The sequence below is a fragment of the Macaca nemestrina genome, chromosome 7 (genome assembly GCF_043159975.1).
Source record: "Macaca nemestrina isolate mMacNem1 chromosome 7, mMacNem.hap1, whole genome shotgun sequence".
Taxonomy (NCBI): Eukaryota; Metazoa; Chordata; class Mammalia; order Primates; family Cercopithecidae; genus Macaca; species Macaca nemestrina.
The window spans coordinates 122600539-122722434 of record NC_092131.1 but is presented as its reverse complement, the minus strand read 5'-3'; the positions used below and the strand labels follow the sequence as shown (position 1 = coordinate 122722434).

General features: G+C 47.5%; 3 protein-coding genes, 1 long non-coding RNA gene and 1 pseudogene across 7 annotated transcripts; 3 read left to right on the top strand and 2 right to left on the bottom strand.

The window, feature by feature from the left end:
- Positions 1-7650: 7650 nt before the first annotated feature.
- Positions 7651-14102, bottom strand: LOC105493141 (uncharacterized). The gene is made up of 2 exons (XR_011626297.1): positions 13926-14102; positions 7651-7839 (listed from the first exon to the last, which is right to left on the bottom strand). It is a non-coding gene; the product is annotated as an uncharacterized lncRNA (long non-coding RNA).
- A 19-nt stretch (positions 14103-14121) lies between these two features.
- Positions 14122-31777, top strand: LOC105493142 (DnaJ heat shock protein family (Hsp40) member A4). Of its 2 annotated transcripts, XM_011760599.2 has the most exons (8): positions 14122-14447; positions 14798-14936; positions 20471-20651; positions 22792-22896; positions 23793-24020; positions 25093-25323; positions 29624-29724; positions 29824-31777. In XM_011760599.2, the coding sequence occupies exons 1-8, from the start codon at positions 14368-14370 to the stop codon at positions 30037-30039; spliced, it is 1281 nt and encodes a 426-aa protein (XP_011758901.1). In that variant the 5' UTR covers positions 14122-14367; the 3' UTR covers positions 30040-31777. The 2 variants fall into 2 exon arrangements, with proteins under 2 accessions (XP_011758901.1, XP_011758902.1); XM_011760600.3 differs by lacking the exons at positions 14122-14447; positions 14798-14936 and adding an exon at positions 16221-16344.
- A 1026-nt stretch (positions 31778-32803) lies between these two features.
- On the bottom strand, positions 32804-49852 carry SKIC8 (SKI8 subunit of superkiller complex). 3 transcript variants are annotated; one of them, XM_011760605.2, is made up of 11 exons: positions 49755-49852; positions 45244-45294; positions 44506-44533; positions 42750-42855; positions 42201-42373; positions 39530-39678; positions 39198-39291; positions 37884-37977; positions 35621-35713; positions 34838-34916; positions 32804-33090 (listed from the first exon to the last, which is right to left on the bottom strand). In XM_011760605.2, exons 2-11 carry the CDS (start codon positions 45253-45255, stop codon positions 33001-33003), a joined length of 918 nt encoding a protein of 305 aa, XP_011758907.1. In that variant the 5' UTR covers positions 45256-45294; positions 49755-49852; the 3' UTR covers positions 32804-33000. The 3 variants fall into 3 exon arrangements, with proteins under 3 accessions (XP_011758907.1, XP_011758906.1, XP_011758909.1); XM_011760604.3 differs by having other exon boundaries at positions 42750-42874; positions 49755-49850; XM_011760607.3 differs by having other exon boundaries at positions 49649-49803.
- A 38640-nt stretch (positions 49853-88492) lies between these two features.
- On the top strand, positions 88493-96945 carry LOC105493163 (cellular retinoic acid binding protein 1). The gene is made up of 4 exons (XM_071099436.1): positions 88493-88648; positions 89196-89374; positions 91921-92034; positions 96647-96945. Exons 1-4 carry the CDS (start codon positions 88579-88581, stop codon positions 96695-96697), a joined length of 414 nt encoding a protein of 137 aa, XP_070955537.1. The 5' UTR covers positions 88493-88578; the 3' UTR covers positions 96698-96945.
- A 23088-nt stretch (positions 96946-120033) lies between these two features.
- LOC105493162 (RWD domain-containing protein 1 pseudogene) overlaps positions 120034-121896 on the top strand; it is a 4242-nt pseudogene continuing 2379 nt past the window's right edge.

The window sequence follows — 121896 nt, the reverse complement described above, 5'->3', positions numbered from 1 at the left end:
AAAAAAAAATTGAAACGCATAGAAAAGCAAAATAAGAAATAAGGCTGGGTGTGGTGGCTCATGCCTGTAATCCCAGCACTTTGGGAGGCTGAGGTGGGTGGATCACCTGAGAGCAGGAGTTCGAGACCAGCCTGGCCAACATGGCGAAACCCCACTTCTACTAAAAATACAAAAATTAGCTAGGTGTGGTGGTGTGTGCCTATAATCCCAGCTACTCGGGAGGCTGAGGCAAGAGAATCACTTGAACTGGGGAAGCAGAGGTTGCAGTGAGCCAAGATTGTGCCATTGCACTCCAGACTGGGCGACAGAGCAAGACTCCATCTCATGAAAAAAAAAGAGAAAGAAAGTAAGACTGGCCAGGTGCAATGATTCACGCTTGTAATCTCAATACTTTGAGAAGCCAAGGTGGGAGGGTAGTATGAGTCCAGGAGTTCGAGACCAGCCTGGGCAACATGGCAAGACGCTGTCTCTACAAAAAAATTTTTTAAAAATTAGCTAGGTAGGGTGAAGCAAGACTTCAGTTCCAGCTACTAGGGAAGCTGAGGCGATAGGATCACTTGAGTCTGGGAGATTGAGGCTGCAGTAAGCCATGACCGCACCACTGCACTCCAGCCAGGGGGACAGACCAAGACCTGTTTCAAAAGAAAAGAAAAAGAAAAGAAGACTCACTCATCATTTCATCATCTGGAGATCGCTATTGTTAACATTTTTGTGTATATCCTTCAGATTTATATATGTGATCACCAGGTATATTTGATCAGCCAGGGTGTTTGGTTGCAGGCAACAGAAACTGGCTCTGGCTAGCTACATTAGTTAAGGCAGAATTGGCTGCTGTACTAGGAAAATCTCCAAATAACAGTCGCTTTATACAACACAAATGTATTTCTTGCTCACATAAAGCCCAACACAGTGGTTCCTGCTGGGTAGAGGGGATGGAGGCAGCTCTGGATCACAGTCACTCAGTACAGGACCCAGGCCAAGGGTGGCCCCACCCATTCAATGCCTGGCTTCCTAGGTGACCAGCCAACATGCAGCTAGCAGGTGGGGGAAGAGAGCATGCAGAGGATTCTGCAGACCTGAAGGGTGTCCGTACTGTTCCTTTTCTTTCCATTGGCCAGAATTCAGCCACCTAGCCATACCTAACAGAAAGGCTGTTGGAGGACTCGCAGAATCGACGGGAGGTTGGGGCACCAGGCTTGAGATTGAGCAGTTTTGAGGGAGCTCCAGGGAGTCAGGAAGCAGGAAGCAATACACATGGTGACCACCTCGTCGGCCAGGCAGGGCCCACCTGTCACCCCCAGCCCCACCACAGCTGCCAAGAATCGCCTTCAATTCCTCTTGGCTCCTCCAATTCCTCTTGGTGTCACTCTCTCGGGATTCAGTGTTCTATAAGAACGCATCTATCTTGTTAGGAATCCCCAGATCATGCCCTCATCCCTGGCTGCACCAGGACCAGGAGAGGCTGGATCTGGTCCCTGAACCTTGTCATGGGAGGCAGGCATTTCCTGTGGCTGGGCTTACCCCTCTCCCTCCCCAGGAGAGATAATTTCCCTTTTCTTCTGGTTTTATTGCAGTAGAATTGACAAAAAAATGTATATATATTTAAGGTGTACAATGTGATAATTTGATATATGTATACACTGTAAAGTGATCGCCACAATCAAGCTAATGAACACATCCATCCCCTCACATAGTTACTTTGTGTGTGTGTGTGGTGAGGACACTTAAGATCTACTCTTAGCAAATTTCAAGTATGCAACACGCTATTATTAACTATAGTCACCATTCTGTTCCTTAGATCCCCAAAACTTATTCCTCTTACAGCTGAAGCTTTGTACCCTTTGACCAACATCTCCCCTTTCCCGCCCCCCACCCCTCACTCCGGCAACCACCATTCTACTCTCTGCTATGAGTATGACTTTTTAAGATTCCACATATAAGTGAGTTAAAGCAGTGGTTGTCAATACTGACAAAGAGACAATTTTCTGAGGGCCTGTTGAGAAAGAGCGTTGGTTCTGGACAGTCAAAAATAACAATGTTTTCTATTATCTCACTATACTGTGTTATTGGGCCTGGGATCCTGCCCATTCTGCCAGTGCCCCCACCCACCCATGCACCTGCTGAGTGGCCACAGCTGTCCTGGGTTTCTACAGCCACAGGGAGAAGTCAGAGCGCCTGGGAAATGGAATTGCCCAGAAGCCTCATGGAAAGGAGCCATGTGGAGTCCAAGGTGGCTCAAAGCTGTAATGTCCCACCAAGGTTTCCATGTTAAGCCCTCAAATACACCAGGACGATTTGCCCAGCCCTCTCAATCACCAACGCAACCCATGACCAACAAAAAGCTGTGAAAGGAATAGGAAGAGAAAGCCTACAAATGCAAATTTCAGTTTGGAGGTGTTTTGTCTTTTTTTTTTTTTTTTTGGTAGAGGCAGGGTCTTACTATGTTGCCCAGGCTGGTCTTGAAGTCCTAGCCTCAAGCAATCCTCCTGCCTTGGCCTCCCAAAGTGCTGAGATTATAGGTGTGAGCCACTATGCCTGGCCTGAGGTGTTTTGTCTTTAGGGAACCTCATTCCATGATTAACCGGGTCCTTGACACACTCCGAATCACTGTTTGAAACAATAAGTGCGCAAAAAGATACTCAACATTGTTGGTTCCTAGGAAAATGCAAATTTAAAAACATGAGATATGACTACACATTCACCAGAAACGGGCAGAATTAAAGACAGATGACCTGGTCCAGTGGCTCACACCTGTAATCCCAGCATTTTGGGAGGCCGAGGCAGGAGGATTGCACAAGCCCAGGAGTTCAAGACCAGCCTGGGCAACACAGGGAGACCCCATCTGTAAAAAAAAAAAAAAAAAAAAAAAAAAGGCCAGGTGTGATGGCTCACGCCTGTAATTCCAACACTTTGGGAGGCTGAGGCAGGCAGGTCACTTGAGGTCAGGAGTTTAAGACCAGCCTGGCCAACATGGTGAAACCCTGTCTCTATTAAAAATACAAAAATTAGCCAGGCTTGGTGGTACACGCCTGTAATCTCAACTACTCAGGAGGCTGAGGCACGAGAACTGCTTGAACCCAGGCAGAAGTTGCAGTGAGCCAAGATCGCACCATGGCACTCCAGCCTGGGTGACAAAGCAAGACTCATTCTCAAAAAAAAGAAAAAACAAATTATCCAGGCATGGCGGCATGCACCTGTGGTCCCAGTTACTTGAGAGGCTGAGGCAGGAGGATTACACTAGCCCAGTAGTTCAAGACCAGCCTGGGCAACATAGCAAGATCCCATCTCTAAAAAAAACAATTATCCAGGCATGGTGGCATGCACCTGTGTTCCCAGTTACTTGAGAGGCTGAGGTGGGAGGATAACTTAAGCCTGGGAGATGGAGGCATCCCAGCCTGGGTGACAGAATGAGGCCTTGTCTTAATAAATAATCTCGATAAATAAATAAATAAAAGATACTCTATAGTGCTGCCAAATATTCAGAGCAACTGGAACTCATCTACATTGCATACATATTCCATTGTATACAATGCAATAACCATTTTGAAAAACTGCTTAGCAGTTGTGAAATAAGAAGAAATACACATATTGGTTTCTGCCCCCAGTTCCTGGCACAGAACTACTAAAACTCTTGTAATTTCCTTAGGAAAACAGGAGTGCTAGGAGGATCTTTTGTTCTAATATTTAGTCTTTGACCCAGATTTCTAACACAGAGTTCCTATATCCCTGGGAATGTCCTGGGTGATAGGACCATCTTTTGTTCTAATAAGGTGACTCCTGGTGGGCTCCTGAATAGCCTCAAGATGAGAACTGGTTGCCCGGGGAACCAACCGTGTGATTAAAGAATTGGAACTCAGCCGGGCACGGTGGCTCAAGCCTGTAATCCCAGCACTTTGGGAGGCTGAGACGGGCGGATCACAAGGTCAGGAGATCGAGACCATCCTGGCTAACACGGTGAAACCCCGTCTCTACTAAAAAATACAAAAAACTAGCCGGGCAAGGTGGCGGGCGCCTGTGGTCCCAGCTACTCCGGAGGCTGAGGCAGGAGAATGGCGTAAACCCGGGAGGCGGAGCTTGCAGTGAGCTGAGATCCGGCCACTGCACTCCAGCCTGGGCGACAGAGCCAGACTCAGTCTCAAAAAAAAAAAAAAAAAAAAAAGAATTGGAACTCGGCCAGTGTGGTGGCCCATTCCTATAATCCCAGCATTTTGGGAGGCTGAGGTGGGAGGATTGCTTGAGCACAGGAGTTCAAGACCAGCCTGGGCAATGTAGTGAGTGAGACCTTGTCTCTACTAAAAGTAAAAAATTGGCTGTGTATGGTGGCATGCACCTCTAGTCCCAGCTGCTCAGGAGGCTGAGGCAGGAGGATCACTTGAGCCTGGGAGTTTGAGGTTGCAATAACTATGATTGAGCCACTGCACTCAAGTCTGGGCAACAGAACAAGACTCTGTCTCAAAAAAAAAAAAAAAAGAGGAACTCCCAGCCCTGCCTCCCTGACCACCCTGGTGGAGGAGAGAAGGGCTGGAGATTGAGTTAATCACTGAGGCCAATGATGTAATCCATCATACCTATGTAATTAAGCCTCCATAACAGCTCAAATGGACAGGGTGCAGAGGAGCTTCCAGAGAGCTGAACACGTGGAGGTTCCTGGAGTGGTGCATGCAGGGAGGGCATGGAAGCTCCGCGTCCCCTTCCCACAGGCCTCGCCCCGTGCATCTCTTCCACCTGGCTGTTCATCTGCATTTTTTGTAACAGCCTGTATAATAAACCGGTAAACATAACTAAAGTGTTTCCAGAGTTCTGTGAGCTCTCTAGCAAATTAATTGAACCCAAGGAGGGGATTGTGGAAACCCCAATTCATAGCAGGCCAGAGGCACAGGTTGTGATTGGGATCTAAAGTGGGAGGGCATGTAAAGTCTTGTGATACTGACCTGTGGGGTCTGAGGCTATCTCCAGGCAGGCAGAGTCAGAATTGAGGAGAGTTAGAGGACACCCAGCTGATGTCCACTGTAGAACAGCTTGCTTGCTTGTCAGTGAGGCAAGACCTCATGCAGCAGTAACACAGACACCTATTCTGTGACCTGGTAAATCCACTCTCAGGTATGAGAGTGGATGAGAAATGAAACCACACATCCACACAAAGATTCATGCAAGCGGCTTTATACATGGTAGACTGAAGCAGTAAGCAACCCAAATGCCCATCATCAGGATAATGAATAAACAACACATCGTGGTATATCCACGCAATAGAATACTTCTCATCGGGACAAATGGACTAATGAGACAGACATGTAGGGCCGTGGACAAATCTCAAAAAGGTGTAATGAACAAAAGGAACCAGACTAAAAACATCTCCTACCATATGGTTCCATTTATATGGAACTCAAGAACAGACAAATATAGTCTGTGGTGACAACTCAAAAGAATGTGGAAACTTTCTGGGGTGACAGAAGTACCTGTATCTTGATCCAGGTGGTCACACAGGTCTACACATGTGAGCAGCCCACTTAAGTTTTGTGCATTTTACTGTATGTGATTTATACATAAAGTACTATGAAAATTTAAAAATTAATATGGCTGGTCCCCTTTCAGGTTACAATGGTCGCTTTCAGTGAATGCTTACCTGTCCCAGGCCTGGCTCCCCAGGTCTGCCCTCTGGTTCTTGTGTAGGAGGATTGACTGTTTCTTCCTGGATGCTGGACCACCCAAGGTGGGGACACCTGTCACCTAGTCCCAGTTGGCCCTGATGGCCTGCTCGGTGAGGCCTGCAGCAGGTGAACATGGGGCATTCTTTCTCTCCACTACACAGGGACCCATGGTTCCCTTATTGATTCAGCTGTTCCTCAGTCCTCACTGGCAAATAATGGTATCATGTATTGTCTTAATTGGCATTTCTTGGATTAGTAGTGATAGTAGTGAGGTTGAGCTTCTAAAATATGGTTACTGGACATCTTTATCTGTTTATTCAGAGCCTGACATGTTCTTTTTCTTTCTTTTTTTTTTTTTTTTTGACAACATCTCACTCTGTTGCTCAGGCTGAAGTGCAGTGGTACATTCAGGGCTCACTGCAGCCTCAACCTCACCAGTTCACTCAAGCAATCCTCCCACCTCAGCCTCCCAAGTAGCTGAAACTGCAGGCACACACCACCACATCTGGGTAATTTTTTCTATTTTTGTAGAGATAAGGTGTCACTATGCCGCCCGGGCTGGTCTCAAACTTCAGGACCCAAGCAATCCTCCTGCCTTGACCTCCCAAAGTGCTGGGATTATAGGTGACAGCCACCACGCCTGACCAGAGCCTGATATTTTCTCGGGACTCGTTCCACATAATGGTTAACAGTGAAAAAGAAAGGAAAGATATATTTTTGCCAAGCAAGCATTTCTAAAGGATATATATATATTTTTTGCAACAAGATTCTGTTCTTCTTTCTTCTGTGCTTTTCCTAGGAGGGAGTATCTTTTTGAGGGGTAATTTTTTGTGACAACAATGACAGTAACAATAAAAAATGGAACCATCTGCTCCTCCAGACTCAGTAAAATTGGCTTGAATCCCTCAAATTTGACAGCCTACAGCACTCCAAGGCTTTCCTCACAATCCTGTGCATTCTCCAGGGTGGAGGGTTCCATGGCCTCCTCTGCATGTGTTCACCCCCTCCTTCCACGTTCACTCTACCCTGCACACACACACAAGCACCAAATATTTGTGAGTTTAGCACACTGAAGATGGGCTGGGGTGGTAAGGAGACAGGAGAGCCTAGCAGGCTCACCTGATTCAAGCCTATCTTCATCCTGCAGGCTCTTCTCTCTTCCCTCTCCCTCCATTTTTTTTTTTTTTTTTTTTTTTTTAGACATAGTCTTTCTCTGTCGCCCAGGCTGGAGTGCAATGGTACTATCTTGGCTCACTGCAACCTCCACCTCCCAGGTTCAAGTGATTCTTCTACCTCGGTCTCCTGAGTAGCTGGGATTACAGGCGTGCGCCTCCACACCCAGCTAATTTTTGTATTTTTGGTAGAGACAAGGTTTCGCCATGTTGGCCAAGCTGGTCCCGAATTCCTGACCTCAGGTGATCTGCCTGCCTTGGCCTCCCAAAGTGCTGGAATTACAGGCATGAGCTACTGCGCCCAGCCCCCTCTCCCTCCTTGCTTCTCATTTTTCTCCGTCTTGAGAGCCTAACAAATTCCTTTCCCGTGCCATGCCAGGAAGTTTCACCATCATCTTTTAAGGCCCTGGCCTTAGAATCTCAAATACCTTATCAATGTATTTTTTCCAAAGATAGTTCCCATTCTAAGAACAATTGAATGCCAGCTATTCAGATGCACATTTGAAAATGTGACTCCACCATCATCATAATAGAATTGCAGTGTTTTTCTGCTTCTGAACAGATTTCAGGCTACTTCTCTCAACCTTCCAAGCTGGTGAATCGCACCATGCTACTCTGGCCATGCAAACAGCACTCTGAGGACTTGGAGCCAAGAAGGGTAAACTGAGTTCAGCCCATGGAAAAACTTCAATGCCAGGGGAAGGATTTGGATTTGATTATTCTACTTAAGGATCCATCAAAGCTTCTGGAATGGAAGGAGGGTGACTGGAGGGGGCTAGGCAGAGGATGATGAGGGCTCGTCTTAAAGCCAAGACAGGTCTGAGAGACTCTAAGGAACATCCACAAACTTTAATGATGGGGAAGGAGTGACAGAGGAGAGATGAGATGTCTCCAGGCTGCAGCCTGAGTATCTGAAGATGAAGTCAACTTTCCTTTCCTTCCTGGTCTGGAATAGTCTGTAATTTTCTAGGCACCATACTTAACACAGGCCATTACTGCTGAGATAGGACTGGCCAAGGCTGAGGAAAGATGTGAAAAAATCATTAAGTGTAGCTTTTACTGGACACACACACAAGGCACCCTATAACAGTGGCGCTATTAAGGTAGTGTAGCTTTTACTGGACACACACACAAGGCACCCTATAACAGTGGCGCTATTAAGGTAAGTGTCTCAGCCCAGTTCCCCTGCAGGTTTTTCAGCCTCCCACCCTATTTGGCTTTTTTATTTCCAAATAGAATCCTTCTAGGCAGATGCATGTATGGAGCTCTTTGTATCACATAACAACAATGGCCAGTATTTATTGAACACTGTGCCAAGCCCTGTCCAAGAGCTTTTCGTCCTATAATTTATATACACACGTAACCTTTTCTGTTCCTCACAACCCCATGAGGTAGGTATTTTTTTATAGATAAGAAATTGACGCAGAGAAGTTAAGTAACTTGCCCAAGGTCACGCAGCTAAGAAGTGATGGAGCCAGTATCACAACCAAAGTGCTGATGGGTTTATTTTCTGGAAAAAAACAAACTAGGAGACAGCAGAACAGGCCTGTGGCCCCAGCTTAACTGCTGACCAATACAAGCTTGAGCAGGCTTTTAAAAAATACTCTTTCATGAGGACAGTTTTGGGAGCAATAGATACGCTCATGTCTTGATTAAGATTGTGGTTTCATGGGTATATACATATATCAAAACGGATCAAGCAGTACACTTTAAATAGGTGCAATTCATTGTGTGTCAGCTGTTTTTATAAACTTTTTTTAAAAAATGGATAGCAATTATGTGATGGAATTAAAATATTTGTAATACTTCTATAGTAACTCTCAATTATCTTATGAGACTCCATTATGATGTTCAAGCATGATATATAAAATCCATGGTTCATTTTTGAATCTAAGGATTGCTTTGAGGATTTTGCTATGCCTCAGAGGAGCAAAATGTCTCCAAATTCAAACTGAGAGCTACAATGACTCAAGAAATGTTTTATAATCTGGCATTACTGAAAATAGAACACAAAGTATGCAAAGATTTTGTCTGTAACAACATAGCGATATTGCTGAAATAAAGTAAAAAAAAATAAAATTTATGAATATGCAACAAAATTTTTAAAGTACACCCCCCCCCCACCTTTGCTGCCCTAAGGATAAAATCCCACTCTGCCCTGAAGGCCATGCCCCTCCTCCATCACCGTTCCAGAAACAGTGGTTCCTTTCTGGTTCTTCACACCTTGGGGCCTTCACACGTGCTGTTGCCTGTGCCTAGAACTCTCTAACCCAAGTCCCGCATGCCTGGTTTCTTCTCAACCTCCAGGATTCACGCGAAGGTCGTCTCCTCCTTCTGACCACCCAGAATTCAAAAGGACACTTTTCCTTCACTCCTACAGTTAGAGCTTTATTTCTAGATTTGTTCTTGTCCTCTGTGTGGGGGAGACAGGATGTGTTCCGCGGTGTGCTCCAAAGCCTCTTGCAACACTGGACACAAAATGCACTTTACAAATGTGTGGGAAGGATGGAGGGATGTCTTCTCGCTGGACTCTGGGACCTCAAAAGATGGGTGCCCTGATGAGAAGAGCTCAGAATTTTGTCTCTAAAGTCCAAATATGTGGCAGGATGACCACTCCCTCACTTTCTTAGTTTTTTTCTCCCCAAACAGAGCAGTCCCACCTCTGGTGGCAGCAACTCTGGGTAAACGCCAAGTTCCAGAAGGAAGTGACTTCTCAGAGACCAGGCCCTAACCCACAGGAACGTAGCCAGAGGCTCAGGTTTTATCTGTTCAAGCAAGGTGGCAATGGTTAACTATTTCAGTGTGAGTTCTTAGAAAATTCTATGGGTTGGAATGCTAGCAAAATCAGCCCGTGCTACGGGTCACCCAAAGTGGTTGGAGTCAGGTGTTCAGGCACAGCTAGTCTCTGAGCTCTTCGAGGATTAAGCATAACCTTAACTAGTACTGTATTGTTGGTTTCCGGCACAGAGCCAGACACATAGCAGGTGTGCACTAATCCTGCTGTGATGAAATCAATAAATTCCACTGTGAGAACACGTGCTTTCTGCACACGGTAAGCCCTTTACGCATTGTCTCCATTCTTCAGTACAATAATTCTGTGAAGCAGATGTTCTTATCCCCATTTTGCAAAGGAGGAAATGGAGGTTCAGAGAAAGGTAATTTGCCCAGGGTCAGGGTCACACAGCCAGTGAGAGGCAAGGCCTCTCCAAGTGGAAATCCCTCCCAATATTAAAACAATGGCCTGAAATGACAACTGCTGTTTCGGGGGCCAATGAATTAACGTCCTCCCCTTAAAGTACTCGTCCCCCATTCCCAGCCTCTCTGCCACCCAGGCACTGTCTCCTCTACCCCTCGCTGCTCTGGCCTTGCATGATTTCGGTCCTCTCCACTTTCTGGGTTCTCCTCTTGCTTCTCTGATGGCTGTTCTTCTTTCCACTTCCTAAAGGCAGGTGCTCCCCAACACTTTTCCTTGGAGCTCTCTTTTTCCTTCCAGCCCTCTCTCTGGCTCGCCTCTCAAACCTGCATGCCCAGCTCAGACCTCTCCCAGGAGGTCCAGATCCATCCAGCCCCCGAAGACTGCTGCTAGTTACTCCTCTCAGAATGCAGGTCCTGCTCTGAAACCTTCAATGGCTCCCCAGGGCCCATCAGAGCAGCAAACAACTCCTCAAGGCATTCAAGGCTCTAGCACACCTGTCCCTGTTTCCCTCCCAACTCACAGCCTTCATCCATCTGTGCTCGCTGCCTTTATCCTGCTGTCCATTCAGCATGGCTGCCCTCCCTTTCCCTGCTGCTCAAGGGAGCTCTAACTTCCTGGACTATGGCACAAGCTCCTCGTCCATGAAGTCCTTCCTGATCCCCCTCCTCAGGTAGGTGTGGCTTCTCCCTCTTCAGGAAACTCCTTGAAGACCCCATCCCAGCATTCCCTGGGTAAAACCTACTTCCGTGCTTGCTTTGACTCTCCTACGCTGGGTCAGAAAGGAAGCCCCACACAGCATCAGCGGACAATGGCTGTTCTGTATAATTTGGCTTCTTTAAGAATCTCCCCAACTGCAGAATGAGATGGTGGAACTGGATCAGCATTTCTCAAATTTCTGTCATTCAAGTACCACCACTGTTGCTTTATTCTTGTACTACAGGTACTATCATACACTTACTATGTATCCACTCTTTTTAAAAATAATTTAAAAAGGAAACCTAAAATTGCTTACTGTGAGTGGAAAGCCAATGTCACTTTTGATAAAAGTTGCAGTAATGAAAAGGTCATCATGAAAATAAACACGTAACTGACAAAATAAGAAATGTCTGTGTAATGCCTCCAATCTTCCCATCCACAATTCTGGGAAATAATCTACTAGATTGTCAGAGGCTTTGTCTAAGATAAACAAAGCTGAACACTAGCTAAAACTGTAAGGACAGAATTTAATCAGTCGTAACTACTGCAATAGGGAAAACAATCTAGTATGAACTGAGCTCAACATTGATTTGTACGAAAAGTAAATGGGCATTTTGAAAAGAGGATGAGGGAATAGGGAGAAGGACAAGCAGCAGTTTAACAGAATCAGGGAAGTGAAAAATGACAAAGGGTTGATCAATGTAAGTGACATTAGGCCAGCTGTGTCTGCTAGCTACCAATTACCAAAGTTAGGATGCCATCCTCCCAAAGAGACTGGGAGACAGAAACTCTATCCTCAGGTGTTGGATGAAACAAAACAGTAAATATTTTGGCAGCCTTGAGTTTTCTCAGGTAGGCACTTTAAGAGGGGGTGGTGGGGCCAGTGTCACCTTAGGTAGGGGCCACCAACCCCTGGGCTGTGGACCAGTACTGGTCTGTGGCCTGTTAGGAACCAAGCAGTGGCATTAGATTCTCATAGGAGCTCAAAACCTGCTGTGAACTGTACATGCGGGGGATCTAGGTTGCATGCTTCTTTTAAGAATCTAATGCCTGATGATCTAAGGTGAAACAGTTTCATCCCCCATTTTTTTTTTTTTTTTTTTTGAGATGGAGTTTCTCTGTTGCCCAGGCTGGCATGCAGTGGCACAGTCTCAGCTCACTGCAACCTCTGCCTCCTGGGTTTAAGCGATTCTCCTATTTCAGCCTCCTGAGTAGCTGGGATTACAGGCCCATGCCACCACACCTGGCCAATTTTTATATTTTTAGTAGACATAGGGTTTCACCATGTTGACCAGGCTGGTCTCAAACTCCTGAGCTCAAGTGATCTGCCCACCTCGACCTCCCAAAGTGCTGGGATTACATGCCTGAGCCACCGCACCTGGCCAAAAATGGCTGATTTTACTAGGCAATCCTATTGTTATTTATTTATTTTTTGAGACAGAGTCTTGCTCTGTCACCCAAGCTGGAGTGCAATGGTGTGATCTCAGCTCACTACAGCCTCCACCTCCCAGGTTTGAGCAATTCTTGTGCCTCAGCCTCCTGAGTAGCTGAGATTACAGGCTAGCACCACCATGCCCGGCTAATTTTTGTATTTTTAGTAGAGATAGAGTTTCACCAAGATGGCCAGGCTGGTCTTGAACTCCTGGCCTCAAGTGATCTGCCCACCTTGGCCTCCCAAAGTGCTGGGATTACAGGTGTGAGCCACCACGCCAGGCCTTCATCATAGAATTATTGCCCATCCCCACCACCCTGTCTGTGACAACATTGTTTTCCATGGAACTTGTCTCTGGTGCCTAAAAGCCTGGGAACTGGTGATCTTAAGGATGTGACGCTGTTATTAGAAACTGTGTTCTGTTCAGTCTTTATAGGCCAAGATTGAAGCCTAGTTGAGAAGAGGACTCAGAGGAGCTTGGCTAGGTTCCATCAAGAAAAGAATCACTATCGGCTTCTTTACCTTAGCCCCTGCCTCTCCCAATAAAAGCATCAATATTGTGACTACATACCAGGTGTTTCACAAAGTTATGAAGTAGTCATAATTAATATCCTCATTAAAAGGTTGAGAAAACTGAGGCTCAGAAAGGTTGCCTGCCCAAGGTTCCACAGCCAGAAGTAGCAGTGCTGAGATTTGAACCTAGGTCTAGGTCTCACTGGTTCCAGAATTCACTGTCGTCCAAAGTGCATAGCTCCATTCTTTTTCTAGGCTCTATAAGCCATCCCTCTCTTGCACATGCCCATTTTATGAATGCCACTGGTCCCGAGTATTGAGTCTGGACAAGTATGTGGCCCTGTGGATCTTGGCTCTGGCTGCACCACCTGGGGAGCTTTAAAAATACTGATGCCTGGACCTCACCCCTAGAAACTCTAAGTAACAGGTGTGGAGTGCAACCCACAGGGATTTTTAGAAGATTCCAGGTGATTTCTGTCAGGAGCCAGGTTTGAGACCCACTGTGCTAGAAGCCTTCACAGTTGTCATCCCATATGATCCTTACAAGAGCCCTCTGAGAAAGGCAGGCAAGTGGCAATGCCCATGTCCTGCTGACGAAGAAAACTGTTGAGAGGCTAAGGCTCAGAGAGTAATATCTGGACAGAAAGCAACATTTCTGACCTCTAGCTCTGAGTTCTCTGCCTAAAGGTTCTGCTCTACAAGGCATAATTAAGAAGAAAAAAAAGCAACATCTCCAAGAGCAGCAGCTTAATTTCTCTTGTACAGTAAAAGTCATTTCTCGCCCCCATTGAACACACGGAGGAGAGGTAGTGCCTGCTTCAGCCATAGTACCCAAAACAAGGCCAGGGGATCCCAGGGAGGTGAGCAGTGACCCCCTTCCTGACAAAGTGTTCCCCCGGCAGAAGCCAAGGGAGGGCTAGGGGACAGGGGCCTGCAATTCTGTGATAGCGCTGCAGCCTGCTTTCCACGCCCACTTTTCTGCAACGGTTTGTGATCTGGACTCCCTGAGCACCCGTGGGGAGCTGGGGGCAGCCTAGGGAAGTCGGGACCTATTCCTGTACCCTTCCAGGCAAGCGTCCCTGGCCACCTAGCCTTGTCAGGGTCCAGGCCATGGGACCCCCTGTGCATAACCCTGGGCCCACCAGCCTGTTCCGGCCCTGACGTTTGCTCACTGATGATGTGCAGAGGGGAGGGGGCGGTTTCCCACCTCTGGGAGAAAAGAGGGCACTGTCCGCGCTTGGTAGACTTGGGGGGACGTCACTGCTTACCCCTGGGGGTCTTAAGGGTTCCCAGTGGTGGGCAGTCGACAGGATACTGTCCACATCTGGGGCCAGCAAAGGACCCCTGTACCTCAACTGGAAGGCGAGAGCTTCACCTCAGCCTTGCGGTCATGAGGGGGCAGAGGGCCCCTACCCACTCCAACCCCCTAAAAATGCAACAATCCCAGGCACACCTTAGGCCGCAGCCTGGCTGTGACCGAACAAAGCGCGACCACACCCCCGGGGAGAGGCCGGGTTGGGACCGCAGGGCGCAGCTCTGCCAGTCCCACCCTTCGGCGCAGGGCTCCTGCCGACACAGCCCTCCAGGCCGCCTACTCTCCAGCCAGCCGGTTCCACGGACCCACGGAAGGGCAAGGGGGCGGCGTCGGGGCGGCGGGACGGTCGTCGGAGGGCGCCCTCCAGGCCCAAGCCGCCTTCTCCGGCCCCCGCCATGGCCCGGGGCGGCAGTCAGAGCTGGAGCTCCGAGGAGTCGGACGGGCAGCCAGAGGAGCAAACGCCCGAGAAGCCCGGGTGAGCTGCTGGGCCGCGCTGGACGGCCGTCGGGGGTCTGGTCCGCGAACCTGCCGCGGCGCCGCCCGGAACCTCCGCGAAGGTTCTAGGTCTTTGTGGCGTCACTGTCTCCTTGCGGAAGCTTCCGCCGGTGCCGAATAAAACCCGCCGCGGAGGAGCCGGTGGCTCTAGTGCGGCGGTGCCCGGCGTGAAAGTCGGCCCAGCGCGGGGAGCGGGCGGGAGCCACAGGCGGCGGCGAGGGCGGTGGCAGCGGTGACCGTGACCGTGACGCGCGGGCGGGCGGCGGGGGCGCGGGCCAGGGTCCCGGCAGGGGCGTCCGGGGCACTCTGACCGGCCTCGCCCGCCCGCAGAGACAAGATGGTGAAGGAGACCCAGTACTATGACATCCTGGGCGTGAAGCCCAGCGCGTCCCCGGAGGAGATCAAGAAGGCCTATCGGAAGCTGGCTCTCAAGTACCACCCGGACAAGAACCCGGATGAGGGCGAGAAGGTGCGGGGCGGCGCGGGGCGCGGGGCGGGCTCCCGAGGGGCCGAGGGTTATTAAGCCAGGAGCACTGAAGGCGGCGGGAAACCTGAGCCGCGTTTGTTGGGGAGGCCGTCGCCAGGCGCCTCGGGACCAGGCCGGGGCAGAGGTGGCGCGGTCGGTGGAGGGCGCTTCGCCCGCGGAGGAGGCATGTGGTGTGGGCTGGGGCCTCTCGCGAGTCCGTGCCGAACCCATTCATTCCTCCATTGGCTCCACAAGTGTTTGGGTAGCCCCTGCAGTGCGCGCTGGAGTCCGGCGTCAGGGAGGCGCAGGGGCTGAACCCAGTTCACATAGGGGTGTTTTGGCGTTCCTGTGGGAGAGGCGGCATGGAAATCGGGAAACTGAGGCACGCACAAACAGTTGTGTACTTGCTGGGAACGACTGGCTCATGTTCTCTGTTGATGCATAAACCCTAGGGATGAGTGTCTTTAATCTGAGCTGGTACCTTGGACAAACGCCGTGCCTCTCTTGAGAATGACTAGCTGGATTTGTTCTGTGCACCTACTTCCTACCTGATAAAAGTGTCAGATAGTGAATAATTCCATTTTCTTTATTAAACAGGGACATGGACATGTGCAGCCTGACATTAGCTTGTACTCATATTCTGGGTTTTCGGTGACAGGTGACACACAGTTGATCATAAGTACCAATCATAGACTGAAAATGCTCTGCATTTTAGAGACAGAAGTTAAAAGCTTTTCCATCCTGTTTACAGAAAGTTTGTTTTTTATCTCTAAAGAGGCTCATGACCCACCTGAATACGTGAATTGAAGGAATGAGGCGTTGCAAGGAAAGGCTGCTGGCCCTCCCATTCCTCTTTTCACTTCTTGCCATTTTCTTGTAAAACTTTGATTGTCCCGCATGGGTCTTGGGAGATGGGGCCGTTATAGTAGCTGATGGCACTGTCACCTGGACCACTTTTGAAGCCACACTGATCACCCATGTAGCATTTAAGACCTTTGGAAACGACACTGGAATCAAAATACCTGTCTGCATTAGTTATTCCAAACTGGAGAAAGCTACTTCAGGACGGTTTGGCTGAACGGCAACAGTGATGGAATATTTATATTTAGCCACATGTGCTGAATGTGGCTGTCACAAGTTTAAAATGCTTTCGTGTAAGACCATTTGTCTGTTACTCACTTGCGTTCTTTCTCATCTATATTTAGATGGCTTACTGTAGCTTTTAAAGGCACTGGCGTTTTACATGGTGCTAGTGATTCATCCACCTGCTCCCTACATTGATTGTAGTCTGCTTCTGAGTCTCCTTTAAGGAGAGCTTCTAGGCTTGTAATTTCATATTTCAGCAGGCTGGCTAAAGACGTGGGAAAGTCTTCTGACCCTGGTTTCAGGTCAAACCTCAGCACTCAGAAGAGTAAGTTCATGCCTCTGTGTATACAGTTAGAGCTGAATGTGCTTTTGTTGTTCTGAAGCTTTTATTTTTAAAACATTAGACTTGACCTGTACTACATATATGTAGGTTTCACCCTGTCAATACCTGTCTGGGCAGGTGGTTTGGTTTGTTTTAAACTAATATTTATTTATAGCCAGGCACTGAGTTAGTGTCGCATAAATGAGGCCCTTGGCAGTGAGGTCTGGCAAGCCCATCTCAGCTTGGAGGGAGGGGTTCTGTGATGTGCCTGTTGCCAGGAATACTTTCCTTCCCCTACCTTCACGGAAGGGGATAAAACTCCTTAGTTCTTGCTAAAACATCTTCCAGGAGGCTGCCTCTGCCTCGTAGACTGAACCACAGGCCCAACATGCATCCTACTTTAATGGTGATTACTTGTTTGATTAACTGTATTCCTTTAAAGGTGATTACTTGTTTGATAACTGTATTCTCTGCCATAATATAAGCAGGGCAGTGACTTTGCCCCCATGGCCACTTATGGGGTGAGTAGCTAGCTGTGCAGGGTAGGTGCTAAAATGTTTGTTAGCTGGCTGAGTGAATGCACTTTAAAAAATTGTATGTAGGAGAAGAGGGCTCTATAAAGGCACAAATTGGAAGGGAAATTGCAGTGAAGGAATATTGGGAGGAGAGTGGCAATTTAGATTGGAAATCAAAGAGGATGAGGAGACTGGGGACACAATTTATAGAAACTGCTGTAAAGTTCCCCAGAGAGAGCTCATTCGTTCATTTGTTCATTCATTCAACAAATACCTCCTCTTCTGGTCCCCACTGTGTGCTGGGTGCACTGTGCAGGCCTTTTGTGAGTGTGTATGTGAGTCTGTGTGTAGTTCTTTTCCACTGTATCACAGGCAGAACATTTAAATTTTTTTTCCTCCTAAGTTTGTCACTGTATTATTAATGTCTCTTCAAAAATAGACTATGCCAGTTTTTTAGCCCTTGCTGGGACAACTGAGAAGGCTGTTGGGGTGTTGGTCTTTGTTTTTGGCCCTGTTGTCCCCTGTTGCTAAGCGTTGGGGCAGCTTGTGTTTGTCGGGCACTCTGTATGGAGTCTGTACTTATCTGCGGCTGGTTTTTTTCGCAAGACGCCTGGGTGGTAGGTAGTGGGTCACCAAGATAGTCCCTTTCAGGGGCAATGATGTGGGGTATATTCTTGGCTACTACCCTGTTGAGATGAGTTTGATCTTTTGGTCAATTTCATTGTAACTTTTAGTTTGAATGATAGATTTTCAAGTTCAAAAATCAAAAGATAGCAAACTGTGCAGAAAATTTTAGAACACAGAGGAAAACCTACTAAGCACACATTATCCTCACCACTCCATGCTTCTTTCCAGGCTTCCCCCAGCATGATCATACATGGCCATCCTGATGCATAGACATTTTGTTTTCTTGTTTCCACTTAATACTTTATTATAAGTACTTTTCCCAAGTTGTTACATAGTCTTCAAAGCCATTTTTCCCTCAGCTGTATAGTAATCCTGTTAAGGTTCTGTGACAAATGATCATGGCCTGAAAGGCAAGCTAGTCATAGCACTTGTCTCCCACTGGGAGAAGGGGGTCCAGGCTGGGAACTGAATTAGACTTTGGAGTCCTGGGACCCTAGAGGATGGACTCCCTACTGGTAGTTGGAACCCTCATCCCATGTGAGGTCTGGCCTCTGATTGAATGTCCCAAGCAACTGGGTACTCCTTTTCCATTCTTAGATAATTCTAGTAAGTATAAATGTCATGTGCGTATCCAGGGTATTTGTTGAGTGTTTCCGGTGGACATTCCCGTGAAGCTTATTTACCTAGTCCTGACCTGCAGATAGATGCAGAAACTCTCTAGGGGCAGCCTGGCCTAGATGCTTTCTGATCTGTACCAGGCACCCAATCCTTACACTGTATCTCAGGTTTTCTGCTGAGGAAAGGGGTAGTAGTGAATGGTACTTACTTCTTCGCAGAAATGGTATGAGAATCAACATATCAAAAGATCTAGCTGACTTATATATGATGCTGACGTCTTTTTAATACTTTTCTAAATTGTACAGTTTTTTAGCTATTATTTATTAGCTATTATTATTAGTTACTTATTAGATTTCAATCAGGGATTTGTAGAACAAGGGAATTAATGCCTCAAATTCCCTTGTTCTGTCTCTCAAATTCCTTATTTCATGGCACTTTTTTTCTCTGAATATTTTGTGAAGCCAGCTGCATTATAGGATCTGTATATCTATATATCCATATATGTCTCTCTGACTAAAATGTATCCTCTGGAGGGCCAAGACCCTACCTCATTTATTTATGTCTGAGTTCCCAGAATCGAACCATTCATCTAACAGGTGCCTTCTACATGCCAGGCATGGTTCCAGGCTCAGTTAGACAGCAGTAGACAAAACCCCCCATCTTCACGGAGCTTATGTTGCAGTGAGGACTACATAAGCTAAGCAATACATGATACAGCTTGTTGGAAGGTGGTTAATGCTATGGAGAAATATGCAGCAGGGGTGGGGGGTGGGAGGGTCTGAGGTGGGTTTGCAGTGTTAAAGCTGGATCACCAGGAGGCATCCCTGAGAAGGTGGTCTGTGAGCTAAGGCTGGAAAGAGGTGAGTGGGGAGGCCACACCAGGCTGAGGTGCCTCTGAGGCTCAGGCTGCAGAACTGAGGAACAGCAGGGAGCCTGGTGAAGCTGGCACAGAATTGAGGTGGGGACGCACAGGAGGAGAAGAAAGTAGAGGTGCCAGGTTGAGCTTATAGATGAAAGTTAGGACTGGCTTTTACTCCCAGTGACATGGGCCACCTTGTAGAGGTTTGAGCAGAGGATTGACCCAATTAGTGGGCTCAAATGGAGAACACACTGAAAGCTGGGGCAAGAAGGGAACATGGAAGACCAGGGAGGAGGCCACTTCAGTAGTCCAGGCCTGAGATGGTGCTTTCTGCCAGAGTGGATGTGGTGTAGTGAGAAGGAACAGATCTTGCGTGTTTTAGCATTCTGATTTTATTTTTTAAATTTCCATATACCTGCAGAAAACATGAGTGGTACAATGAACACCTATGTATTCTTCACCTAGCTTTACCAGTTGTAAATAAATTGTCACATTTGTTTTATCTATTATTATTATTATTATTACCGTTGGCTAAAGGTTTTGGGAGGAAGCTACCTGTAGCGTAACTTTTCAGCCCTAAGTGCTGCATGTTTCTCTTAGGCACAAGGACATCCTTGTACATAACCATAGTGCAGTTATCAAATTCAAGAAGTTTAACATTGAGAACAAAGATTCACATTTCTCCCATTGTTCCAATAATGTCCTTTGTAGCCATTTTTTTTTTTCCCCCAGTGCAGGATCTGATCCAGGATCACACATTGTATTCGTTTTTTCCTATCTTTTAATTTTAGAGTATCTCTCAATTTGGCTTTTCTGATTCTTTCATACAATTGGGTTCCAGTGGTAACTCTTTGGCAGGAATGCTACACATGGGATATTGTGTGTGTCTCAGGGTACTGGAGATGCAAATATGAAGGTAGCGTCAGTGGGATTTGTTGACAGGTGAGATTGGCATTGCCAATAACTGTGATATGGGGAAGACTATGGGCAGGATGGGGCTTTTGGGGGAGGATCAGGAGTATAGGTTTGTATACAATGTCTGGCACGTGGTTAGGTACTCACAGATGCCTGTAGTTGAATTTCATGCTAGTAAACTAATGAAATGATTCCCATGAGGAGGTGAGCCAGTGGTAGTGCCCAGAGTCCTAGCTTTATCTGGTTAGAGATTCAGCCCTGGCACTATCTCATGGTATCCTAGCTGGACTCGACTTCCTGTCTGGTGCAGCCAGATTAGGGAGAAACTTTCCTTCTCTACTGCCTTCTCTTCCTTATTCTTGTCATGTCCCTTTCACCAGTCGCTTAATATGTTTGCCCTGTGTTTCCCACTTTACCAAAGGAGTAAGTAGACAGGCAAGTCAGGTTCCAGGTAGAGGATGTATAGACTGGCTAGTTCAAGGGTTTGGGGCAGAATACCTCTATTACGTTGTATGTTTATATGGCGGGTTTGCTTAATAAAACAACTGAAACTTCTCTCTTTTTAAAAATCTCTCTCTCTCTCTTTCTTTTAAAGTTTAAACTCATATCCCAGGCATATGAAGTGCTTTCAGATCCAAAGAAAAGGGATATTTATGACCAAGGCGGAGAGCAGGCAATTAAAGAAGGAGGCTCAGGCAGCCCCAGCTTCTCTTCACCCATGGACATCTTTGACATGTTCTTTGGTGGTGGTGGACGGATGGCTAGAGAGAGAAGAGGTAAATGCTTTTAAAGAAACATAAATAAGTTATATGGTTTCCACAATTGTACGTGTTTTTGGAATCAGGATAGATCATGCTTTAAAAGGATATGATTGGACCAGGTGTAGTGGTTCATGTCTGTAATCTCAGCACTTTGGGAGGCCAAGGTGGGAGGATCGTTTTGGGCCAGGATTTCAAGACCAACTGGGGCAACATAGTGAGACCCCCCCCATCTCAAAAAAATAAAAATAAAAAAATTAGCCAGGCCTGGTGACTCATGCCTGTAGTCTCAGCTACTTCTTGAGAGGCTGAGGCAGGAGGATGACTTGAGCCCAGGAAGTCAAGGCTGCAGTGAGCAATCCAGCCTGCATGACAGGGTGGGGCCCTGTCTTAAAACAAACAAACAAACAAACAAAAAAACAAGGTACTGTTGCCATGTTTTGGGATCATTAACTTTCAAGAGTTTATCACTTGTCTAGTGCTCAGGCTACCTGGAAACTCCTGGTAAATTTAGTAATTATCTGACATCCTCCAATACTATATGAAGGAGCAAATGGACTGGTGGATAGAAAAGAAGGTGGTCAAGTTCATCGTGCCTTCTTTTCCTCTGTTGTTGGGGTCAGGCACCAGAGTGTGTTGAGGGATGTAAATGACGCCTCCTGTGGTTGTCAGGGATCCTTTACGGAGAGTGTTCCTCTCCTCTCTTGCCCACCCTCCCTTTGTGGCCTTCCATTTTCCCTGACCTGGGCCTGGGCTGCAGGCTCTCTAATTCTAGGTGGGTACCCTTGCCATGTTCAGTATGGCCTCATTTCCCAGCCTGCTCAGGGGATTTTCTAGGTAACAAATTTTACCTCTTTATGTTTGAAATCTTTGTAAATGACCTGTCTTTCTTTTCAGAATGCTTTATGAGTAGTAGCAACTTCATCCCCAGGTGAATGAGGAACTTAGCCCTTAGCTCAGTGGCCCCAGGCCACTGTTTTGACTTTGGAGGTTTGCTCTTCCTAATTTTTCTGCATCTCACCTTCTGCCAGACTACAGGCTATTACCTCTGTTGTTAGTAGTTGCTAATGTTAGTAGTTGCCAATAGACTAGTTCCCATTCCCCCTGTTTAGTTTACTGTTGTCAGGCTGCTTTGAATCTTGACACCAGAAAGATAAGCAGGCTTATTATAATTCTGGATAAAGTCAGAAGAAATGAGCTCTGCCTTGGGGTTTAAGAAGTGTGGTTTTTGAGAGACCCCTAGATAAATGAAGCAGCACCTGTTATCACATTGTAATTGACTTTGAGCTTTAAAAAGCTTGAGTGTCAATTCTTTGAACACAGAGTGCTGAAAATCACAAAGTGTTTATTAGGGAAAAATCCTTCCCCTGTCCTTTGAGCATATTGCCTGCTCATATAATTGATGGTGTGCACGTAATTAAAACTTCGGGTATTCTCTTGTCCAGCTCCCTCACTGTCTTGAGATGAAAAACTTCATGCCCTTAATTAAGTCATCTCTCAAAGTTGGCAGCCAGTAAACCAGGACAGCTCGTCTCAGTGACTGCGGGAGCTCCACGGGCAGCAGGGAGGGTCTTGATGCTGTCAGTCTTGACAGGCTGGCAGGCGCTGGAGCACACGCCCACACTCAGGACCAAACACCCACCGTCCTGAGTGCAGAAGCAAGATTTTGGCAGAGGAAGGAATTCCCATTTGGCCACCAGTTACAGAAGGGCTCAGAAAGTAAAGTGCTTTATGCCCAAGGAAGAGTTTGAAAAGATCCAGAGACTTTGGCTGTCACAGATTTATGTATAGAAAGAACTCCTTTCATGGGGAAACTTAACCAACTTCGTGGGTTCATACTGCTTTTGGTTTCTCAATTAGTACTCTCCCTGTCCTCAGATTTGTTCTCCAAAAATAAAGGTGGAAAGTCTTTTTGTTGGCCTCTATAAATGATTAATTAGCTCATAGCTGGAGAAGGTATTAGCTCTTGTTATTGGCTGAGGGCTAGAAGGATGGGCTGGGGTAATAGAAGCATTGCTTCCTGCAGGGAAGGGAGCGCATGACCCATCCACAGTCTTGAATCTCTGGAGACTTCATACAACTAAGGGTCATATGGGTGGTATTTAATACAGTGGTATATTTCATTCAACGCCACTAATTTTTTTTCTCCCTTGCTAAGGCAAGAATGTTGTACACCAGTTATCTGTAACTCTTGAAGATTTATATAATGGAGTCACGAAGAAATTGGCCCTCCAGAAAAATGTAATTTGTGAGAAATGTGAAGGTAAAAATTAATTTTTGACTGAACCTCACAGTTCTGATCCCTTAGATTCAGAAACAATGCTTGTTTTAGTTCAGGGAAAATAAGTTATCTTATTTCAAATGCAAGGGTCAAGCAGAGATTACAGACAGGTGGCCTGAGGACCACATCTCTTTGCCTGAATGAATGTTTTCTTTGGGCTGCACCTCTGTTTGACATGTTGACGACTATTTTTAAAAATTAAGAATCAGACACTTGACCCCATCTAGGAGTTGGCTGGCAGACTTTTTCTGTAAAGAGCCAGAGTTTAGGCTTTCTGGGCCATGGAGTCTTTTGTAACTAGTTCACTCTGCCATCATGTTACATAAATGAATGGGCATGCCTGTGTTCCAGTAAAGCTTTATTTACAAACCCAAGCAGTCTGGCCATGGTTTCTTGACCCCTGACTTAAATGTACATATAATTATTGTAATTTTTTAAAAATCTGAGTTTTCCAGAAAAGCCATGTCTGGTGACCCCAGCCTCACATTGTCCCACAGAGAGAATTGGCTGAGCTGGGTAGCTGCTGCTATTGACAGAGCTTTTGTTCTCTAGATCTCCATAGCCCCAGCCTCCTCATTCATCTGTGGGCCTATGCAGGTTCCACCTGGGGTGGAAGAAAACACATTTGATGAAGCTAAAGTAATAAATTTGGATTGATGCAGCCAAAATCACAAACATTTGAGGTCAGATGTTAACATCTGGATGTTATCTGCTTGGCTGGACTCCTCCAGGCTCTTCTGCATTGTTTTTTGATTGTAAATAGAATTCTAAGCCCAATGTCTGATGTGAGGGTTCCCTACCCTTCTGCTGTGGCGCCCAGCAGGGACACTGGTAAGGGAAGAGCATGGCCCTCACTCCTGCCTCCCCCGACCCTGCAGGTGTTGGCGGGAAGAAGGGATCGGTGGAGAAGTGCCCGCTGTGCAAGGGGCGGGGGATGCAGATCCACATCCAGCAGATCGGGCCGGGCATGGTGCAGCAGATCCAGACCGTGTGCGTTGAGTGCAAGGGCCAGGGCGAGCGCATCAACCCCAAGGACCGCTGCGAGAGCTGCAGCGGTGCCAAGGTGATCCGTGAGAAGAAGATTATCGAGGTACATGTTGAAAAAGGTGAGGCTGCGCAGAGCTGGTGCTCCACACTGGCTGGAAATGCTGTCTGGGTGCTAATCGTGGGATACACAGGCTAGATGTCAGGGAAGCGAGCTGTATCACAACATGTATTGGGTGTGCCATGAATTCCTCTTGTGTCCCGGTCATCTTCTCTCCACCCTTCCTGGCCTTATTTCCATTCCATGTCACCTGCCAAAGTGTTCTTGCCGAGGTTTACTTCCTTGAGATCACAGACAGCCTCTTTATGAGATTTTCTAATGCTCTGAAAGTCTTACTTGGCCTTGGTTTTGGTTAGTTGCCATCTCCTGATATTCTCAAGCCATTCCTCTAGAATCTTTAGGATTGTCTTCCTGGTCGCTTCCAATGCTCATTGGCCGTAAGGGCTTAAGTGTTTGTGGCTGCATGTTCCCTTTCTCTCCACATTTCCCCATCTGGTGCATCAGATTCCCCCAAATACAGCACCTTCTCCTGCTATTCATTTTGCCTGATGCCATCATTTTAAGGCCTTTTTCCATTTTAGCTGTCCTCCAAGTATTCCCTGATGATTCTGTGGCTTTCCAATCCAGTGAATATATCCTAGATCAGATACGAGACCAAAAGTAAAAGAATTAACACCCAAACCGACACAGGTGTTATGAAAGGACTTACTGTTTAAACATGCCTGAACCCTGTGCCTTGAGTGTGCATAATGACTTATTAGAAAAGGACAGGGCTGGCTGACCCCCATCAGTCCTTAGTCATGCACCCTGTGCTCTGGGAAGTGGGCGGTGACCCCATGCTGGCAGTGTGGCATCACAGGCCCGGGGAAGGGAGTGCTATGGAAACCTGGGATGTAGAGCCGCATTCCCCCTCTCCCTGTGCATGCTGGGCTTGGCCCCACATTATGCCAAGGGAAGCGGGACCTCTTTTCTCATTGGCCATCCTAGCCACCCCTCCCTGCCTTGTGCCTGCATGAGATTGGGAGGCTTGATGAATAAAGAACCCCTGAAGGACTCTGTTCCTTCTTCAAAAGCTTTAAGGAAGCATGGTTTGTATGAGAAATGGCTAATCAGAAAGGGATGATGTTTCATAGGTATGAAAGATGGGCAAAAGATACTATTTCATGGAGAAGGAGATCAGGAGCCTGAGCTGGAGCCTGGTGATGTCATAATTGTGCTTGATCAGAAGGATCATAGTGTCTTTCAGAGACGAGGCCATGACTTGATCATGAAAATGAAAATTCAGCTTTCTGAAGCTCTTTGTGGCTTCAAGAAGACGATAAAAACACTGGACAATCGAATTCTTGTTATTACATCCAAATCAGGTAACGTTTCAAATGTGTGTTTCCATTGACGTTCTGTATGTTTGGCATAATTATAGCAAGTTAGCCTGATTTTTTTTATTGCTACATAATATTTTACATATTGATGGGGTGCATGTAATACTTTGTCCCATGCATAAAATGGGTAATGATCAAGCCAGGTGTTTAGGGCATCTGTCGCCTTGAGTATTTCTTACTTGTGTTGGGAATAGTTCACCTGATTTCACATTTAAAGTCAAATTCTGTTACACAAATTAGTATGACGTGATTTTCTCTAAATTTAAAGTTATCCCTAATGATTCTGGATAATTTATAAAGTCCTTTTATATTCCCCTAGAAAAAATATTCGGTTGGGGGGAAAAGTCTCAAATAAGAATCTTGGGGCTCTGAAATTTTAGATGAAGTCTGCCAATTAAACTTAAATTTTTAAAAATTTATTTTTGTATAAGAAAACAGCTTAATAGGTGGTGTTTTTCTATCAAGTGGTGATTTGTGCTGATTCATCCACATGTTCCTGTAGCCTCTGTTGTTCATTACATGAGTTACATTTTAAAGGAGAATTTTCCTGTAAGAAAGACTTTGCCTATCAGCTTATCCTTGGAGGTTTCCACAGGAATTGCTGGTCTGCACACACCCATGGGAGCCAGAGGGAGATGCCTCTGGGCTGAAAGGGTTCCTGAGGGCCTGAGCTCAGCCCCCAACCCCCTTGTAGACACTAGGGGACTCATCTCCCAGGAGGGTTTCTGTGTTCACTGCAGTGAAGGTCTGTGTGGGCACCAGAGCACCTGCCTAGAAGGGGCTGAGAAAGGAGAGAGGCCAGGCCAGAGACCTTGACTTGAAGCTGCTTCTGAATAGCACTAAGGTCAGCTGTGCATAGCAAAGAATGTCTGGATGGGTGTGGTGGTGGCTACGCCACCGAAGCAGCCTGGGCCCCAGCACCAGCCATTTGCAGTGTTGCTGTAGTCCCCTCACTGGCCGTGGGGCTGGGATTACCTTTTCCTATGGCCACTTGAGGTTTGGGGCAAAAGGGGTAGGTTCAGGGCAGGCACAGAGGTAACCAGCCAATAAGCCTGCCCCCAGGGCAGTGGCAGCTGGAGATAAGACTCAAGTCCAGTGGGGTGACTGAGGCCTGGGCTTCTGTTCCCTCCCTGTCCCTCTCCCCCTTCCCCTCCTTGCCTGCTTTCCTCTTCCCGTGCTCTTTTTCTCTTTCCTCTCTTGGATTCTTTCAGGTTCCTCCTTTCCTGGGGATAATAGGAAGCAGAATTATATATCCAAGGCTTGATCAGTTTTTGGGATTTTAAAACAAACTTATTTGGAAACAATTTCAAGCTTACAAAAAGTTGTAAATACAAAAATAGTCCGAGGTCCACCCATATATGATTTGTCTGATGTTAACATTTTACCCCATTTGGTTTGTCATTTGCTCTGTGTCTGTTTTTATTTATTTTTAAAATTTGTTCATTTATTTTTTGAGACAGGGGTCTCGCTCTGTCCTCAGGCTGAAGTGTAGTGGCATGATCTCAGCTCACTGTACCCTCCACCTCAGCCTCCGAGTAGCTAGTGCTACAGCCACATGCCACCACGCCCATCTAATTTTTATATTTTTTGTAGAGATGGGGTTTTGCCATGTTGCCCAGACTTGTGTTTTTATACATAATCAAGGATTGGGGGAAGCACTGCAGTATAATGCAAAATTTGCATGAAAATTTAAAATAAAACACCTACCCTTAGGCTTTCATAGACCTCCCAAGGCACCCATTTCTTCCCTCAAGAAGGAGTTTGAAGATCACAGTTTACATGAAGCCCCAGACCACTGGTTGTGAGCTCAACACCCTGGCACTGTGTCCAAGACGCCCTTACATGGTCACAGCCCAGATCCTAGCCGTCCTGAGCCGGGGCTGGGCGGCATCTGTATGTAACTTCTTTGCGAAAGACCATCCTGTCCAGGGATGGACTGTTTGAGGCTTGGGCCCTGCCAAGGGTCAGAGCCCAGTGTTCCTTGCTGCCTTAGCTGACCCCAGCCTAGGGAACCGGGAGCCAAATGGAGTGAGAGTGGCGGAGAAAAAGCCCCAGAGGGAAGGAAGTGGCAAATCCTAAGAAACCTATTTCCTTCTTTATTATAAGGAAGGGTGGAGCATCCAGGAAACCTGCTGTTGGAGAGTTCTTTGGGGATTTGTTTTCCTTTTTGTTTTGTTTTTGCTTTTACTTTGTTCTCGTTTGCACCCTCTCCTTTTTTCTTCACCCCTCTTTTGTGTTGGCTTATTTCTTGTTTCTCCATCTTCTCTCCTCCCTCTTCCGCTGTTGAAATGCCTTCTTCCCTAGAGCCCTTTAGCCTGTTATGAGCATTGCTGAGGATTGGATTAATTAAAAAAGTGATTTTGGAGCCACACAAGGGTGTGATGGCCCTGCCTGCAGGCGGGTATTTACCTGCCGGGAGAGCCGAAATTGTGGTGGTGTTCTACCTGTAGTTTTCCATGCTTGGTCAGTTTCCCACCTCCCGGTAAGCTAGAAGCAGAAGCATGGGGAGTAGAGCTTGAGAGCAGCAAGAAGTGACACCTGATAGGAATGGGGAGACAGAAAAACCAGTCATGTGTCACTTAATGATGGGGCTACGTTCTGAGAAATGCATTGTTTGGCGATGTTGTCGTGGTGTGAACATCATAGAATACACTTGCACAGACCTAGATGGCGTAGGCTGCTACACCCTAGGCTGTGTGGCATAGCCTGTTGCTCCTGGGCCGAAACCTGCATAGCAGGTTGCTGTACTGAATACTATTGGCAGTTGTAATATGATGCTGAGTATGTGGGTATCTGAACGTAGGAAAGGTGCAGTAAAAGTTTGGTGTAATCTTTGCAACCATCTTCATGAATGTTGTTGACTGAAAGGTCACTATGCTGTGCATGACTGTATTTCTTTTTTCTTTTTTCTTTTTTGAGACGGAGTCTTGTTCTGTTGTCTAGGCTGGAGTGCAGTGGCGCAATCTTGGCTCACTGTAAGCTCCGCCTCCCGGGTTCACGCCATTCTGCCTCAGCGTCCCGAGTAGCTGGGATTATAGGCACACCCCATCATGCCCAGCGAATTTTTCTATTTTTTTTTTAGTAGAGATGGGGGTTTCACTATGTTGGTCAGGCTGGTCTCGAACTCCTGACCTCCTGATCTGCCCGCCTCGGCCTCCCAAAGTGCTGGAATTACAGGCGTGAGCCACTGCGCCTGGCCATGACTGTATTTCAGAAAAAGAATAAACAGGAACACAAAAAGCCAGCAGTCCGGAGCAGTTTAGCTAAGGGGTTGCTGTCCTGCACAGTCAGTAGGCTCTGAAGGCCATGTCTGAGCCACAGCCCTGCCCGTGAATGAACCTCAAGGATAGTCATTGGCTTACTTTATTTTTAAAACCTCCTCTTTAAAGATTTCCTCTTGAAGAGAGAGCTCACTTTCTAGATAGTTCCATATGGAAGTGGACTGCTGAATAAATTAGTGTTTCGATTCCCCTCCACCGTCTCCCCCATTTTTTCCAAACATTTCTTTCTGTCTTTGTCCATATTCATTGCCGAGCTGAAGAGTATACTTTATCAGAAACCCTTTTGTCCCTTTCCTTTTCCATGCTTAGAGGGAAGTTTCTGACTTGGGAGAATGCCTCAGAGTTCTTGGGGTCTGAACTCCCCTGATGCCTTGCAAAGTCACGTAGCTGTAAGACCCAGCGGGTGCCAGCCGGGAGGGTGACTCCAGCTCAGCAGCGTGTATGAAAGTGCATTGTGACCATGAAGGAGATTGCCTGTGGCCAAGCCACCTAGTGAGCTCCCTACCAAGGAACCTGGGTGTCACCTACAGGTGGCTGAGAGCCAGTTTTTATGCCAGGCAGGGGACTGGTTGGACTCTTGAGGCTTCTTCCTGTCTGTGAGGAGCATTCCTGTTCCCCTTGTGGTAGGAATACCTGTCACCCCACGAAGGGGCAGAGTGATGGTTGTTGGCCCCATTTTATGCAGACTTGGGTGTCATGACTTTGGTTCACTTGTTTCAAGCCTACCTGTGATGGTGGCTGCAGCATGCTGCCCCCTTGACACACTGCTGGAGCTCAGAGCACGGGCCGGGGGAGCACGGGCCAGAGTCCCAGCCCGAGCCCCACCCCCAGGCAGTACCTGACAAGGATACCTGGGATTGGGACCAGCTTTCCAGTCAGATGCCACGCTGCTTTTGCCCAGTGCCACGGGGTGCTAGGACCTGCCTCAGGCTCTCCCGTGAGGGAGAACAACCTCTGCAGGCCCCTCTGCCTTTCTGCTTCATAACTGACCCTTTCTCTGGCAGGTGAGGTGATAAAGCACGGGGACCTGAAATGTGTGCGTGATGAAGGAATGCCCATCTACAAAGCACCCCTGGAAAAAGGGATTCTAATCATACAATTTTTAGTAAGTTCACTGTGTTTCATTGTCGTGGACATATTATTAAATGCCTTAATTGGAAGGGGAAAAAACAGCCACCTTTCTTTCCCACCTCACCCTTTACAGGTAATCTTCCCTGAAAAACACTGGCTTTCTCTGGAAAAGCTTCCTCAGCTGGAAGCTTTACTGCCTCCTCGACAGAAAGTGAGGATTACAGATGACATGGATCAGGTGGAGCTGAAGGAGTTTTCTCCCAATGAGCAGAACTGGCGTCAGCACAGGGAGGCCTATGAGGAGGACGAAGACGGGCCCCGGGCTGGAGTGCAGTGCCAGACAGCATGACGTGGTGCGGGGCAGCGTGGCCCCGCCGGACTAGCACATGATGAATGTAAAGTTGGCACAATGAAAATGGATCGCTTTAATGGCCTCATGTTTGGGATGTCCTGTGTACGTGTTCAGCATTCTTAATTGCTGAGTGTCTTTTTGGTTTTTATTTTGGTTGTAACTTAAGTTATAACTTAATTTATATTTAAATGTTTTAAGTGTAAATCACCTCTAGTCTGTATATGGAATCTGTTCATTTCTATTTTCAGGATATACTTTTTGAGATGTCAGTGATTGCACCAACACTTTGTGCTTCTAGTGGCTTTGCCATAATTCAGTGTCACCAATAAAGCACAGCCCAGTTAGCAGCTCAGCCCCCTAGCAAACCCCAAGGCACAAAGTGGGCATCCTGGCCCATCTCTAGGTCTGTGGTTTCTCCCTCCTCCCTTGGCAGAGTTATTGAGGGCATGATCTCAGGGCTGCTAAGGTAACATTTCTGAGGATTCTAGATGATCCTCTTAAAGAACAAAAGCACATCCATGGATCGGACATGGCTGCCTGTGCCTGCTTAACAGGGCCAACTTAGTTCCTACTGTTCTGTGCCCTTCAGTGGATGGAATGTGAGTGTGTCTGATCATCTCTCTTGGAAGTTTTCTGAACCTTCCAAGCTCTGTGGTGAGGACAAACCAGTGTTTTGAATCATATGCTGATAACTGTTTGCCGTGACCCTCACACCTTGTTCTTCATGGTTTTAATGATTTTCTGTTGACAACTTTTGCAATGCTTTCCCACCAAAGTGCTTACCTGTAAAGAAAACTAAATCGTTCTGTGTCCCCGGCAGCCTCAGTGCAGCAACGGAAGCTGAGGGAGAATGCTGCTGGTTTGGCCCATGGCACAGCCAGCTTCTCTGACCAGTAATCTGGGGTGACTTGAGGGTCTGCAAAGGCATAGAACTCCCCAGTGTTTTCCACCTCATTCTCCCAGATTCAGCTCCCTTCCAAAGGATTGTTCCTCTCATTGCACAGCCGTATTACAAAGGGCTTCCTGCTCAAGTGATGTTTTGGTAAGAACTGCTCTGAGTTCCACTGTGGATTACAGTTTGTATGGACTACTACTGTAAATTATAGCTTGTTTGGAGGGGTATCAGTCATTATTTTATTCCTGACAGGTAGACTACAATTCGAACTTAGGGTTACCTCAGTCTTTAGCCATTACTGCTTATTTCTTGCCCCCAAGTCACAAAAAACTTGTAAGCTGTTGGGTTAAAGCAGAGGCCGCCTGTCAGATCTACCCTACCCTTATTTGGTTACATGGCACCTGAGAGTTTCACTCAGACCAGGGATCTTCCTTAGGAGGGTCAAAAAGCAGATCAGACCATGCAGAAGTAGGGCGAACCAGCTGCACGGACCAGGTTCCCGCAGAACATTGCTAGCTAGTGAGGCATAATTTGCTCAAAGTATAGAAGCAGCCCACCTATGCCCACTTTGACCATGGGTCAGGACAGATATAAAATCACTTCTTCCAACGAAGCCTAAGTGAAAAATCTATTTGTAAATGGACCACAACTCCGGGGTGTTGTTTCTGTGCTGTGACTTCCTAACTATTGCTAAAGAACTACTGTTTCGTTGGTGATGGAGTAAAATTACATTCAGCTCCTTCTTGTCATATAAGAGGAATTTGGAGGGTGTTGCTTAAAATTTTATTCCACCTGTACATTTGTCACTTTAAATTAAAATTGAGCTGGTATGAGAGACAAGTGGCTTTGCTTTTTCATTTTTTCGAGAGCTCAAACAGTGTTAAGTGCCAGCTTGCCTCTCATTGGTTGATATAACGGAATGAAGTTTCCACCCTCATGGAGCTTTATTTTGGGGATGGGGGTGAATGCAAACAAAAAGTGGTAACTGCTATGAAGAACAAGAGGAATGGGAGTAAGTAGAAGGGAAAGGGAAGAAGGCCTCTACCAGGAGCTGGCATCTAGGCAGAATCCTGGATGCAGTTGGGGAGCAGACGTCCGAAGGTCTGGAGGGAAAACATTCCAAGCAGAAGAATGGCAATGATGATGTGGTTACAGGAGGGTGAGCAAGGCAAGCAGGAGGAAGAAGCAGGGGGCTATGATAAAAAGGGTGAGCTTTATTCTGAGGGCAGTGAGTCGTCTGGGGAAAAGCACATGACCTGACTCATAAGCATATTAAGTTATCAATAAAAAGCAACACTCTTCCAAGTGTTTAGCTACTTACATCTTTCTCACTAACGTGAGTCTCAAGGGGGCTGATGAGGAGGAAACTCTGAGGTACAGATACTCTGAAATAACTAAGGCAGAGCTACTGTTCTACGGAATGAGGCACAGGCTTGAGCCTAGGCATTATTAAGGCAGCAAGAACAGCAGCCTGCCTTCCAATACCCACCTAGTGAGTTAGAGACCTCTCTGAAATTAATAAGGGGAAGGAGGGCTTGGCAGGGGACATCTTTAATACATCAAGTAGAAGGATGCCCAGATAGACGGGAGTACATAATGTTCCTATGCAGTCAAATATACTCTTTCCTTCAGGACTCCATTCTATAATAGATTAGCTTCTTTATCACAGCTCTGGGGAGCTCGCTGCTGTATCTCACTGCATGAGTCAATTCCCTGGAAGAGCCTGTATTTCTAAGCCGGAAAGTTAAAGAAGTGCCTGGATCTCTTGATGGCTAAGGCAGAGATTTGCTCTTAATGCCAATCCCTCTTACTGTTTCACTGGTAATAGGGTAACTGAAAAAAGAAGCATGTTCAAGGACACTGGTGTTTGCATTAAGAAAGCTTTATGTTAAAGTATGAACAGCATTCCCAATAAAACATGAAAAGATTTATATTGTATCTACAAAATTTAAGTCTTTGCTACAATAAATGCTATATTTCTTTTAAACAAGCCTAAAAAGGTAAGGAATGTCATGATCAATCCGTACATTCTCTTTGCAGCATAAGCCTGGAGACTTTGATGTTTAAATTGGACAATCATAGATGTGAATTTCCTGGTCATCTCCAACAGACACAATTTTTGAACCATTTCCATTGTATTTTACTCCCCAGACCTGTAAATTAAAAAAAAAAAAAAAAAAAAGTTCTACAAATGCCTTTATTCTTTATAATATTTATGAAATGAACATCCTTATTTTCTCGTTATTCTGAATCTACAAAAACTGAGATGAGGATATTCTTGTACTTTCTAAATCAGTGAGAATGGAGGCTTTAACCAAGCACCTTCCAGTATTGCTATTTAATTAGCATTCCTGTCCCTTCCCATACTCCAAAAAAACAAAAAAAAAAATCATTTTTAAATACAGTACTAATCAAGATTATCTATAACCCTTTCAAAGAGTCAGAATCCCGAGGTAACCTAGTGCCAGGAAGATGGAAGTCATAAGAGACCAACATTTATGCTTCCAGGAAGAAAGAGGCCCCACAACTACCCCGAGATCACTGCCTATAGGGGAAATCACAAACTGTGCTCCTCAGCTGGCCCCTTGTGTCCACCCCCCACGGTCAATAATTCTCACTCTGTTATGAGTGGCCTATGGAGCCTGCTTGTTCCCAGGAGCTAGACAACATATTACTGTGGACCATAGATTTTTATTTGCTATGTGTTGAATTAACTGATTCACACCTCTTTCCCAGACAGAATTGATGTGGTTGGAGTTTCTCTAGTCAGGAATAACTTCCTGATTATTAGGAGGTGATTTTGGGTGGTAAGCCTGTCACCCTACTCTGATTTTAGTGTTGGGATTGGGCTGCATGATGGCCTTTCACTCCAGCCTCTGAAACAGCACTGCAATGATCCATGCATACAAGGCAACACAGCTAGCCAGGACTTACTCCTTGAGTAAGATGTTTAAATCCAGGAGTGGAATATCAAGATTCAACCCCCTCAATTTTGTTGGAAACAATTTAAGGTGAAAAGTAAAAAGCATGAACAATGTTAGTTAACTTTAAGTTTCATTTCAAAGAGGAGAAATCTATAGGACCATCTAAAAATATTTAAAATGTATTAAAAGCCAATTTTATACTGCCATGGACGTTTTATTTTTTTATGCTTAGTTCCCTAAGACCTTACAGTGTGGTTAGGACCAGCGGCCTTGGCCTCACCTGGGAGCCTGTTAGAAATGCAGAATCCTAGGCCCTGTGCCAGACCTAGTGAAGCAGCATCTGCATTTTAACTAGGTTCCCAGGGGATACAAGCACACATGAAAGACTGAGCAGTATTGCACTAGAACACCTTATTTCACATAGTCACCTTGGCAAAGACAAAGAGGCTTGTGAGAACAGTTTCCTTTTAAAGACTGAAACAAAAGTTATCAATACCACTAAAGCCAAAAAACTTGTAAGAATTTCCAGCTTCTATATTAAAAAAAAAAAAAAAAAAAATCACATCTCTTCTTTGGACAGTTCCAAAAATGACAAGTGATAAGCAATGGAATCTCCTGAAGACGAAGGTCGTTGGTGAACCTGCCATGGCCCAGCAGCCCCCAGGAGAGGGCCCCAGACACCAGCTGCAGCAATTTCCAAAGATGGCATTTAAAGGCTGTGGGGCTAACACAATGTCTTCCGGCCTGTGTGGGGATATGCCTCGTGAGTTGCTAGGCTGACTGCACATCCCAGCCTCTGCACCCCAGACTGTGCACAGGAACTCTGGCTACATGGATGACTGAGCAGACACAGCAGCTCAGGCCCAGGCATCTACTGGTATCTACAGCTCAAGCAACAAGGTTAGGAAAAGAAAACCTCTTTGGTACGATGGTCAAACAGCCCCAGCTATCTAAAGAGGAAATAGTAATGCCATACCTGATCCTGGTGATCAAAGAAAGTGTGAACACACGTCCTGGTTCCAACATCCCAAACTTTTACACTTTTGTCAGACGAACTATTTTAAAAAGTGAACATTAGTATCGGTTTGAAGTTGGAAGGACTTCGACCAAAAATCCTTTGATGACTTACATTCTTCTAACTTCAGACCCCCCAGCCCCCACGCCTCAGTACAGGAAATGGACAGGTATTGCATCATCACTGGGTGGCTTTCCCTCCTCACAGGGTAGCCGTTTTCCTGAAATTCTGATCTGCCTGGCCCTCATTTTAATTGTTCTCCAGGAGTCTCAGACACAGCTACCTATTTCCAGATGGGAGGGAGGCCTGTTAAAACTTCAAAACCAAGGCTCGCAGGAGGCCTCTAAAGCACTGTGCAATGCCTTCAAGTTGTCCATCTCCTGCTTTCCAACTGTCTTGGCCATCCCAGGGCTGACCAACACTGAGATCTATAAACAACATTTTACAAACATTTACATATTTTAAGTTACCATTGGAACACAAGTCTACCTTAGAGTCACTTTGGTAGAAGCCTCAATTTATAATGAAAAAACTAAGAGTTTAACTGTTTAAAAGGATTCCTTGTTGACTTTTGTTCCAGCTAAGGTCAACTAACTTCACTAAGTAAAAATTTTAAGAACTGCAGAAAACAAAGGCTAACTGAATAAAAAAGAGTCAAACATCTTTAAATGTTAAGGCAATCTATACAGGAAGACTGCCCTCATCTCCCCAGCATTTTAGAAACTGCTAAGAATCATTAAGTACCTGGAAACAAAGTGAGTGTCATCAGGACAGAACGCAACGTTCAGCACCCAGGAGGCATGGCCGCTCAGCGTGCCAGCCAAATTGGCATGTTGTCTGAAATGGGAAAGGTTCAAACAAAATTGAGATGTTTATTTCTAGAGTATAATCACCGAAGTAGAAAGTTTATTATTAACTCTGCCCATAAACTGGACCAAATCTGCTATCCTTATAATGACCATGAATACTATATCACAAATTCCCCTTTCAATGAAGTAGCATCATGCATTAGAGACAAATTTTAATAGCAGCATTAACCCATAATGTGTTGATGCTACTAAGAGCCAAGAATAAAATCTTTAACAAGCAAAGAGCTGAAGCTCAAAATGAACAAAGAACTACACTATAGAGGCTTCGCAAGCCAACCCCTAAGATGAGGAAATTGAGAACCAACGGGGCAAGGAAGCCGTCTCAGGAGAAGGGCAGGTTCAGACTCCTGCCTGCACCGGCAGCCTTTCCATATGGAGCCAGTGCTCCCAGTCCAAGGAGAGCGTCAAGATGTATTCATTATGACAGATGCAGCTTGGAGAGACTATTTTAAACCTAATCAAGAACAAGACAGGTCTAATTACAACAGCTATTTTCACTTTTTTAATAAAAATGAAACCCAATCACCTCTGGCAAGAGAACCACCATAAGGCCTAACTGAGGTCTGCAATTTTACCCCTGAACACAGAACCCAGCAGAGTGGAGCAGACCTCAGTTAGGGGCCAGGAGGCAGTCTCAGTGGGATACAGTGGGACCATGGGAGGATAAGAAGTCCTGGGCCTTAGTAAAAAGATCAGTAGTTGCTAGGGGCTCAAGGTGGGAGGAAGGGATGGTCTGGTAGAGCATGGGATTTTCAGGGCAGTGAAACTATTCTGCGTGATACTGTAGTTAGTGGTGACTACACGTCATTATATATTTGTTAAAACTCATGGAATGTACAACACAAAGAGTAAACCCTAATGTAAAATATGGACTTTAATTAATAATAATGCATCAATATTGGGTGAAAAAAACCAGTCTTGGGTCTTGATTCAGTACCACCTCCTTGGGCAAATCACCACCTCAGCTTGGGTTTCTCATGTGCAAAATGGGGACACTCATCTGTGCTGCTACCTCATTGGTTGCCGGGAGGATCACTAAAACAGTGGCAATGGAAATCATAAAGTCACAAATGTAAGGAACTGCTGCATTTATACTGCCTCTGCCACTATCAGGCAAGTACAACTCTACAGAGATATCTTTCCCTCTCGGCTGTAGCACCCTCATTCAGTTCTAATTCCAAAAACTGCAGTTAGAATTCTATGTCTAGCTGATAATCTTTTGCCATAAAAAACTGCATTTTAACCAGAAGTGGCTAGAAGGAGCAGTGTTCCTACTGTGAGGTTTAAACTCGCAAGCAACTATCACAGGCCCCTGAAAGAACACACACGGATGGTCAGGGTTGCAGTACGTGCAGGTGGAGGAGGTCTTGGCACCATGGCTAGGGTCGGAGTGTGATATGTACCTGCAGTGGATTAGAATGCCACGTTCAGGAGCAATGAGCCAGAGGCACGCCTGGCAGGGAGAGCTGACCACAGCACTGAGTCACAGTATCAAGAACACAGATCCAACACATTACAGGGGATACCTCAGTAGGGAATAGGAGTTAGGGCTAAAGATGATGGGGGAAAACAAGAAGACAAGGGGGTCTGCACAGGTTTACAATGATGGCTGTGAATGAAAGAGGATGATTAACTTGCTTCTATACTCATAGTCAAAGGCCAAAACCAAAAACACTCCCATCTAGACCTGTAGCAGGCTTATAAACTGACTGCTCCCTAACTAGGGCAGAGGCATGTCTGCTAGAACAGCCCTACCCTTGAAAATAGATGCTCTAATTTTTTCCTGTCCCCAGGGGCCAGCTACAGCCCATGGCTCCATTTCCTCATCTGTATATTACTTACCTATCCCAAAGAATTTGAAATCAGTAAGCTCACAAAAATCAGGCTGCCTAAGAAAAAGTAGCAAGTATCTGATCCTACCAGGGAACCCATGCACATCCTCCTCCAAGCAGCCCTTGAGGACACACACTAAAAATGGGCGCTGAATGGGGGAGGACCGCCTGGGGAGTCAAGGTGTTCAATGTGACTTGAGCACAGGTCTTTACTAGGGCTGCTCCCTAGGGCTCCTTGTAACAATAAGGGGACAAGACGGACATCAGTAGTAAGGGAGACACCTTGAATCTCGACAGGTAACTTACACATCATAGATCTTGATGTAGCCATCATCTGAAGCAGTGACAAGGAGCTGGGAGTCCGGGGAAAAGGTCAAGGAGCGAATGGGCATGGCATGGCCTGAAATTCATAAAAGCCCTTGTTAATCTGGTGAACCACTGCCTCCTCACTCAGCTTCCCACTGACAATGTCCCTTTTAATGATTACAAGCCACTGAGTTGAAATACCCAGGTGCTTCAGGCAGAAAAGCAAGAGTTCTGACTGGGCCTTTCATCTTAATGTTCTCGAAACATCCACATAACCCCAGTCTCTCCTCCTGGAGCCATTTCTCTTTAGTTCCCTTCCCTGCCCTCAGCATGCATTGCTTTAAAGAACTTCTCTACTACAAATATGGCCACACAAGGAAATATACATTGCTCCTGATTTGTAAGGTTGAACAAATTAAGATGTTATTTCCCTATCAAATCCTTTATTACAGTGTAAAGGATAAACTATAGCAATGTGAGGAGGTAATAAAGTCACTTGATTAGAATTCAAAACCGCACGAAAGTATGTGTAATAAGGTCTCCCTCCAATCTACCCCTGTTCTTTAGCTACCCAGTCCTCCTTTCCAGAGGCCACCAGTGTGGACAGTGGGCACGATACTTTCATCCACCTTCAAATTATCAACAAAAAGTTGTTTTCAATCACAAAGTTCGTCAGAATCCAAAATGACAGAAATGAGACATTCATATAGCAAATAAATATTAACACACACACATATATATAATGTGATAGATTATGATATAATCAATAAAAAGTAAGTCTGTTCACCCAAACAAGCATTTAACACTGTTACAAGAATTAGTATGTCTAGGTTAAAACTACAGTGACAGGCCAGGTATGGTGGCTCATGTCTGTAATCCCAGCATTTTGGGAGGCCAAAGCGGGATGATCTTTTGAAGCCAGGAGTTGGAGACCAGTCTGGGAAACATAACAAGACCCCATCTCCTCAAAAAATTTAAAAACTAGTCAGACAGCATGGTGTGCACCTGTAGTCCCAGCTACCCAGGAGGCTGAGGTGGGACGACCCCTTGAGCCCAGGAGTTCAAGGCTACAGTGAGCTATGATCACACCAATGCACTCTGGTCTGGGAGCAAGACCCTGTCTCTAAAAGGAAAAACAAAAAAACAAACCTATAGTGACAAGAGTAAAACCTGGAGGCATTTCAGTTTTCCAACTGAGATTGATATTTTGTAAATCTAATGCCCGTTTGCCATTTAATGGCATTTTAATGAAAGAATAATTCTTCTTTTGTGATTTGATAACCAAGTTTATAAAAATAAGATGATGATATATACCTTCCAGCGTATGCAGAAGTTTTCCAGTTGCAATATCAAAAATATTGATGATTCCATCTATGGCTCCACTGGCTAGGTATTTCCCATCAGGACTCTGTTCAGAGAACATATGGAAAAATTAGCACTTTCAGACCCCATGTTGTTAAGCTATCCCTACCAAACTCAAGCAAACCTCCGGCTGTCTACAGGTCTAACCAGCAACCTGGCAAACCACACCAGTGAGATAGCAGCTGCCTGACCAGACCAAGGCAGAATCTGTGCCAAGGACTGCAACAGGCTGGAAGGGCAAACTGAAAGAATCAGAAGGAGAAAAGAGAGCAATGTTTCCTTACATATGCAATACTAAGAATGAATTTTCCTCTTGTGTCCAAAGAATACTCCTTTTTCCCACTTTCCACACCAAAAATGTTCACTTTCCCGACATGAGTTCCTGTGGCCAGATACTGGGAATCAGGAGAAAAGGCCAAAGTCCAGGCATCCACTGAACAGAAAAAAGAAGGACAAAAATACAGTGTGAAAAGATTTGGCCTTAATTTTAAAAACTAAAGTTTTACCAAAAGACACATCTTTTTAAATTGGAGTAGCAGTGTCCTGATTCAGAAAATTATGTTGTAAAGATGCTAATTCTTTATCAAGTTTAGATTTAGTTTAAGGGTTTCTTAATTTTTTAATAAGAATAGGACAACATTAAGTGTTAGCAAGGATGTGGAGAAACCAGAACCTTCATACACTGGTGGGAATGTAAAATGGCACAGCCACTTTGAAAACCAGTTTGACAGTTTAAGTGAAAACAAACACCATAATATCCAGTAATTCTACTCCTAATGAAAACATATGTCCACACAAAGACTGGTACACTCATGGTCTTCGCTTCCTCCTACTTTCTCACTTCTCCATGACTGGGGATTGTCTCTCTTCTTTTTTTCTCTTCCTTTGTGGTGGTTCAGATTCTCCATGCATATTTTCAAGATAGGTAGAAACTAAGTGTTCATTTTCCCCACATTCATCAGACCCAAACTCATCTGAGGAGTTTTACCTTCAGATGAATTTAGCTGCTCTTCAGCTGTCAATAGCAATGCTTGCTTTTGTTACTGGACCAAATAACTGTTGGCTGTTTAATGGCCTTGTCTAGTTTTATGCAGAGTCCTATCCAAAAAGAAAATAAACCCAACTTTCAGACTCCATTCTTCTATCTTTTTTTTTTTTTTTTTGGAGATTGAGTCTCGCTCTGTCACCCAGGCCAGAATGCGGTGGTATAATCTTGAGTTCAAGCTATTCTCCTGCCTCAGCTTCCCGAGTAGCTGGGACTACAGGTGCACACGACCACGTCCAGATGTCCAGCTAATTTTTTGTATGTTTTAGTAGAAATGGGGTTTCACCATGTTGGCCAGGCTGATCTTGAATTCCTGATCTCAAGTGATCCACCCGCCTCAGCCCCTCAAAGTGCTGGGATTACAGGTATGAGCCACCACCACCACGCCTGGCCTCTTCTGTCTTTTTCATTCATAACAGTAACTTTTAAAACCTTGCCACACTTGGACAACACCCAGTAAAAAGTACTGTTTATCAGGGAAAGTGAGCTGGATACATACGCCATCCTTTTACTTGGAACCAATCCAGCAATGATTTCTTCAGCTGCCTCGTGCCCAGGGCTGCAACCAGCATGCAATGACACCAGCATTATGACCCCTAGGAAAGCTTAGGTGCCCAAGATGAAAAGGTAGAAACAGTTCTGCCTCTTCCTCTTTTCTTAAGACCATACTTATATATTAGAGTTTTAATGGACTTTGCAGGATAGTTTGGGGACCCAAGTCCTCTGTAAGTAACGTAAGCAGAGTAAGGGCACATGTAAAGACAACCATCTGGGGAGTCAGGGTGCGTCTGGGTAGCTTTTTCCAAGTATATATCCCACCGCACGTACTCCGAACACTATGATTCAGTGGATCCAAAATATGGACTGGGTATGCATATTCTTAAAAGAGCTCCAGTGGTAAGAATTACAGACAAGAAATATTGCTTCTGAGGGAAAATGCACTCAGTTTCCAGACAACCCAGCCTCTTTAAAAACTCTGGAACCATCATTATTTCCAATACAGGAAAAGCCTAGAGTGGCTACTGAGCATAACTCGTGGGAGGTGAATCCATCCAGGGCATCAATCAGGGAACTGTGTTCATGGAACACCTAAGCAGCTCTTCTATCATCAACCCACAAAGGGGTGTGCCACAGAATGCCAGGCTATTCGCACCCTCTAGTGGTTACCACCCGTTCTGGCACACCAAGTTCTGCTGGGGAAAGTTGTGCAGCCATTTATAAGTAAATGTGAAGCTCAAAAGAATCCTGAAATGTCCTCTGTGCTCCACATTAGTCAGCCTATGACATCATTGACTTCCGTCATCTCAGATGATGTTTACCAAGGCTGATGGACAAGATTATGGACAGTACTTAAAACAAAAAAATCGATGTTTCTTAAAAGTTTCATATGTATCACATACCAGGAATCACACCCTTTAATCAAAATGAGTAGAGATGACCATGATACACATCTATAAGGACCCCATGCTTTACATTCTAGGCTTCCATAAGGCAGTGAATGAATCAGCTCAGAATATGGTAAATAGAGAACCTCTGGAAAACACAAAATACAGGTCAACAACCCCAAACCAGCAGTTCTGAAATCCAAAAAGCTCTGGAAACTACTAGCTTTTTCCACAGGTTTACTACCAAAATTCATTTGGCAGCAAAATCTAAGCTGAATTGACACAGGGCTATTTATAGCCTTTATTTATCTCACTTAGTGTAAATACTCACGTTTAGTTGCAGACTGTTTCATTAGAGTGCTGTTTCCAGCCCCACTGAAGGTATTATGTGAAATACAGTTCATGCACCCATTATCATCCCTCTCAAAACCAAAAAATTCTGAGCTATAAAATACATCTATCCCTAAAGATTTTGGAAAAGAAATCATGAGCCTCCATTATCTCCCCTACAAGTAAAACTCTTACCAGGTCCTGCATCTATGGACTTTATCTGTTTGCCATTTTCCAAGTCCCAAAGACGAATATGAGCATCAAGAGAGCTGGATGCAGCAATGGGCAGGGTGTGGCTGATGTCCACAGACACCACTCCCAGCTGATGTCCCTCCAGACTCCACTGTAGGTCCAGCCTCTCATCACGCCTTCAACAGGGGACAGAGAAATGGATTTCTTCACACAGAACACACTTTACCTGGCATCTGAAATTCTGGGTCCCTGTGACTATGCAATACCAATGGTCTATGAAATACAGAATCAGAGAAGAGTTAATGAGCTACAGAACACCAAATGCTGCCAGGTTTTCAATGTAGGACTTTAAGATTTTTTTTTAAACTTTAGGGCTTTAATACAGAGTAACAGGAAAACAAGTGGGAAAAAGAAGCTGCTGTTTTATACCACCAGATTGCTATAGATTTCTTGCCTAGAAAAAAGTATTTCCCAGACTGCAACTGGCGAGTTCAGAAGCAAAACCTCAGCCCCCAATTTTCCAAGGCTGTATGTTAGGGGAGAGGTACTCACCATTTCCAGACCTTCACCAGGTCATCCAGGGAGCCTGTGACCACTGTCTCAGAGTTTTCCTTCTTGTTTGTCCCCCAAGCAACTGACCAAATGGCATCATCATGGGCTAGAATGGAAAGTAAAGTCTTCTTGCATATGACTTAATGAAGCTGAAATACTGTTCAACAATTGTAAGGTAACGTTTATTTGTATTTGCTTTACTATTTTACAAAGTGCTTTCCTATACAGCTTTTATTGAAATTTTGGGGCCACATATGAAAATTGGAGGTTCTGAAGAAGCTACTTGCCCTAAATCTCATGCTTACCAGATGGGATGGTAGTACTTTGGACTCTAAATCCAGTGCCCTTTCTTTTAGCATGCTATCTGGTATATAGGAGTCTACAATGGCTATCACTTGGCTAAAACAAGTAAAACCAGTGGGAAAGACCCCCTCCTACCAAGAAAAGACCTAAACCCAGTAACAGATACTCCGTAAAGATCTTTGGAAACGAGTAGGCAGTTCAATTCTAAACAGTATAGATCTAAAAGAAAATACCTAATATAGCCTCCATATATTAAGTTGCCTTTCCCCACAAGTATCTTTATTATGGTTAATGGGCCAATTATTACAACAATCCTAAGAAGTGGGTACTATTAATATCCTCATTTTATAGACAAGGAATGAGAGGTGCTAGCATTCAAATCCAATCTCTATTAATTAAAGTCTACCTTAAATCTAAGTCTGTAAGCTGCAGGTTTGGTAGGCCACACCGTTGTATGTGCAGACCTGGTGTGGATGTAAAAATGTGCAAAGTGCACATGGAGGCTTTACCCCTGCCTGGCAACAATTCTCCAGTGATACCTTCCCAAAATATGAATATAAAGGCATTAAACTCTGTAAACAGCTGTGCATTACAGACAGAGTTGTGGCTTCTATTTCAAACCCCACCTAACTCAAGCCTGCTAACTTGCCACCTGGATGACAATAGCTACATATAAGGTAGTTGACTGGCATGCCCAATTAGCCTACTAGTTACTTACACTAGCTAACCTGGATGATGCTGTTGGCTTAAATGTCAAACTACCTACATGTCACTACTTAGAGAGGAAGAGCTTTGATTAGGCATTCCACAAATTCCTTAGGCCTTCCTAAACTCATCGAGGCTATAGTGAAGAAATGAGATGGGTGAGTAGCCCATGTACAGACATGACTCCTTTTTGGGTACAAAGCTCTGGACCACTGGTTAGCTACAATCCCAGCCCACTCTGACCTGCGGCCTGCTCTCCCATCCCTGCCACTGCCACTGCTGCACAGCTCCCAGCCCTCCCCATGCACTCAGTGGCCTCAAAAGAAATTCATCTCACTATTATAGGCATCACTTTCATTAAGGGCCAAAGCAAGTTCTGAGTTCAGAAAAAGGCTCACGTTCACCTCCCTGGATGAGCCGGCATTAACAGAGTTTTGAGGCTCAAAGCATTTCCTTCTCCCACCTCGCCAGCTGGGAAGCTCGGTCATGTCTTCCTCAGGTGGGAAAATTTTCCTCAGCCTGGAAGCCTCCAACCTATCATGATGACTGCTTTTTTTTTTTAGTTGGTTGTTCAGGTTTTTGTTGTTGTTGTTTGTTTTTTAAGAGTATTTGTTTTCAGCTGCCAATTCTTCCGCAAAGTGAGTATACTTGAAAACTGCATGTCTGGTCAGCATGACAAAAGTCTTAAAGAAACCAGGGACAACAGTTTTTTTCACAGATGAATTGCTTAAACAGGCAGGCTACTTACCTTGCTCTTGTTTGAAGAGAATACCATACTAAAAAAAGAACAGAAGCCACATTAAACCCATGGTCAGATTTCAGATGTCTCATATTGCCTCCAGAAAGCACTCCTCCCCAAGTAGATAGAGTCACTACAGTGTTAGTTACTTCCTCTGCTGTCAACCTGGCCGTCCTACAAGCTCCTTGATCCCCACTTATGCAAGATTTGTACAGTCCTATCAGAAAAAAAGTATTAAAAAAACTGACACTCTCTCCCTCTTCCTACTACCCACACTCACCCAACAAGAGACCAATAAATTATGTTTTCTTTTTCTGTTCTGCTCACCAAGGAAGCTCAGAGTCCAGTTCGCAGCTTAAATTTTGCAGCTGCATAAGGGCACACAGCATGCATAACAGTCTATTAACTTTGTCCCTAATCTTATTACAAAGATCTGTTTCTCCTGTTCTATCTTCTATTCTGATCTTGCTGTTTTTTTCTTTTGTACAACATCTTTTAAGCTTCTTCTATTACTCACTAAACTGTGGTAAAGACTTAGAGGAACCAGTCCTCCTCTTAGTATTTGCATTTTACTAGTCCCACCTAACACTGTGGTAACTAGGCGACTAGGTACCCAGGGTCATCGAGCTCTTTAGGAGCAGGGCAAGAATAAGATGCTACTTTCTTGACTACACATCCAGAAAACCTACTGGACTTGAACTTGGCAAAGAGACCAACTGATGTTCTTCCCTTCAACACGGGCCTTACCTGGTTGGTCATTTCCTTAACCAAGGATCAAGGGCAAAAGGCCAGACAGTTCTGTGGAAACAACACCAGGATTTCAGTGAGGGGTGTCATCAGGATAGAAGGGCACACAGGAAGTTCCCCTTGACCAAGAATATAAGGCAACTCCTTATTATGAAGTTGTTCTGACACCCTTCTATGGATCAGTCCCTGGAACCTCCTTCACACTCCCTACCAGGTGGTATGGTCTTTTTTCTTCCTCTGAACCTAGGGACTCAACTAACAGCTAACGCCATCCCATGGTTTCTTCACCTCAAGTGTGACTACAGAGAGTAACCAGTCTCTGTCCTTTGCTGCTTTTTAGAGAGAAGAAAACCACTTCTCCTTTTAATATTAAATATTATTTATTAAAAACAAACAAGGGGAAATCCAAAGATGGTAAAGTTCTTATGTTACACGCAAAGGTCTCAACCAAAAATGCCTTTAAGAGCCAATAGTCAGGTAAATAAGGGCAGAGGCTGGAGGGAGACACGGTGTCAAGAGATTGAGACCATCCTGGCCAACATGGTGAAACCATGACTCTACTAAAAATACAAAAATTAGCTGGGCGTAGTGGCGCGCACCTGTAGTACCAGCTACTTGGGAGGCTGAGGCAGGAAAATCACTTGAACCTAGGAGGCGGAGGTTGCAGTGAGCCAAGATCGTGCTACTGCACTCCAGCCTGGGTGACAGAGCGAGACTCCGTTTCAAAAAAAAAAAAAAAAAAAAAAAAAAAAAGCCGGGCACGGTGGCTCACGTTTGTAATCCCAGCACTTTGGGAGGCCAAGGTGGGCGGATCACGAGGTCAGGAAATCAAGACCGTCCTGGCTAACACAGTGAAACCCCATCTCTACTAAAAATACAGAAGAAAAAAAAAAAATTAGCCGGGCGTGGTAGTGGGCGCCTATAGTCCCAGCTACTCGGGAGGCTGAGGCAGGAGAATGGCGTGAACCCAGGAGGTGGAGCTTGCAGTGAGCCAAGATTGCGCCACTGCACTCCAGCCTGGGTGACACAGCAAGACTCTGTCTCAAAAAAAAAAAAAAAAAAAGATCTAATTTCTCAGGCTACATTAAGGGCTAATGGTTCTTATTTCTTTGTGTGTGCCATAGACCCCCTTTAGTGGCCTTTTCTTTCTTTTTTTCAAGATAGGGTCTCGCTCCATCATCCAGACTGGAGTGCAGTGGTGCAATCATGGCTCATTGCAGCTTCAACCTCCCAGGCCAAGTCTTCTCCCACCTCAGCCCCTTGAGTGGCTGGGACTACAGGTGCATGCCATGCCTGGATATTTTAATTTTTTATAGAGATGGGGGTCTCCCTATGTTGTCTAGGCTGGTCTTGAACTCCTGGGCTCAAGCGATCCTCCTGTCTGGGCCTCCCAAAGTGCTGGGATTACAGGTGTGAGCCACCAGACTCTGGCTCAGGATGTCTTTACAGAAAATACACAGGTTTAGAAATGAAACCAATTACAGTAGGTTCTCATTATTCACAACAATTATGTTCTAAGAAGTTGCTACAGGCCGGGCGCGGTGGCTCAAGCCTGTAATCCCAGCACTTTGGGAGGCCGAGACGGGCAGATCACGAGGTCAGGAGTTCGAGACCATCCTGGCTAACACGGTGAAACCCCGTCTCTACTAAAAAATACAAAAAACTAGCCGGGCGAGGTGGCGGGCGCCTGTAGTCCCGGCTACTCGGGAGGCTGAGGCAGGAGAATGGCGTAAAAACCCGAGAGGCAGAGCTTGCAGTGAGCTGAGATCCGGCCACTGCACTCCAGCCTGGGCGACACAGCGAGACTCCGTCTCAAAAAAAAAAAAAAAAAAAAAAAAAGAAGTTGCTACAAACACTAAATATCCAATAGAGAACCACTGTTCCTTGGGAAACCGGTTCCTGAAAGCCTCTGGGCACATTCTTGTCAACCAATAAATATATAATCATGTTTTATGTGTGTTTATGTTTAAAGGCACTTACTGAATATACATTAGTAATTCATTAATATTGAACTCATACCTAAGCAAAGCTTACCTAACACACATATTTTCTCCTTAAGACAAATCACAGACTTCTTGCATTTAGAAACACTTCAGCACAATGCTTGGGGGCTATCTCAAACAGTGGAATCACCAACAAAAAGCACAGAGAAAAACGTAGCACCAAAGACTGCAAAAATGACATTTGCTTACAATATGAGAGCTGACAACAAACAAGGCAGTGTCACCTTGTTTGACTTCAGCTGAGAACATGCGCATCAAGCGACTAAAATTTTTATGTGAAAAAAAGTCATGTCTTCCAAAGACCACAAAAGCATTTTAAGTATTAATGTGGGGGCTACAGATAAATTTTAGTGAGTAGGTGAATTCATAAATACAGAATCCACAAATAATGAGGATAGACTATATACTAAAATTTTATTAAAATACAAAAACATATGTGCTTCTTTATTGGCTCATTATATATGCAATCTAGAAGCAAATTTAATAACTACCCTAATTTCAAAGTTGTAAATGAGCTTACACAATACCGTGATATGAAAATATCTGTAATTTATATTCATAACAAAGTCACACTGCTAATAATGTGATTTACTGCCTACATTCATAGTGGAAGAAAATGCTAAATTTCAGTTGGAGGTTAGGAAACAAAGATGCAATTTTTCCTCTCATCCAAGTTCACGGCCCTCGCAGTTCTACCCACTGTCAGTTTAAGGGACCATACAGTTAAGGCATCCAGGTTCAGGTTACTTTCTTTAAATCTGCCAGCCCAAAAAGCTGCCGAAGGTTTTCCAAAAACAGAAAATCAAACAAACAATTTATAACTAATCCTTGCCTATGAAGATCTCAAATTGGTAATGTTTTGTTTTGGTTTTGTAAAGACAAGGTCTTATTATGTTGCCCAGGCTGGTATCGAACTCCTGGCCTCAAGCTATCCTCTTGTCTTGGCCTTCCAAAGTGCTGGGATTACAGACAGATTGGTAGTGTTTTATTCATTTGTGACCCATGAACAGGGTTCTTTCTGCCCAGGGTAGGAAAGACAGGAAAGCGCTCGAGCCAGTTTGGCTAATGGGAATGGTATTCAACCTCTGCTTGAGCACAGCCTTCTGCCGGCTGAAGCACAGGCTTGTCCTCTTCCCTGTCATTCTGGGCCTCACATTTGGCAATGGATAGAAACAAAAAAAGAAGTAAGGCTTGCGGTAAGTCAACCTCCAAAAACCCGGGTTCCAAAAGACAAGGGTATGATTCTATCAATGAGTGCACATTTGAGGATGTACAATGAATCCGGTCCTATTTTAAGTAACGCACAAAGATTAGCTCACTGAAACCTCATAACCCCATTTACTAGGTACAGTAGTTCTTTAGCTGAGGTTTTGATTTCCACAGTTCCAGAGGTCAACCATAGTCCAAAAATAGGTGAGTAGTGTGCAGTAAGATATTTTGAGAGAGACCACATTCACATACATTTTATTACACTGTTATAATTCTATTTTATTATTGTTGTTAATCTCTTACTGTGCCTAATTTACGAATTAAACTAAGTAATCATAGGTATGTATGTGTAACCTGTATGAGAAAAAACACAGTATAGATGCTTCTCAACTTACAATGGGGCTACTTCCCAATAAACCTATGTAAAGTTGAAAAATTTTACATAGGTAAACCACGGTAAGTGGTCAGGGTCCACGGTAAGTCAGTCAGGGTCCTTCACTATCCAAGATTTCAAACATCCACTGGAACGTACACCTCGCACTATTTTCTTATTATCAGTTCCACTTTTCTAATAAGAAAATGGAAGCTTAGAAGCGGTTAAGGAAGCCCCCAAGGGACACTATAAGGTGGATACAATCTATAGTATATGCTACCAAGATACACTACCTCTTACTTCAGGGTCTTATGAAGGTCAGAGCTAAGAGACTTTACACCTTAGCCCTCTCCTGCCATCTTCTCTCTTTGGGAAACTTTTCCCTAATTTTCCCAGGCAGAATTCATCACTGGCTCAGTGTTTCCAAGGAACACTACAGATGCCTCGATGAAACTACTCAGGCAAGTCAACAGCCCACAGTATTGCACGGTACTTGGCGTAAAGCGAACCCAGCCTCTGTCTGTACCCGTCCAGTGATGTCTGTATCTGTCCAGCACGCTACCTAAGAAGACAAGGGTGGCCCACTACTGGAAAACTTCGGTTAATACCGTCCTCCCACCTACGGATAACTGATCTCCTCCGCAGAGAAACCAGCCCTAATCTCGGTGCTGCCCAGAACATCCTCAGGACGCAAAAGGAGGCCACCACCTACGGGCCTCCCCCTCTCCCCTCAGGCCCCGTACACCGAGGGACAGCCAGGGCAAATGGAGTCACGAAAGCCACCCTCAGGTCCCAGGGCCTGCAGCATCCCTGAACGGACCTGCTTACAGGCAGCGTCGGGCCCAACCTCGCTCACCCGCCCTCTGGCCTGGACCGTCAACTGCCCTAATGACAGCCATCGCCAACGGCCCTGCGCTCCAACTCACCACTGCACTGCCAGCCTGCACGTCGGAAGCCGGGCTCAGCGCGACTGCGACGCGCAAAGATGAGCTAACGAGGGGGCGGGGCATTACGCCGGCCCCGCCCCCACGGCGCGGAGCACGCCGCAGCGCCCCCTGCCGTCGCTACGCCGGGTGCGGGGCAGATGCCGAGGGCGAGTGGGCGGAGAGAGGAGGGAGGAAGCCACGCCCTGCTTCCAGAGGCGTGGTAGCTGGAAATTTGCTCCCGGAAGCGCGGACGTTTAGCTTCCGGCAACTGCAGGTTTAGGGGCTTGTGTTGCAATTTCATTGCAAAATAAATTTGTTGCTAAAATAAATTCAGTGAAATCGAGCTTTGTCTTTCAAACTGCTAGTCATGACCCATTAGCGTGACAGATATCAGTTTAATAGGTTGTCACTGGCATTTTTTTTTTTGGAGGGCCAGGCAGAGTGGCTCACGCCTGTAATCCCAGCACTTTGGGAGCCGAGGTGAGAGGATCGCTTGAGCTCCTGATTTCCAGACCAGCTTGGGCAACATAGCGAGAGACCTCGTGTCCACTAAAATTCCAAAAAATTAGCACATGCCTGTAGTTCCAGTTACTTGGGAGGCTGAGGCAGGAGGATCCCTTAAACCCTGGAGGTTGAGGCTACATTGAGCCGTGATCACACCACTGCACTCCAGCCTGGGGGGTAGAGCTAGACCTCGTCTCAAAAAAAGAAAAAAAAAAAAAAACAGATGGGGCTGGGTGTGGTGGTTCATGCCTGTAATCCCAGGATTTTGGGAGTCGGAGGTGGGTGGATCACTTGAGGTCAGGAGTTTGAAACCAACCTGGCCAACGTGGTGAAACCCCATCTCAAGTGAAAAAACAGAAACAAAAACAAAATTAGCCGGGTGTGGTGGCACATGCCTGTAGTCCCAGCTACTTGGGAGGCTGAGGCAGGAGAATCGCTTGAACCCGGGAGGCAGAAGTTGCAGTGAGCCTAGATCACACGACTGCACTCCAGCCTGGGCAAAAGAGTGAGACTCTGTCTTGAACAGCAACAACAAAAAAAGAGATGGGAAGAGGCTCATGCCCCATTTTCGAGGCCGCCCTGTGGCTCAGATGTGGTGGCTCACTCCTGCAATCCCAGCACTTAGGGAGACCAAGGTGGGAGGATTGCTTCTGGCCATGATTTCAAGACCAGTATGGGCAACATGGTGAGACCCAATCTCTACAAAAATTTTAAAATTGCAGACGCAGTGGTGTGCACTTGTAGACCTAGCTACTCGGGAGGCAGGGGTAAGGATCACTTGAGCCCAGGAGTTTGAGACTGCCCTATGATTGGGCCACTGCACTCTAGCCTGGGTAACAGAGTGAGACCCTGGTTCTAAAAAATATTTTTCAAAAAAACTAGTTTTAAAGTTCAAAAATATAAATATAAAGAGAGATGGAGGACTATTAGACCACTTACAAATAGGTGAAGTTCATCTTTAGGGGCTTTTTTTTCTTTTAAGACAGAGTCTCGCTGTGTTGCCGAGGCTGGAGTGCAGTGGTGCAATCTCGGCTCACTGCAACCTCTGCCTCCTGGGTTCAAGTGATTCTCCTGCCTCAGCCTCCCCAGTAGCTGGGATTACAGGCACGCACCACCATTTTTACAGGCACGCACGCCCGGCTAATTTTTTGTTTGTAGTAGAGACGGGGTTTCACCATGTTGGCTAGGCTGGTCTCAAAGTCCTGACCTCAGGTGCTCCACCCCCTCGGCCTCCCAAATTGCTGGGATTACAGGCGTAAGCCACTGCGCCTGGCCATCTTTAGGGGCTTTTTGAGGAGGCTGTGTGTGAACAGAAATTGGCAAATACACCACATCTCCCAGGACCTATTCTCTTGTCCTCAGTAATCTCACATTAACACAAAAGAGAAGACATCCTGCAACTCTTCTGTTGTGCACGTGACTTCCCTGCATGCCAGCATCCTTAACGCTCAAGTTCACATGTTTCGAAGTGATATGACTAATTTTTCTCACTCACATTGACTGGAGAGCTATTTCTCTCCTTCCCAGCTCTGTGACATCTCTGTCCACAGAAATTTCGTCTGGTCCAGGTGGACCCTCTGCATGTCACTGGCTTAGAAAGTTTGGGTCAAAGTGAGCAGACTTCAAGACTGAATTGTCAAAATTCTTTTGTGGCATCTCCTATAAGTCAAGATATCCTTGTAACCGTTTTGGATCTATTGGACCAGGGGGCAGGCATGTGCCCCTGAAGCTAAGGAAGAATGTACAAATTATATCATGAAGCCAGTGAGATGATTTTCAAACGTAGAGAATTTCCTTTAGATTGACTTAAGTGCTGACTGGTGTTCTGGCACATTCCACAGAGCTAAATACACAGAAACTGACCCTGCATTGGCTGCAATGTGGGTTCCCGAAGTGCGGGAAGGAATTAACATTAGTACTACAAAGCAATGGCTTTTAGCAGTTAAATGAGTGATCTGCCGCCTTCCGGTATAACCAGTTGCCTTGGTTTTGGCCAATCCGCTGCTTTGTTTTTTGTTGGTGACATTTACGGGTTTTTGTGGGTTTTGGAAATAGATTATTATGTAACTTCTCCCACACCAAGATAATTGGGCTATCTTCACTCTAACTTTTAGCTTTTGAATATGAAGAAGTATTTTTGAAAGACTCCCACTTTAAGAATGGTGAAATTTTGGCTGTCAAAAGTGCTCACAACTGTGTGACTAAGTGAATTTTAATTTGTGTGATCTGGGGTTATGTGAGGTTTTTTTCTTTTCTACACATTAACTATAAATACCACACCTTCAAATTATTCTAAAAGCACACTGATCACATTTATGCCTTTTAACTTAAAATTTAATTAAAATTTAAAATTAAAAAAGCATAAATGTGATCAGCGTGCTTGTAGAATAATTAAGCCAAATACTAAGACTTTCCATTTCTGTTTATTTGCTCCCAAATCTGCTACTATTAATTTTCAATTGAAGCAAGTTGTTTTGGATAAAAATTCAATTAATCGTCTCAAAAAAGAGAAATGGAATACATTAAGAAAAAAGTAGAATAGAAGATATAAGAGTACCTCATACATAGTAAAGTTACATCATGTTTTATAAAAACTGTTTCACCCATGAGGTTACTGGGTCACAAATGAAAATCCATTTCTTGCTAGGAGTCATGACCAAACACTTTGAAAATCATAGTACTAAAGACTTTCTAGCTTTATAATTCTATAATTATGAAAAGAACTCCAAACCATTCATTCAAAAAGGATGTAATAAGTACCTACTTTCACCCCATCCCCCCCAGAGGGCCAGGCATATGGGATCACTGGCATGACCTTAGCACTGGGACTATAAAGCTAGAATAATTGGCCTTTTTTAAACTGTGGATGTCTCAGGCATCTGATGAAGTCTATGAATCCTGTCTCAGAACAATGGGGTTTTTTCTTTTGGAAGAAAAAATTTTAATTGCTATTGCAAAAAAAAAAAAAGTCCGTATGGAGTAGAAATTGGTTTTGATAGCATTATTACAGAATACGTTCTAGAAAGTGGAGGTAACTGGATGTAAGATTCTGGCAGCAGTTTAATAGAACAGTCCCAGATGCGTAGGTTGAGGCCAACGCCTAATTAGGGTGAACGGTTTGTGTTTGTGCGTGTGTAATTTTGGACAATATAAGGAGAAACGTTACACTGTGCACAAACCAAATTTAATTTTTTACAAGTGTTGTAAAGTTTCATATAGTAAAAGGTTTTTGCTACATGCACTTCATTTTCACATTAAGAGTGTTTAGAATACCTAAACACAAAAGAGATCATTCATGCAAGATATGCCACTCCTTGATATAATAATGCATGCAGTTCAAAATGTTCACACTTTTTTTTTTTTTTTTTTTAGATGGAGTCTCGCTCTATCTCCCAGGCTGGAGGGCAGTGGCACAATCTTGGCTCACTGCAAGCTCCGCCTCCCGGGTTCACGCCATTCTCCTGCCTCCCAAGTAGCTGGGACTACAGGTGCCCGCCACCATGCCTGGCTAATATTTTTTGTATTTCTTTTAGTAGAGACGGGGTTTCACCATGTTAGCCAGGATGGTCTCGATCTCCTGACCTCATGATCCACCCGCCTTGGCCTCCCAAAGTGTTGGGATTACAGGCATGAGCCACCGCGTCCGGCCAATGTTTACACTATTGATGCAGTAGCTGCTGCCATCACAGGGCTGTGGTGGGGAGGCACAGCCGGGGCTGCATGCCGGTGGATGCCTCGCCCCTTCTGAGTTGGGGAGAGCTCCCCGGGTGCTGCTGCAGCCGCCCAAACCGCAGCTGCAGACTCAGGCCTCCTGCTTTACGGAGCAGGCAGGATCCCCACCCTCCTGGGCGAGGCTACAACTGCCCAAACTGCGGCTGTGGATCCGAGCCTCCCTGTGCTCTTGGAGGGGGCTGGCAGCAGGCAAGATCTGCCCTCCTAGGTGCAGGACCCCGAGAGTTTCTGCAGCCTGCACCCTCGTGGACCCCAGAAAGGACCCCACTGCCCCTCCTTCCCCCTCAGTCGCTTGGGGGTGTCTGTTCCTGCTGCCTGGCCTCTCTCGGCTGACATCCCTGCTCTGATCTTGGAACAGGGCTTGGGGCCAAACCCCAGAGGCCATGAATGACAGTGGGAGGCAGATTGATTCCTGGGCAGAAGGGGGTGGGTCTCCAGTAAGGCCCATCTTCAGGTCAGGGAGGGACTGAAGACTGGGGACCAGGCTGCCAGTCCCGCAGACCTGAGTGGGAGCTTGTAGTGCCTCCTCCAGGCCCACCCATGGCTGCCAATGGGCCAATCGGCACACACTTCCTCCTGTCTGAGGTCCATAAAAGCCCTGGGCTCAGCCAAACTGCAGGAGAGGACAGAGACACAGCAGGAAGAGTAGCTGTAGAGAGGAGCTACTGTCTGCCAGAGCTGCAGAGACCTGAGGAGGACCTTTCAAAGGACCTGCGAGAGGAGGCCCCCTCCTCCTGTAGAGACTTCCAAATGACCTGAGGAGAGGATCCCCCAGAACAGCCTCCTTCTCCAGGAGCAGGTCTTTCCTCTGCTAAGAGCAGCTCCCCTCTTCAGAGTTGGGTCTTCTTTCTGCTGAGAGCAGCAGGCGGCAGGATGACCATTGGGCAGAGGGGAGCTACCCTCTTCAGGCCTCCTGTCTGCTGAGAGCTGAACACTCCATGGGATGACTTGCTCAGAGGAGCTACCCACTGTGGGTTTTCTCTGAGCTGCTTAACAGCTAAACTCAATAAGTTCTTTGAGTACCTCATTATTCCTGGACACAGGACAAGAACTCAGGCAAAGGAGCTCCCCGGGAAGAAAATCAATAGCCCCCATACCCCTCCAAAGATCCTGTAACATTACCATTACATCTGCATTCTATGTGTACATTATTTATAAATATATATGTATTTATACTACTATAATATTTATGTACATTATAAAACAAATATAAAAATAGAAGAGGGACAAGATAAAAATAAATATCAGAAGATCTAATATTTTTTTCCCATACTCCAGAAGGTCTTGCTCACCGTCTGGGGCATACACATTCCACTTTGGAGACACTAATGTCTTCATATTTTAGTTTCAGTTTAGTTTCAAACACTGGGAGGGCTCCAATGGTGGATGTATGGACTGGGCCACACCCTGAGAAATAAATATCGCTATTTCACACAGAGAAGGAAACTGACCCTGAGAAAGGCAAAGTGGCTTCTCCAGGGTCATTCAGCCAGCAAGGCAGAGTAAGGATGGAAACCCAAGCTGAACTGAGTGTAGCTGATCTTTTGTTCCTAATTCCACAGTATTGGGGAGGGAAAGCCGGGAAACAGGAGCTCACAGGAAGGAAAGGGGTATGGAGAAGGTAAGGGCAGGACAATCATGGGGCCAGAGGCGGGAGTCTGGATTCAAATCCAAACCCACAGGGACACATCACTCCTTTCTTCAGTTGGTCTACCGATACTGAATCAGGCAACCTCCTGGAACTGGCTTCCTACCCTGCAATCAGGGTTTCTTGACAGTTCCCAGTCGGAAACACAGACCACCACAGTGGAGCCACTAGCCAGGGGCTTTACCACGGCTGGCCAGAGGGTGGCAGTCACTGCCTACGCATGGCCACTTGGCTGGCACCTGCTGATGGAGAGCAAGTACCTGCCCTCCCGGGCTCCTCCGGACTCCGGAGGCAGTGAATTCCTGCTCTTGAATCATTATGGGACCCCTAGTAAAGGCAACTTAGACCTCACCTTCCTCACCTTGAAAGCAAAATTCTTAACACCACGGCCTCAATCTCTAGTGGTTTTCAAAAGTGTGGTTCCCAGACCACACTTGTAGGTTCTGGAAGTGAGATCCCCAAGGGAGTTACAGCAGAAGGAATAAGCCGGGGAGAGAGCGTCCTGCCCAGGGGCAGCTGAGGCCTCCCATCCTCTGTACATACCTGACTGAGGGGCTGCAGCCTGGGAGCATGGCCTGCAGGACTAAGTTCTTTGCACCCAGCAACTGTTCAGGGTGGGGTTTCAATTCTATTCACCAGCTGCTGACCAGCGGTTGGCGGTCACCTTCAGTCCTTGGCTATTCTGCCAGCATCCACCAACTGGGCCTTTATGGGGCCAGGCTGAGGATACTCAAAGGAGTTGGATGAAATCCCTGCCCTCAAGGAGCTCACAGTGACTCTTTCTCACCAGGACTCTAAGTCATCTTCAACCAAGATCGACTTTCCAGTGAAAAAGTCCTAGCTCCTCTGATTCTCCCTACTAAGAGGTCTAGGAATTATGTATCCCCATTTTATAGAAAAGTTGGCATAGAGAGAGCATGTGGTTAATTTAGAGCACCTGGTAAAGCTGTGGCGGAGTAGGGAGCAGAACTCAGACCCCTTGAGTCCTCATGCAGCCTGACTCTCGGCCCTGAGTAGGCTGTGGGCATGGCCCAGAGACAGGATGGGCCAATCCAGGGCCTGAGCCCTCCACTGTGCCCACATCCTTCAAAACGGGGCAGGAACAGGAGTAGACTCACCCCACACTGGGGGACTGCGTCATACCCCTGGGGGACCCCAAGTACAACTGAAGGAAATCAGGTCCTATGTGTGGGGGAGGGGACAGGGACCGTGAAGCCTAGCTGTGCATGAAATTCTGCTGTAGTTGGGGTTCATGCCATCACTTTCTGGACATAGGTGACATTTACCTACTCACGTAGGAGGCAGCAAAGTCGGGCCGGAAAAGATGGCTGCCAAGGCACTTGAGAGTGTAGGAGGGTGAGCCAAGGAAGCCAGGGTGGTGGGCCTGCCAGGAGGAGGCTGTAAGCCTCTGAAGGGTGGCAGGAATTGGGAAGCTGTGAGCTAGTGCCACTGTCTGCAATGAATGAGATAGAAGAGATTGGTAGGTGAGCATGATGATGAAAGTAAAGGAGGTGGGTCTTAGTCTGTTTTGTGCTGCTCTAACAGAACACCTGAAACTGGGTCATTTATGATGATGATGATGATGATGATGATGATGATGATGTCTCCTAGGCTGGAGTGCAGTGGTGTGATCTCAGCTCACTGCAACCTCCGCCTCCCAGGTTCAAGCGATTCTCCTGCCTCAGCTTCCCCAGTAGCTGGAATTACAGGTGTGTGCCATCATGCCCAGCTAATTTTTTATTTTTAGTAGAGATGGGGTTTCACCATGTTGGCCAGGCTGGTCTTGAACTCCTGACCTCAGGTGATCCGCCCACCTCGGCCTCCCAAAGTGCTGGGATTACGGACATGAACCACTGTGCCTGGCCAAGACTGGGTAATTTAGAAAGAAAAGAAATTTCTTTTCTCACAGTTCTGAAGGCTGGAAAGTCCAAGATCAAGGTACTGGTGCCTTGTAAGGGCCTTCTTACTGTGTCATTCCATGGCAGAAGGCAGAAGGGCAAGGGAGGGAGAAGGAGAGACAGCATGGTAGGGGAAGGAGAGGAGAGACAGAGAAGAGAGAGAGAGCAAGAGGAGTTGAACTTGTCCTTTTATAAGGAACCCACTCCCACTATAACAGCATGAATCCATTCATGAGGGTGGAGTCCTCACGTCCTAATCAGCTCTTAAAAGTTCCACCTCTAACCCTGTCACTTTGGGGATTAAGTTTCCAACACATGAACTTTGGGGGACACATTCAAACCATAGCTGGAGGTCTACCTGGATGGTGAGAGTCTCAAAGGGGCAGAAGGAGGAGAATCAGGGGTTAGTGGTGTGCTGGTAAGTATTTAACAACAGGCTCTTCAGAGAAAAACCCTAAACCTGGCTTATAGCATTTGCTGATTCCCATAGTGTAAATACGGCTCCTGTGGGCTATTTCTTTTATTTTTGAAATGGAGTCTCACTGTGTTGCCCAGGCCCAGGCCCAGGCTGGAGTGCAGTGGAGCTACCTTGGCTCACTGCAACCTCCGCCTGCTGGGTTCAAGTGATTCTCCTGCCTCAGCCTCCCGAGTAGCTGGGATTACAGGCCCCCACCACCATGCCCCAAGGGCTATTTCAAGCCACGGACAGGAAGTTGCTGACTGATAGGTACAATTTGCTCTGGTAAGCTGATATGTACCAGCTCCAGCATCCCCTTGAGTGGTTCTGTTATGTTGCTGGGGGTGTCACTCTCGATCCAGGTGTGCATACCTGCAGTGTTCCCTCCAGAGGCTACCAGGAAGCACTGTCCTATACAGAGAGCTAGCTGTGGTGACAGCAGGGTTGGAATAAGGGACCATGAAAGAGCTGAAAATATAGGGATTTTTATTTACAAAGTTAGTGGGGGGGTCAAAGAATTGAGAGCCGGGTGGGAAAGGCAGGATAGCAGGGAAGTGCTGACCCAGAGAGGCCAGCACTCAGGAGGCAAGGGGGCAAAAGGAGCTCTAGGAAGAGAACTCACCGCCATGATGTTTCCAACAGAATCTGGAAATCCCTTCCTGCCACAACTTGAGCCCAGGGTCTCTTGCCAGGGTGAACAGGTGGTAGCCCCAAGCTGGAAAGCTTGGGAAAGTCCCAGGACTCCTGCATCAAGTGCACTTCTGAAGGGCAAAGGGAATTCAAGAAGCCAAAGGTAGCTTTAGAACAGGCTCACCACAAAGCTCTTTCCGCACACAGCCCTTAACTCAGAGAGGGAGCTGAGGTCCAGTCCCCCCATTAGATGTGAGTCTCCAGCGCATCCTGGTGCCAGAGCTGGCATCTCCAGCTGAAAGCACTGCTTTAACTCCTTGACTGCCATTGCACTAAAATTAATAGCAGAAGAATGAAAGAATGTGGAGACCTTGCTGTGCAGTTACACTCAAAAGTGCCCCTGGAGGCCAAGGGGCTTAGCGGCCAGAACAGGGAACCTCACATCAGGAGCCATTATTATTATTGTCATTGTTGTTATCATTCCCATTTTTGATCACTAAATGTGTGCCAGGCATGAAGCTGGCAAGTCACCCAGATGGCCTCAGGAACCATCCCTGGCTCTGAAAGGGAGACTTTCTAGCCTGCCTCTGCCTGAACCCTCTCTGGACCTCAGTTTCCCTAGCTGTCTGTCCCGTGAATCCATTGGCTCTGGGACTCCTTCAGTTTTTGTTTTGAGACAGAGTCTTGCTCTGTCACCCAGCCTGGAGTGCAGTGGCGTGATCACTGGCACTGCAGCTCAAACTCTAAGGCTCAAGCAACCCTCCCACCTCAGCCTCCTGAGTAGCTGAGACTACAAGTGTGCATCACCATGCCTGGCTAATTTATTTTATTTTTATTTTTGTAGAGAGAGAGTCTCCCTGTGTTGCCCGCGCTTGTCTCAAACACCTGAACTCAAGTGAGCCTCCCGCCTCGGCCTCCCAAAGTGCTGGGATTACAGGCGTGAGACACCACACCCAACTTCCTTCCAGTTTTGACCTTCTGATCCACTTCAGCTGTTCTTGACCACAGTGTCCTTCCCACAGGCTTGTCACATTAGCTGTGAGCTGCCTGTGTCACACGCGATGAAGCTGACTACTGCATAGGACACTTTATGTGCATCACGACACATCTTCTCAGCCTCGTCTCTCTTAGTGCAGCCACTACCCTGGGGTCCGTTCTGCACAAATTTCAGCCAGCTCTGCTCAAGCATGAGCTGACAGCACCTTCCCTCCCCTAGTCTTCACCTCTATCTTCCTGCCCTGGGAACCACTCCACATTCACCCAGAAGAATTCTTGCCTGTGGGACAGCCTTGACCAATGGGAGACTGAAGCTGATGAGTAAATATTTCCCCTTTGGCCCCTGAGGGACAGTTCTGAGATGCTTGACACAGGCCCTTCAGCGCTGGTGGCCAACTCAGCAATGCATCCTTGATCTGGCTTTTGCTTCTTCCTTTGTTTCGCCCCTGCCCCTCACTCCTGCTCCCTGGGATCGAATTCCTAAGAAAGCTCCCTGCTTGGGTTCTTTGTCTCAGGCTCTGCTTTAGGGGGAATCCAGGCTGATACAGTTTCCAAGTACCCATGATTGCAAATAATCTACTGTTTTGATAAATTCGGCCAATTTGTTTTTTGTTTTGTTTTGTTTTTTCTGTTTTGTCGTGCAAATAAAGTTCTCACTCCCTTGCCTTCAGAGATGATTTATTGAGGGGTGAGAAGGGATCTGGAATGGGGATACTCCAAAGAGCCTTTTGCAGCCCTGGGGAGAAGGCCAGGAACCAGGGGACCTATTGGAGGCTGGGAGGTCAGTGAGGGGCCTGTGCTGGGTGGGCTGGTGTGTCTATGGGAACTCATCACATTGGTGTAGGGAGTAGCTGCTACTGGGGGCGTCTTGTGCCTGAAGAACTGAGTTATTCTCTGAAAAAGCTCTAGATGTAAAGAAACTGAGCCAGATCCTCCACGGACTTGAATTCCAGGCTTCTGCCGAATCAGTGGGGAACAGGAAACCAAGTAATAGAGGCCCCTAGACTGCAGAATATCTGCTCTGAGCACTCAGTCAGGAGGACAGGGATCCTGCCGAACTGAGGTCCTAGAGGAGAGGCAGTGCTTCAGGTGAATGAGGAGGTCATACTCCATGGAATGGCTAAAAAATAACAGCATCCTTGGCCTGCAGAGACCTGGGAGACGGAGGCGGGGTGGGTGCTGGGCCTGCTGGGCAGACCTCAGTCGGGCTATGCTGCTCCGAGGGAGTGCATATAGTTTCTGACCTCGAACGGGGCCAGGACCTAGGGACAGGCCACAGAGAAGCACCTGGACTCGTAGGAAGAAGGGTCTTTCTCACAGGCAGAACCATCCCACAGGGGTAGGGGCTGCCTTGGAGGTATAAGCCTCCAGTCCCAAGGGATGTACAAGCCATAGCTGAACAGCCAAATGCAGGGCTGGTAGAGTGGGCCCCAGCAGCACAGTGTGGTGCCCCAGCCACCCATCACCACCAGCCTGCTCCTGTTGCTGAGCTGTGGTCGGGAGGACTGCAAAAGACTGAAGGAACCTTCGAACCAGGACAGCTCCAATGCTGGACTCCTTCACCCTCTGATATCTACCCAACCCACACCAGGATCTCTGCCCTGTACCTCTGCCCTCTCAGCAACCAGATCTTGGGGGCTTCTGCTGTGCACAACTGTAAGATGCAGGCAGCAGCCCATGGGCTTTTGAGGGCTGCGGGCTGGAGTGAGGCCCTCCTCTCTGGCCTCAATGCTCACACTCCTTATGATCTGGCTCCTCTCCCATCAAACAATGTCCTTCCTTTGTGAATCTGCAAATCCAGGTGGCCATCCAATGCCCAGGGAATCCTTCTCCGAGCCCTCAGCCATCTCAGTCCGGGGTTCTTCACAGGCTCTTTCTGTGCTCTTCCTGCCAGGTCCTGGAGTGGAGATGGACAAGGCCACTCTGAGAGGAAGGATGGGGAGCCTCAGGATTAGATGAACTCAGGTGACAGACTAGCAGGGTCTCTATATGCTGAAGGGAGGTGACCCAGCCCCATGACCTAGCTCCAGGACATGTAACTAGAAAGGGACTCTGGGGAGCAGGGCAGAGCAAGCTGGGCTCCGGGCCCAGGGCTGTTGAAATTTCCATGGCCAGCAGGGCGCGGTGGCTCATGCCTGTAATCCCAGCACTTTGGAAGGCTGAGGTGGGCGAATCTCGAGGTCAGGAGATTGAGACCATCCTGGCTAACACAGTGAAACCCATTCTCTACTAAAAATACAAAAAAAAAAAAAAAGAAAGAAAGAAAGAAAAAATAGCCGGGCGTGGTAGTGGGCGCCTGTAGTCCCAGCTACTCGGGAGGCTGAGGCAGGAGAATGGTGTGAACCCAGGAGGCGGAGCTTGCAGTGAGCCGAGATCGCACCACTGCACTCCAGACTGGGCGACAGAGCAAGATTCTGCCCACCCACCACCCCCAGAAAAAAAGAAAAAAAAAAAATGAAATTTCCATGACCACCAGATTAAGGCCACCTGGGTGAGGCTACTCCTATAGGAGGGACCAAAGGGACCCAGTTGTGGGAGGGGCTGGAGGTAGAGATTCAGAAGGGAATGGAGGGTCTTCAGCAAGACCTGCTGGGAGGTGGGCTGTTTCCCTCTGCGCTGTGCCTCTCTCCAAGGGCCAAGGGGCCTGGTGACTAATGGGCCTCCCCACTCGGGACCTACTTTGACCTGCCCTTTCTGGCTGAACCTGGGATTCTCTGTCTGTTCTCTGGTCCCCTCTTATCCTTGTCCCTAAGCCACGAGCATGCCCAGAGGTTGGGTTCTAAGCTGGGTTCAGCCACTTGTAAGAAAAGTAACTAGCTATTTGAAACTCAGCTTTCTTATCTGTATTTTTAAAAATTTTATTTTTTATTTATTTTGTAGAGACAGGGTCTCACTGTGTTGCCCAGGCTGGTCTTGGACTTCTGGTCTAAGGCGATCCTCCCACCTCGACTTTCCAAAATGCTGCGGGTACAGGTGTGAGCCATGAGCCCAGCCTCACCTGTAAAACGAAGACAGTTTCTTCTTGGGGGCTGTTATGAAGATTAATAAGACGAGGGCTCAGCAGCACTTAGTGCAGTGCTTGGCTCGCAGGGAGTGCTTGATAAATGGGAGCGAATAGTGATAGGATCATTGCTTCCTGTTTTGAGTCTTTCATTCTGCTGAAAGGTAGGGTCTCAGGGAAGGACTTGGCTGACCTAAGATCCCCCAGAGGGCCAGGGCAGAGTGGGGATATGAGCCTAGTCCCCAGATGCCCACTCCCATCCACAGTCTTCTGTCTCTCTAATACTGTGCTCAGGCTTTCCGTGAGTGGTCAGCTATGGCTTCCTGGCTGCTGGCATTCCCTGCATCCTTTCTGCCACTCTTCCTGCTTTGTGTCTGCATTTCAAAGGGGGCTTTAGGCTGGCTCGGTGGCTCACGCCTGTAATCGCAGAACTTTGGGAGACTGAGGCAGAAGGATTGCTTGAGGTCAGGAGTTCAACACCAGCCCGGACAACATAGCAAGATCCTGTCTCTATAAAAAATAAGAAAATTAGCCAGGCATGGTGGTATGCACCTGTGGTCCTAGCTACTTGGGAGGCTGAGGCAGGAGTTTGAGGCTGCTGTGAGTCGTGATTTTGCCACTGCACTCCAGCCTGGGTGACAAGGCGAGACCCTGTTTCTAAAAAAATTAAAAAGGAGGGGGGTCATCAGTGTTTTCACTAGGGCCAGGCTCAGGCTCTGTGGGAGAGCAGGGGCTAAGGACTCTCCCCCCAGCCCCTACAACCCCTGCCATGAGGGTGGGGAGGACCTATGACTAGGCAGTCAGAGCCCTCTGCAGCACTCAGGGGTTTGGCTGCAAGAGAGAGGCAAAGGGCTTGGCAGAGCAGTCAGGAGACCTGGGTTCCAGCCTTACCTCCACCGCCTATGCACTGCGTGCTTAAAGCACATCACTGCTCTCTCTGGGACCCAATTTCCTTGTTCACACATACATGCGACACTCTGGAATGGCCAGGGTCTCAATCAGCCCAGGAGGGCACTGAGCTCTGGCCAGATAGGGCACAATTCTTTTCTCCCAGAAAATGACAGCTTCTTGGGCCGGGCCTCTGGGGACAGGGGTTCCTGCTCTCTAGGAGCTGCTTCTAAAGGTCGCTTGTCAATTAATTTGGCAGCTCAGTGTTCAGGGGCAAGTGGTCTTTGAGAGGCCTAATGTATCCATGTCAGAAATGAGTTATGGGATTCTCTGTGGGGCTGTGATCATGCCCCGCCCCCTGCCATACCCCCTCAAGGCTTGCTTTGTCATCCAGTCCCTGTATTTGCATGTGTCATTGCCCAGCCACCCCCTGGTCAGAGGGTGGCCACGGGGGACTCATTGGAGGCACATTATCGGACACTGGTTGTGAGGGATGATGGAGGGGCAGGCCCATCTGCACACACATTAGGCCTTTTGTCTCTGGACTCAGTGGGAAGATGAATGAGGCCTGTCGCTAGGCCTCTGCTGCCTGGGGGACAACAGGAGCCTGGAACAGACCTTGGGATGGGCGTTGGGTGGAAAGCAGCCTGTGCACATCTCTTCAGACAGAACCAGATCTGACAGACTTAACCGGAGACAGCTGAGAGGGGGCAGGCGGTCAGGAAGGAGTCCCAGAAAGCCACGCGAGTCAGGTGTGGTTTCTGCTTGACCGAGCCCAGTGTTTCCCCTATAAAAGCTGAGGCTTGGTCTTAGGGGCTAGGGCTCCATTTGCATTGTGTAAATACAGGCTGCCAGAGCTCTCGGATGAGCTGATTCAAACTCCTCACTCTACCGTGGGGAACCTCAGGCCTGAAAAAGCAAGCACTCACTCACCCAAGGTCGTTTCAGGAATCAGCAGCTGGGGCAGGACAAGAACTGATGTGATAAAATTCCATAGTCACCACCACCCTATTTGGTGCAGATCCAACTAAACACACCCTCAATGACTCTGAGACAAGGTACAGTTTCCTGAGGGCAAGAAAAGGGTGAAACAGGACTTTTGCTCATTCCTGGACTTTTAGGGGTTGAGCCTGAGGCCAGGAGGCCTCTGAATATAGGAGGCTTTGTTGCTTCGGAGAATCAGGCAGGGCTGGCAGCACAACAGAGCTGGGAAGTGGAGGGCCAGCAATGGCAGGAGCTGCGCCGAGGTTGCCCCCATGAGCCTCCTACAATGCAGGCGAACACATCAGTCCGCAGCTTATCAACCTTCTGTGGCTCCCCATGGCCACAGGGCACAGTCCCAGCTTCTCAGCCTGGCATCTGAGGCCCTCTGTGATCTGCCTCTGCTCCTTCTCACACCCATCTCCGGAAGACAGCCCAGTCTAAATATCAGCACCCTGGGGAGCCCTCTTCTGGAAACTCACAGCGTGCTGCTCCGAGCACTGCCATGCCAGGTGATTTCACTCTCCTGATTTTGAAGATCCCTGTTTCCATGCCTCTCCTTCAGTGAATCATATGTTCTGTGCCTGACCTGGATCCCCAGTCCTGACACCCAGCCCAGCACAGGAGCTCAGTGAATGAATGAATGAATGAATGAATGAATGAATGAAATAACTATGCATCCTGGACCTCTTCTCCCTGACCCCACAGTAGCTCTTTGGGAAAGCAATATGGGCATACCCTACCCTCTGCTTCAGCAGTTCCACTCCTAGAACAGCTCTTTAAGGAAAGAATCCAAAAACAAAGAAAAACACCTTCAGAGACACAGCTCATTGCAGTGCCCCTCATACTGCTAAAAAAAATGGGCAAATCCTAAATGTCCAATAGAAAGGGACCGTGTTGAGTAAATTAGTATACATCCATATGATGGGATTGTCCACACCAAAGACCTGAAGTTGGCTGGAAAGGGGAGGAGGAGACTTATGTATTTAATTAATTCTGGAACATTTGAATATTATACACACGCATTACATTTGAAGTGCCCCTTTTTTACGTCCTGCATTTCTATATATGCACAGATGATATGTTCCTGGACTCTTAATTCTGTTCTATCAATCTGTTTGTTTACTCCTATGCCAATTTCCATGGTTTTAAAACATTAAAGCTTTAGGATAATTTTTATATCTGGTGGAAAAATTTCCTCCTCTTTACTCTTCCTTTTCATAACTGTCTTGGTTATCCTTATATATTTATTCATCCATATAAATTTTAGAGCCAACCTGTCAAATATGAAAAATCTTGTTGGCCGGGCGCGGTGGCTCAAGCCTGTAATCCCAGCACTTTGGGAGGCCGAGACGGGTGGATCACGAGGTCAGGAGATCGAGACCATCCTGGTGAACACAGTGAAACCCCGTCTCTACTAAAACTACAAAAAAAACTAGCCGGGCGAGGTGGCGGGCGCCTGTAGTCCCAGCTACTCGGGAGGCTGAGGCAGGAGAATGGCGTGAACCCGGGAGGTGGAGCCTGCAGTGAGCTGAGATCAGGCCACTGCACTCCAGCCTGGGCGACAGAGCGAGACTCCGTCTCAAAAAAAAAAAAAAAAAAGAAAAATCTTGTTAATATTTTGCGTGGCCTTGAATTTTATAGAGTATTTTGGGGGTGAATGGAAAACTTTATGATATTGACTCATTCCATTGCATTATTTTCGAACTTCAAAAAAATGGATATCAGATAGCAGACTGGAAATGGCTTGGGCTATAAAACCAAGACAAAATAACACAGTTCATAATTGTATGCTGTGTGATCACCCCTTAACAGATGTGGAGGAGGAAATTGAAAGGAAATACAAAACGGCAAACAGTGGATTTGTTTCTTTGTTCCATTTTCTATACAATATTTTATTTTTTAAAATATATGCATGTCTTTAAAAAGAGGGACATTGGCTAACATGAACATTCCCCAAAGGGAGACTAGCATGAGGATGGAACTCAAGTGTGTCTCATCAGGAAAGACTGGAGGCCCCAGAGGCAGGAACCTTGGGGAGGGGGAGACATGGGCCATTCACAGTTTCTCTCTGATGATTTCTGTATTGGAACCCTGGGTCCAGACCAGAGGCCCCCAAAGGCAGAGTTGAGCCAGAGAAGGCAGTTGAGCAAGGACTGCCTCACAGACTGAGACCCCAGCCTTCAGTGGCTGGGGCTGCCTGGGGCATCCCTAGGGGTGCAGGCAGAATACATGCATGATGGGAGGGTCTCCCCTAGGTGCCCAGGCCCAGTCCAGCCTGGGAACCTGTGACTCTCTCTCCAGACACTGAGAAGAGAAACTCCTCTGCATCCACATGACTTGCTACTTGGGAGTGGACTTGACCATTAGAGGGTCTGTAGAGAGCACTGCTGTGGGGTAGAGGAGAAGAGGTCCAGGACAGATCAACTCAATAAACAGCTCAACAACCCACATCTACCCAAGAGCAAGCAAAGCCCCATCCAGGCAGACCACAGGAAACTGGGCAATAGAAAACAGCCCCCTAATGACTGATTTCTTCTTCCCCTGTCCAGAAAGTTGACAATGCCTAGTTTGGCTTCCAAAGGCCCTTCACAAATCTTACATGGGGACTTGTAGCCTCAGACGTGAACCCATCAGGTCAGGCTAGCCTGGCCTGCTTTTAAAAGTGAGCCCAGTATGTGTGCTGCAGGGAGGTGGCCATTTTCAGGTTAAAAGTCCTGGTGTCTTGAAGGTGGGCAGTGCTGGCAGTCCCCATCCATTGTATTCTAATGGATCAACGGACAGATTTGTCTCTCCACTGTATAGAGGGGGTTGCTGGGGATCCACAAGAAGGGAAGGGACTTGCCCAAAGCTACATGGCAGGGCAGTGATGCAGCCCACATCAAACCCAGGTCTGCTCACACAATTCCACCAACAGACTTCCCCTCCACACACACACACACACACACACACACACGCACACGCGCGCGCGCACACACACACACACACACACACTTTGTGGCTTCAAAGTGGTTGAAACAATGAGGACATTTCCCAAACAGACTTTTCCTTCTCCTACCAGCCAAGCCCACCCCTCATCCCCACACAGAGGGTAATGCCTCCAGGAGGGCCGTGTCAGCTGTCAGAGGCGATGGCTGTGTCAGTGCAGACAGACAAGATGGATGGGCCGGTCGTTAATGAGTTAGGGAGTCTGACCCCCTTCATGGACTGGGGGCGAATGGCTCTAATGACCGCTGGGCCAGGCATCCCTGAAGACAGGCAGCCCAACCACTGCTATTCTTCATTTGTGCCCCCAAAATGACTATGGCAGGAAAGCCCCCACTGCCCTTAGAAGACCCACTTTCCTCATCCCTGAGGCACCCACGCCAGGTACGAGCAGAGGCTTCATCAGGAATAGACCAAAGACAGAATCAATAATCGGAGCGTTTCAAGATGGGGAAGGGACAGGAGGTAGGCAAAGGCCTCGGGCTGGGTATGAGGTCATCTGGGACCAGAAGAGCCTCCTGTTTGGGTGAGGGCAGGAACTCTACCCTCAACACCTGGCAAAGACAGCTGCTTCCCAGGATCTTATTTTTGCTTTTCTCCACCAGGGGGAAGGTAGGACACAGAGTCTGATCAGAGGCCTCAGACAAAGGCCCCCGCCCCACCCCCTGTGGAAGAGGATGGATAAGGAACCTGCTAAGCTGTTCAGATCCCAGGACCTCCCACCCGATTCCAAGAAGCTGCATGGAGGGGGACCAGGCTCCACATCATGGCGCCTCCAGCCACCACCGTGCCCTTCTCCTCCCCATTCCTTCCACTCCATCTGCCAGGGCCCCTGGCTCCGGGCCTGGATGAGTAGAACAGACAAAGGCCCGGGGAGGGAGGGAAGAGTATGGCCCCTAGACCAGCTGCTGTGTAGACAACATGCTTGTGAACCTGAGACCGTGCATACAAAGAACCTGCCTGGAAAACCCTCTCATTCACTGATATCACTGCAGCCCACTCTGTGCCATGCCCTGGGCTAGGCCCTGGGCACAGAGAGGAGCAGGACTTGGTCTCTGCCTCAGTGCTGCTCTCAAACTGGAGGGAGACAGGTTTGGAAATCCTGAGGCTGAGCACTCGGAGGATGGTATGTCGGGGGGTGGAGGTGGGGGTGGGGGCAGAGGCGAGGGCCTGGAGCACCAGGGATGTTTCTAGAGTTGGGGACGTGAGCTGGGTTCTGAATTGTGAGAGAGAGTTTTTGCCAGGCAGAAGGAGGGGAGGGCAGTGCAAAGCAAAAGAAGTATACAAAGGCCTGTGGTTTCGGGGGGCAAGTAGGGATGGGGGTGGGGGGAGGGAACGAGGCAAAGTGGGATGGAGGGACCCAAATCACAAAGGTCTTTGAGGCCAGGGAGAGGACTCATTTCTGAAGCTGGGGCCGCTGCAGAAGGGTTTTAGGCAGAAAAGACTGTAGAGCAGGAGACCTGGTGCGGGGGGCAGGGGTGAAGAGGACGGTGGAGATGGCCCTGGAGAGCCGCAGCAGCTGAGGGGGCGAAGGGGAGGTGTGGGTCCCGTGAGGACAGCGAAAGCCCAGCTTCTGCAGTGGTCTCAGGGCCATATGTATGCGTTGCGTGGGTGCCCCACAAGATCACCCTGCTGGAGCGCTGAGGGAGATGCAGAGGCAGCTTGCGACAGTACTCCACGACAGATCCCTGAGACGGAGGGTGTGCCCAGACAGCCCCGCTGCCTTTGTTTCCCACCACATGACCTCCAACAACAGCTGCAGCACCACGCGGGGAACCCACTACATTCCCAGCCTGCACTGTGTCTTAGGGAGAAGTGCCCTCCCTTCCTTCCCTGTAGTAATAACTACCAAGCAAATGCAGGAACACAGCTGGAAGAATAAAATAGTTTTGTTTCTAAACTCTGTTGCAGAAAAATCTCCTAGCTGGGAGCCAGCAGTCCTACAGTCTGCCCCTGCTCTGAATGCACTTCTAGGCAAGTTCCTTTCCCTCTCGGGGCCTCGGTTTCCCCATCTGTACATGAGAGATGTAAGCCCTCCCAGCCCTGAGTTCCATTTCTTTTTTCTTTATTATTTTTTTTGTGTGTGTGTGTATGTGAGATGGCATCCTGTCGCCCAGGCTGGAATGCAGTGGCACGATCACAGCTCACTGCAGCCCCGACATCCCCAGGCTCAGGCAATCCTCCCACCTCAGCCTCCTGACTAGCTCCATTTCTTAAATGTGCATGGAACTTTGTGGTTTCCCCAGCACCCCCATCATACTGTGAGCCTAAAAGAATAGATGTTATCGGGCCTATGTACAGATGTTAAAGCTGAGGTCCGATGACTTACCCAAGGTCAGGAAGCATGCTGGTAGCAGCGACCAGACCAAGACCCCAGGATCCTGCTCCCTGGCCCCAGGCCTTTCCCTCAGAGCCAAGGCAGGTCCCTGGTTTGCACTGGTGGGAAGGTGCTCAGTGATTGGTTTGCCTGTGTGTATTTGATCTAAGTGAGGGTGGGGTGAAGTCGTGCCTTCCCTTGGGGTCATTCCCTACTCCCTGTGAACAACTGACCTGAATCAGGCCTCTTGTCTTGGGGGACCTTCCTCAAAGGCCTGTTAAGTAACTGCTGGGCCTGCGGTCCAAACACAAGGTGAAAATGTGGTTCGATTTCCACCCTGGGTGCTGTAGAAGGGAAGTGATCCGTGTCCAGGCCCGACGCCAATCCTGGATGTGCACACTGGGTGGGACTTGGGGGGTTAAGCTGCCAGGGCACTGTCTCTGCCCGAGATGCTGGCAGGCAGAGGAGGGCAGGGAGTGCTCAGCTGAGGTAACAATACAGCCCATGAATCATATTTACAAACACCCCAGAGAGCAGGAAAGGGATGCTAATTAAATATTCACATCCTGCAGGCCTCAGGGAGCCATGAAGATGACGACATGATCGCAGCTCAGCAGGAAGCTCGGTGCTGCCGGAATGTGGGGAGACCATCCGTCTCATTCATCGGCCCGGCAGGCCTTATTATGATGATTAATTTTCAAGTTATCAGCACAAATGCAATCACCATCATAGGCCAAGATAACCCTCTTCATCACTCACAGCCCAGTCTGGGACAGCCTCAGGAGGAAAAGGGGGGCACGGAGCTTGTCACTGGGGGGCAGAGGGAGAAGCAAGGCAGTGCCCCCAGCTCTCAAGCTCAAAGACCTTCCTGAGCTGAGGCCATTTGGTGGAGGCCTGGTGGAGGCCTGAGGCTTGGGGCCCCTCAGGTGGGGCTTTTGGGGCTCACCCAGCTGCCACATTGATCGGGAGACAGAATGGGTTCTCCTGGACATCTGGGGAGGCTGAGGCAGCTGTCTTGCCCATCCATCCCAGAAGGAGTTGGCTCTGGCTTCTGCAGGAGCTCGGGGCTTCTATGGACCACACGCCCCACATCCGTCAATCTCGATTAAGGAGGGCCTCAGGGAGCTGGGGGCTTCTCCGGCCACTGCAGCATTGTCCTGGAGATGCCTGGCCTGGGGATGAGGGGGAAGGAGGTGGGCGTGACTCCCATCTGAAAAACCATTAATCCCGAAATGGTGATTGAGCACCCGTGACGAGCCGGCATTGTGCTGTGTCCTGCACGTGCCGCACAAGGGGCAGCAAAAGGTGATTGATCAGGGATGAATGAGTGTCTCTTTCTTTATGGACTTTCAAAGGCACCATTTGGCATCCTGAGCAGGACGATCGATGAAAGGCAGCTGACCCCCCTGTGGCCACCTCCAGGCAGCAGGTGGATAGGAGAGCCCACGTGGGGGATGGCTGGAGGGCCTCCCAGTCATGTGCCTGCTCTGTTAGCAAGAATCGGGGTATCCACCATCGCAGGCCCTTCCCGGTGCAGGGCTGTTGGCCATCAATTTACTTTCTCCTTTTGCACTGAAAGAGAAGCTGGAACAATCGCCACGTTTTCTGATAAATTATAGCCACCCGTTCCGCAGCCTTGCAGCCCAGAAGATCCCAGCACATGTATAAATCAGACTAATGAAAGCTGAGGTTGTCATTTTCGAGAGCAGGCATTTATTCAGTAAACCTTTATGGAGTGCCTGCTAGGTACCTGGGTCTGTGCTGAGGGCTGGGCACGCAGAGACAAATCAAACCTGCTCTCAGCATGAAAATGCTCACAGGACAGTGTGGACAGGCAGAGGTCCACACCAGGCAGACCCCCACAAAAGGGTGTCATGAGGTAGCCTGGTGTCAGGAGTCTGGACTTTGGAACCAGCTGCACTACCTTGTAGCTGTGTGGCCTTGGGCCAGTGCCTTGACCTCTCTGAGCTTTAGTTCCCTCATCCGAAAAGCAGCATGAGGACACCTCTCTCACTGGATGGTTGTAAAGATTAAATGACAATGCAGCCCAGTGCTTGGCACCTTCTGGAGGGGGCTCAATAAATGGAGAGTCCTGGCCTAGGGATGACCCCCCCACAACCCCACTGTGGAGATAAGCCACTAGGGCTATAGGAGGGTAGAGGCAGAAATGCTCACTCTGCCTGGGGGAGAGAGGGGAAGGCTTCCCAGAGCAGGTGATGCTGACGACAGTCTTCAAGAATTAGTGAAAAGTGAGGGGTGCTGGGGAGAGACAGGGATACTGGGAAAGGCAGAGAGACTGAGAAAGAATGTGTGGAGGATGGAGAGTGCTGAGCGGGAAGAGCTGGGAAGTAGGGAGGAGCCACAGCGTGCCTGCAAGGCAGAGCACTGAGATACAGCAGCAGGGGCAGGCAGGAGTTTCCAACCATGTTGCACTAACTACGTGGAGAATGGACTCCTCTTTTGCAAGGGTTCTGGCTAGGGCTGGGAGTGAGGGTAGAGAGGGGCTGGATTCAGAAAGAAGCATCCGTGGGTACTGGGATGGAGAAGAGAGGAGGCTGAGCCATGGGAAGGGTCAGCTCGACCACAGCAGAATACACAGTGAACCAGATATGGCCACGCAGAGAGGCCCAGTGTCTGTTCCAGCAAACACATGTGCCCTTAGATATGAGCTCACAGGCAGAGAGATTCACAGATATACCCAGAGACACTCGGATCATTCCAGAGCATGCAGAGACAAACATGTGGAAACTGACACACACAGGCATACACAGACACAACACAGAGGACGCACGTGCACGGAGTTGGCTACAGAGAGACGTGCAGAGAGAAGCGCATGACCAATGTGCAAAGCTGATCCACGACACACACTCTGAGGAAAGGCATGCAGAGCACACACCCACAATGTGCAGACATACGCGAGAACACACAGAAGAGGCGCACACAAACAGAACCACAAAGCGCGGCTACCCTGGGAGGAGGGGCACCGACTTGTCCCGGTTTCTCATTTCACCATGGAAAAGTCCCATGTCCTGGGAACACTTGTCAGTCCCAGGCAAACTGGGACAGTTGGTCGCCCTAACTCGGAGACACACAGTCACAAAGACAGCACCAACACCCAGGCCTCTGCACACACAATGTTATCAGCACAAATGCAGTCACCATCGTAGGCTAGGATAACCCTCTTCATCACTCACAGCCCATACTGGGCACACTCTCCATGTGTCCAAGGCCCTAGACACCTGGAGAGACACACCGAGGAACACACAGAACAGAGGCATAGACACAAGGCAGGCAGACACACCCACTGCATTCCATCCCAGAGCCCAAGCTCACACACACACACACCCAGTCACAGACACACAAAGGCTGCCACACACACATCTACAGAGCAAAAAAACACCGAAATTCAAACCACTAAAACAAACAAAGGGCAAGCCAATTTTAGAAAGGTAAAAGCAGCCTTTTGAATCAGTGGGCTCATGGGATGTGGTCTTGTTTAGATACTCAGGGAAGTGGAGGAATGGGAGTGAGCAGACCGTGGCAAGGACACATGGCACACTGGCAGAGGCCCCATGGCTGGGATGTCCTCTAGCAAGGGCACATTCTCTAGCTTGACTCTGCTGGTTAATGTCACTATTCACAGCCATGTCTGCAGGGGAATGTCCTGAACAACTCACTCCCATGAAGCTGACAACACCTTCCATTTCACAGGGCCATGAAAAGGACAGAGTGAGTAAAATGTGGGAAGCACCAGGCATGATGCCAGGCACACAGGACATTATGCTCAAGGTGCCGAAGCTATTAAGACATAGGTCTACAACCCCTTTTCTGAAATTCTGAACATTCTGAAAACAAAACATTTCTTCCTATTAGGGGGCAAAACCAGAGCAGAACTGACATGAGGCCATTTCTTTTTTACCCAATTTCACATGACTATTCACATGTTTCTCTGAGATAATAGTAAGGTGTTTGATTATGGAGTATCACATTAGTTTTGAAAATCTGCAAACCAGGCCGGGTGCAGTGGCTCATGCCTATAATCTCAGCACTTTGGGAGGCTTAGGCAGGTGGATCACTTGAGGTAAGGAGTTCAAGACCAGCCTGGCCAACATAGCAAAACCCCGTCTCTGCCAAAAATGCAAAAATTAGCCAGGCATAGTGGTGTGCGCCTATGGTCCTAACTACTTGGGAGGCTGAGGTGGGAGGATCACTTGAACCCAAGAGGTGGAGTTTGCAGTGAGCTTAGATGATGCCACTGCACTTCAGCCTGGGTGACAGAGCTAAATTCTGTCTCAAAAAAAAAAAAAAAAAAGAAAAAAGAAAAAAAAATTATTTTCTTTTCCGCAAACCTCAGAATTCTGAAACACATCTGGCCCAATAGGATTCGAATCCTTTGCGACAACAAAACAAATGTTTTGTTTTCAGAATGTAGGTACTGTGGACACATTTGCATTCAGGTAGATAGTATGTAGTTGCTTGTGCATGCATGAACGGTGTAACACAGGCATCACCCTCCACAGTACACAAAGCAAGAACATCTGTCCAACCTAGGCATGGCCCTTAACAGTGTACTTCAGCATACATTATTGCATGTTATCCTTCCAGGTTCATAGTAGGCCAGTGGGTGTTAATATTTCCTCCAATTCAGGCCAGGCGCGGTGGGTAACACCTGTAATTTCAGCACTTTGGGAGGCCAAGGTGAGAGGATCACTTGAGGTCAGGAGTTCAAGACCAGCCTGGCCAACATGCTGAAACCCTGTTTCTACTAAAAATATAAAAATGAGCCAGGCATGGTGGTGTATGCCTGTAGTCCCAGCTACTCGGGAGACTGAGGTGGGAGAATCGCTTGAACCCAGGAGGTGGAGGTAGTAAGTGAGTTGAGATTGCACCATTGCACTCCAGCCTGGGTGACAGAGTGAGACCCTGTCTCAAAAAAATATTTTTGGCCAGGCACGGTGGCTCACGCCTGTAATCCCAGCACTTTGGGAGGCTGAGGCGGGCGGATCACAAGGTCAGGAGATCAAGACCATCCTGGCTAACATGGTGAAACCCCATCTCTACTAAAAATACAAAAAATTAGCCAGGTGTGGTGGCGGGCACCTATAGTCCCAGCTACTCGGGAGGATGAGGCAGGAGAATGGCGTGAACCCAGGAGGCGGAGCTTGCAGTGAGCCAAGATTGCACCACTGTACTCCAGCCTGGGCGACAGAGTGAGGCTCCGTCTCAAAAAAAAAAAAAAAAAAAAAATTTCCCCTAATTCACAGATGTGGAACCAAGGCTTAGAGAAGTTGAGTGTCTGGTCTAAGGTCACACAACTAGTTAATGTGGAGCTGGGGTCCCAAACCTTAGTCCCCAGGACTCTAGGGGCATCCTCTCCCTTATACCCCCTTACTGTGTACTCTCTCAACTACTTAGTGAAAAAGATGGAAGTAAATAGAAAGCAACTTCAACCTCAAGTCCAACATTTGAGCCCTGAAAGCACTAGCTAATCATCAGTGACTATGACCCCAGCACAGGGGGAGGGTTATTACATCTGGGAGCAGGGTCCTGCCTCTATTTCCTCTGCTAGTCCCTTCCTGGTTTCCAAGAAGCAGTAGTTTCCCTTCAGCCTTCATTAGAACCATCGGGCCTCAGAGTCAGCTGTAACCTGTCTGCCTTTTCCAAAGTTCATCAGAATTGGGTACATCTTGAATTTCACAATAGGGACTCAAAATCAGCCCAATGCTTTCAGGCCATGACTCTTTTAATGACACAGGAGGACACATGCCCCAAGGGACAGACCATACCCCTGACTTCGATCAACAAAGTGCTCCAAAGTGGGACTCAAATACCCACTCACAAGTCCCAGCTCTGCCAAGAAGAACCATGGGACTTTGGGTAAGTCACTTAACATCTTTGGGCATTGGGTACAATTCCAAGTCCCTCCCAGGACTTAAAGAACACTTAACAATTTAAATACTACTAAGAACTAGAAGCTTTCTTAATTACTCAAACAGGGCTCTGACCATGCCTTTCACTGGTCAGGGGTCATCTGTACAGGCCCTTCCCCAGACAGCCTGAGTTATTTGGGTGGTTGGGGGTGGACGTGGGCAGTTCTTTCTGGACCCACTAGCTCTAGTTTTGCTATTTGCTATAAAAGTTTTCTGATGGGAAGGGGAGTTGGTGTAAATACCCACAGTAGACCAGCAGTCCCCAAATGTGGTTGTGCATTACAATCACCTGGGAAGCTTTTCAAACTGTGACATCCAAGCTCCACCCTAGAATAATTACATCATCATCTCTGGGGAAGGTACCCAGGCATTAGCAGTCACTTGGAATCCCCAGGTGGTTCCAGTGCGCAGCGACGTTTAAGATCCAGTGCATCTCAAACTTGAATGTAGTATGAATCACCTGGGGACTTTGTTAGAATGCAGATTCTGATTCAGCAAGTCAGCCTGGGGCCTGGGGTTCTGCATTTTAACAAGCTCCCAGATGATTCTGATATTGCTGGTCCACAGACCACAAGGCCCAGACAATCAGGAAGTCCCTTCCAGTTCAGACCCTTCACAGAGCTTACTCCCTCCCAAGGACTGACTGGTTCTCCTGGGTTCAAATCTTCCCAACAAGATGAAGGGCCAGCTGCCAGCCCACCAACCAGGCTCAAATGAGTTCTTCTGTTCCTCCTGCAGCTAGAATGAACCAGGTTATGCTGGGGCTCACCAAAGAGCCCCTCACAGTAGGACAGACAGGCAGAGTGAAATGGCAGAGGCTCTACCTCCATGGCCCAAGGGGGAAGCAGGGCACAGGCAAGGGTGGTAAATGGGGCAGGGGCAAGGGGAACTTGGAAGGAGGGGTGGGGAGGAAGCCTAGAGGAGGGCACCCTCAACTGGCATTTCCTCCTGGCTTGCCAGGGATTGCATATTGGTTTGCTCGGGCTGTGTATCAAATCACAACAACCTGGGCGGCTTAAACAACAGAAAATTCTTGTCTCACAGTTCTGGAGGCCAGAAGTTCAAAGTCAAGGTGTCAGCAGGATTGATTCCTTCTGAGGGCTGTGAGGGAAGGCTGTGTACCAGGCCTCTCTCCTTGGATTGCAGATGGCTGTCTTCTCCCTGCATCTTTTCACATCATCTTTCTTCCAAGTGTCTCTGGGTCCAGATTTCCCCTTATAAGGACGGCAATCATATTGGATTAAAGTCTACCCTGATGACCTCATTTTGACTTGATTACCTCTCTAGAGACCCTGTCTCCAAATAAGGTGCCATTCTGAGGGACTGGGGATTAGGACTCCGACAGGTGAATTTGCCGGGGCGGGGGAACCATCCAATTCATAACAGATTGTGATATAGGAGGTCAGCCCCAAGTTAGCAGATCATTTGGTTTTCAAGAGGAGCCGGAAATATGGATTGACATGAAATCTGATTTTCAACATTGGTGGGGTGTACCATTTTAGAGAAACACTGTGGACCTCACAAAACTCTTGCACTCAACGTCTGCACCTGGGCTGCTCACCTTTCTGCCCTGCAGCAGCAATGCCCTGTGACAGGCCGCAGCATCCTCTGGCAGGTGTGGCAGCCTCCCTGGGTTCTTCCTTGCTGCCCTTAAAGGTCAGTTCCCAGCTCCCTGCTTGCCTCACTGCACCCTAGGATCCAGGCTCCCTCCATCTCTTGCACTTCCCTGCCTTTCCCACTGCCAGGTCTATGCTCTTGCTGTTTCCTCTGTCCGAAGCACTTGCCTGGCAAACTGTAAATCTTCTAGCTTTAGCTCAAGGGCCACCCCTTCTCTGAAGTCTTCCTGGACTGCCCCTGGCACAGTCATTCCCTCCTTCCTGCTCCTAAGCATCTCAGATTACTCCTTCATCGTTGGGCCTGCTATAGGGTGATTATGTGGCACCGTGGATGTTCGAACCAGCCTCACTTACCAGCTTCTAGGAGGCTCAGACTCTCAACTGAGACTCATGGATTCAAATCCTAGCTCGAACCAGCCTGACTTATTAGCTTCTAGGAGGCTCAGACTCTCGACTGAGACTCATGGATTCAAATCCTGGCTCTGACTATTACTTCTCTGTGACCTTGGGTAGGTCAGTTCACCTCTGACCCTCATTTTCTAAGTCTATAAAATGGATATAACAACAAAACCCATAGAGTTATTTGATTACAGGGCCTGGAACATAGTAAGTGCTTAATAAATGTTTGATGAATGAGTATAACCGTCACTTAAAGGAGAAGCCAGAGCTCCCATTTAAGAGTAGGTGGGCAGGCCAGGACTGAGTTGAGCCTAGATTCTAATAAGCAGTTGTTTGGTCCTTTGTTTTCACATTTATTAATTCATTTTACCTTTTGAAGCAGGCATGGTTGGTATTTTCACTTCCACTTTATTAATACACAGGCGGAAATTGAGGTTCACGGTAGTTGTGACCTGCTCCAAGTTGTACAGCCACTCAGTGGCAATCCAGGACTAAAGCCCAGGTCGACAGAGCAATGGATCTGCCCCAACCCTTTCTCCTGGCCCTGGTTTTAAGCAGAGTTGTTCTCATTAGCCTTCAGGTGGTCAGACGTCCCAGGCCCTGGAGACTGCCTATGAGCCCAAGATCCCTGGGGCTGGTGGGCAGGAGAAGAGGGATACTCTCTGCTCTACTGTGTGACCTGAGCCCAGACACCCCTTCTCTGGGCCTCCAGGTCCCCTTCTGTACAATAAACTAACAGCATAAATCTGGGGCCAGCCCACCTGGGCCTACCTCCCAGCTCTGGCTCCCACTAGCTGAGTGACCTTGGCATGGTACCTCGCCTCTTGTGCTTCAGTTTCCTCATCTAGAAATGAATATCCACCTCACAGGACATTGGTAAAGGATAAATGAATGAATACTCATGGAACGCTTGCCACAGTGCCTGGCACATAGTGAAAGCTCAATAAATGTTAGCTATTTGTTTTTATTCTACTAAGAGACTCCATGATCCGCAGGACCCCTTCAATCCTGGTTGTCTGCCATCTGACTCCCAATCCAGTGCTCTTTCCACTCCATTAACCTAAAAGAAATCCACCAAGCAGGGCAAGTGCAGCCCAAATGCCATTCTTCCCCAGGAACCCTGCTATTCTTTGTCCTGTTTTGCTGACTCCCAGATTGTCCTGGACATGGTGGCCCCAGCCCCCACTACAAAGAGCTGTCCTGAAGACCCCCACTGGGACCCTCTTCAGAGTCCCCAGCTTTCGGGGACTGAACTCTGACCCCCATTCTTCCAGCATGAATTCAACCTGCCTAAGGGCGTGGGGCCCCAGTCCAGCAGGCCCCTGGGGGGCGGAGGGTCTGGCGTGCCTCCAGGCAAAAGTAGCTACACTCAGCAGAAATGTCCCAGGCAGGGATGCAGGTCAGTGGCCTGGGAGGGGCTGGCAACATGGGGTCTGCAAAGGCGGGAGCCAGACTCTAGGTTGCCAGCCAGAGAACAAAGGGGTCTTGGAGACAGGGCCCAGGCCTGAGCTCCTGCCCTTGAGAAATCCACATCAGGAGAGGAAATACCAGGAACTGGCCACACACCATAGGCAACTGCAGCCAGCTGAGAAAATCCTTTTGGGTGGGTGGTGGGGGAGAGGAAGGAGTGGTCCAGACTGAGGTTCCTGGATTCTAATGTGAGGTTACCTGATTGCCAGGGAAGTCCCTTCTCCAGAAGGTTCCTTACAGACTGTCCCACACTGGAGCTGCGAGAGGCCTCAGGGCCCTGCTCAGCTTCCCTTCTGAGCCCCAGCTGTTACCTCTGCTCAGAATGTCCTTTCCCCTTTGTCTGCCTGTTAAATTCTTGTTTGTCCTTCAGGGCCCTGCTTAGGCTTAATGTCATATTCTCTGGGAAGTCCAGACTTGCCAGGGTTAGATGCCCTGTCCTGAGTTCCCAAAATGCTTCCCCTTTCCCACTTCGTGGCAACTGCCACATTGTCCCAAACTTTATCTTGGTGCATCTCTCTTCCCTACCAGCCTGTGAGTTCCCATTCTTGGGCCATGTCCTTTCGCCTTTAAACCCCATGCCTGACACACAGCATTCCCTCCAAACTTGGTGAGTGGGTGAGTATGTGCATCTACTCACAGATCTTCATTCTAAGAAGTCTTGCCAGGTGCAGTGGCTCACGCCTGTAATCCCAGCACTTTGGGAGGCCGAGGCAGGTGGATCACCTGAGGTCAGGAGTTTGAGACCAGCCTGGCCAAATGGTGAAACCCTGTCTCTACTAAAAATACAAAATTAGCTGGGTGTGGTAGTAGGCACCTGTAGTCCCAGCTACTCGGGAGGCTGAGGCAGGAGAATCGCTTGAACCCTGGAGGCGGAGGTTACAGTGAGCAGAGATCGTGCCATTGCACTCCAACCTGGGCAACAAGAGTGAAACTCCATCTCAAAAAAAAAAAAAGTCTTTTCTGCTTCCTGAGTTCAAGTGATTCTCGTGCCTCAGCCTCCCTAGTAGCTGGGACTGCAGGCTAAAGTGACCATACCCAACTAATTTTTGTTTTTGGTTTATGGTTTTTTTTTTTTTTTTTTTTTTGAGACGGAGTCTTACTCTGTCACCCAGGCTAGAGTACAGTGGTGCGATCTCGGCTCACTGCAAGCTCCGCCTCCCGGGTTCACATCATTCTGCCTCAGCCTCCCGAGTAGCTGGTACTACAGGCGCCCGCCACCACACCTGGCTAAATTTTGTATTTTTAGTAGAGACGGAGTTTCGCCATGTTGGCCAGGCTGGTCTCAAACCCCTGGCCTCAAGTTCCAGAGATTCAAAGATCAGCTTTTCCAGCCAAAACAATAAGGGGATCCTGAATGTAAGCACATGTGTGCCTAAGTGTGCACCATACACACAAGACACCCTGCAATGTGCTAGAATCCTACAGTCATGGAATTAACTGACAGTTGCGTAGCTGTGTTCAGCCAATAAGTCACCTTTGCCTACTGGCCAGTGCCAGTCAAGTCTCCTTGGGCTGAGCAGTAAGGGCCCAAGGTCTGATCCCTGTCCTTAACTACCCAGGCAGGCACTGCCAAGCTCCCAGACCATGTACCACCAGAATTCCATTTGGCACTCCATGCTCTTGTCCCCAGGCCTCCTGCTCTGCCATCAGTGCTCTATTCTGAAGCCTAGGTATTCCCAAATTCAAATGTCATGGTGATTCACATTACCCTACACCTTCATTCCAAGGGTTCATTCTCTAGGGTTCCTATACTGTGGCAAACTGACTCCCTCATCCTCAAGGCCTTCCAGAACACTCCCTCCTGTTGCTTCACTGAATCTCATGCTCTGAACTCTTCCATCTGTTTGTCCCCATGAGCCTCAAAGCTATTATATCCAAGCTGGCACTCAGCATCCTCCTTACAAAATTGTCTACCACCATCTGGGTTGGTCTCACTTTCCATGTCATATCCAAGCTAGAAACTCAGCACCTATTTCTCCTTATCCTTCGCTTCCAACCCCTAATCTGTCCTACTTGTCCTACTTTAAATATTTCTAGAAAGAAATATTTTACTTTCTAAATATTTCTCAGATCTAATACCCCCTCAAGTTTTAACCTTCTATATCTCTTGCCTGGACCACTGCAGTAGACTCCTCATTCCTTTCCATGTATCAGCTCTCACTCTCCTTCAATCCATCCTCCATACAGGCCACCAGCAAGACCTGTCTAAGATGCAATCTGACCAAGTCATGTTCTCCTTAAAAACCTTCCACGGCTCCCATTACCTTTTTTTTGGTTTGTTTTTTTGAGACAGAGTCTCACTCTATTACCCAGGCTGGAGTGCAGTGGTGCGATCTCAGCTCACCGCAATCTCTGCCTCCTTAGTTCAAGTGATTCTCCTGCCTTAGCCTCCTGAGTAGCTGAGACTACAGGCAAGCACCACCACACCTGCCTAATTTTTGTATTTTTAGTAGAAATGGGGTTTCACCATGTTGGCCAGGCTGGTCTCAAACCCCTGGCCTCAAGTGATCTGCCCACCCTGTCCTCCCAGTGTTGGAATTACAGGCATGAGCCACTACACCTAGCAGCTCCCATGATCTTTTATCGGAGTTGATTGAAGTGGGTTCTATGAAACACCAGTCCTGCAAGATTCTCCAGATATAAGACTCAATATGTTTAGGAAATGGTGCACACCAATGGCCCTCTTCAAGATTAATAATGTACCCTCACATCTTAAAGATGGCTTCATCGTTATCCTAAACTGCAGTATCTTAATCTCTGGCCACGCCCACCTTCCTGCTCCAGCACACCAATCCTTCAACCTCACAGCACTTCCAGGCCTTTGAGTTCCTCCATTTTTCTCCCTGCCTACCAAGCCCTGTCCTGGCTCAACTTCCATCCCTCTTCTGCCCAGAACCTCCGGTCCTACACCTCAACCCCTTCTTGCCATCACTCTCAGTTGCTCTGCTCTTCTCTGTCTCTGCATCAGTTCACATGCCCACTATTCCATCACCTATATGTTGAAGTCCCAGATCTGCTGGAGAAAAGCACATTCCACTGTGAGATCTGGAGCCAGCCCCTGTCCTGCTCTCCAACCTTCCCGGAGCCCTGCCTGGTGAGGGAGGTGGGAGCATCATTTCTGTGCACCCTGAGTCGCCTCTCCTATTTTCAGAAGGGGTTCTTCCAAGCTTTGTCCAAGAGCCCCATCTTGAAACCTTTACCTTGTTCTTTGCAGAGGACCCCTCTCTTACTTCACAGAGAAAGGAAAGGACACAGACAGGAACGCCTTAATTTCTGGTTCCTTTACCTGGAACCTCCTCTTGCACTCTGGGTCTCCTCCTCTCCCATCTCTACCACTTGTGTCTATCTTCTATTTCTCCTGCACCTTCTGTCTTTTCTTTAGTCTCTGCCTTCACCTTATACATATGTTCAAATCCCACCCATCTGAAATGCAAACAGCAAAACTCTGAGTAGTCCTTTGGTGCTACCTCCTCTCATAACTTCCAATTCATCTCTCCCCTCCCCTACAGTCATGCTTTTCGAAAGAATTGCCTACATTTTCTGATTCCAATTTCATGCTTTCCTTTTCAAACTCAACCTGTTGATCCTGCCTTCAGACTCCACCACCTCCTAAAACTGCTTTGGCTGCAGTCACCAAGACTGTCCTGCTGCTCATCCAGGGGACACTTGGTGGCCCTTGCCTCCATGAACCTCTTTGGAGCAGTTGTTACAGTTGGTCCATCCCTCTTTTTTTTTTTTTTTTTTTTTTCCCAGATGGAGTCTCAGTCTGTCACCCAGGCTGGAATGCAGTGGTGCAATCTTGGCTTACTGCAACCTCCACCCACTAGGCTTAAGTGATTCTCCTCCCTCAGCCTCCCAAGTAGCTGGGATTACAGGTGCCTGCCACCATGCCTGGCTAATTTTTGTATTTTTAGTAGAGATGGGGTTGTACCATATTGGCCAGGTTGGTCTTGAACTCCTGACCTCAGGTGATCTGCCCACCTTGGCCTTCCAAAGTGCTGGGATTGCATGCACGAGTCACCGCACCCAGCCAATCCCTCCTTTTAAAAATTGCTGGGCTCCTTGACTGGGAGGACATCAGCCTCTGGTTTTCTTCTTTCTCCCCTCCTGCTTCCTTCAGTGCTCACCTCCTGCATCTGACCCCTAAACACTGAGATTTTCCAAGCTCTACCCTTGGCCTTTTGCTTTTCTCTTTCTGTGTCTTGTCTCTGCACATCTCATCCACAGTCATGTCTTCAACTGCTTGCTGGAAACAAGTGACCCCCATCCCTGTCTTCAGCTAAGACCTCTCTCTCAAACTCCAAAACCACACTTCCCACTGGATCCTGGACACCCAAAACCCAGCGCTTCCCAAATAAAACTCATCTGCCATCCATGTGTTACCTATAGCAGCAAACGAGACCACCAAGTGCACCACCCGGGAATCTAGGAATCATTCTGGCCTCTTGCTCTCACTTGCCTCACCCCTACCAGTCATGACATACTGTAAAGTCAATCTGGCCGTGCAAGGAGAATCACTTGGAAAACTTACCAAACACAGTTTCCTGGGCCCTATCCATGACTTACAGGATCCAAATCTCCTGGGCTGGGGCCAAAGAATCTGAATTTCTAGAAAACTCCCCAGGCTGCTGTAATGCCTGACCCAAATCACAGATTAGCCTTAGGGAACCACTGTGGTCTAACCCACTGCCAATATCACTGCTGGTTGCCTAGTTCAGGGCAAAATCCTCCTCCCTGCGCCCCTGGTAATATGCTTGTCTCCTCTCATTCATTCTCCACACTGTGGTGATGGCAACTTTCCAAATGTGCAGTAGGACCATGGCTCATCTCTGCTTAAATCCTTCTATGTGGCCACCTGGGAACACTGCATTCATGACCCTTTGTCCTTAGGAGAGTGCCTTCAGCTCATCTCTTGTCTTACCTCCTACCTTGCTCCCCTCAAGGTATGCACTCCAGTCAGGCCAAAAGACATATGGTTCCTATAAACACATAACCCTGCCCCTGCACGTGTTTACACCTCCTCTCCCTGCATATATTGTTCTTCTGATTGTACTCCCTCAGTCTCACAGCCCCTCTGGATCCACTCCTAAGGTTCGACCCAGGCTGGGCTCAATGCCTGCCACTCAGGCACTGTGAGCCCATGTGGTGATCACAGAGTTTCTAGGTTATTTCCTCCTGTGTAAACAGTGAACCTTCAAGACAGGACCTGGATATTGAGTGGTCACTATCCTCGGAGGTGCACCCAGTTCCTGGCTCACAGAGGTGGTCAACAAAGGTTAGTGAATGGAAGGGTATAAGAAGAGAAAGAGAGAAGACAGGGAGGTCAGAGCATTTCAGATGGTTCTGCCATCTGTTTGAAGACCCAGGCCAAGAGCTGGGTCTCTGCCCAGCAGGGCGCCTGCTCTGGATCCACAGAAATACCACAATGGTGGTGGCTTTTTTTGTTTGTTTGTTGGTTGGTTTCTTTTTGAGACAGAGTCTCACTCTGTTGCCCAGGCTGGAGTGCAGTGGTGCAATCTCCACTCACTAAAATCTGGGACCCCTGGGTTCAAGTGATCCTCCTCACTCAGCTTCCTGAGTAGCTGGGTCTACAGGGGCGCACCACCATGTTCGACTAATTTTGTATTTTTAGTAGAGATGGGGTTTCACCATGTTGGCCAGGCTGGTCTTGAACTCCTGACCTCAGGTGATCCACCTTCCTTAGCCTCCCTAAGTGCTGGGATTACAGGTGTGAGCCACCGTGCCCAGCCACGATGGTGGTGTTTTTGTGGCCCTCTTGGTTCTGGGGTTTCCCCAATAGCCAGGAAGGTGATGGCAGCCTGCCGAGACTGGCTAGGTCAGGGAGACCCTAACCCAGCAGCGCTAGAGGAATTAAAGACAAACACACACAGAAATATAGAGGTGTGAAGTGGGAAATCAGGGGTCTCACAGCCTTCAGAGCTGAGAGCCCCAAACAGATATTTACCCACATATTTATTAACAGCAAACCAGTCATTAGCATTGTTTCTATAGATATTAAATTAACTAAAAGTATCCCTTATGGGAAACGAAGGGATGGGCCGAATTAAATGAATAGGTTGGGCTAGTTAACTGTAGCAGGAACATGCCCTTAAGACACAGTTAGCTCATGCTAATTGCTTGTGGCTTAAAAATGCCTTTAAACGGTTTTCCGCCCTGGGAGGGCCAGGTGTTCCTTGCCCTCATTCCCATAAACCCACAACCTTCCAGTTTGGGCATTAGGGCCATTATGGACATATCACAGTGCTGCAGAGATTTTATTTATGGCCAGTCTTGGAGCCAGTTTGTGGCTGGACTTTAGGGGGCCTGCTCCCAGAAGCAGCCTGCCCTCCCATTTCCATGTGCCACCTGATGAGATTTGGGGCTTCTGAGAAGTCCTGGCCCCTCCTGTCTGCTCTGGTCACCTCTAAATTTCTATTAACAAGGACAGCAGGCTGGTTGCAGTGGCTCATGCCTATAATCCTAGCACTTTGGAGGCTGAGGTGGGCAAATTGGTTGAGTTCAGGAGATCGAGACCATCCTGGGCAACATGGCAAACCCCTGTCTCGACTAAAAATACAAAAATTAGCCGGGCACGGTGGTGCACGCCTGTAATCCCAGCTACTTGGGAGGCTGAGGCAGGAAGATTGCTTGAGCCCAGGAGGCGAGGTTATTACAGTGACCCAAGATGGCACCAGGGCACTCCAGCACTGGCAACAGAGCCAGACCCTGTCTTAAAAACAAGGAGAGTGGGTTCACAAAGGACTCCGGGACCACTTCCCACTCTATTTCTGAACTGGCTGTGCCCTCCTCACTCCTGGACCCTGCTCCTACCCTGGTTTTGTGCCTACAGAACAAAACCACTGTCCTGTCCTGGTATCGCCAACCTTTGGCGTGGACACCTTCACCTGGCCCCCCTGGCCCCATTCTCTCTCTGACTCCCTCCCTCACCCTCTTCTTTCCCTCTTCCCTCTTTGTCCACCCAAAGCCTTTGCTGCAAGACCTCTCTGTCGCCTTTGTGCCTCATCTGCGGCCCTCTGACTTTCCTCACAGGCTCTCTGCGGGCTGTAAACTGGGATGCTGCTCCATCCTTGCTGTCCTCCTCCAGCTGCCTGCCCCAGTCTCTCCCCAGCCCTGCCCTTAAGACGGCTGAAGTCTTGTTAGCGAGGAGTGTTGGATGGGGACGGAGGCCTGCATTAGCTGGGTGGCACTCCTGTTTTGCCCCTTCACTGGAGAGACACTCGACCCTCTGTGAAGTGGGTTTGATTCTATGGCAGCTCCATCCTTTGCCTCCCACATCCAGGACCTGCTATTTAATCTGCAGATCCCAGTGCAAAATAAAAATGCAGGTCTCCTTGTTCAAAAAGTATTATGGGGCCAGGCACGGTGGCTCACGCCTGTAATCCCAGCACTTTGGGAGGCCGAGGAGAGCGGATCACGAGGTCAGGAGATCGAGACCATCCTGGCTAACACGGTGAAACCCCGACTCTACTAAAAATACAAAAAAATTAGCCGGGTATGGTGGCGGGCACCTGTGGTCCCAGCTACTTGGGAGGCTGAGCCAGGAGAATTGTTTAAACCCAGGAGGCGGAGGTTGCAGTGAGCCGAGATTGTGCCACTGCACTCCAGCCTGCGCAACAGAGCAAGACTCTGTCTCAAAAAAAAAAAAAAAAAAAAAGTATTCTCATATTCAAGCTGGCAATAACAGAGCATTCCTGCTTTTCCATTTTCCAGTCTAACTACCAGGCCCTTCTAAGTGCACGACCCTGTGTGACTGCACAGACGGCACGTCCAGAATGCCCACCCTGCCCATGCCCCTTTCCAGCTGGTGATGGCCCCTCTCCCCTCTCCTGTCCTCAGCTGCTTTCTTAGACAGCTCCTCGGGGCCTCCTGGCAGGATCCCAGCCCCATTCACCTCCAGAAGTCCAGGGCCCTGTTCAGTAGGCAGCACAGATTCCCCAAGGTCCTGGGGGAATCTTCACCTCAGGCCACCACTCACATCCTTCTCAAATCAATGCACAGTTATCGAGCCCCACCTAGCTAAGCCTTAGGAAGGGAGGACAAGTGGATAAACAATCACTGCCCTCCAGGAGTTCAGTTTATAGCAGAGCTAAGACCTGAAGAAGAGCAGGACCAGACAAGGATCCTGTCGATTCAGAGAAAAATAATCACAGTTTATTAGGAAACTGAATTTCACAAAAGAGACAGCATAAAGATGGGCTTTGGTGAATGGGCAAGGTTTGATTAACCTGAAGAGGAAAGAGGCATTCAAGGAAGAGGCCATGGCATGGGCAAAAGCTTAGAGATAATAAAATGCATGGCACATTCTAGAATCCTGAGTTGTACAGTTTGGCTGAGGTGTGCAGATGGTAAAATAGTGAGAAAAGGCTGGAAGGAAAATGTACAGAAAAGAGCTACAAGGGTAATGGTGAAGTGTTTGTACTCCCTTAGTGGAAACACCAAGGGGACTTTAGGTTGTGATGTTTAGGTTATTTGGGAGCAAAGGGAGAAGGGCAAAGCCTTCCTCCCCTTGTCCCTCACAGCTTGCGGAAAGAGTGCAAAGGCTCATGATTTTGCAAAACAGGCCGCACCCAGCCCAGATTCTGGAGCTCATTCAGTCCAGGCCTCTGGACCCACAGTTTGTCCTGAGCCCTGACAAAGGTCTGGCCCCCTCCTGCACTCGGAACGCGGAGGACCCGCAGTTCGTGGATTCGCGCAGCAGTGCCCAAGCTGGTGTTGATGGGGGTTGGAGTTTCCAGTCACTCACTCCCCATGGGTCCTGTGGGGGCCTGGGGATGCAGGGAGAGGGTTTCAGAATAGGATCCCAGACTGGGAGGGAAGGGGGACCGTCTGGGCACACCCAGTAGATACGACCAGAGGTGAAGAAAGAGTGGGTCCCATGCCCTGATGGCCCCGCTAGCCACTTTAAGTTTATATTATGGATATATTCAAACATGTTCAAAAGTAGAGAGAAGAGTAGAATGATAACCCAAGTCCACACCGCCCAGCTTTAACAGTTATCCGCTCCAAGCCAATCTTGTTTCAGCTAATCCTTTCCCACCACCCCTTTTAAAGCGGGATGTGAATGTCCTGAGGGAGGTGGAGGCGACCCCAGTTGGAGAGCGGGTGCCCGCACCTCTGGAGGCTGAGGCACAACTGGGCTGGCAGTTGAGCTCATACCGGGTAGGGACCGCCGGGGATAGGGGGCAGGGCTGGAGGGGCGGGGCCAGAAGTCGGGCCGGGTGGGGGGCGCTCTCCTAGTGACTCAAGGCGCGCAGCGCTGGGCGCAAAGCCCCAGTCTCCGCCTCGTACGCTCAGAGTGTGCCTGCTGCGCCGCCGCTGTCCGTACCTGCCGCCGCCGCCACCACCGCCACCATGCCCAACTTCGCTGGCACCTGGAAGATGCGCAGCAGCGAGAATTTCGACGAGCTGCTCAAGGCACTGGGTAAGCTGGTGCAGAGGGCGCGCCCCGACGGGTAGAGGCGGCCCGGAGGTACCCTGGTCCCGGAAGTGCCCCGGTCCTGGGGGGCAGGAGTGGAAGTTGGGGCTCCCAGGCAGGAGGGAGTCCCCGGGGCAATAGATCGCCTTGTCTCCCAGGCGCACCAGGTCTCGGAGAAGCTGGTAGAGAGCCCGGAACCATGCGTTCCGGGAACGTTTGCTGAATGTTTGCCGCCCTCCTTGATGGTGCGGACTTTATCGCGTGCTAGATCATAGCGAGGAGAGATTACTGGAGAGCAAGGAGGATCCGGGACTTAAATTTGGAGACTCAAATTTGAGACCAGGCTCTGCCACGAATTCACTGTGCAACTCGAGGAAAGTCACTTACCCTCTCTGTACCTCAGTTTCTCATCTCGAAAACAAGGGCGAGGGCAGGGAAACGAGTGGGTCAATTTTAAGGCCCCTTTCTAAAGTTAGGGTATGAGCAGCGCCCGACCGGTCGCGAGACCGGCGGCGAGGCCCTGTGACCCGAGCTTGTGGTGCACCCTGCGCAGGTGTGAACGCCATGCTGAGGAAAGTGGCCGTGGCGGCTGCGTCCAAGCCGCACGTGGAGATCCGCCAGGACGGGGATCAGTTCTACATCAAGACATCCACCACGGTGCGCACCACTGAGATCAACTTCAAGGTCGGAGAAGGCTTTGAGGAGGAGACGGTGGACGGACGCAAGTGCAGGGTGAGACCCCAGAGCCAGTACAGGCGTCCCCGGGTCCCCACTCCGCGCCCATGGCCCACTGCTGCTGGAGGAACCTATGTCTCCCTTTGCAGCCTGTGGCGCGCCTTCCTTGCAGGGTGTGTGCACTGGCTGTTTGCAGAGGGGGTTTATGCATCCTAGTTGCCCCTGGCTCAAGACAAAGTATTACCTTCATTCCTTCTCAACCCCATCCCTAAGCCGCCTCCCAGGGTGCTAACTGCCGCGCTTAAAGAGCGGGCTCTGGGTTGCGCCGCTTTCCCAGCTGTGGCTTTTGCAGCGGTTTGAGGCGCCAAGCGCGGGCGGCGCGGGAGGAGGAGGTTGCAGGGGACGCCAGGTTCTCTGTCGCAGGTGAAGCGACAGCTCTTGCATTCCTTTCCTGCCGTATCCCCTGCGCCCGCCCGGGTCCCCGGGCCGCCTGGGTACTCTCTGGATCCAGTTTCAGCAGTCCCGATGGCCCCGACACCTCTCCCCACCCACCCTCACCTGGTTCCTTAAAGGAACCGCGGAGGCTTTCCAAAAGCAAGGCAGGTTCTGGCTGGGAAAATGGACTAGTTGCCCTCTCTTAGTCCTCAAAGGCAAGAGTTTTTTTATTTCTCCATACATGGGCCCAGGGATGAACCGGTGGACTGAAGCAAGGGGTTGTACATTCCTTTTTTGCATGGGCAAAAATTGCATTTGGTTAACCAGACGGAAAAATAATCACTGGAGCTACCACTTATTTAAAAAGTGACAGAATGTCTCCCTCCCTTTCTCCAATTTTTGTTTTTTTTAAAGAAAAAAGTCATAACATTCCAGAGAGTGGGAAATTGTGTCTTTCACCTTTCCTGAGCAGTGCCTGGTCTGATCTCAGAATGGGACTCTCTGAGCACTGGGCTTGGAAGGACAAAGAAACAAAGCCCCACGGAAGCAGGCTGATCTAGGAGGCAATCTTTGGCTCCCAGAATTGTCATAGCCTGAAAATGATCTCCACGCTTGGAGCGGTTGGGATCTGAAGCCCAAACTACAGTGCAGAAACAAAGAGCAAGACAGCATAGAGTGAAGGGCTGGGAGTCTAAGAGAGGAGACTTGGCAACAGGCAGGGCTCAGTTTGGGGACATCCAATGGTGGCTACTGCCAGGGAGGGTAATTCTGCTTTAAAAAAAATTAAAGGTTCACACAACAGCCGGGAGAGTGTGGCTTTATGCACCGCCCCCCCCACCCCCCACTCCTTGCTTAATGAATGTGTCCCATGTGTTAGTTAAAAACTGATTATGTGCACATTCAGCTCTGGCTCACCCCCCAGCCCAGCTGTACCACACTTTGCTTTGTGCAGACACTGGAGAAAACTTCAGGAAATCCCCCCTTTTGCCTCCCACCTCCAAAAGCATGAAGACCCTTCAGATTGATTTGCTTTTTAAAATTTTTCTAAAGGGACGTAACCAGGAAAGTGGCAGCATTTTAACCCTCAGAGCCAAAGACACCCAGGTTTATCAGCATAGGGGTGCACTACATCTGATGAGGAGTGAACAGAAAGGACGTTCTTAAGGCCGGGCGCGGTGGCTCAAGCCTGTAATCCCAGCACTTTGGGAGGCCGAGACGGGCGGATCACGAGGTCAGGAGATCAAGACCAGCCTGGCTAACACGGTGAAACTCCGTCTCTACCAAAAAATACAAAAAACTAGCCGGGTGAGGTGCGGGTGCCTGTAGTCCCAGCTACTCGGGAGGCTGAGGCAGGAGAATGGCGTAGACCTAGGAGGCGGAGCTTGCAGTGAGCTGAGATCTGGCCACTGCACTCCAGCCTGGGCGACAGAGCAAGACTCCGTCTCAAAAAAAAAAAAAAAAAAAAAAAAAAAAAAAAAAAGAAAGGACGTTCTTATCCCAAAATCTTGGGACGTTCTTATCCCAAAATCCGTGGTGTCTTAACTGTTGAAAAATCTTGTGGTTCTGATGTGAAGGTTCTTGCTTTTAAAATCCAAATTATGACCACTTAAGGTCAGGAGTTCGAGACCAGCCTGGTGAAACCCCATCTTTACTAAATATATCAAAAAGCTACTCAGGAGGCTGAGGAAGGAGAATTGCTTGAACCTGGGAGGTGTAGGTTGTAGGGAACCGAGATTGTGCCACTGTGTTCAGCCTGGGCAACAGAGTGAGACTCCATCTCAAAAAATAAATAAATAAATAAAAATAAGTAAAATCCAATTTGTTTGAAGGAGTAGCTAATTTTTATATAAATGAATCATTTCATGCTCTAAATTTTATTCCTAGAGATGTAAAGCATGCCTAAGGCCTTGCTGCTTCAGTAAGAGATTGTGTGTGTGTGTGTGTGTGTGTGTGTGTGTGTTATACAAAGTGTATTTATACCCCATAAAATCTGTGACCAGCACTCTGAATTTGAACTTTCTAAGGCTCAGTGGAGAAGAATCTGTGGCCTGCTGACAGGGACCATGTGTTGATTCTCTGCACAGCAATTATTTTTCAATGCTCATTGTTGCTCCTGCTCCTGCCGCTGAGACTGTAATTAATGTCACTAATGGTTTTCCTGCCCGCAGAGTTTAGCCACTTGGGAGAATGAGAACAAGATCCACTGCACGCAAACTCTTCTTGAAGGGGATGGCCCCAAAACCTACTGGACCCGGGAGCTGGCCAATGATGAGCTTATCCTGGTAGGGCCCCTTGACCCTGAAATAATCCTGAAGTTCTCCCAGATGGTGCCCGAGATGGACCCCACAAATATGTCCTCCTCACTCGGCCTTTCAGAGAAAGGCACCATTTGCCCTGGATTAAAATTAGAGCAGAAAACCCGAGATGACAGTTCAGGTCAGAGGAAATCATTGTTAAATGGTTGGCAGGAAAGAGGAGTGGCTCAGAGGGCAGAATAGGGGCTAGCGACAGGCTGGAGTGCCTGCCACTATCCACACTAATACATCCCAGTGGCGGTGACATGCTTTAAGCCAAGCTCCCCTCTCATCAGATTTGGAATGCTTGGGCCCTATGAGGTCCCCACGCTCACATGGCAGAAGGGATTTTTTTTCATTCTCATTTCCCCTTTTGCTGGCTAGGAAAGGTTTCAGTAATTTTCATCACATCAGCACTCAGAGCCTTAGAGAACATTTTTACCTGTGATTTGCAAACTCCAATAGCCTTTGGGAGCCAGGCAATGAATGCTAATTTGGGAAGTGTCTGAATATAACACAGTGTGGAGAGATGAGCCCCTTTAGAACTAAAAAAGGTAGGCTTTTCCTTAAAAGTGTTCAGATCCCAGCACTTTGGGGGGCCAAGGCAGGCAGATCACCTGAGGTTGGGAGTTCGAGACCAACCTGATCAATATGGAGAAACCCCATCCCTACTAAAAATAAAAAATTAGCCGGGCGTGGTGGCATATGCCTGTAATCCCAGCTACTCAGGAAGCTGAGGCAGGAGATTCGCTTGAACCCAGGAGGCGGGAGTTGCAGTGAGCCAAGGTCGCGCCATTGCACTCCAGCCTGGCAACAAGAGCGAAACTCCGTCTCAAAAAAAAAGGAAAAATGGTATTCGGATTGGCCGGGCATGGTAGCTCACACCTGTAATCCCAGTACTTTGGGAGGCTGAGGCAGGCAAATCACTTGAGGTCAGGAGTTTGAGACCAGTCGGGCCAACATGGTGAAACCCCATCTCTACTAAAAATACAAAAATTAACCAGGCATGGTGGCATGGGCTTGTAGTCTCAGCTACTCGGAACGCTGAGACAGGAGAATCGCTTGAACCCAGGAGGCAGACGTTGCAGTGAGCTGAAATGGCACCACTGCCCTCCATCCAGTCTGGGTGACAGAAACTCTGTCTCTAAAAAAAAAAAAAAAATTCAGACGAAAACATTTTAAATACCCGCTCCCAGCCAAACAAAACTTACCTGGTGAGGCCAAATTAGAAACCTCTATAACTTAAGCACACATTTCATCCCCTTTTTTGAGGTAGAGAACAAAGGAAGGCTGAGGACAGAACAATCCCCCGTCACTCTCCCTTTGTGTTTCAGAACTGGGCGGGGATTGGTGGCTCACACCTGTAATCCCAGCACTTTGGGAGGCTGAGCCCAGGAGTTTGAGAACAGCCTGGGCAACATAGTGAGACTGCTGCCTCTACAAAAAAAAAAAAAAAAAAAAAAATTAGCTGAGTGTGGTGGCACATGCTTGTAGTCTCAGCTACTCGAGGCTGAAGTGGGAGGATCACTTGAGCCCAGGAGTTTGAGGCTGCAGTGAACTGTGATCGTGCCACTGCACTCCAGCCTGGGCAACAGAGCTGAGACCCTATCTCAAAAAAAAAAAAAAAAAACACAAACTAAGGTTTTTGCAACCACCCTTTTCTTCCAGACTAGAAAAGGGGAAAGCTGTTTTGGGTAATCAGGAAATTATATCCTTTGTTCTTCATTAGGTATTTTGTTAATCTCTGCTCCATCTTAGTGAATGTCACCTTGAAATGTTGTGAACAGGAGACTGCTTGCTGAAGGGCACTAGGAAAGGAATTGCGGTGTGACCTGGGCATGGGCCTTCCCTTCCCAAGTTCTTTCCATGCTATACAATGAGGGGTTAAGCAGAAGTCTGATCCCTGAGGTCCCTCTCAGGCTTGAAATTACATGTTTATTCTGCAAGAAGACCCTAAATTGAGCTGTCTATTACTTGAACTGAGACTGCTTGATCTTTCTTTCTTTCTCCTCTTGTCCTTCCCTGGGATGATTTAACATGCTTTCTCCTTTCACAGAGAAAGGACTGGCTTAATTTGCAACCTGGTTAATATTGTTTCCAGGGAAGGGATACTTGCTGAGTTTGGGGGAGAAATTTGAGGCTGAGACATGGAAATTTAGGAGAAAAGGCATATATGGTTTACTGGTACCAGAGACAGCAAAGGGGGAGATGATTTTAGAGTTTTAGAATGTAGCTGAGGGTTCAGTAGGATCGGTTGGCTCTGAGAAAGAGTGATTTTATTAACCTCTGTAGTATACGAGCAGCTGGCGTCACAGGCCAAATTCTGCTAGATGGACCCCATCACTTTCATATCCTCCCTCCTCCCAACTACAGTTCTATCCCTGCATCCTTTGCTGGAACAGCAAACATATATACAAGCCTCAAAGGGAAAGGGAGTGTTAACTCTTGGCATTTGGGATCTGAAATGTGGGCTTTTGTTTCAAGGGTTATTATCATTAATAAATCTAAAACGCAGAGAGATGCAGTCTCTATATAACAAGAGGCAATTATTCTAGTTAAGTTGAAATATGCTCTCCCAGTGCCAACAGTAAATTGCCCCCAGGCTATAAGTTGCCTTCCTTTGAAAACTGAGTATACTCCCACAAACCACTCTGGAATATTCTACAGAGAGTTTCTGTCAGGAACCTCTAAGCATAGTTTGCAGGCTGAGAAGGACACTTCAAATGTGGTTGGAAATGCGGCGATTTCTTCTCATGTCATGAAGCCATTTGTTAGCCTGGGAGAGCTGTCAGCTAGCGAGAATAGTTTCTCCAGGGTACAGCGTTAAATACCCAAATGTTGGCAGCTATTTGACAGTCTGTGGCTGTAGAACTCAAAGAAGTATGGAAAATGAACATGGTTCTGAGGCATCCAGACATCTGCAAGGTAGACTTATGGTGGGAAAGTCATGCCCCACACCCCCTAGCGTGCAGAATCACCTGCATTTCTTCCTAATAGAGAAGAAGCTAGGACAAAGGTGTCCAGAAGTTGGTATACCTGCCAGTCTGGTCAGGAGATCCCTAGCATGAAAAGAAGCTAGTGGCTGGGTACAGTGGCTCACGCCTGTAATCCCAGCACTTTGGGAGGCTGAGGCAGGTGGATCACTTGAAGTCAGGAGTTTGAGAGCAGCCTGGCCAACATGGTGAAACCCCATCTCTACTAAAAATACCCAAAAATTAGCTGGGCGTGTTGGTGTGTGCCTGTAGTCCCAGATACTTGGGAGGCTGAGGCAGGAGAATCACTTGAACCTGGGGGGCAGAGGTTGCAGTGAGCCAACATCACACCACTGTACTCCAGCCTGGGCGACAGTGAGGCTGTCTCAAAAAGAAAAGAAGTTAGTGATGGGCATCTGCTTCCTCAGTCACTAAGGACTAGAAGTATTTCCCTGAAGCACACGTGTCTGAATAATGTTTTAGCATATGTTCTCTGAGAGCATCTCATGACCAACTAAGAGGGCAGAGTAAGAATATAAAGATCCTAGGATAGCTAAATGCCTCGTTCAGTGGTTTTAACATCTCTTTAATTTCAGGCCACTTTGAGAATCCGAAAGATAAGGACCTTCTGGCACATAAATGTACATTTGCAAACAAACATACTCACATCAGGTTTACAGACTGGGGAATTTCTATTTCTTTTCTTTTCTTTTCTTTTTTAACATACATATTGCTTTCCCTGTTCTAACTGCCTGTGAGAGGCCCAGGAGAGCAGGCCTGTGAGTAATTGCTAGTTTTGGGGGAAAGTTGAGACAGTTTACTTATGGGCAATATCATTTCAGGGGCCAGCAGAAGAACATCCTCCTCCATCTGTGCAATGATTCGTATCCTCTCAACAAACAAAAGGCCATAGAATTTTAGCTGGAAGAGCCTTTGCAATGATCATCTTGTCAGTTCCACCTCTCTCCTCAACACCAGCCCCTGCCTGCCCTTTTCCCAAACAGGCCACGAGAGGAAAACATTTGCCCCAAGCTTAGCCAGCTGTGAGCTACAGAGCTAGGTTTGGATGCCAATGCTGTGCTTTTGCAGCTGAGACCAATTTTCTAGCTTGCAGGTGACTCGAGTATTACACATACAGCATCTCAGCCTGTCTCCCAGGTTAGATGACTGCTTCCTGGAAAGCAGTTCTATTCCTTCTCCAAAGCAAGGAACAGAACTGGCTGGTGAGTGTTGGGCCCCATGACCCCAGCTGCTTGAGCTTCTTTCTGTCTTGAAGTCATTTGAAAAGAGACAGAGCCACTTCAGAAATGTCCATTGTGACATTCTTTCCCTTTCGGTTTAATTTTAAAACCAAAACTCCTGGCATTTCTTATGTCAGCATTTTACAGGTTCCAGAAGCAAAGGAAAATGGTGTATAACATAATTCTATACCCTGGTTCCCTCTCTGCCAATAGCGCTTAAGGGGGAAAAAATCCCTTAATGCTTAGCATGAGCACACACACAGGAAATTGAATGTCTGTTACAAAGAGTTTTTAACAGGGCAGTAAGTGGCCTTATTAGTGACATGCTTTAAACATTTTTGTGCAGGCATCTGCACTGATTGGTTTTCCTTTTCTTCTTCTCTGCAGACATTTGGCGCCGATGACGTGGTCTGTACCAGAATTTATGTCCGAGAGTGAAGGCAGCTGGCTTGCTCCTCCTTTCAGGAAGGGATGCAGGCTCCCCTGAGGAATATATCATAGTTCTGAGCTGCCGGTGGACCGCCCTTTTCTCCTACCAATATTAGGTGACCCCATTTTCCCCATGACAATGTTGTAGTGTCCCCCACCCCCGCCCCCCAGGCCTTGGTGCCTCTTGTATCCCTAATGCTCCATAGTTTGGCATTTGCATGGTTTCGAAGTCATTAAACTGGTTGGATGTGTCTCAACCTTTTCCCTTTTTTGGTTTGCCTCTTCAGTTTCAACATGGGAGTTACTGTGTACCTACTGTCCTTGGCGCTGTGTTGGTCTGTGTGGTACTCTCAGCTTTGGCCTGCTGGCCTCGGTGTGGGGCTTTGAGCATATATCAGTGGTTGTAAGCTGGGCTCCCACAGATTGGCTGGATCCAGACTGCAGATCCAGGTGTGATTGCACCTCCCAATGTGGCTGTTCAATTGAATTACTTGGTATCAGTAGTTCCCAGCAGGAAAGGGCACATTTAAAAGAGTTAACAGGGAAGAGCTCATAATGAAGAGACTGTTTATACTGGCAGGATGAATAGAGCCAGCAAAGGATGGGGAGGCACCCAAAGACAAGCAGTGGAGGGATTCACCCCCAGGCCTGAAGACAGAAGGGAAAGAGGGGTCACCAGACCATGAGAGCTATCACCTAGGAGAAAGGCCACTGCCAAAACCATGGCCCCAGTGTTTATGGAGTCATGGAGTCCCAAGTCATGGGAGACTTGGCTTGGAGCAAGGGGGATAAATATTCTAATCTCCCACCTTTCAATCTCTATCTCCTATCTTTCAATCTCTATCTATTCTGTCCATTGGCCAAATTCAGTAGGAATGGAGAGGGCAGGGAAGAGGGTGCTGTTCACAAGGGTCACCCTCCCAGGACATGGCCAGGGGGAGAATGGATCTGAACATGCACATAGACAACAACCCACATAGCTGCTGACTTTTAAATTTGAAAATCAGTACATTTCACATAATCTGAATCTCTATTTCCTTAAATGAAAAATTGGGAAAATCTGGCATCCGCAGACCTACATTCCCACAGGGTAACAATTGGCCAAACAGCTTCCCCCTTTTTAAATGGAACTAATATTCTCTGCTTCCCTTTAGACCCCATCCTTGCCCCTGCTTCATTTGCCTTGCCTGCCTGGCTTCTGTCCTTGTCATCCTAAGTGCCGAGACCAGCTCAGTTGGGGAGACCCTAACCCAGCAGCGCTAGAGGAATTAAAGACAAACACACACAGAAATATAGAGGTGTGAAGTGGAAAATCAGGGGTCTCACAGCCTTCAGAGCTGAGAGCCCCAAACAGAGATTTACCCACATATTTATTAACAGCAAGCCAGTCATTAGCATTGTTTCTATAGATATTAAATTAACTAAAAGTATCCCTTATGGGAAATGAAGGGATGGGCCGAATTAAAGGAATAGGTTGGGCTAGTTAACTGCAGCAGGAGCGTGTCCTTAAGGCACAGATCGCTCATGCTATTGTTTGTGGCTTAAGAATGCCTTTAAGCAATTTTCCACCCTGTTCAGGCCAAGTGTTCCTTGCCCTCATTCCTGTAAACCCACAACCTTCCAGCTTGGGTGTTAGGGCCATTATAAACATGTTACAGTGCTGCAGAGATCTTGTTTATGGCCAGTCTTGGGGCCAGTTTATGGCCAGATTTTGGGGGGCCTGTTCCCAGTACTAAGCACATGGGTTCTCAGCAAAGCTGGGTCAGAGTGGGCCATCCAACAGTGTATGGGCATGAGTGAAGCCAGGAGACCCTCAACAAGCTCAAACTCTGGCAGGGGAGACACCCAAGGCCCAGGTGCTATCACCTGAGTGTAAATGGGGACACAGTTTATCTGAGGTTTCACCCCCCACCCCTAGCCCAGAACCCTAGGCTGGAAGGATGAAAGCACACACAGGATGAAAACCTACATGAACCCACATTTGCTTATGGAGGACCTCAACCCTCCACTCAGACTCTACCTACCTACATGTGGAACTCACCGGGGAGAAATCTCTTATAGAATAGAACACATCTCACATCCTGAGCTTCCTTGTTGGGGCTCCAGCAGTGGAGAGAAATGCAACTGGAGGGCCCACCTGAGTGTGAATGTGCTAATTTAACTTCTATTTCAATTAGAAACTGTGGGGACATGACCGGGCATGGTGGCTCACACCTATAATCCCAGCACTTTGGGAGGCCAAGGTGGGTGGGTCACCTGAGGTCAGGAGTTTGAGACCAGCCTGGCCAACATAGCGAAATCCCGCCTCTACTGAAAATACAAAAATTAACAGGATGTGGTGGTGGGTGCCTGTAATTCCAGCTACTCAGGAGGCTGAGGCAGGAGAATCTCTTGAACCCAGGAGGTGGAGGTTTCAGTGAGCCAAGATCACACCTTGCACTCCAGCCTGGGAAACGAGAGCGAAACTCCATCTCAAAAAAAAAAAAAAAAAAGAGAGAGAGAGGAAGTGTGGAGACTGAGCTGGCCACACAGGGCAAGGCAAGTAGTCATGCCGGATGGATGAAGCTGGGATATCTGGACTCTGTCTGTAGGTATTGGGTACTCATTGCCACTGTGGATGGACTGGGTGAGGCCTCAGACATCTTGATCTACACCCTTTCCCAGTTCCCACTGCTTCAGTGTCTTCTCCATATCTAGATTTGCTCCATAAAAGCACTGCCCTGCCGTACCATGATGGTTCTGTATAAAAGACCTGGTCCGATTGAAGAGAGGATGAAGGCCTTTCTTTCCCTCACAAGTTTTCTTCAGATCCGCTTTCACAACGGTTGAGGAACAGAGCAGAGTAAAGGAGGCTATCAGCTGTAACTCTCATCCTGCCTGACAGCCAGCAGGCATGGGTGGGGATATTTGGATGACTAGATGAAGTGACAGCAAGTGCCAGTAGTTCACTTAGACTCAGAACACTGGCTGCATCCTGGTTCTCTTGAATCTTGTTCTTTCTGCATTTTCCAGATAAAAGGCACAGTATTTCTCATTCCCTCATGGAACACCACCAATGAGACTGCAGTGTTCCGTGGAACCCAGTTTGAGATTTGCTGCTATAATCATCAGCCCTAAAACATTTGTGTGTATACACATTGCATATGAAATGTAAATATACACACACATAGGATGAAAGCTACACTGTCATCAGGATACTCTCACCAAAACACTGCTGTAAGCTTGTCACTCCCCTGCTCAGCAGTCCCTACAGTCTATAGCAGGGAAGTCAAACCCTTTGGCCTGGCATTCAAAGCCCTCCATGATTTGGCCTCACCAGGTAAAACAGAAAGAACAAGGGCTTTGGTGCCTGTCAGATCTAGTGTCAAATCCTGACCACACTTTTAGTTTGCAAGTGCTAGAAACCCAACCACAATCAGTCCCAGCAAAAAGAAATGTACTCTGCTACAACATGGATGAACCCTAAAATCATTATGTCAAGTGAAAGAAGCCAGCCACAAAGGACTGCCTGTTGTATTATTTGATTTATCTGCAATCTCTAGAATAGGTAAATTCATTGAGACAGAAAGTAGACTGGTGGTTGTCTAAGGCTGGGGGTTTTGAGGAGAAATGGGGAATGACCGGTGCACAGTTTATTTTTAGAGTGATGAAAATGTTCTAAGATCGATGTGGTAACGGTTGCACAACCCTATGAATACACTAAAAGCCATGGAATTGTATACTTTAAATGGGTGAATTATATGCTATGTGAATTATATCTCAGTAAAACTGGCTGGGTGACCCACTCTTGTAATCCCAGCACTTTGGGAGACCAACATAGGATGATTGTTTGAAGCCAGGAGTTTGAGACGGGAAACATAGTGAGACCCCCCAATCTCTACAAAAAAAAATACAAAAATGTGGGCAGTTGTGGTGGCTTACACCTGTAATCCCAGCACTTTGGGAGGCTGAGGTGGGCAGATCACTTGATGTCAGGAGTGTAATAACAGCCTGGCCAACATGGTGAAATCCTGTCTCTATAAAAAATACAAAAATTAGCCAGGCGTGGTGGTGCATGCCTGTAATCCCAGCTACTTGGGAGGCTGAGGCAGGAGAATCATTTGAACCCAGGAGGTGGAGGTTGCAGTGAGCTGAGATGGTGCCACTGCATTCCAGCGTGGGCAACAGAGTAAGACTCTGTCTCAAAAAAAACAAAACAAAAAACTTATCCATGTAACCAAAAACTACCTGTTACCCCAAAACTACTGAAATAAAATAATTTTTAAAAAAAATAGGAGCAGAAGGGAGAGGAGGAGGGCAGGTAGCCCCTGTTTGTTTAAGCCGATTATTCAGTGGTTTCTGTACTTGCACCTAAAAGTATTTCTAACTGATACACCAAGGTAACCTAAAGAAGGACAGAGGCTTGTAGATTTGTCTAGCTGGTGGATTTCTAGTCATCTGTCTTGATGATGACGACCATGGAACTAGACAATGTGCCATCTTGCTGAAAAGAAACAATGAAGTTAACATATTTTATGGATGGTAAGACCCCATTCCTAATGTAACATCTCTCTCAATCCCCTCTTCAGTCTCTTCTCATCGCCATAAGAGCCAGAGTTTCATAGCACACCGCAAGGATATTATCAGTGAAAATAATATGGGGCAGCAAGTCTACAAATGCAGCCTTCACACTCCAATCCAACCCCATCCACTCCTTTCAGAGGCACCCCCTCCTCTGGGAGCACCCTCCAGGGATCTTCCCTCCTTCCAACACTTTACTGTAACTATCCATTAGTGTCAGAAAGTCCTCAGATCTTGTCAAAAACATCACTTACATGTATATCTGCCCTCCCGAATGTCCAGCAAAGTGTCCTATAAAATAAATGTGGGATGTCACTGGGTGAAAAATTAATCTTCACAAAGTCCCCAAAGGGTCAAATAAATACATCTCAGAGTAGATTTGAAATTACAAACCCTTACATTGGGTGGGCAGTTGTGCTTAAACCAACCCATCAGAACCTCTCCCCTTTTAAGCAACTCCAACTGCTAGGAGATGGAACCCAGAAACAGGAAACAACTTGGCCAAGACCATCATTTTAGGTGTTTGTCAAGATCAAGAGGATGGCCAGTGTGGTGGCTCGTGGCTGTAATCTCAGCGCTTTGTGAGTCTGAGATGGGCAGATCACTTGAGCCTAGGAGTTCGAGACCAGCTTGGGCAACATGGTGAAATCTCATCTCTACCAAAAAAAAAAAAAAAAAAAAAAGCATACAAAAATTAGCCAGGTGTGGTGGTGCATGCCTGTAGTCTCAGCTACTCCTGAGGCTGAGGTGGGAGGATGGCCTGAGCACAGGAGGAGAAAGTTACAGTGAGCTGACATGGCACCACTGCATTCCAGCCTGGGCAACAGAGGGAAACTCTGTCTAAAAAAAGCAATAATAATAATAAAATAAAAAATAAAAAAACTACCTATAATTTATCTAAATGTTAATAATTCCCTTAAAAATAACAATAAAAAAGTTATCACACCTTAAAATTAACAAGTCCTAATATCATCAAAGATCCTACCAGTGTTCAGATTTTCCTGATTGTCTTTTTTACCTCCTTGTTCAAATCAGGATTGAAATAACTATAAATCTCTTTGAATGTATACATTTTCCTCTGCTTCATTTTATTTTTTTTTATTGTATTTTGTGGAGAAACTGGTTGTTTGTCCTGCAGAGCTTCACATAGTCTAGATTTTGATGATTATATTTCTGTGGTGTTACTTAACATATTCTCTGTCGTCTGTACTTTTTTGTAGATTGGTAGCTCTAGAAGCTCAGCCAGACTCAAGGTTGATGTTTTGGCAAGAATACTTCATAGATGGTATGCTCTGCTCCCTTAGGAAGACTCAAAACACCTGGTTGTCTCTTTCTTTTTTCTTTTTTTTTTTTCTTTGAGACAGAGTCTTGCTCTCTTGCCAGACTGTACAGTAGCGCGATCTCAGCTCACTGCAACCTCCACCTCCTGGGTTCAAGTGATTCTCCTGCATCAGCCTCCCGAGTAGCTGGGACTACAGGTACCCACCACCACACCCAGTTAATTTTTTGCATTTTTAGTAGAGCTGGGGTTTCACCATGTTGCCATGTTGGCCAGGATGGTCTTGATCTCTTGACCTTGTGATCTGTCCACCTCGGCCTCCCAAAGTGCTGAGATTGCAGGTGTGAGCTTCTGCACCTGGCCCTGGTTGTCTCTTTCTATGACGTTCACAGCCATTGGTGATCACCGGCTACACTTATAGTTCTCATTAGAGGTTGAAACATGGGGATATTCTAATTCTACCTCCTTGGTTTATGAGCTGGAATACTTTCCTAAAAAGATACTTGGCCAGTGAGTTCAAGACCAGCCTGGCCAACATGGAGAAACCCTGTCTCTACTAAAAATACAAAAAATTAGCTGGGCGTGGTGGTGGGTGCCTGTAATTCCAGCTATTCGGGAGGCTGAGGCAGAGAATTGCTTGAACCCAGGAGGCGGAGGTTGCAGCGAGCCAAGATCGCGCCACTGCACTCCAGCCTAGGCAACAGAGCGAGACTTCATCTCAGAAAGAAAAAAAAAAAAAAAAGAAATACTTGCCCTCGTCTGCTATGTGGTTATCCTGAGGTACAGTATGCATAGGAAAGATAGAATAAGTACTTGATTCTTTCCCTGTATTTACCAGTTTTTAGAGCAATGAATTGGTTTTCCTGGCATCCTTCAAAAAGTGACCAATACATTTTTCTGTTTTTTATTTTCTTCTTTTTTAAGACAAGGTGTCATTCTGTTGCCCAGGCTGGATTGCAGTAGTATGAGCATGGCTCACTGTAGCCTTGACCTCCTGGGCTCACGAAATCCTCCCACCTCAGCCTCCTGAGTAGCTTGGGACTACAGGCACACACCACCATGCCTGGCTAATTTAAAACAAATTAGTTTTTTTTAGAAATGGGGTCTTGCTATGTTGCCCAGGCTCATCTTAAACTCCTGGGCTCAAGTGATCCTCCTGCCTCAGCCTCCCAAAGTGCTGGGATTACAGGCATGAGACACTGTGCCCCAGGCATTGTTTTCCCTTTTTAATGTCATTATGAATTTATGGATTGAAACATATTTGATATGTTTAATGGGAAAAATAAAAGCTATATGCTTAGGTTTTTCCAGGGAAAAGAAAAAAAAGCACCAAAACCCTAGAGGACACACACCAAACCATTAAGAGTGGTTACCTCTGAGAGACCGTTTTACTCTCATTATTTCTTTATTGTTGATATTCATTTACAATGCACACGTATGACTTTTGTAATTTAAGATGTATTTGATATGTTTTAATTCAATGTAGCTATTATCCTCATTGATGCTGAAAGTGACCCATCTTCGGCCACTGGGAGCTTTTTTATATTGGGTCTTGAGTCTTGGTAGGACCCTAGTTATCTTTGATAACTTCTTTGCCATTTATTCTAATACTATACTCTGGTTCATTTCCTGTGCCAGACCTGGAATCAGCCATTTTTCCAAGAAGCCCGGTTGTTTTAGGAGACAATGGCATTTAGAAACCACAATCTAGGGCCCAAGAGATGGGCCTACTTTTGATTCTAAGATAGAAGCCAGAGTTTTAGGTCCCAGGAGGCAGGTCACAGACAAAACACTTACTCTGGGCCGGGTGCTGGGGCTCACACCTATAATCCCAGCACTTTGGGAGGCCAAGGTGGGTGGACTGCTTGAGCCCATGAGTTCGAGACCAGCCTGGGCAACATAGCAAGACCTCATCTCTACAAATAAATTTAAAAATTAGCTGGATGTGGTGGCATGTACCTCTGGTCCCAGCTGCTTGGGAGACTGAGGCAAGAGGATCGCTAGAGCCTGGGAGGTAGAGGCTACAGTGAGCTGCGACTGTACCACTGCACTCCAGCCTAGGTGATACCATAAGACTCCAACTCAAAAAACACAAAAACAAAAAAAAGTTACTCTGTACTCCTTTGTTCCCATTATCTTCTACCCAAGACAATGCTAAACAGTATTCAGATGTTGTCAGCACTGCATTCAGCTATGTGGGGATGACATCTCTTCCTTTTTACTTAGAAATTGGAGTAGTTTTTGACCAATCCATTTGTGGCAGGGGATACAGGTGGGGGCAGTAGACTTGGAGTCTGTAACTCAGCACCAGGCTGTGAGGACAACTGCTTCAAAGAGAACAGAACTTGATGGGCAGTGGTCACTTCCAATCAAATCTCCATTAGCTCACTGGAGGCAGGATTAACATTCCATTCTGTAGTAGGAAGATTAAGCATAATTTCTGGGCAAAGAGCAAATTCTCACAAGGATTCTGCAAATATGTTATATTTGTTACAACTGGGTAATTCATCTTTCTGGGAAAATTATCTACAGGACTTGGAGGAATTTACTTAATAAAAAAAATAGATGACAGTCACAATTTTGTAATTCCATTTGTTTTCACAAGCCAGGAAAACTCATCAATTATGGTGAGTGAAGAGGGGGGCTGGTTTCTTAAAGTGGAATTTGACCAAGGTCTCTCAGAATAGCCATACTCCAGGGAAGTGGGATTTGGAGATACTAACATTAAAAAAAAAAAAAAAAACAAAAAAAAAAAAACAACACTGGCTTCAGAAACAATGTGTAGGAAAAAATTATTGAGTTATGAACTCTTACAAAGAACATAATGAAAAGTGAAAACTCTGAGAAAGTTTGGGAAAATATCCAGTCCTCAGAACACATGAAATAAAATTGAGGATTTTTTTTCTCTTTCCTACTGTTAGGAATAGGTTCAGAAAAATGTTATTAAGGTCCCTTTATCACCATTTTAAAAAAATTGTTGCTGCTTTGTTTGTTTTTGATGAATGTGGTAGTATAGTTCAACGGAAAGAGCATGCCAGGAGACCAGGGTTTTGTCCTGGCTCTGCCACTAATTTGCTCCTTGAACCTACCTGCTCTTTCTTGTACCCTCCCTGGGCCTCCAGTTGCCCATCTGTAGAAAGCAGAGATTGCCAAACATGGGCAGTGGCTGGGTGGACTGCATGTGAATCACCAGGGACAGCCCAAATGTCCACCAATAGGGAAATGGTTAAGTCATCCACAATAAGCCACACAGTGGAATTCTCTGCAGCTGTAGAACAGAGTGAGGTAGACATATGTGTACTGATGTGGAAAGATGTCTAAGCTATATTTGGTTTTTTGTTTTTTAAGTGAGTGGTGATCTAGTTTAATGGGAAAAATGAAAGCTATATGCTTAGCTCTTTCCAGCGGAAAGAGAAAAAACCCAAAACCCTAGAGGACACACACTAAACCATTAAAAGTGGTTACCTCTGAGAGACTGTTTTACTCTCATTATGTCTGTATGGTTGGGATTCATTTATAATGAGCATGTATGACTTTTGTAATTTAAAACAAGTTTTCACTTAAAAAGGTATTCCGATTCTCTTTGTCTGGGTTGGAGCCCAGGAATCTTAATTTCTTTGCATTCCCCAGGTGATCTCTGACAGAACCACTGAACCAATGGTCACAGAGGTCTTTTCCAGCTTTAACATTCTATGACTCCACAAAGTTTATTGGACTCATGACTGGAAAAAGGAAAAGAAGAACCAAACAGCAAAAAAGGAGACAACAAGAAGGAAAGCACAACATTGGAAGCATGAATAATGATTACCAAGGTGTGTGGCTCTGCATGGTTTCTGGTACCCCTTTATAAATGTATCCTATGTGTGACACACAGCAACCGGGGGGCCCTAAGCAGAGCAGGTATCAGGACTGTCCCCATTTTACAGACGGGGATGCTGAAACTCAAAGAAGTTAAGTCCTTTGAGTAAATAACCCAGTTTGTAAATGGCAGAGCTGGGATTACAACCTCAGGATGTCTGACTCCAGGGCCAATGCTCTTGCCATCCCATCAGCCATTAGGGACACAAAGTATTTTCCTTACTATAGTCATCAAGTATTGTGTTTATGTCTTAATGGTATCAAATAACTTTTCATAGAAAAGGAGGCAGGGAGAAGGCATAACAATCACTGACATTTAGTAAGGGCTTACTATGTTCCAGGTCCTGTGCTAAGCACTTTGCATGCATTTTCACCTTTAATCCTACAGTAAGCCAACTAGGTAGTTACTGTTTTCACTCCCACTTTACAGATGATCAAACTGAGGCTCAGAGAGGTTAAATCATTCACCCAAAGTGAATAAAAGTTAGTACTGGGATTGAATCCAGGTCTTCTATCTGAATAAATGAAACAGAAAGAGAAGGGAAGAGGGAGGAAAGTGACGGAGAAGTGGGTGTGCTTCTGCCGTCTCCATGGGGTTCCTGTTTCTTAGGGCTGTCATCACCCCACATGGCAAGGGCTCCTCGGGGCCTTTCAGAAGGAAAGCTCAACCTTACTGCCCAGCCCAGCACTGCTGGGCTGCCAGCCAGCCTCCCTCCCACAGTGGATTTCCTTTGCCTACGTTGACAGGTATCCAGTTTCACCAAAGGCTCCAAGCTCCCAGATCTGGTTTTCATCAGGAGCTAGAGCTGAGCCCTAGAGCAATTGCCTGGCAGCCTCAGTGAAGCCAGATGGGGCCCAGCCACCTTCACTTCCCCCGAGGCCTCCTGAAGAAGGGCTCTTGATATCTGGAGCCCAGCCTTGAATGGTGGCCCTGTGGGTGCATTATTCAAGACCCCTTCCTTTCAGCTTTGTCTCTAGCAGCTAGTAGAAGTGAGACAGGAGGTGCTTGGATCAGGCAGATAGCCTCTCATTGAGGATGTGCAGGGAACAGCCGGGAGAGAGTCTGGGGCAGCAATGGGAATAATTCTGTTTTCTTTCCACCCACCAAGCAGATCCTACCTGTGCATCTCCTCCACCTGGCCTGGGAGGGCTTGGATATACTCCCTGGTTGGATACACCACCTGTCCCTATGGAACCTGTCTTAGGCCAGACAGGGAGACAGATAAAGAACCACAACTGGACAACCATACCAAAGCAGAAGTTGTAATTCTGTGGGCCCATGGGGAACTTGAGATTCATCTTGGCCAATGCACGGGGCAGTAGGCACTGGAAATAGGACTTGGAGGAAGCAGGTGGTATATTCCAGGCAGTGCTGGAGCACAGGGAAAAGGAAAGTGGGGTAGGCCTTGCAAAGCTGGGCATGCGTCCATGGGGCTGCCTTTGTGTGAATTAGAAAAGGAGACCTTTTCTGGGCAGACAAGGAGGGTACTCTATCCTTGCTTTAGCAGTGCACAAATTGTGCAACTATACTAGTGGCCCTGGGGCTGTGGCCACTAAATTTCATCTGCCTTTTACATTTTCCCTTCCCTTCTACAGAGCCCCTATTTCTTGAAAGAAAGTGATTCTATGTCGTTACTGTGGGACTAACCCATCAGCCTACCAGGGGTCAGCCCTTGATTCAGTCATAGCCAATTACGGCACTACAGCTTCATGGCCATGGTGATCAGTTCCGGGACAGGCATGTGATCTAAGCTAAGCCAATCAGAGCCTTCTCTAGGACTGCAGCCAGAGCATTTAGAGCATTTAGGGAGAAGGTGCTCTCTTCTGTCTGGGTTTGCTGGCTACGGGGATTAGTTAAGCCTAGAACTGTGGGGTCATCATTGGTACTTTGCGGGAGACTCTGCCTGAAAATGAAGCCAACACAAAAAACGGGCAGATGAGAAACAGAAAGAGAATTCTGATATTGTTTAAACTCCAGGATTTGTTCCTGGAATATTCCATTTACAAGAATGAATAATTTCTCTTTTTTGCTTAATCTAGTCTGAGTTTTTATGCCTCCACTCAAAAGGACTAAGCATTATGGAAAGAATTGCCAGGATTCAAGCCAATGGAGACAGAGTGCCTTGAAAAACCAAACCAAGAAAGCTTTGGCTGGGCCTCGAGTTTCTAAGTCAAGAGCTGGAGATGAGAACACAGGCATGGAGTCTGACTGAACTGTTCCCAGGTGGCATCTCCCTGCGTGCTCACCACAGCCTCAGAAGCCGGGTGAGGCCAGGCCACTGGGATGTGGATTTGCCAATCAACCTGTGATCTGGGTGAGCCCTCAACTGACAGGCTGGTGTGTGAGCTCTGGGGCTCTGGGGCACAGCAGGTTCTTAGCACTCGGGGAAGGACCAGCCAGCAATGGCTGTCTGAGTTGGCAGGAATGGTCTGTGTGCTGAGCTCCTGGGAAGTCCTGTGGGACTTATGACATGTCATGCAGTCAGTTCACTCTTGTGCCCCTGGGCCTTTGCATATCCTGATCCCTCAGCCTAGGACACCCTTACCATGTTGTCTATCCAGAAAACTTCTACTCTGCCTTCAAAATTCAGCTCAAGGGTTACCTTTTCTGGGGAAACTTCTGTGGCAGTTTCAAAACATAGCTGCAACATTTTGGCCTCAAGAGATGAATTATATGTCCCTGTCCCTTGAATCTGGTTGGTTTTATGACTGCTATGCCCAATAGAGTATGTTGGAGGTGATGCTATGTGTCATCTTAGGCTAAGTCATGAAAGGCCATGCAACTTCTGCCTTGTTCATTGGAAACACTCACACTTGAACCCCAATACCATGTAAAAAAAAAGTCCAGCTGTCCTGAGATCACCAGGCTGGAGAGACCACAAGTAGGCACTTCGGTCGACAGTCCCAGCTGAGCCCACTCTTCAGCCAGCCCAGCCCAGATGCCCAACTCTTCAAGTCACCTCCAGCCATTAGAGTCACCCCAGCTGAGGCCCAGGCATCACAGAGCAGGGAAGACACACCCTGCAGTGTCCTATCCAAATTCCTGAGCCATGGAATCTGGAAGCATAGATGGTCATTTTATGCCACTATGTTTTGGAGCAGGAGATAAGTAGAACACTGTCCTTGACTCATCTGGGAAAACTTCAGTGCTTCTTCCTTTATTTGTTTTTTCCCCGAGTTACTCCTGCATTGCTCTTGCAGAGCTCTGACCACATTGGGCTGTGATCATCTCACTACATGCCTGTCGCCCCGATAGACTATGAAGCCCTGGGGAAACAGGGGGCCAGGGGCTGTTTCTCACAAGACAGAGGGGCTCCTCTAGGCTGGAGGTCACACGGAAGCCCACAGCAAGACTGACCTGAATGAAGTCACTGAGGTAAATGACAGCTGCAGCCTCCTCCCATCAGTATCAACCATGGACAGCATCAGCCCAGAGACTGGAGAGGGACTGAGCCTTCACGAGGACCAAATGGCCTCCCCCAGACAGAGAGAAGAGCTCTGGGGCCAGGAGACAGGCCCGGAATACTTGCCTGGGAGACTCAGAAAGAGAGGTGCAACCTGCACCACTAGGTAGTGGATCTGGCAACTTACTGAGACCACCTTGTTCTGGGGGGACAGGAATCAGGGAGCTGAGCAGAGTCTCAGATGTGCAAACAGAAGTTCATCTGCCAGAGAACCCAGAGGAGCAGGAGGCTGAAGCCGAGAGGGCGTTTCCCTTTCTTCTTAAGAAAATTGTTCAGAATTGATGAAAATAGCTGGGAAAGTATTCGTGGAAATGTTAATAGCAGGGAAAGTTAACCCAACTTGAATTCTCTGCCTTGAGTTAGGAGGGAAGACGGCATGCCAAGTGAACATGGACCTGGATTTCAGGGCAGAAGGATCCACAGAGGCACAGCCCAGCTCCCAGGCCCAACAGTGGGACTCCGGTACAGCCCGAGGCTTTTGTAGAGAGGTCAGTGTTCTTGTCTGAGCCTCTAGTAACCCTGCGAGGTTTCAGTATGAGGAGGAGGAATTAAAATACGGAAAGAAAAGGAAGAAATGGACTCGCATTTGTTGAGCCCACTGTGGGCTAAATGCTTTATAGTCATTGACAAATTTAAACCTCATAACAAACTTTTAAACATGTAGTAAAATTCCACTTGATAGCAGAGAAGACTGAGGCTCTGAGAGTTGCAGTAGAGTTGGGGCAGTCTGATTTGAGAGCCCCTAAGGGACAAGGGAGGTGACATGGAAGGTCAGAACCCCTTGGGCTGGTGCCTCTGTGACCCTCAGTGGCCAGGTATTCCTGTCTGCACAGTGAGAGGACTGGACTCATGATCTCACCCAGATCTGGGCTGAATTCCACCTCTGTCATTGTAGGGCAGTATGACCCTGGGCAAGTTAGTTATACTTCCCGTGCCTCATAGGGTTTACCAGGGTTAATTGTCAATGACAAGAGCTGGCCCTTCTACTTCTTCCACCATCCATCTTCTTTATGGAGTTATAAAACTTGTTAGTCGAGGGCAGAGCCCAGGAGCCCACATCTTCCTCCCTTGTGGGCACCCAGGGCTTTGGCCAGTGGCACCCAGTGTGTGTTGTTCCCCAGAGAGTGACGCAGCAGCCCCTTCAGATGTGCGCTGGCAGGCACCACGGCTCTGGGATGCCAGCTGAGGCCTTCCGGCCGGCAGCTTCCTAAGTGGCCACAGATGTGGTGTGAGATCACACAGCAAGCCAGCTGCTGATGAGAGGAAAACATCCTCCCCACTCCAGTGGTCTCTGCCTTCTCTCAGGGCTGTGCTTCATCCAAGGAGGATTTGAAGAGGACACTTGTAAAAAGCATGCACAGAAAAAATTGCTGTGCTGTCTTCGGGGGTATAATTACAGGAGATGTGTGGGGAGATTTTGCTGGCATTTCGTTTCCAGAAGGATGTTTTCCAGTGAAAAAATATAATGGCTTTGCCTTTACCAATATACTAAATATGAACGTCAGGCAAGTGTCTTGTTTCAACTAGGCAACATACACTCATGGTACAAAATTTCAAAGTAAACCAAAGGGCACCCTATATAATCTAGGTCTCCTTCCCAGTCTCCAACTCCTAGAGACAAGCACCATGACTATTTCTTATGCGGCCTCTGGCATATACTCTATGCATTTATTAAACATATTATCCTGGACACTATTATGGTAGCCTGAAATTCACTCCTCACCCTCTTCCTCCTCTTCTCTGTATCCTGGGAGGCTAAGCCCTTACAGGCTATTGTTTCCCAAGGTCCTGGGTCAGCTGATAGGTGTATTTGGTTTCTCAGCTCTTGTATCACTTGCTGAACCCATTTCCTGAATTAAGTGATCTTTGTGTGAAAAACCTTGAGTGATTTCTGTTTTTCTGTTTGGACTGAGTGTTTCCCTCTTTGTTAAAGCTCTTGGTTCACTGAAAATCTTAACAAATTCACATATATCTTTTCTTTTTTTTCACCAAAATGGTGGCATGTTATAATTGGTGTTATCTGTATCTTCCTTTTTCGCTCGCCAATATGTCTTCGGAGGGTTTTTTTTTTTTTTTTTTTTTTTTTTTAATCATTATATAGAAAGGTGACTCTTTTATTTTTAGTGATTACCCAGGATATGGCTTATTCAACCAGAACCCCATCGATCAACCTCTAGGGTGTTTCCAGGGTGTTGCTATTATAAAGAATTTCTGGTGAATATGTGAATACTCTTGTACGTATATCACTTCACCCATATGGAGGTTTAGCTGTAGGATAAAGACCTAGAAGTGGAAATGCTGAGTAGATACACTTACGGCGTTGATAGAGATTGCCAACTAGGCCGGGCGCGGTGGCTCAAGCCTGTAATCCCAGCACTTTGGGAGGCCGAGACGGGCGGATCACGAGGTCAGGAGTTCGAGACCATCCTGGCTAACACGGTGAAACCCCATCTCTACTAAAAAATACAAAAAACTAGCCGGGCGAGGTGGCGGCGCCTGTAGTCCCAGCTACTCGGGAGGCTGAGGCAGGAGAATGGCGTGAACCCGGGAGGCGGAGCTTGCAGTGAGCCAAGATCACGCCACTGCACTCCAGCCTGGGCGGCAGAGCGAGACTCTGTCTCAAAAAAAAAAAAAAAAAAAAAAGAGATTGCCAACTCATGGTCCCATGAGCAATGTTTGAGTGGTTGCAGGCCCAGCTGAGAGAATTTTGGGGGGCAGGACTGTGAATATCCCAAGGAGAGGGACTGTGTTCTTTTGCTCACTAGTGCATCCCCAGTGCCTCACGTGGTGGTGGGAGATTCTCAATAAATATCTGTTGAATGAAATTTAAAAGTGGAGCAAGGCCATGGCCAAGGTCAGGTCAGCACCCTCCTGGCTCTGCCACTGACCGGCTGAATAGCCTTGAACCAAGTCCCTCAGACTCCGTGATCTCAGAGCCCTCTCGAGCTTTGACTACCTGCAATTGAGGGCTTCCAAACCAGGCAGAGCATCCGAATCACTGACAGAACTTTAAAAATGATGGACTCTGGACTGCATTCAGGAATTTAGCTACAATAATTCTGCAGTAGAAGCTTTCAGTGGACTCTGCGAGCCACCACACAGACCCTCCCGTAGGAATGAATGACTTTCTCCCCAGCTTCTGGGCGTGCTGCTGGCAGGAAGCCCTCAGTTAGCTGGCGGTCCTCTCTGACAGGTGCCTCAGCTGGAGACAGCAGCCTTGCTCAAGGTCAGATCCCTTCCCTAGGGTAACTGTATCTAATGACTGATGAACATGGGGCATAAAGGCCTGGCCCCCTCACCCCAACTTAGAGCAACCCTGAAGGAGCCGTCCCATCTTCAGAGCTCCCCATAGGGTTAGCTGAGGCCTCTCTTGAGACTGTCCAATCCTGCTTTCCACCCCTCCCTTCCACAAGTGTAGATCCTCACAACACCGACAAACCCTCTGAACTCTGAGCCCTAAACTCCATCTAGGGGTCTGCTTCCCAGAGAGCCTGGCCTGTGACAGGGCCCTAGAATCTGTAATTTTAAAAAATATTTTTCTTTTTTGTTTTTGAGACAGTTTCTCACTCTGTTACTAAGAATGGAGTGCAGTGGCATGGTCATAGCTCACCTCAAATTCCCATGTCAAGAGATCCTCCCACCTCAGCCTCCTGAGTAGCTGGGACTATTGGCATGTACCATCACACCCCGCTAATTCAAAGAAAAAAGAAATTCTAGAGATGGGGGTAGAGGCGTGTCTCTCTATGTTGCCCAGGCTGGTCTCATATTCCTGGGCTCAAATAATCTTCCCATCTCAGCCTCCCAAAGTGCTAGGATTACAGCCATGAGCCACCGTGCCCTACCTAGAAAGTGTATTTTCTTTTCTTTTTCTTTTCTTCTTTTTGGAGTGCAGTGGCATGATCTTGGCTCACTGTAACCTCCGCCTCCCGGATTCAAGTGATTCTCCTGCCTCAGCCTCCCGAGTAGTTGGGATTACAGGCACCTGCTAACACACCTGGCTAATTTCTGTATTTTTAGTAGAGACGGCATTTCACCATGTTGGCCAGGCTGGTGTCGAACTCCTGACCTCAGGTGATCTGCCCTTCTTGGCCTCTCAAAATGCTGGGATTACAGGCACGAGCCACTGCGCCCAGCTGAAAGTGTATTTTTCAAACAGATTCTCCTCCTAAGTGATATAACCTCAGCCCCCTGCCTTCTGTAGAGTTACTTTGTATACAAGAATTCTTCATGTTTTTATTTTCTTGGTGCCATGGGCCCCTCCTCAGAATAATGTTTTTAAATACATTTTTTAAAAAATACATACCGAGGCTGGACATGGTGGCTCACACCTATAGTCCCAACAATTTGGGAGGCTGAGGCAAGAGGATCGTTAAGCACAGAAGTTCAAGACCAGCCTGGGCAACATAGTAAGACCCCCGTCTCTACAAAATAATTTAAAAATTACCCAGGCATGGTAGCACATAACTGTGGTCTCAGCTACTTGGGAGGCTGAGATGGAAGGATCACCTGGGCCTGGGAGGTCAAGGCTCCAGTGAGCCAAGATCGTGCTACTGCACTCCAGCCTGGGTTACAGAATGAGACCCTTTCTCACAAAACAAAACAAAAACCAAAACCAAAAAGGAGAATTACAAAGGCAACCAATTATATTGAGATTTGGTTATCAAAATATTTTTTGACTTGTGAAATAGAAATACATTTTTCTTTATTAACCCATCAATTAAGATCCAGCAGTGGGCCAGGCATGGTGGCTCATGCCTGTAATCCCAACACTTTGGGAATCTGAAACGGGTGGATCACTTGAGGTCAGGAGTTTGAGATCAGCCTGGCCAACATAGTGAAACCCTGTCTCTACTAAAAATACAAAAAATTAGCTAATTTTTTATTAGCTATATGTGCTGGGTATGGTGGCACATGCCTGTAATTCCAGTTACTCAGAAGGCTGAGGCAGGAGAATCGCTTGAACCCACGAGGCAGAGGTTGCAGTGAGTTGAGATCATACCACTGTACTCCAGCCTTGGTGACAGAGTGAGATGCCATCTCAAAAAAAAAAAAAAAAAAAAAAAGAAAAAGAAAAAATTCCAGCAGAGCAGTGTGTCTAATAACTACCATAATTTTGAAGTAATGAGGAGCATAAACCATATCTCAAGATACCTGTAGCCATTGTGATGTGATATGAAAATATCAGTGAATTCTGTGGAACAGAATGCCAAGTGCTGCTAAAACTGCTGGGGTTTGTATAATGGAAGGAAGTGCTGATCTTCAGTTAGAGGGTAGGGAAAATAGAGATGTCCTTTTTTATTATGACTCATCCCAGTCCACAGACCTTCTGAATTCCATCTGTGACCCCCTGCTCCACTGCATGCCCTCTCCAGTGGGTTCCTTGGTCTGGTGAATGTTTTCATCACAAATCTCCAGGTGGGCTTTATCTCTTGCCAGCAAGGGAGTAGAAGAGTTTCAAACAAAGGATGGATGAGATGCCTGAGGCCCTTTGGTGGGAACAGGCAAGGAACGCTGAGCCTAGGGCATTGCTGAGCTGTACAGCAGAACTCACGTGCCTGCCTTGGCCAACCCTAGTTTCCCAGTTAGAGCAGCTTTCCAGCTACACCAAAACAAGGTGCCAAATTGTTTTCCAGGTCCTCCAAGAAGGCTGTCTCTTCCTCCTGTCAGTGTGGGTTGAGCTTTCTCTGCCTTTGATCTTGATGCTTCATGAAAAGCCAGAGGGCTTGCCTCCTGGTGGGACATCCCTCAGTCAGGACCCACAGCAAGCTTACACGCCTGCTCAATTAGGGATAAAATCCATTCAAAGTACATTAACTCCCTCACTTCTTTGAATAAGTAACTGTGGATCATCTGCCCCAGAGCCTGCCCTGTGGAAGCAGAAGCAGACGTGCTGAGGGGGCGTGGCATTTGCTGAGTGTCTCAGAGGCAGGATTAGAAGAATGTGAGAACCCTGAGGAGGGCAGGCAGAGGTATGGGAAGTGGGTAGCTTTCTTAAAGAGGAGGTTCCTGAAGTCTGGGCTGCTGACAGCCTATGACAAGATGAAAGCCTTGTCCACTAAAATGCATGCCCCATTCCCCACCCCAGGGCCACCTTGCACTGAGTGATGTCAAGAAGGGGACACTTCGGCATCCAACTGCGTCACCCAGGAGCCAGGTGACGGCAAATCATTCATGTCTTTAACTTCAGTTTTCTCATCTCTAAAATGGGACAATGATACCAAGCTGACCAGCCTCATGGGGTTATTGTGAGGATTGAGATGATATTGGGGATGCTTTGAGAGTTTGTAAACCCTAAGATCTGGTGAAATGAGTTCACAATAGAGGCAAGGACGTGGATGCAGATGGGAAACGAGGGCTGCTGTGTTCAGATGTGTAGGTTGTTCACTATTCAAGGGAATCTGGCTTTCCTACTCTGCTTGCCAGATATCCCAGCTTCTACCCCACTTGCCAAGTCATTCACCCTGGCACGGGGCTGTGGAAGGCAGGCCTTTTTCCACGGCACATAGTGTCCCTGCTTGCCCTTGCAAACCCAGGCCACATTCAGATGCAGGGAAGAAAATGAAGCTTCTGCCTGTTCTCTGACGGGTTTTTGTGGAGCTCTTAGATCATAATTACTTAATGGAGACATAATGCAGCAATCTTAACTCATTTCTATTATCTACTAAAATAAATAGTAGATAGGTGTGTGTTTTTTTTTTAATTTTAATAACTTAATACAACAGTAAATAAAGCTGCAGCCCAGGGGGCAGACTGCTACTGAAGAGAAGTGGTGGTGACCTGATTGTGTGACAGGGAGATATCCATGCTGGCTTTATGGACCACCCACAGGCAGCTGCATCATCCAGAGCTGCCTCTAAATTCTCTCTCTTGTCTCCTGAAATTCCAGCTTTATTACTATTTTCAGTATAGAACCCCTAGTTTTGGAGGTTTGCAAAGCCTCCACTTGCTCTGATCCCCTACACTGAGAACACAGTGGGTCCTCCATGTCTCCAAGGGATGTGGGGTGGTAGGGAGTGGTGAGCTCTCAGCAGGGGTTTTTGCCTTAGATCCTGAGGCTGCAGAGAAGGATGACTCTGGTAGGCTGAATAATGCCTCCCCAAATGTCCACCCGTTAATCCCCAGAAAGTGTGACTGTTACCTTATGTGGCAAAAGGGACTTTGAAGGTGCAATTAGATTAAGGATCTTGAGATGAAGAGTGTTGGGAGCAGGCCCCCCAAAATCTGGCCATAAACTGGCCCCAAGACTGGCCATAAACAAAATCTCTGCAGCACTGTAACATGTTCATAATGGCCCTAACACCCAAGCTGGAAGGTTGTGGGTTTAGGGGAATGAGGGCAAGGAACACCTGGCCCTCCCAGGGCTGAAAACCGCTTAAAGGCATTCTTAAGCCACAAACAATAGCATGAGCGATCTGTGCCTTAAGGACATGCTCCTGCTGCAGTTAACTAGCCCAACTCCTTTAATTCGGCCCATCCCTTCGTTTCCCATAAGGGATACTTTTAGTTAATTTAATATCTATAGAAACAATGCTAATGACTGGCTTGCTGTTAATAAATATGTGGGTAAATCTCTGTTCAAGGCTCTCAGCTCTGAAGGCTGTGAGACCCCTGATTTTCCACTTCACACCTCTATATTTCTGTGTGTGTGTCTTTAATTCCTCTAGCGCTGCTGGGTTAGGGTCTCCCCGACTGAGCTCGTTCCAGCAAAGAGATTACCTTGGTTTATCTGGGTGAGCCCAATGCGATCACAGGGTCCTTATAAGGAGAGGGAGGAGATCAAAGTGGGTGGTTGGAGAAGGCCATGTGACCACCAGAGCAGAGCCTGGAGAGATGAAGCCATGAGCCAAAGAACACTGGCAGCTACTGGGAGCTGGAAGAGGCAAGGAAGAGACTCTCCCTTGGATCCTGCAGAAAAAAACAGCCTTGGCCACAACCTTATTTTAGCCTGGTAAGGCTTATTTCAGACTTCTGAACTCCAGAACTGTAAGATAATAAATCTGTGTTGCAAGCTACTAAGTGTATGGCCATTTGTTATAGCAGCCAAGGAAACTAATACAGTGATACACCCAGTATTGTATACCATGGCCTCTCATGATCCAAAAGACCCAGTGTAAAGTTGGTATGATTTCAGGAACACCCAGAGTACCACTATACCAAATCTTCATCCCTGTGTCTGAAGTTCCATTGTCAGAGCTAACAATAACAATGGGTAACTTTTTTTTTTTTTTTTTTAAAGAGATGGAGTGTCACCATGTTGCCCAGGCTACAGTGCAGTGGCTATTTTCAAACACAATCATATTGCACTACAGACTTGAACTCCTGGCTCAAGTAATCATCCCGCCACAGCCTCCCAAGTAACTAGGATTAGAGGTACATGCACTGTGCCAGGCAATAATGGCGAACATTTAACGAGTGCTTGTTTGTGGTAACAAACAAGCCTAATAAAGGCTGTTGCCCTTTAGTAGAGAGGTTCTCAGCTCTGACTATTAATTAGAATTCTCTGAGAGTACTAAAGAAACAGGCAGCAAAGTCCCACCCAGAAGTTTCTGTATCAGAATCCCAGAGGTAGAACCTGGGTTTCTGTATTTTTCTTTGTTTTTGTTTTTGAGAAAGGGTCTTCTTCTGTTGCCCAGGCTGTAGTGCAGTGGCATGATCATGGCTCACTGCAGACTTAACCTCCCAGGCTCAAGCAATCCTCCTGCCTTGGCCTCCTGAGTAGCTGGGACCACAGGTGTGCGCCAACATGCCTGGCTAATTTTTTTATTTTTATTTTCTGTAGGGACAGGTTTTTGCCATGTTGCCCAGGCTGATCTCAGACTCCTGGGCTCCAGTGATTTGCCTGCTTTGGCCTCCCAAAGTGCTGGGATTTGTATCTTTTAAATGCCCCACAGATGATTTTAAATGTGCCCAAAGTTGTGTCAAAGCATAATTTTCAAAAATTTAAAAGACATAACTCTTATATAAACGTATAGTGAACACAAGTGAAAGATTTGTTTAACTTACGAATGAGGGAACCCAGCAGAATGGCAAAGATGGTTTAAAGGAAGATATTAGAAATTGAAGTATGGTCAGTGAAAAAAGAATGCTGACTACTTAAGATGGCTAAGTAAGAATGCTGGTTACTTAAGATGGCTATGTAAGATACAAAACTGTTTAATGTCCTGCAGGAAAACCAAATCATAACCATCAGGGTTGTTCTTTTTGAAGTATATAGAAATTATTTGCAACATCAATTTTTACAGTTAACATCAATTTTTACAAAGTCTGGGCACTAACCAATGGTAAATAGTAAGTCAGACATACTCTAAGGAGATTTTTAAAGGGCACATAATACTCCTTTTGCTTTATTTCCTAGTTTTGGATAATTTTTCTGCATTAGGGCAAGTGGTGGTCCCTGTTAAAATGCAGGTGTCTCTGGATCAGAAATGCTTCCCACTGATTTTAGGAGTCCATTCATGCCTTTATCAGTCCGATAGGCATTCCTAGAGCACCTACTGAGCACATGGCCCTTGGGGGATATGGTGATGAGTAGGAGGCTGCTGCTGCCCTCACATGTAGTATCTAGGAGAAGGGCACAGACGCAGATAATCCACACATGAGTCAGCAGGTCTGTACAAAGTGAAGCGCCCTGGGATTTAACAGAGGGAAAAAAAAAAAAAAATTCTATGGAAGGGGAAGGTGCCAGTGCACCTGGGCTTAAAATTTCTTTCTTTCCTTTTTTTTTTTTGAGAAAACCTCTCACTCTGTTGCCCAGGCTCCAGTGCAGTGGCGCGATCTTAGTTCACTACAACCTTTGCCTCCTGGGTTCAAGCAATTCTGCTTCAGCCTCCTGAGTAGTTGGGATTACAGGTGTGCACCACCAAACATGGCTAATTTTTGTATTTTTAGTAGAGACAGAGTTTCGCCACGTTGGCCGGGCTGGTCTCCATCTCCTGACCTCAAGTGATCCGCCCGCCTTGGCCTCCCAAAGTGCTGGGATTACAGGCATGAGCCACCGTGCCCATCCAGGATGGTAAGATTCAATAGGAGAACATGGGAATGAAAAGCACTCTAGGGGGAAAGGCATGGGCAAAGCCTCGGAGGCAGGAAAGCAGCAAACATGTTTAGAGGAATGGTGAGCAGCCTAACTTGATGATGCAAAGAGCTTGCTTAGTGAGAGAATGAGGTAGGACAAACAGTCAAAAATGGGATCCCAGAGCAGCTTGAATGCCAAGCTAAGGGATCTGGACTTTATCCAGTTGAAAACCAACAACTGTTGCTGGTTTGGGGACACAGATGGGCATGTTTAGCTTGTGGAGAAGGGACTGGATGGGCCTATGGGGCATAGAGGAGAAGAGTCCCCATGCCCCATGACAAGAGCTTTGAACATCTCTGGGTGTAACCTGACTCTTATTTGGATCCTGCCTTTCTCTCACCTGAATAGAAGCCCTTCAGGTTTATCCCCTTTGAAATGCACCCCACATTTTGAGACCAGCAGAGGCAGGGGTGGAGAAAGGCCTGTGCCATGTTGCCATAGAGTGTTTGGGAAGAGAGGCCCCTTCCTCTCAGGCTTCCTAGTGCTGGACCAGGTCCCAGAGAGGCCATCGCCCTATCAGGCCTTCTCCCTCTCCCTCATGTAGGAGGCACTGCTTTGCCAGCCCCACCCCTCAGGCACTCCTAGCCAAGCCATTCTGGGGCAGAGGGTGGAATGTGAGAATGCCAATCTTGGGGTCATGCCAAACAGAGTTCAATTTTTTCTTTCCTTGAGACACAGTCTTGGTCTTTTGCCCAGGCTGGAGTGCAGTGGCACGATCTTGGCTCACTGCAACCTCTGCCTCCCAGGCTCAAGCAATTCTGCCCCAGTCACCCGAGTAGCTGGGATTACAGGCGCGCACCACCACGCCCAGCTAATCTTTGTATTTTTAGTGGAGGCGGGATTTTACCATATTGGCCTGACCTCAAGTGATCCTCCCAGCTCGGCCTCCCAAAGTGCTGGGATTACAGGCATGAGCCACCGCGCCCAGCCCAGAATTCAAATTTTGTCTCCAGCACTTATTTATTTATTTATTTATTTATTTATTGGAGACAGGGTCTTGCTCTGTCACCCAGGCTGGAGTGCAGTGGTGCACACTCCTGGGCTCAAGCAGTCCTCCTGCCTCAGCCTCCTATAGCTGGGACTATAGGCGGATGCCATCACACCACTGTGGTGTGTGTGTGTGTGTGTGTGTGTGTGTGTGTGTGTGTGTGTGTATATATATATTTTTTAGAGATGGTATCTCACTATGTTGCCCAAGCTTGTCTCAAACTGCTGGGCTCAAGCGATCTTCCCACTTCAGTCTCCCAAAATGTTGGAATTATAGATGTGAGCCACCATGCCCGGCCTCTGCACTTTCTTGCCATGTGACTTCAGCAGCCTGAACCTCCAATTTCTCAGATGTAAGATGGAGATAATAATAGTGCCTCCCTCCTCATGTCGACGTGGGAGCACATGCAGTAATGCCTGAGAACACCAACACTAAGCTTGGCCCACAGTGTGTGCTCAGGCATGGGGCTGGGGGTGTCAGCAATAATCCCCACCTGCTCTTTGGAGCCTTTTTGCCTTTGTAGATTTTGGAGAGGAAATCTTGGGAAGAAGGACATCTGGGTTTTGGTCTTTTGGCAAGGAAGGAATCCAGTGTTTCACCTTGGGAAAGTCCCTGCCCTTGGGGGCACCTCAACTTCCTCCTTTGTGAAATGTTGAGGCATATGTGGGTGATGTGGGCTAGCAGGAGGTCTCTGGACCTTTTCAGCCCCAGCGTTCATTTTACTCATGTCTGTATGCCTCTGTCTCCTCAGTGAGTGTTTATTGAGCCCCTACTATTGCCAGGCCTTGTGCTGGGCAATGGGACACGGCCAAGAAGAAGGAGGTCACCATCTTTACCTGCGAGGGCCATGGCTACCTCCCAGGTCCCACATGGTCTCATTTTGAGAGCCACTGGGAAGGCCTGGTGTGGGCACCTTATGCAGGTTCTCAGGGAATGAGTACTCAACTCGGTGCCAGGCCAGCACCAGGTGCTAAGGCTGCACAG

Coding starts and splice junctions, on each gene's coding strand:
- LOC105493142 (XM_011760599.2), top strand. CDS start 14,368: ATGGCCCGGGGCGGCAGTCAGAGCTGGAGCTCCGAGGAGTCGGACGGG. Junction 25,324..29,623: donor TGTTATTACATCCAAATCAG/GTAACGTTTCAA, acceptor TTTCTCTGGCAG/GTGAGGTGATAAAGCACGGG. Junction 29,725..29,823: donor TTCTAATCATACAATTTTTA/GTAAGTTCACTG, acceptor CACCCTTTACAG/GTAATCTTCCCTGAAAAACA.
- SKIC8 (XM_011760604.3), bottom strand. CDS start 44,532: ATGGTATTCTCTTCAAACAAGAGCAAG. Junction 35,714..37,883: donor TACATCAAGATCTATGATGT/GTAAGTTACCTG, acceptor TTCCCATTTCAG/ACAACATGCCAATTTGGCTG. Junction 34,917..35,620: donor GACACTCACTTTGTTTCCAG/GTACTTAATGAT, acceptor TTTTTAAAATAG/TTCGTCTGACAAAAGTGTAA.
- LOC105493163 (XM_071099436.1), top strand. CDS start 88,579: ATGCCCAACTTCGCTGGCACCTGGAAGATGCGCAGCAGCGAGAATTTC. Junction 89,375..91,920: donor TGGACGGACGCAAGTGCAGG/GTGAGACCCCAG, acceptor TCCTGCCCGCAG/AGTTTAGCCACTTGGGAGAA. Junction 92,035..96,646: donor CCAATGATGAGCTTATCCTG/GTAGGGCCCCTT, acceptor TCTTCTCTGCAG/ACATTTGGCGCCGATGACGT.